Source organism: Ovis canadensis, chromosome 10 (genome assembly GCF_042477335.2).
Source record: "Ovis canadensis isolate MfBH-ARS-UI-01 breed Bighorn chromosome 10, ARS-UI_OviCan_v2, whole genome shotgun sequence".
NCBI classification, from domain to species: Eukaryota; Metazoa; Chordata; class Mammalia; order Artiodactyla; family Bovidae; genus Ovis; species Ovis canadensis.
Window position 1 is genome coordinate 98,816,957 of NC_091254.1, and position 138,565 is coordinate 98,955,521.

General features: G+C 56.1%; 2 protein-coding genes and 1 long non-coding RNA gene across 10 annotated transcripts; 2 read left to right on the top strand and 1 right to left on the bottom strand.

Annotated features, from left to right (window-relative positions):
- Window positions 1-9,002: 9,002 nt before the first annotated feature.
- On the top strand, window positions 9,003-112,160 carry ARHGEF7 (Rho guanine nucleotide exchange factor 7). 8 transcript variants are annotated; one of them, XM_069602455.1, is made up of 22 exons: window positions 9,003-10,960; window positions 39,352-39,438; window positions 52,320-52,404; window positions 55,068-55,198; window positions 59,362-59,563; window positions 65,948-66,036; window positions 75,256-75,350; window positions 75,570-75,665; window positions 84,240-84,362; window positions 88,403-88,541; window positions 89,202-89,261; window positions 89,927-90,073; window positions 90,804-90,890; window positions 93,227-93,305; window positions 93,474-93,613; window positions 95,200-95,424; window positions 97,048-97,141; window positions 98,543-98,632; window positions 101,172-101,348; window positions 108,709-108,808; window positions 108,978-109,032; window positions 109,879-112,160. In XM_069602455.1, exons 1-22 carry the CDS (start codon window positions 10,796-10,798, stop codon window positions 109,999-110,001), a joined length of 2,589 nt encoding a protein of 862 aa, XP_069458556.1. In that variant the 5' UTR covers window positions 9,003-10,795; the 3' UTR covers window positions 110,002-112,160. The 8 variants fall into 8 exon arrangements, with proteins under 8 accessions (XP_069458556.1, XP_069458551.1, XP_069458550.1 ...); XM_069602450.1 differs by lacking the exon at window positions 101,172-101,348 and having other exon boundaries at window positions 109,287-112,160; XM_069602449.1 differs by lacking the exon at window positions 101,172-101,348.
- Window positions 112,161-117,781: 5,621 nt separating this feature from the next.
- TEX29 (testis expressed 29) lies at window positions 117,782-128,731 on the top strand. The gene is made up of 5 exons (XM_069602145.1): window positions 117,782-117,839; window positions 119,183-119,293; window positions 126,769-126,838; window positions 127,592-127,755; window positions 128,474-128,731. Exons 1-5 carry the CDS (start codon window positions 117,782-117,784, stop codon window positions 128,512-128,514), a joined length of 444 nt encoding a protein of 147 aa, XP_069458246.1. The 3' UTR covers window positions 128,515-128,731.
- Window positions 128,732-130,565: 1,834 nt separating this feature from the next.
- LOC138446958 (uncharacterized) lies at window positions 130,566-132,239 on the bottom strand. The gene is made up of 2 exons (XR_011259623.1): window positions 132,056-132,239; window positions 130,566-130,860 (listed from the first exon to the last, which is right to left on the bottom strand). It is a non-coding gene; the product is annotated as an uncharacterized lncRNA (long non-coding RNA).
- Between the last annotated feature and the right edge of the window lie 6,326 nt (window positions 132,240-138,565).

Consider the following 138,565-nt stretch of genomic DNA (forward strand, 5'->3'; position numbering starts at 1 on the left):
GGGAGCGGGTGAAGCTGTGAGTGGCCCCTAGCCCCCTCTCCTGTGGGAGTGAGGCGGCCCTTCCCTCTCCAGGGAGGCTGGAGACAGCCTGGGCCCCCTTTCCAGAGGAGCTCTTACTGTGCTCTGCCCCGATTCCTGGGCTTCCCTTTTGAGCTCAGACATGGTAATGGGTGAGGGGGGCTGGCAGGACACTTGGTTCCGGCACCCTGGCACCTCACTTTACAGACTGTGGGGTCCCTGCAAGCATGTCTCCGTGGAGCCCAGCTACTGCCCCATCCCTTCCTTTGGCTCGGTGACCGCTCCGGCGGGCTGTTTATCCCGCCCCACACACCCCTGACTCCTGGTTTCACCTGGAATCATCCTCAGCCTCTCGCATCTCCCCTGACCTACTTCTAACTGGACTGGACGCCCCACAGCTCGGGATCCTGTGTCAGCCAGGGTCCCGCCAGGAGGGCGGAGGCCACACGGTTGTGCAAACCCAGAATGCGTCTAAGGAGCGGGCTGGTGAGTGGGAGGTACTGGAGGATGGGGGATCAGGGTTGCTGAGGGGAGGGGGGGAGAGGCTGAGGGAAGTGGACGTGGGCCCGACCTCCGAGGGCAGGATGCTGGACTTCGGGCAGCCAGGCGCTCAGCCCTCGGGCCAGGGTCTGCAACCCCTGGCCGTCTCGGGACCTCAGGGATGATGGCGTGCACCCATGCACCGTCTCTTGGGTCGAGGACTCCTCCGGTTCCCGCCGGGCAGCAGTCACAGTGGCCACGCTCTGGCCTTACTTCTCACCCACGTCCTCCCACTCGTCACATGACCCGCCTCAATGATCCCACAGCCAGCTCTTTCCCAACGACGTGCACCTCTTCCTGGTCTCACGTCGGTAGATGCTGCTGCTATGAGAAGGCACGTGTGTGACTCCCCCTCACTGGATGTGTTGCCCTCTACTCTGAGGCCAGCTGCACCATCCAGGGGGGCCACTCGGTCCGCACACCCATGTGTGACTGCAGCCTCCCTCCCCAGCCTGTGTCCTTGGCCGGTCCCTCTGCCCTGCCATCCTTCCTGGTTCTGTGACTGATCCCTCTTCTACCCGACAGCTCCATCCACGCTTTCTCAGCTCTTCTGTGAGCCCACACGGCGCTTCACACCTTCCTTGAGCTCAGAGGACCTCCTCCACCAGAAATGGTTCTATGGGGACTGAGACGTCTCATGCCAGGCTCATCCGCTTGTGGTCCAGGCAGCACCAAAATGAAATTTAGTATCTGGACAAGCACGAAGGCCTTGCTTCCCAAGGGACTTCTCTATTTCCAATTTTCAATAATTTGTGGCTTCTAAAAATTGGGTTCCAATTAATCAAACCCATGATCCGTTCAATATACTTTTTTTTCTGGAGTAAGTCAAAAGGACAGAAAATGGGGGCAATTAAAAATGCTTCCTTTGGGAAACAGATTCTACATCTAAATGGATGAAGCCACTGATAAGGCAAAAGCATTTCATGTGAGATGCATTTTGCTGTTCCTGTAAAAAATATGACAGTGGCTACTTATTGGGTTTGAAGAAGCTCTGGGAGTTGGCGATGGACAGGGAAGTTTGGCATGCTGCAGTCCACGGGGGTGCAAAGAGTTGGACATGACTGAGCTGAACTTATGTCAACAAATATTTATTTGTCAGCATCTGCTGCTGTTCTTTCTCAAAAAGTACCCTAACAGATATTTTTCTGTTTTGCAGGAAATACAGATAAAATATCAATGGGTATTTTAAAATAAAAATCAAAGTACTGCCTATGTTTAGGGCCAATGTTTATGTCAGGCTTTACGACAGATCTGTGAAATTAAAAGATACTTGCTCCTTGGAAGAAAAGCTATTACAAACCTAGATAGTGTATTAAAAAGCAGAGACATCACTTTGCCAACAAAGTCCACATAGTCAAAGCTCTGGTTTTTCCAGTATTCATGTATGGATGTGAGGGTTGGACCAAAAAGAAGGTTGAGCGCCAAAGAATTGATGCTTTTGAACTGTGGTGTGAAGAGAAGACTCGTGAGAGTCCCTTGGACAGCAAGGAGATCAAACCAGTCAATGCTAAAGGAAATCAACCCTGAATATTCATTGGAAGGACTGATGCTGAAGCTGAAGTCCACCTGATGGGAAGAGCTGACTGATTAGAAAAGACCCTGATGCTGGGAAAGATTGAGGGCAGGAGGAGAAGGGGGCAGCAGAGGATGAGATGGTTGGATGGCATCACCGACTCAATGGACATGAATCTGAGCAAACTCTGGGAGACAGAGAAGGACAGGGAAGCCTGGTGTGCCGCAGTCCATGGGGTGGCAAAGAGCCGGACGCGACTGGGCAACTAAAGGCCAACAGCGACGACAGCCCCACAGAACCCTGGCACACAGTCGTTCACTTCCGACTCTGGGGGTTTGTACACACGTTTTATGTAACTTCCAGGCAGAGGCATTGAGAATGACACTCAGCGCTGTCCCCAGAGTAAACCACGTGTGGAGGAGACACACGTGTGAAACACTCTGCTTCCTAAAATGCGTGTCTATTGCAGCCTCATTACGGATCCCACAAACACAGACGATGGGGACATTTTCATCCTAGCGCCCGTTGCTCTGAGGCAGGTCTGCTCAGCCACAGAAGGCGTGAGGCTTGTGCGTTCCGCTCGCATCTGCTCTCTGTCCTGCACGGCCGTGACCTGAGGCCCGTGGAGACACGCTGCCTCCCAGGAGGCTTTTCTGCGTCTCCATCAGCGCTCAAAGGGCTTCTTAACCCCCAGACCTCAAAGAGCCTTGTGAAGAGCCCGAGAACCTCGGATTCGTGCTCCTCACGGAGGTAAGGAAAGTGTGGGAGGTGTTCAGCCCCGGTGAGGATCCGATACCAGCCAGGGGTTAACTCTGCCCAACAGAACCCGGGCTTCGTTTCCACCAGCCCGGGATGGAGGCTCAGTGCGGTGCCTGCGGGAGGCGCCGGGGCAGGAAGCAGCCCACAGGACGGCGGCGTGAAGGCGGTCGGGGTGGCGGAGGGATCACGGCAGGCTGGCGTGGGGTGGGGAGGGTCGGCAGGACCGAGGGCGAGTTAGCGAAGGATAGGAGGGGGTCGGGGGAGGTGGAAGGGGACAATGCGGTGGCGAGGTCCGCAGAGCGCCCTCCAGAAGGCGGGCACGAGCTCAGCACGAAGAACCGACTGCCCCGAGCAGGCACCACCCGGGGGTTCCAGAGGTTCTGGACAGAAGGGAACGGGGACTCGAAGTGAGGCATCCGCACAGGGCAGAAACACTGAGGCTGGTGATGAATGGGACGAGAGGGCCGCCCAGTCCCCACAAACCTCCCGAAGCCCCCTTACCTCTCTGCTTGGGCACAGAATGACCGAGTGAGCACTTTAACCACCAAGCGCTCAGTCGCTCAGTCGTGTCTGACTCTGACGCCACGGACTGTAGCCCTCCAGGCTCCTCCGTCCATGGGATTTCCCAGGCAAGAACACTGGAGTGGGTTGCCATTCCCTTCTCCATTTAACCACCGCAAATCCCCTCAATTGTGGGATTATGTTTCCTGTCGCTCTTTCCTAAAATTATAAACGTGAGGCAAAAACAGGCTTAAGGAGTTTCAGGTACAACACAAAAGTGACTCCCTGAAAATAAAAGAAAAATATAAGTGCTGAATGGGAGGAGAACACCCAGGATATTGGGCTGGCATATAAAATGGAAGCCATAGCTCAGAGCACAGAGTAAAAATACAGAGCTAGAAACCACGAGGGGAAAAAAGCAACATTGAGAATCATAAAGAAGAGCTAACAGGAAGATAAGAGGGGTTCCAGGGTGTTAAAAAAAAAAAAGAGAGAAGGAGAGGCATTAAGTATAAGTGATTGAAGCACATTTCCCTAAACTGCAGAGAGATGGGAGTCAGCAGTTTGAAAAGGCCATCAAGTCACAGGGAGCCATGAGGGTAAACACATGCACGTGTGCACACACACGCACACGTACACATATGCACACACGCACACATATGCACACACGCACACATATGCACCCACACACGGGCACATATGCACCCACACATGCACACATATGCACACACATGCACACACACACATGCACACACGCACACATATGCACCCACACACGGGCACATATGCACCCACACATGCACACATATGCACCCACACATGCACACATATGCACACACGCACACATATGCACCCACACATGCACACATATGCACACACGCACACATATGCACACACATGCACACATATGCACCCCACACACACATGCACCCACACACGTGCACATATGCACACACATATGCACCCACACACACATATGCACCCACACACTCAGATCAGGTCCTGATGAAAACCCTGGTCTTTAACAATAAAGAGGAAAATCCGACCAGTCTCTAGACCAAAAGATCAAGTTCCCTACAGAGAGTAGGAGGATCGCCTCACGAGGAGCTGCAAGACGATGGGAGAGCTTCCTGCCAGGTGCGGGCGAGCAGAGGGCTCATCTGTGTGATTCTCTGCCCAGCCAAGACGCCGCGCTCTGCCGGGGGACATGTGCCCTTATACAGACATGGATCGATAACACAGTCTATCACTCACGTGCCCCACTAGAGGGGAACGTCTGAGACACGACACCGAACACCCAAACCTCAGGGTGCATGAAGAGAGTGCAAAGTGGCGGTGAACAGTGACACGCAGACACACACACCCATGTGTGTGTAATACAAGGGCTTGATAAAGACTCCTGGAAAACAAGGCATACTACAAATGAAATTCTAATGTTGTGTCTGACTCTTTCGCGACCCACGGTCTTTTGGACCATTGCCCACCAGGCTCCTCCGTCCATGGGATTCTCTAGGCAAGAATACTGGAGTGGGTTGCCATTTCCTCCTCCAGGGGATCTTCCCGACCCAGGATGGAACCTGCATCTCTAGAGTCTCCTGCACTGGCGGGAGGGTCTTTTATCATTAGGGCCACCTGGGAAGCCTAATCATAGACAAACAGATGGCAGACTGTGGGCGCTGAGGGTATAGAAAGAGGAGAAGGCAGAGCCCTCCAGTGGTCTCTCCGGAAGTGTGGGGGTGAAGCTGATGAGCAGCGGGAGGTACAAGCCTTCTGCAAGCCTCGTCTCTCGGGGCGGCTGGTGAGCAGGAAGAAAGCAGCGCATCAGTGGGGAACAGTGAGTCACGGCGGCTCACTTTAAAAAGCAGAGCTACACGAGTCTGACCATAAGCCAGGCAAGGAAAGGCAACCATTTACTAAATGAAACACTATGATGCAACTTTCGAATTAAAAAAGAAATGGGCAAAACATGGAACAAAGCCATCTGAACGCACCGGCAAACACTCAGAAGAGGAGAATAGACCTCAGCAATGCAAGGTAAAAAGAAATTTATTTACAACAGCAGGGACAAAATGAAGTCTATCGGTCAGTACACTAGACGTGAGTGGACTTATTATGGAAAAAAAACCAGACCCTGTCAACGAGTCATAAAAAATAAACCCATTTATGCTCTTGGCACAATCTAACTTAAAGTGAGGAAGAAAGGCTGAAAATGAAAGGGAAAGAGTCATCAGGTGGGTATAAGGAAGAAGGAAACAGGAATGGAAAACTGTGATCAGATCCATGGAAAATAAGCATAAAAGAAACAGGACAAAGACGAACATTATGAATCGACTGAAGGCAGAATTTGTGAAAAGGAGATACGGTTTCAATTCACCTGTGCTTTGAACATCTCACATAAGATGTTTCAATGATTTGAGACTTAGGGAAAATGTGATTTTAACGTCTATATCTTTCAGGATTGGGCATATCTCACAGAAAGGGTGGGGGCAAGACTCAAAATCTCAGCAGGGCAGGGGTGACTGCCCAGGAACATCAGCGGGGACTCTGTGGTCAGCTTCAGCCCCCCACTTCCAGAAAGACCACTGGAGAGCTTTGCCCTCTCCCCTTTCCATACCCCGCAGACGGGCAGTTCTGCACCTGCCTGGGTGGTGACGACGCCAGCTGCACACGAGGTGGGGCTGATGAACCACACACGCAAAGTACAAATAAACCTACAGTTTAGTGAACAGTCTTGAACCAGCATCGATGCCCTTGCTTTGAGCTGTTCTCTGGTTGTGCGACACATTATGATTGAAGGAAGCCAGGGGAAGCCTACCTGGGAGCCCTCTGTACTATTTTTGCAAACTATTGTAGGTCTAAAATTATTTTGGCATAAAACGTTCTTTTAAAAAAGGCACAAAAACCTTACCTGGAAAATAGAAGTTTATTCTCTCTCCAACAGAGAATGTGCATCCTTTTATGTTCAAGGCACATTTAAAATCTTAGCAAATTTTGAAAAGTAGAGATTTATAGGTTCAGTTGACTAAGAGTCAGTGGCCAACAAACTTTCAATTTCTTGATAATTAAGAAAAATATTCCTAAGAAAGATTTGCTCAAAGAGGAAATCAGAAGGGAAATTTCGAGTCACCTTGGGAGCAATGAAAAAGAAAGTACCATCTAATAAAACTCCTGGGACACAGTGAAAGCCATATTCAGAGGGAAAAAAAGAAGGGTAATTGATCACTAATTTTGGGCAATGAGTAAGGGACCATAAAGAAGTATAATGGATCTGGGATTTTAGCCATTTGAAAGCTAACGAAGTTAAGCCAAAGCTTCATGGCTGCTAGGAGAAGACAGGAGACTCCCAGGTCAGAGCGAGGAAGGGCCGCGTGACTCAGCACAGCCTCAAGTTCTCACCAGGACCCCCGACCCCAAGTCCAGGGCAAAGATGGGTGGGCTCAGCTGGGCGCCGCACACGGGGGGGCTTGTGTCACAGCTGAGAGCCCCAGGCTGGCAAACCCTGATCTTCAAAGGGACTACAAGTGAACCCGCCCACACCTCGTCCTGGAGGAAACGTTATTTATAATCTGCTGGTCAGCGAGAAAATTTGTCCTCTGCTCTGGAGGGAACCAACCACACATCTACCTTCAAAAGGCCGCTTGGAAAAAAAAAAAAAAGGCTGCTTGGTCCAATATACTCCTGCTGCTGCTGCTGCTAAGTCGCTTCAGTCGTGTCCGACTCTGTGTGACCCCATAGACGGCAGCCCACCAGGCTCCCCCGTCCCTGGGATTCTCCAGGCAGGAACACTGGAGTGGGTTGCCATTTCCTTCTCCAGTGCATGACAGTAAGTGAAAAGTGAAAGTGAAGTTGCTCAGTCGTGTCTGACTCTAGCGACCCCATGGACTGCAGCCCACCAGGCTCCTCCGTCCACTCTTGCAGGAGGGCAACTCAAAACGACAGTGAGCTAGCCCTCACACCAGCCAGAACGGCCTCATCAGGAGGTCTACAAACAACAGGGGAGGGAAGGGAACCCTGCACTGCTGGTGGGACTGTGAGCTGGTGCAGCTGCTACGGAAAGCAGTGTGTGGTCATTTCTTCCCTTCCTCGCGTGTCTCCCTGGGGTCACTCCCCAAGTGAACTACTTGAATCCAAGTTGGCGCAGGATCTGTTCTGGGGACTCAAACCAGGATGAGTGTCCTGTTGACATTAGGCATCACGATGACTGTAATTGTAAATGTCTTCCTTCCCTGAGTAACTGCTCAGCTCTATCTATCCAGAATAGTTTACAGTTTCCTGCTTTGCGTCTTTGATTTTTAGCATTTGACCACATTTAAGCCAAATAAGCACTGTTTTAGTTACAGTGAGCTTCACAGAACTGCTTCCCACTGCACGTTTCACTCTAGATGACCGTCCAGTTCAGTAAAAGCGTCTCTACAGGGAGTGGTGGCTAGGGAAACAGCCATCTGTCTGTCTGGCTTTGGGCTGGGGTAGCTTTTAACACCTCTGTAACACCGTCCACCGAGCACCAAGCTAACACACGGAGTTGGCACAGTTCAGCTGAGCTGTGGTAGCTCCAGGTTTGGGGCTATTTGTGGGTGAAGCTCTAACAGTGGGCTGTATGTGGCCATCGGATGAACAGACAGCCAAGCTGGGAATGAGGCTCAAGTCCTCATGAGAAAGGAGGAAACTGGGGGGCCTGGGCCTGTGTGGAGAGCCCTTCCACGATCCTTCGGGGTGCATCAAAGGGCATTCACAGACAAGGTCAAATCCTCAGCCAGCAATATTCTTAACTGGCACCAACCCAGAAGAGCAAAGAGTTCTCCTGCACAGGAGCTTGGACAAATGTTAAGCTTAACCAGATGCCCACCTTGGATAGTGGCAATTATACCGTTAAAAACAACTAGGTCTGAGCGGTGTTACTTTCTGGAATGCCTTCCAAATAATCTTTGAAATGAATGTACATCCAAAGTAACAATGCCTCTGGTTGCTATAGAGCATTTAAACATTCAGGGACTTCCGAGGTCAGTTAGAGTAGGTGGCCTCTGGGTCCCCGTTCTGATAATGCTTGCCTGCCGGTTCAGTGGCTACCTAAGGCCACTCCCTGGAGCCACCTTTCTGCAGGACCATTTGATTAAGTCAGATTGAACCTTAAACCCGCTTTCTAGATTAAAAGCGACGGACGTCATTTAACGCATCTGGAATTGTAACGACTCTACTCTAAATCACGCGTCCATTTCAGCAGTAATGAGTAAACAGGAGCCTCAGTGAACAGCTACTCTTGGGTGAACGCCCTTTTGTTGACAAAGTGTCCTTGGGCACAAAAAACTTGATGGAGCTGGGAGCTGTCCTGTTTCGTAGAAACTGTAGACAGACGTGGGCTGGACAGCGGGTGCCAAGCATGGACCCTGGAGCTGCAGAACCCAGGCTTGAGTCCGTCCCACCACTCGTGGGACAGAACCTTCCTAAGGCTGCCGCAGTGACTGTGCCACACAGAGCAGACGCCGGGAGCTCAGGAGGTGACCACCACACGGCGCTTAAAATCCGGAGTTCACGCTGCTCTCTGAACCACTCTGTGTTCACATCCAGAAAGAAAACGTAACCACTTAACTCGAAGCTGGAAATAAATACAATTCACAGTTGCAAAAGAAGTGCTCTGGAAGAAGGAGGAAGAGGGGATTCAAGCCTGTTTTTTTTTTTTTTTGATCTTCATGTTTTCTAATTTTTGTCACTAATGGGATTAATACATTCCACATGTGCCTGGCACAGAGTAAGCTCTCTGTGTGCGCATGCACGCTTAGTCACTTCAGCCGTGTCTGACTGTGACGCCATGAACTGTAGCCCGCCAGCCTCCTCGGTCGGTGGAAGCCTCCAGGCAAGAATACTGGGGTGGGTTGCATTTCCTCCTCCAGGGGATCTTCCCGACCACGGAATTGAACCCACACCTCCTGCGGCTCCTGCACTGGCAGGCAGGTTTTGTACCACTGAGCCACCTGGGAAGTGCGAGGTCGCTGTAGATGACGCTTTTAAATTGCCAGGGGCAGTCACAGCAAGCAAACAGGCAAAGCACTCAGGGTGCGGACGGACACACGGACACCTTCACGGTCCTTCTTTTAAGGACAGGCTCGCTCCCTCCTGCAGCATGTACAGTGCCACTGTTGTTCCTTGTCTGAAGAAGCGTCCTCCTTAGAACAGAGGGCTGAGTTCCTTAGGCCTGGCCCGCTTGGCTCATAGCCCGGCCTTTGAGCATCTCTCAACCACATGTGACCTGGCCAAGTGGCCTGTCTGGACTTGAGCTGCTCTCAGTCCTTCCTTCCCAGTCGTCTGTGCAGACCCAGCTCTGGTTCTGCTGTTTTCTTGACCTTCCTCCCACAGTGTCTGGAACACCACCATCAATTTAACGTGCGGTGGCTCCAAGGTTTCTGGTCCCGGAGGGTGGGCCCGCGGCACCCCGGCCAGGGAAGTCACCCGAGCGGGGTAGACGGGCCTCCCGGCTGGGGGCACGCTTGCTACTGGCCACACAGCGCTCCCGCTGGTCACGTCCCCAAGGAGCGAGGCAGCAGCAGGGAAATCAATTCCTCCCCGAAAGAGACCCATCTGGTTACAGATTTAATTATCACTGTGTTCTGTAATTATTGGCTTGCAAGGTAGCGCAGAGAAGGAAACGTCTCGTTTTCAGCTCCCTCCACCCCCGACCTCTTGAAATAAAACTGGCAAAAATAAAAAGAGCTTTCTGGGAAGCACTTAATCATTTAAACATTCATGAATCAGGAATACAAATAAAGGTCCCGAGTCTCCCGAGGAGCGAAGGAGGCGGCAGAAGGGCCAGGACAGCGAGAGGGGCCCCACCGGGTCTCCTCCTCCGAGGGGGCTGCCCCGGGCCCCACCGGGCGCACCCGGGGAAGGGCGCGCGCGGCCCTCGGGCGGGGAGGCGCGGCGAGCTCTCGCGCCCGGCGGGCTGTCGCCTCCTGGAGGTCACCGGGCCCTTGGGGCGGGGGCCGTCCACCCGGCGGCGCAGGTGGGGACGCGCGCGCACCGCCGGCGGGGTGCGGAGGGCGCACGGCGGGGGCGCACGGCGGCGGGCCCGAGCGCGGGGGCCGGCGCGGCCCGGGTTCTGTTCGGTTCGGGTCCGGGCGGCCCTGGGTCGGGGCGCGGGGCCGCTCCGGCGCGGCGGCTTTCTTCTGCTCGCGGTGATGTCATCGGCGGCAGCGGCTGGGGGCCGGGAGGCGGCGGCGGGGGCGGCGCCGGGCGGCCGCCGCAGGTTCATGTGCATCTAATGAAAAGGCGCTTGACAGTCGGCCAGGACGCACGCGAGGGAGCGCGAGCCGGCCGGACCGCGGCGCCGCCCGAGCCAATCGCCGTCGCCGGGCTCTCCATGGGCGAGCGGGAGGAGGGGGCGGTGGGCGCAGCCGGCCGGGCCGCGGCCGCTCCGAGGTGAACGGCGCCGAGACGCGCTCGCGGCGCGGGCAGGCCGGGCGCGCCGCCGCGATGAATTCCGCCGAGCAGACCGTTACGTGGCTCATTACCTTGGGCGTGCTGGAGTCGCCCAAGAAAACCATCTCGGACCCGGAGGGCTTTCTGCAGGCGTCTCTGAAGGATGGGGTGGTCCTCTGCAGGCTGCTGGAGCGCCTGCTGCCCGGCACCATCGAGAAAGTGAGTGCCACCCCCCCCCCGGCCCGGCCCGCGCACGCACCCCCGGCGGACAGGCCCGGGGCGGAGGGAGGCCCGGGCGGCGGGAGGCCCCGCGCGGACGGAGGCCGCGCGCCCCCCCCCCCCGGCCCCCGCCGCGGCCCGGGGTGCGCCGAGACGCGCGGGCGCGGGGTCGCCGGCGCCCGCACCTGGTGGCCGCGCGCGCGCGCGGAGGAGCCCACGCGCTTCCTTTGTGCGCGGGCCCGGGCGCGCGGGGGGCGCGCGGGCGGCGCGGGGGAGCCGGCGGCGGGATCCCGCCCGGGCTCGGGGCGCCATTGTGTGCGGGCCCGGCGGGGAGCGGGGGCCGCGTTCGAGGGGAGCGGCCCGAGGGGGCCGGGGTCGCAGGAGCCCCGCCCGCGGGAGGAGGCGCCGCTCCGGGCGACCTGAGCCGAAACCGGGCTGCGGCGCCCGCGGGCGTCCTCCCCGGCTTTGTTTGAACAGCTTTTGTTGCTGGTATCGTGTGAGACTTTCGGCCTCTGGTTCGCTGACCAGTTGCATTTTTAAAAGATCGTTTATCAGTCGCGGAGAGCTGGACTGGGAGATGGTGTGCTGACCTCCCCAGGGAAGAATTCTTCCTGTCTCCAAACCCGGAGGACCGCACACGGGGTCGGGAAGCCCTGGCGTTGTTCAGGGCCGGCCGCAAGTCCTAGGTTGCATTTTCAGGTTCATCCCTGGTTCGGAGCAGAACCCCGAGTCCCGCAGACCCGCTGCCCTTCTCGGTGACTTGCGGTTTCCTCGCGGCTGGAGTGTGAACCTTGGCCGCTGCTCTGAGTGATTCAACTTTGCTTTCCCCTGGCTCAGCTGACAAAGCAGGGCCGGCCGAACCGATAGGGCGCTTTTAAACGCGGTGGATCCCCGTGTCTCAGAAACACTACAGTCTTACCCCAGTTTCCCCCCCCCCATACATAATCTTAAGACCAAGTTTCTTAAATGGTTTAAATGTAGATATTAAAGTGCACCATAACTTGGAAAAATTATTTAATTTTTTAAATAGGGTGTATTGGCCCCAAAGGTACAGTATCAGTTTGCTAACAATGAAATGTTAATTAGGTGACTTTAGAAAGTAAAACGTTGACTCTTTTAAGTCTGTGCGTGTTCTGGCACTACATTTGAAAGGTCAGAAAAGACTGTATTCATCTGAATTGTGTACACATACTAGTTTCGGGTATTTTCTTACTTGGAGTGTATTTTTTTAAACTTTCTGTTTTATATTGGAATATAGCTAATTAACAATGCGGTGATAGTTTCAAGTGGAGACAAAAGAGACTCAGTCACACACACACGTATCCTTTCTCCCCCAAACTCTCCTCCCATCCAGGGTGCCACACAGAATCTGCATTTCACAAAGACTGTCCCCCTGTCTGTCCAGGGAGTAAAAATGTTGCTCCTCAGCAAACCTGGTGCCACAATAAAATTATGGCTCAAGACAGGAATAAAGAGCAGACGAACTTCCAAGGCACTCAGAATACTTTGTTGTCATCTGGATATCAGGACCTCTGGTAATAAGAGACAGATGTTGAGAAGCATTGAAAATGCATGCTAAGTTAACCAAAACAGGCTTATATAAAAAACGGTTCCATTTCTAAGAGTAAAGCTTTAAGAGACTTCAGAGGCTGTTTGATTCAAAACATGTCATTATCAATGCATAGGCTGTTTGGCATATTAACTGCATTCATATTGACTGGTGGACTTCAAGAATCACTCTGTTTTAAACTGTAGAAAGATTTTCTTAGAAAACTGTAGCCCTGCTTTCATCTCGGAAGCAACAAAGAGAGGAATGGCTAACGTTTAGTTTGCAGAAGCCAAACGGAAACAACCCAGCATGCTCTGAAACTGTGGTCGTTTGGGAACTTCTTATAGGGCAGCCACCCTGTATCACCACCCCCCGCCCGGAGGCCCCGACTGGTTTGTGTAGAGGGACCACAGTGCAAGTTCAACGTTAAAGTCGCAAATTATAGACACAGCGACCACTTCTCTGTGGTACAAAGGTAGGTTTGGGGAGTAAAATATTAGCCCTTCTCCGCCCCTGGAAACCCTGGGTTTCAGAAGTCTCATGAGCATTTTCCATTTCCTGAGGCACGTTATTTACTTGAACTTTCCCATGTTTGCGTGCACACCAGAGAACGTGCCTGTTTGCCAGAAAGCACACACGCTGAGCACCCTTCACCCCAGTGTGGGAACGCCAGGCCGAGGACGTTTCTTTTCCTTAGAGAGGAACGTTTGGAAACTTTGCCGAGTGTTCACAGGGGATCGAAAGGCTCTTGACTCGACCCCAGCTTGCCACACGAACACAAGGAAGACTGGTTAACGGGGTGCCAGCAGCCTGCAACTTAACTGTTTGCAAATTCACAACATGTGAAAGGAGCCATCAGATGGAGGCGAGCGTGGCGCAGAGGCGGGAAGAGCTGGGGCGGCTCGGGTTGCCCGTGTGCCTTTCATTAGGAAAGCCTGTCCCAGTGTGTTTCGTGCCTTCGGTAGCTTTGTTCTGTTTCGGGGCCGGCGAGAGGGTGAAGAAAGAAAGGGAAGTTCATCTCGGTTCAGATTGTTCTGCTCGCTTTGCAAAGCTTTCTGTCGAGGTTCCCTTCATGTGGCCTGCTTTTCTTTAGGCAGAAAGTCAGACGGGGACAGGAGGGGCTCAGAAACTTTCCAGGAGCGGTTCAGGCGAGACATGCAGTTTGTTGCTGCCGAGGGGGTCCTCTCTGCCGAAGGGGAGAGAACAGTGGGTGTTCTGAGGTCTGCTCGGTCTCCCTGGGTGAGCCCCTGCCGCTCTGATTCTGTCTGGTAACAGCCAGGATGCTTTTCTGCCCTGCCCACACTGTTTGCTTCCGTCATTCGTTTCCCCCATGATGAGAAACACGCGGAGGCCCCAGGGTCCAGGGAGCCCTCTGGGCACCTAGCTCCTTAGGTAACACTTTAACCGGCTCTGAACCATGTAGTCAGAGGGGCTGAAATTGAGAGGCTGTCATGCCCCAACCTCCAAAACTCCCGTACGACCAGGAAGACACGTTCGGATGATAGGAGTCGTGAAATGCTGCTTTACTTACTTCCTTACCTGGTTGTGGGATGCCCCTCGTGGCTGGCGGGGTCGTAGTTCCTCCGCCAGGAAGTGACCCCCGGCCCTGGGTGGTGAGAGTGTGGAGTCCTAACCGCTGCACCACCGGGGCGTCCCTGGGCTGCTTCAGTGTCCCTTGTTACTGCTGCAGGTGATGCTGCTCGATTCAAACACTCAGGGACCCGGATCCCTCTCTCTCTGCCCAGGAACACAGCACACACCGTAAGCCACCAAGTGTGGCCAGGAGACCCTCTCGCCACCTGTATCTGTGGAGTCACACGCACGGCCCTGTGGCCCTGCCGGTGCCTGAGCTGTGGTGTGCACTCAGACTTGTGGGAGCCGCCGGGCTGTGTGTTAGCTTCCTGCGACTTCGCAGCAAAGACCCGCAGGCCCGGCCTCACACACCAGGATTGGGCACAGCGTGGTGGGCAGGGCCGCACCCTCTGCAGGGGTTAGGGGTTTGTACTCCCTCCCCCCCAAGGTCTCTGCTGGTTCCTGGCTTGGGGCAGCACAGGTCCAGTCTGCCCACGGCACCCCCTGGGGTCTCCACTATGTGCGGATGCCCCTTTCATAAGGACTCGGGTCAGTGGATGAGGGCCGCCCTCCCAGAATAACACTGACTGTTTACATTGGCAATGACCTTGTTTCCAAATAAGGTCCCGTTCTGCCCTGGGGCTTGGGGCTGGAACATATGAATTTCTGGGGTCATGACCCAACCCATAACAGGTTGCACAGTAAGTTTGAATGAATCAGCTTATTAAGTATTTACGTGCCTGTAGGTGCAAGGTGCTATGGGAGACAAAAAAGAAAGCATACCAAGTTCTTAAGGCTTTGAGTCCAGGAGAAGACATAATTCTAAAAACGAGAGCAGTGTGGGGCTGAGGGAAAAGTCAGAAAGAATGTCCGGTGTAGACGGAGAGGGGCTGGGGAATGGGGAGCTGGAAGGGACACGCCCTGGGCTGTCCAGCCTTTGCTGAGTCTTCCGAGGCGTGGGTTAGAGTATGGTGTTTATTTCCCCAAACTGTGATCGCGGCTTTCCAGGTGGCTCAGCAGTAGAGAATCTGCCTGCCAATGCAGGAGACCCAGGTTCAGTCCCTGAGTGGGGAAGATCCCCTGGAGGAGGAAACGGCAACCCACTCCAGGATTCTTGCCTGGAATTGATTCCTGACTTGCTTTCTGCTCATTCTTGAGATTCTGGGTTGGGGTGGGGTAGAAGAAAAATACAGTCCTAGTGGCCACTGGACAGCGAGCGGTTCTGAGCATCCACCTGGAGAAGTGTGTGTTTTTTCTGGCCCCCTGAGAAGGATGTGGTCGGCTGTGTGGGGTAGTGTGAGGACCTTACTCCGGGCCAGTTGGTTTGGAAGCCCGTGCCCTGTAGCTGCCACAAACACCTGGTCATCTCAGGTGAAGCTCTCCAAGGGAAAGTTTCCAGAACGCGTGACTTCCTGTGTTTGTAAGGAGAAAACATCTTTAAAGTTTGGTATTACTTGCTGTATTGAGTTGCTTCTAATAAAACTGCTTGAGATTTCAGGATAGTTCCTTTTGTCATAAGAAACATCTGCTTTTGAAGCAGAGACTTTCAGATACTACTCAGCACCGAGGAGAGAGGGGCCATAACTGCGCTTGCTGCTTCACTCAGAACAAAGCAGACACAACTAAATTCCATTCAATTGGGACCGCCTCGCGTCGTCTCCCGGGAGGCACGCTTGAAGTGCTGGGGTGTCGATGCCGGCATTCCCAAGCGCGTGCACGCACGCACGCACAGGCACACGCGTGCGGAGTGAGTTGGGTTTGCTGGCACTGGGGAGGGGCCGCAGGCTGGCCTTCTGTCGGGGGAGATGTCCCCGGGGCCCTGGGGCGGCAGGGCGCGGCCTGTGTTCTCCTGGGGCTCGTGCTATGGATGGATGCGGCAGCGCGGTGGCCTTCCCGCATTTCTGTAAGCGCAGCCCACCGTCAGGTGCGTCTCCTTTCCAGAAAGCACTGAGCGCCCTGAGTGGCTAAACTGCTGTGGCCCCACGTGGCCCCCGCTTCACGGGGAGGACCCCGAGGCCCTGCGGTGTGCCGAGCCCAGGCACCCCGCTGGCAGGAGCTGGGGGCATCCCCCGGGGGTGCCCGCGGACCCAGGCGGGACCTTCCAGGTGGCCTTGGTGAGCCCCGCCTGCGCCCCCGTCTGCTTCGGGGGTCACCAGCCAGGGCGGGAAGGCCGCTGACATGAGCGGCCACGGCGGATGAGAGCGCAGGGTTAGGTCTGCCGCCGTCCGCGGGCGTCCCGGGAGGGAAGGGGCGGCGTGTTGCCGTGTGCAGGCGCAGGTTGGCGGGGGGCAACGGCAGGGAAGCGGGGCGCTGGAGCCGGTCCCGGGACGAGTCTCCGAGAGAGGTGGCCCTGCGCAGGACGCCCCCACGGACAAGTGTTCAGCTCTCGTCCTGGCACCTGCTAAGCTCCGCTGGGGCTCCTGGGCCTTCGGACCCTGAGTTCACTCAGAATCCATCTAAGCTGAGATTTAAAACAATGCCGTGTGAGTGTGCGCGCGCGCGCGTATGTGTGTAATACATTTACTTGGCGGGACTGTCTCTAGACTTTCAGGCTGGCATTGCACGGGGGTCAGGAGAAGGTAGCCAGGGTCCCGAACACCGTTTGGGAGCTCACCTCTGACCAGGGCAGCACCGGGTGCTGGGAGGCCCATCGCTTCCCAAGACCCACTCTGCCCCCGGGACCTGTACCCTGGGGCTGTCCCAGGATGTGCTCCAGAATTTTCCATTTGCTGTGTGACTTTGGACAACCTGCCCGACTTCTCTGAGCCTGACTTTCTTCCTCCTAAAAGCAAGATTAGGGCTTCCCTAATGGCTCAGTTGGAGAAGGCAATGGCAACCCACTCCAGTGTTCTTGCCTGGAAAAATCCCATGGATGGAGGAGCCTCATGGGCTGCAGTCCATGGGGTTACTAAGAGTCAGACACGACTGAGCATCTTCACTTTCCCTTTTCACTTTCATGCATTGGAGAAGGAAATGGCAACCCACTCCAGTGTTTTTGCCTGGGGAGTCCCAGGGACGGGGGAGCCTGGTGGGCTGCCGTCTGTGGGGTCGCACAGAGTCGGACACGACTGAAGCGACTCAGCAGCAGCGGCGGCAATGGCTCAATGGGTAAAGAATCCGCCTGCAGTACAGGGGACACAGGAGGCGTGGGTTCGATCCCTGGGTTGCGAAGATCCCCGGGCGAAGGAAACGGCAGCCCACTCCAGTATTCCTGCCTGGAGGATCCCATGGACAGGGGAGCCTGGCGGGCTACAGACCATGGGGTCGCAAACAGTCGGACAGAATGAGCGACAGAGAGAGAGAAAGTCAAGGTTGACCGTTGCTGTCTGGAGGAAACGGCCTCATGGGCCAGGAGGGCTGCTCCTAGGGTGAGAGAGAGAGAAAGTCAAGGTTGACTGTTGCTGTCTGGAGGAAACGGCCTCATAGGCCGGGAGGGCTGCTCCTAGGGTGAGTGAGTGGACGCGAGGGGCCGTGTGCAGTGCTGGCTGTGGGCCAGGTCCTTGTAGATGATGCTTTTATAGATCAACGCCCGAAACTTGTGCTATGTCCAGGAAAACGCTAAGCCAGGACTTGGACCTTAAGGCCACCCACATCCGGGAGTATTTCCTTATTCTCACAGCTGGACAGGCTCTTGCCGTCTCAGGGTGCTGGCGGCCCTTCCTTCTCACCCTCATGGATACCATTGTCTGGGGTGGTGGGATCACAGATTGGTTCCTGGGTCCTCTGCTTAGCTGAAGATCCCCGCGCAGCTGCTGAGCGCACGCAGCTGCTGGCCCGAGGGGCCAGAGGGCTGGCTGGGGGCTCGGGTTTCGTGCGTCTAGGGTTTCGTGCATGGGAAGGGCCCAGAGCCACAGATGGGCAGTGAGGCCCGCCAGCCCCCTGTGTCTGCACTAGGAGGGCGTCCGGGCTGTCCTGGGCGTGTGTGTCCTGGGTACGATTTCTGATGTTTCCTCTCCTCCTCAGTTCTACCAAGTTAGGGTTGGGTCATTTGTTTCCTTATTTTTCTTTGTCTAACTTTGGCTCTGTATTTCTTGTTTTATGAACCAAACTGGTAGTTCTCAGCCTTGCTTCTGTGGGATACTTCTGTAATCCAGGAAGAGGGGTGGGATGTTTGTACATTTCCAACACATTTGTTCAGAATTATTTTAGTCTTCATTCCAGTGTCAACATATGTAACCGATGTATTTGTTATGTTCCTACTGTGTGCATGCTAGTGTGCCCATCATACATGTGGAAACACACACACACGTGTGTTCTGTGCTGCCTTTTCAGGCAGTCGTAAGAGAGACCGCAGGGTCCGAAGTGTAAAGCATTTGTGAATTCTCAGTGGGAGGCATTGTCAAGGCACCATGCTGCCCAGACTCATCATTTTGCAGGCAGGTTCGCTGAGGGCAGCACCACGTGGCTGTGGAGGTTGAGCACTGTGCAGCCTGGGGGGGTCATTCACACTGCAGTCTAAATGAATGGGGTCTCCAGGACTGCTGGGGCAATGGGGCGTAGAGGCCAGCCTCCATGGAGGTCAGCTTCGTAGGGCACACCACGGGTCAGAGAAGGGCCATGGTAGGTTACGGAGGAGGCCCCCCCGCCCCTCCTCACTGCGCCCCTGTAGCCACGCTCCTCACCCCTTGTCAAGTCACACTGCAGCTCTTCCCATCGAGGGGTGGGGTGGGGCCTGTTTCCTCACTTCTTGCATCTGGGCTGACCTTGACTTGTTCTGGTAACGGATGTGGCAGACAGGGGCAGGCAGCAGTTCTCAGGAGGCCTGGTGTGTTTCCATGCTCTCTCAGAGCCTGTGTGCACCCGGGACCAGCCCGGGCCCCACCCGGGTCCCAAATGCTGCGGGATGCAAGACCACAGGGCCAGGAGCTCAGCTGTGCCTGCTGAACCCTCCTGGGCCCACCTGCAGCCCTCCGAGCCCATTCATGGGCCAGTCCAGGCGAGGTCACCAGAGCTGCCACCTTGATCAGAGGTCCCCGCTGCCACGTGAGCCCAGGCGAGCTGCGCGCGGCCCCGCGGACAGAAGCACAGGCTCGCTGCAGCGGCCGCCGAGGCTTGGTGGCTGCTTGTTCTGCAGCCTCCGGTGGCGGTGGGCGCGGTACATGGCTTGAGAGCTCAAGTGGTGTTTTGTGCGTGACTGTAATTGCTGTTATCCCGAGAGCAGCCTTTAGAAAGGAACCGATGAGGTTCCTATCTTTTCTCTAAAGAAGGTGCATGCGATTCAGAACCCAAACAACTGTAGCACTGGAAGCCTCTCCCTGCTGACATCTAATGCTTTTATTTAAAGCGGGAGCCCTGGCGTCCAGCTTTGCTTTGAAGTTGCAGTTCCTGGCAGAAGTCGTGTTCTGGCAGCATGATTTTTTTAGCAGTCAAGCAGAAATCCTTAGAACAGCCTGGTTTGGATTATCTGCAAACCCTCTGGCCTGTGGTGGCCCTTTCCCCTCCATCCTGAGTGTCTCACTGCTGAGTCTCTGCTGGGAACACACCTTCCCACCGACTCCCTGAGCTTGAGATGGCCTAAGTTCATAAGAGACTTTTTTTTTGTACTTAAAAATTTTTTTATTACTTCAATTTAATCTGGCAAATTAATTTTCTAACTTTTGAAATATAATGTGTTTATGCTCAGTGACGTCTTAGAGGAAAATATACTTTGGGTAACAGACGCATCTTAGTTGTTAAAAAGATCTGATTAAAACGTTTGACACACCATTGTTTAGAAGTTCACAAGGGACTTTTAACTCCAGCTGAAGTTAGTAAATTTGTTCAGGAGGCTTTTGTCAGGAATATAGACTTTCTGAAAAAAGCCTGTTGCTTTCTGTGTGTGTCTGTGTGGTCAGTCGCTCAGTCGTGCCCGACTCTGTGTGACCCCATGGACGCAGCTCACCAGGCTCCTCTGACTGCAGGATTTCCCAGGCAAGAATACTGGAGTGCGTAGCCATTCCCTTCTCCAGGGGATCTTCCTGATCCAGGAATGCATACCGAAAGGTTATGACTTTGTCCTTCACTCTGTGAAGAATGCTGTAGGAATTCTGACAGAAAGCTGGGAGCTGGGGAGGCCTTGTCCTGGCCCCTAGGCCGGGTTGCTGGCCTTCCGGAGGAGCCAGAGGCGTGGGAACACACCCCCCCTCAGCTTCCACTTCTCTGGTGACCGCAGGGCTGTCTCTCTGCGGTGCTGGAGAAACTGCCTTGCTCAGCGACGTGCGTAGCAGATTTCTTCTCATGGAAACGTGAAGTTTTCTGGTTGTGGGTCTTCTATTTGTTAAGGCATTTTTGTTTCCTTTGAAAACAAGGCCCATAAATAGAACGGGGTTAGATTCTCAGCAGCCTCTTGGCAAAGGTTACGCTTCCAGAGGGCAGCACGCTCTGAAGCCATGCCTCTGGGTGGGGAGAGCCTGGAGCCGAGCGGCTCCCAGACTTCATCTCTGGAAGAGGAATGGGGAGGAAGGTTTTGTTTCTCCTTCCTCTGACCTCTGACCAAACACGGTTATGTAGATTGAACCCGAGTAACTGCCTTGTCCGAGAGCCCAGCCTGGGTCTTCAGATAACTCACAGTAACTATTTAATTGGGTGTGAGTCTTAAGGCATCCTGTTTATAAATAGTTAGACCGATGTTCCGGGAGTAAGCGGGAACTCACCCTGCACAGGCTTTAAGTCTTCTGTGGGGTGGAATAGAGCTGCCATCTTAAGGAGCTAGAACAGTAAAGGCAAGTTAAACCCTAAGTACGCAACAGACAAAACAGAATAAAGAAGAACTCGATGACCAACCAGTGACGTGGAAAGCAGGAAATTACTGGAGACAGCAAAACCCAAAGCTTATTCTCTGAGAAGACTCCACAGAATTGATGACCCTCTTAGACTGATGAGGAAAAATGGGGGGAAGACCCAGAGCAGTCAGCCTAGTGGTCAGCGATGTTACCAAGGGCACCTGCGCTCGGGGAGGGGCTGAGTGTAGGGGCTAGGGGATGTTGTCGGAACCGGGGCAGCATGGACCCGGAGGTTGGGGAGCAGAGTGTGGGGCTGAGAGAGTGGGGGCCCGTGGGATCTGAGGATGCGTGAACTTGGGGTGGGTTTTCACAGCCTGATGCTCACCAACTGTAGGAAATCTTCTTAAGAGGAAGTTGACCTTCAGCAGTTTTTTTTTTCTTGATAAAGGAGACTTTAGAAAACTGTTCCTTTCAGTGGCTTCAGGGAAACACATCCGTGTGGTTTTCCCCTCACTTCCTACATGTTTTAACATGGGTTCAAGTCCGGCCAGTGTGTTGAGGCTGAGCAGTGGTCGGTCTGAGCCCCTCTGAGATTTACAACTTAAAAAAAAAAATCAATTTGTTTTATCTTTTTTTGAAAATCTGTTTTTAAAAATTTAACATTCAGTTTCGGCTGGGCTGGGTCTTCGTTGCTATGCAGGCTTTCTCTACTTGCGGCAAGCGGGGCCTACTCTGTAGTTTTCCTGCCCAGGCTTCTCACTGTGGCGGCTTCTCTTGCTGTGGTTTCAGGAGTTGTGACATGTGGGCTCAGGAGGCGAGGGTCCTGGGCTCTAGGGCGCCGGCCCAGGGGGCGGGGGCCTCCGGGCTCTAGGGTGCGGGCCACCACCCCCTCTCGGGCTCTAGGGCGCAGGCCCAGGAGGCGGGGGCCCCCGGGCTCTAGGGTGCGGGCCACCAACCCCTCTCGGGCTCTAGGGCGCGGGCCCAGGGGGCGCGGGCCCCTGGGCTCTAGGGCGCGGGCTCATGGGGTGTGGCCCCCTGAGCTTAGTTGCTCCGTGGCATGTGGGATCTTTCTCCACCAGGGATTGAACTCGTGTCTTGCATTGGTAGGTGGCTTCTTTGCCACTGAAGTGCTAGGGAAACCCCTGTCTTATCATAAATGAATTCACGTAGGTGTTGAATCTCCCCGGTTTGATTCATTTTACAGTGAGTGAATGGCTTTTTAGGTAAAGATAGGGGTGGTTGAGAACCTGCTACTCTAGGCTGTCTCTACGTGCTGCCGACGTTTGAGAATCCAGGTCCATTGGAGGGAAGGCCTTTTAGGGATGTCAGTGTACAGTTTTCAGGAAGTTCAGGTTGAAGTCAAAGACTATTTGTTTCATAATTTTGTGAATATATGCACATCTCTCCTGGGCCTTGCTCTCTCTTTCTCATGTAGAAAACACTCCCAATTAGTTACATATTATAATAAATGAAGGGAGATGAAAGTAAGTCGAGTGTTTACTGGGAATACTGTCCCTAAACAACCTCAGTGAGTGTAAGCAATGTTTAGCTTTTGGGTGTTATTTTTCCCATTCAAGGGCTTCCCTGTAGCTCAGTTGATAAAGAATCTGCCTGCAGGGCAGGAGACCCTGGCTCGATTCCTGGGTCGGGAAGACCTGCTGGAGAAGAGAAAGGTTACCCGCTCCAGTATTCTTGGGCTTCCCTTGTGGCTCAGCTGGTAAAGAATCCACCTGCAATGCGGGAGACTGGGGTTCGATCCCTGCATTGGGAAGATCCCCTGGAGAAGGGAATGGCTACCCACTCCAGTATTCTTGCCTGTAGTCCACGGGGTCTCAAAGAGTTGGACATGGCTGAGGGACTTTCACTTCACTTCAGTTTCCCATTCAAAGCAATAAACCCACACCCTCCAGTCTGTCTCCTTGTGTGGGGGATGGGGGCTCATCAGTTGTTTTTCCTCCTTAGTCCTTTTCCTTTGAGAGACGAAGTGGCTTCGTGGTAAAGAGTCCACCTGCCTGTGCAGGAGGCTCGGGAGATGTGGGTTTGATCCCTGGGTCAGGAAGACGCCCTGGAGGAGGAGATGGCAGCTCACTCCAGTATTCTCGCCTGGAGAGTCCCAGGAATGGGGGAGCCTGGTGGCTGCAGTCCGTGGGGCCGCACAGAGTCGGACATGACAGAGCGTGCACACGCGTGGTAGGGACAGTATCGTTGATAAGGACGTTGCAGGAAGTCATCTCTTCCCTCTCTCCCCCACCTCTCACTTCCGCTGAGGAGCCTGTGCCTTGAAATTTCTGGCTTGGGATGGTTTCCTTTTCCTTTTTCTTAGAGCTGGAAGCATAGCTGCCCAACAATGAATTTTTGTATAAAAATGTTTACAATTTTACATCAAAGTTACGAGTGAAGCTGCTGACATCGCAGTTGGCAGTAGCTGTGTTTCGGTGGCGGTTCCTCGCTTTGCACCTTTGGCACAGGTGGTTACATGTTTCTTACACGCGAGTGTGCCCAGAACCTCCTGGATGGCTTGTGAAGACACAGACTGCTGGGCTCCACGCAGAGTTTCTGATGTCACAGTCCAGGTTGCGGAGGGTGGGCATTTCTCATGGGTGCACGGGACACGCTGACGCTGCAGGTCCAGGGGGCACATTTCAGGACCACTCACAGCCCCCAAGCTCATCGGCCCGGCGGTGCTGTAACCTGGGGCCAGCCCGATGACATGCACGGCGCTGCAAGCACAGGGGACCACGGTGTGAGCCCCCGGGGGCTTCCCCATAGGTGAGCGTGGGCTGCTTGCTGGCCTGGTGTGCTCCCCACCCCTGTGCTTGGGAAATGTCCTAACCTAGTGCTTTTCAGTTCAGAGCAGCGGACCCCAGGCTGCTTGACGGTGGGCTTTTGGAGCCTTGGAACGTGGCGGTCGAGCGCTTGGAAAGAAATCCTGCCTTGGATTGGAAGGGGCACTTGGAATTTATCTGCAAAATGGGATTCCTCCCCTGTCTGTTTACTTCTAGAAATTCTTGTATAAAACAGAAGAGAAACACAGTCTCCATTAAGAGACCAAGCTCAGAAGCTTGCTTGTGATTTGATGACTATTTTATTTAAGTCAGGGCACTTAAGGCAGGATCCTTGAAGTATTCATATTAGGGTTGGGAGGACCTGTAGCTCAATAAGAGGATGAGTCACTAAAAGCTACCAAAAGAGAGACTTGTAGGTAAGGGTTCTGTCTAAAACTGAGGCTTTCAAGGGGAGAGGCAGAGCAGCCGTGCTGTGGGCTTGGGGCTGGGCGGCATCCAGCTCCAGGTGAAAACACGCTTCAGTGTGGGGGTCCGCAGGGCCGTGCCTCCTCCTGCTGCCTCCCACGGGTGGTGGGCCTGGGTCCTTAGGCCGGGCACCCTTCTCCCTGCAGGTCTGTAGGGGTCCGTGCTTGTTGCTGGCTTTCCACCACTGCTAAGGAGTCTGTGCTTTTCAGTTCAGCAGCCAATTAGAAGGCGTCCCTGGTGGCTCAGTGGTAAAGAATCTACTTGCCAGTGCAGGAAATGCGAGTTCGACCTCTGGGTCGGGAGGATCCCCGGACAAGGAAGTGCTCCAGTGTTCTTGCCTAGAAAATCCCATGGACTGGGAGCCCGTTAGGCTCGGTCCATGGGGTTACCAAAGAGCCCCAACACAGCTTAGCGACTGCACAACGAAGGCCAATTTAAAGTGCACGTTGTCACTGGATGCTGGAGAAGACAATTTCTGGCAACCCCGCCACCCAAGTGCGGTCACGTATGCGGCTTTTCTAGATGATACTGTACTGCCGAGGTGACCTTCAGGGGCCATCTCCTTCAGGTGAAGGGGACTGGAATCCCCTGACAAGGGTTTTCAAGCCGCCCTCATAAAAAGGCTTCAGAAAACAATTACAGATTCTTTTGAAACAAATGGAAAGCTAGGAAATCTTAGCAAAGAAAGAGGACTTGTAAAGAAAGAAATGTGGAAATTACCGAGCTGAGATGTAGAGTAACTGAAGCCCAGCTCACTGCACGGGCTCAGAACTCGAGGGGAGGAGACCAGATCCGTGGGCCTGGGAACTTGGTCTGCTCAGATTGAGGGACAGGGAGGAAGGGACCGAAGAAAGGGGACGTGGTAGGTGGCGGCGAGATGACCCAGGCTGGGATTCCGGGAGGGCGGCGTCAGCGTGTTCCAGCTCCCCGGTGAGGCTTAGGACCCGAGCACAGTGCCGGCCATGGGCAGGAGGCGAGGCCTGGGGGAGCCGGCCAGCTGGTTATGGGCCCTACCTGGAGTCAGCGGTCATCCTGAGTGACAGGGAGCTGGCCCTGAAGCCAGAGAGCTGGCGCTCGGCGGCGCCCGGCTGACCGAGGCCTGGTGCCCATGGAGGGGACCGGAGCCCGGAGCCCGTGCTGGCCGCCCTCGGAGCGCTGGGCGGCGGCTGGCGGCCGGCCTCAGGCAGAGCCTTCGGTAACAGGATGCATCCGTCAGCCTCGACAGAAAGGGCTCACGGGTCTCTGCTGAAACCCAGAGCGGCCTTTGCGTCTCCGGGCCGTTTTGGCTACGGCGAGTGTATCTCCGTGCGCTTTTCACGCATGGTTCCTGGGCCGGATATTCAGCTCTCGCGTCACACCAGCTGCCTTCATCTTTGGCTCCAGGTGATGGCGGCGTGACTCACCTTCGCTTTTGGAAGCTATTCCCAAGCGGTTCTGGTACCCAGTCGAGTCATAGGCACTGGCCTTAGTGCCAGCGAAGTTGCTCAGCCGTGTCCGACTCTGCGATCCTGTGGACTGTAGCCTACCAGGCTCCTCCATCCGTGGAATTTTCCAGGCAAGAGTACTGGAGTGGGTTGCCATTTCCTTCTCCAGGGGAGTCTTCCCGACCCGGGGATCGCACCCAGGTCTCCCGCATTGCAGGCAGACGCTTCACCGTCTGAGCTACCAGGGAAGCCGCAAATAATGAGTAGACTCTAGTGCCAGTGAAGTTGTGACCGTTGACTCACCTGACATGACATGCTCAGTGCCTGTATCCCTGTATGCAGGTGCTGAGACCTGGCCCCCATCACACGGACTGCGTGGGAGAGGTGTGCTCCATGTGCAAGGAGGCCCTCTGGGCACGCACGTGGATCACATCATGTGTTTGTGTGGGAGCCAAGGAGAAGCCTGGGGGCAGGGGTGCCCGCAGATGGTGGGAGCCAAGGAGAAGCCTGGGGGCAGGGGTGCCAGCATGTGATGGGAGCTATGGAGAAGCCTGGGGGCAGGGGTGCCCGCAGGTGGTGGGAGCTATGGAGAAGCCTGTGGGCAGGGGGTGCCAGCAGGTGATGGGAGCCAAGGAGAAGCCTGGGGGCAGGGGTGCCAGCAGGTGATGGGAGCTATGGAGAAGCCTGGGGGCAGAGGGTGGGAGCTATGGAGAAGCCTGGGGGCAGGGGTGCCAGCAGGTGGGTGATGCAGTTTTGCATCTGGTCGGTAGGGAGGTGGACCAGGAAGTGACATCTAAACAAAGACAATGTATGTGAGCAAAGGTGAGACCTGGATGTCGGGGAGAAGGGAGTTTCAGGCGAGGGGAAGAGCCTCTGCGAAGGCCCTGAGGCGGGAGCCTGGCTGGCAAATTCTGGGAACAGCAGAGTTCACTGTGGGTTGGGGGAGAGTAGTGGCTGGCCGGTGAGGTCAGGGAGGGCATGGAAGAGCTGCCTGTGCGGGCCTGCTCAGCCATCATAAGATCATTGACTTAAAAACCCAGTAGACTTTATTTGCAGTCTTAGGTTTCCAGAAAAACTGAGCAGAAAGCATAGAGGATTTCCGTCCAGCCCTCCCCACTCTCCCCTGCTGTCAACGTCTTGCACCAGCGCGTGTCAGCTGTTGCAGTGGACGACGCGGTGCTGGCACACCGAGTAAAGTCCGCAGTGGACGTGAGGCTTCGCCCTGCGCTGTGCAGTTGGGCGCTTGGGCACCATGCGTGTCCGTCATCACAGGCTCACACGGGATGGTTCACGGCCCTGAGACTTCTCTGCGCTCTGCCTGTCCACCCCATGCCCTCCCCTCGTCCCTGGCAGTTTCGCCTCTGCCGGGGTCACACGGTGTGTAGCCTTTTCGGACTGGCTTCCTCCACTTGGTCGTGTGCATCTAAGTGTCTGGTGTGCCTTCCTGTGGCTCAACTGCGCGTTTCTTTTTATGACTGAGTGGTCTCCCATTGTCTGCATGGACCACAGTCTGTCTACTCACTCACCTACGGAAGGGCATCCTGGTTACGGCCAGCTTTGGGCAGTTATGGATGAAGCTGCTATAAACATTCATATTCAGGTCTTCGCATGGACATGTTTTCCACTCATCTGGGTAAAGCGAATTTACCCAGGAAGCAAGACTGCCGGACCTTGGGTGGGAGGATGCTCAGTTTTGTAAGGAGCCGTCTTCCGTGGTGCCTGTGTGGCTCGTGTTCCTGCCGGGCGGGGATGGGGCTGCGGTCGCCCCAGGCTGGCGAGGACCTCACGGGTGTGCAGGGGCTCCTCACTGCAGTGTTGATCTGCACTTCCCCGATGACAGCTGATGTGGGGCATCTTTTCATCCGTCAGTTCCGTTGCCATCTGGAGGGAAAGAGCGAATTAGCCAAGATGGCGGTGGTCAGGCTCGCTCTCCCCACGTCCTCACACTCTGGCCCCACGTTTCGTAAATACGTGGTTATGTAACAGCCGAGATCGTTTATAGCACGATGTGTGCGCGATGACCTATGCTGTAAGCACCACCTGAAAAGCTCCCTGCAGCTGAGGCAAGTCAGGTCCAGGAGCGAGTCGCGCTGAGCTGAGTTGCGTCGTCGTGGGTGCTGCTGTGTTGGCCATTAGAGAGGAGAGGATGCCTGCCTCGCCGCTGCCAGGGAAGTGTGTCTGCGGCCCCTACGGCTCCTGGTGTCTTCTTCCAGCTCCGCCTTGCCTGTCCCGGGCTCAGCGACAGCGAGGTGCAGTGAGACGCCGTCTTGTGCCCTCTTTGTTGAGGAGACTGTTCACGCCTTTCGCCCATTGTTTCACTGGCTCGTCTGGTTTCTTGTGGAACATACTTTGTATGTTCCGGGTACAAGCCCTTGGCTGGACGTGTGTTTTGCAGTGAGCTCCTCCTTCTGGTCCGCGCCTCATCTTTTCCTTCTCTGAAAGTACTCTGGCTTTTACCCTTGCTGAAATGGAGAGCTGCTGACGATTTGAGCCGAGGGGTGAGGTGACCGGCAGATTGTGCGTGTACTGGGACATCCTCCAGCTAGAGTGGTACGGAAGATCCAGAACTCTGGAGTCTGCGTTGGCAGCCTCGTCTTTGACCTAGGAAGGTCTGTTTTTCCAAGTGACCGTTTGAAAACGTGTCTCCCAGCTACACGTCTGACAGCTCCGGCCCTCCATGACTCAGCTGGTGCTCTGCAGATACTCCAGGCTCTTGGCGATAACGATCTTTTATCACCTTTTTATTACTCGCTGTTAATATGACGTCTCAGCTGGCTTCTTGCATGCGAGAGGCTTTTAGGGCAGGAGCGTTCGGGCTGCGGCCGCCCCGCCCCGGCCTGCCCTCCGGCGGGGGGGGGGGGGGGGGTCTCAGCTGCTATTTATGGAGAGGCGCGCTTGCCAGCGGGTGTCTTCAGCTGTTTCCTTTCCCTGTATTCAGGTTTCTTTGCCGGGTGAAGGCTCCGGTCGGCTTCTCAGCCTCTCTGCAAAGTCAGCCGGCACCCTCCGCACGCCTTCAAACCTCCCCCGCGCTACCCTGCGGGTGAAAACAAAGCTGCTGCAAGGTGGTCTCCAGAGTGTCTCGTCTTCTGGCCCAGAGGCTTCAGTGCAGCCTCTCAGGCCGTTTAAAAGTGATAGACGGGGTCTCGAGCCGGGGGGGCTGGTTGAGCAGGAGGCTGGTACTGCTCCGAAGCCCCACTGCTGCCCCTGGTTCACTGTGTGGGGAGAGGCTGGAGGGGGCACAGCGGTAAACCAGGGCCGCGGCAGGCGGCCCGGACCCCTCCCGGACACCTGAGGAGGGGGGGTGGGTAGTGCAGTGGCTGCGGACACGGGGCACCTTAACCTGAGGCATCTTGGTCGAGGAGGAGGCTGCGTTGTCCATGAGGCAGACAGTGGACCTGTGAGGCCTGCCACCCCCAGCGCCCTGTTCAGGCAGCAGGCAGCTCTGCTCCTGGGGGCCGGCTCCCGTCCCGGGACTCTGTAGCTGCTGCTGCTGCTAAGTCGCTTCAGTCGTGTCCGACTCTGTGCGACCCCATAGACGGCAGCCCACCAGGCTCCCCCGTCCCTGGGATTCTCCAGGCGGGAGTGGGTTGCCATTTCCTTCTCCAATGCATGAAAGTGAAAAGTGCAAGTGAAGTCGCTCAGTCGTGTCTGACTCTTAGCGACCCCGTGGACTGTAGCCCACCAGGCTCTTCCGTCCATGGGATTTTTCCAGGCAAGAGTACTGGAGTGGGGTGCCATTGCCTTCTCCGGGGACTCTGTAGGGAGAGAGCAAATTAGGCAAGACGGTGGTTGTCAGGCCCTTTCTGCCCACGTGTTGTGAATGCGTGGTTATGCAGCAGCCGGGATGCCTCACAGCACTGCGCGTGCGTGTCACGATGTACCTGCTTGGCCATGGGCCACGTGTTCTGTAAGCACACGTAAGCTCCACATGGTCCACGTTGTGGCCCGTGCTGCGGCTGTGTCTGCTGGGTCAACTACAGCGTGCCTGCTGCTACAGCTGCGGCGCCAGTCAGGGGAGAACGAGCCTGCCTGCAGTTTCTGCGGCTCCTGTAGTTTTCTTCCAGCTTCCCCGCTCGCTCCTCACCTGCCCTGGTTCAGTGAACAGTGAGACGGACTCTCAGCCCCAGCTGCTGCATGGACGCTGCAGAGGCACGCGGCACCTTCCCCTCGGCTGCCACAGCCTCTGCGCGGGCTCTTCCACCCGTGGGCACAGGCACGGGCGTGGCCAGCCGTTCTGAAGTGTGTGCAGTGGGAGAGGAAACCAATAGGAAGGACCAGAAACAGTGCCGAGATGGAGCTGAAGAAAGTCGGCAGTGGCTCTGGTTTCAGTTCAGTTCAGTCTCTCAGTCGTGTCCGACTCTTTTTGACCCCGTGGACTGCAGCACGCCAGGCCTCCCTTTACTCAAACTCATGTCCGTTGAGTTGGTGATGCCATCCAACCATCTGATCCTCTGTCGTCCCCTTCTCTTGCCTTCAACTTTTCCCAGCATCAAGGTCTTTGCCAAAGTCAGTTCTTTGCATCAGGTGGCCAAAGTATTGGAGTTTCAGCTTTAGCATCAATCCTTCCAATGAATTTTCAGGACTGATCTCCTTTAGGATGGTCTGGTTGGATCTCCTTGCAGTCCAAGGGACTCTCAAGAGTCTTCTCCAACACCACAGTTCAAAAGCATCAACTCTTCAGTGCTCAGCTTTCTTTATGGTCCAAAATGCATGTTTCCATTGGGTGGAAAGCAGGACGGTGAGAGAGGAAGGAAAAGGATGCTAATCCATATGAACGGGTGAGACTTTAAGTTAAGACAAATCTGTGAGTACAAGGCCTAGTTTAAGTTGTCTTGTGAACTTGGTGTGCCCAGTTGTGTCTGACACTTTGTGACCCTGTGGACTATAACCCACCAGGCTCCTCTGTCCATGGGAGTTCCCAGGCAAGACTACAGGAGCGGCTTGCCATTTCCTTCTCCAGGGGATCTTCCTGATCCAGAGGCTGAACCCACGTCTCTTGTGTTACCCGTGGCTTCTTTACCACCGTGCCGCCTGGGGAGCCCTTGTGAGCTCGGGCCGCTGTCTCCTGCGCCAGGAAGGAACAAGGTGGTACAGGGGCCTCGCTGTGCGCCTCTCCCACGCTGCGTGTGGGTCACAGCCACACGGGGCAGGCGGCGTGCTGGCTTTCAGATTGCTCTCGTTTGGCAGTAACTGTACACCTGCCTGTCAATCTGACATTCCTGTGAGGCTAAAATGTAACTGTGGTGGAGGAGTTTGGCCCGGGTTATCTGGGGAATGTCTGTGCTCACATTTTAAAAAATCCATTTTTGGCATTGGTATGCATTTGGGATGGTCGCCACCATTTTTCTCAGGGACTTGAAATGCGCTTTTGGAGTCTGTGGGAAGCGAGCCTCAGGGGCCACCCGAGCTAACTTAGGCTCTGCAGTCTTGCCGGTCCCCACCCGGCACCCCTCATGTCCCAGAAGGCTGCACTTGGTGCCTTCTCATTTCTGGCCGCCCGTCGGGCTCGGCCAGCTCCTCAGATGACCGTAGCATCCACCCGGGAGTAGGGCTGGTGCTGAAGAAGGGAAGCAGAGGAAGATGTGCTTTATCAAAAGCTCCGATGGCTCCCCGGAAACGACCTGTGACCCCAGGCTGTGTGCCCTGGGAGCCGTTTACTCTCTGGAACTCGCTGCCAGGTCCCAGGCGCTGCAGCGGCCTCACTGCCCTCCGCGGGACTGGAGGAAGGGCCCCGTGGCCTTCTGCTGGGCTCTGCTGACCTGTTTTCCCTCCCCTCTGCCTCTCTGGGTGCAGAATGAGCGTGGCCCCTGAGCAGGAGACAGCCACGCTCTAGTCAGAGTGAAGCAATGGCTGCTGGCTCATTACAAGTTAGACGAGCCCGTCAGCGCCCATTTCACTTCTGGGTGGGGACTTTAGGGTTTCAAGCATCGCCTTGCATTTTGGCGGGACCGGTTGAGATCTGCTTTGTAAGGACCCCAACGCACTGACAGCTGGGCTCTCTGTGGGCTGTTTTTTAATTGGAGGGCTACTTTATTTGTGGAGTACACGAGACTGGAGTGTTCTTCTTTTTAAAAGTGTGTTTATTTAATAATACTTGCATGTGGGACAGAATTGAAAGGGTACGGAGAGATACAGCGTGACAAGCAGACCCCCGCGACTTGGTCCTGTGGCCCCCGCTCCGCTCCTGGGCAGCAGCCCTGTCACCTGCCGTGTGCCTCCACCCTGGGCCACGCACTTCTGAACAGCCGCTCACGTTCCTCCCTCTTTTTCCTTTGAATGCAGGGGCAGCATGTCCCCCCAGGAGGACATGCCCTGTAAGCAGGGGCTGTGACGTGTCGGGAGGTAAAGCCGCCTCTTTCTGGAAGCAGTGCGGTGGGCCTGTGCACTGGCCTGTGGCAGGTCTGTGGCTGGTCCTTTCCCTGAGTTGTTCTCGTCTTTTGCTATACCACCAGGAGGCTCACTGTGGTTAGGGTCCCAGCGAAAAACAGATGACGCTAAACAGATGGTTGGAGAGGATTTAACGAAGAGACTGTTTACAAAGTGGGGGCGGGGGAAGGCCATGGAGGCGCCCCAGGAAGCCACCCGTCCTGGGGACCAGGGTCCCAGGCAGTGGGGTGTCTCCCAGCTATTAGTTTCCTGTACTCTCCACCTTAGCTGAAACCCATGCAATTCCTTGCTGGGAGGACGGCCTATTCTTCCTGGTGGCAGTTTTGGAAACTAAGACTCTGGATGCCTTTAGAGTTGAAAAGGAGGCGCTGAGGGTGCCTTTATCCTGACTGTGAGTGGAGCTGGCTATGCTGGCTGTGGGGTGGATGGTGGAAGAAGTTGGGGAGGCGGGAGCCCAGCAGCTGGTGCTCTGGGTCTGACCTCTGACCTCAATGCTGCCTTGGGATTTAGTTTGTAGCAGATTCTCAGAACATCAGACACGCCCCTTATCAGATAGGAACTACAAAAGCAGTGTTTCAAAGGGAAATCACAATGCTTTTGGGACTGTACTCTTGCCTGGAGAATCCCATGGACAGAGGAGCCTGGTGGGCTGCAGTCCAGGGGGTCGCTGAGGGTCGGACGCGACTGAGCGACTTCACTTTCACTTTTCACTTTCATGCGTTGGAAAAGGAAATGGCAACCCACTCCAGTGTTCTTGCCTGAAGAATCCCAGGGACGGGGGAGCCTGGTGGGCTGCCGTCTATGGGGTCGCACAGAGTCGGACACGACTGAAGTGACTTAGCAGCAGCAGCATGCCTCTGCCAGATTCCAGCTTTTGGCAGATAAGCCTGGAGTTTGTCGTGGTGGGAGGTTCGGGAGAGGACCGTTGGAAAAGGCGCAGGGCAGCTGTTGGAGCGCCTCTCTGGACACCTCGGGAGATGCACTCAAGGGAGCCCGTCTTGGGGTGGCTGCAAATGAAGCTGCTGTGAACATTCTCGAACGTGGCTTTTGGAGGGCGTGTTTTCATCCCGCTTGGGTAAACACCTCGGGGAGGAACTGCTGGGGCTCAGGTGGGTCTGACTCTGAGACACTGCATTTCCCCGAGTGCCCCACTGTCAAGCGTGGGGCTCCGGCTGCTCCCGTCTTCAGTGCGTGAGACCACCAGCCTTTTCCATCTCACCAGTCTGCCGGGTGGAGAGTGTCCTCCGTGGTTTTGATTGCATTTCCCCTGTGACTAAGGACGCGCCACACTTCTTCATGTACTCACTCACCATTCATACGGCTTCTTCAGCAAAATGTGGAGGGGGGCTTTTAAGTATTGCCTTTTGTTTCATCATGGAGAAGGAAGGGGCAACCCACTCCAGTATTTTTGCCTGGAGAATTCCATGGACAGAGGAGCCTGGAGGGCTGCAGTCCATGGGGTCGCTGAGGGTCGGACGCGACTGAGCGACTTCACTTTCACTTTTCACTTTCATGCGTTGGAGAAGGAAATGGCAACCCACTCCAGTATTCTTGCCTGGAGAATTCCATGGACAGAGGAGCCTGTGGGCTACGGTCCATGGGGTCACAAAGAGTCAGACACGACTTGACAACTAAACCACCACCATCACATTTCCAGTTCTAGGTCCTCAGCTTGCACCTGTGCTCAACTCTGATGAGCTGGGAAGCTGCCCGTGCACGGAGACCCTGGCGCTGGCCCAGGTATCCCTTCCTCTTTCACAATGACGGCCCTCTTCCACTTCACCCTTGTTGTGTCCCCAGGGTGCATGCTGCTGGGAGGAGGGCTTTCCGGCTGGGTCACAGAAGGCCCTGGTGCTGGGAGGGGGTGTGCCTCTGATGACTGTGGGCTGCAGCTCGGGGTTGTACTTCTTAGCTTTCACAGAAATTGAAGGAGACCCCAATCAAGCTGTTAGCTGATGATATAAAGTTTTTATTTATGACCGATTGTATCAGGACTTTGGCTATGTAACTCAGAAGGTTTCAGAGAATCAAGTTACATCCTAACAAAACTCCATCCATTTCCATGCACTTAATTTATGAACAAGGTTTCTCAGTGTCTGCATAAAAAACCCCAATGGAATAGAACTGGTGCTGGTCCATATCTCTTTCCAGCAGTAAGTGATCATCCATGGGTAAATGAACCCATTTAAAAATACCTTCTTCCTAAGAAAACACTATTTTAATGACAGCATTATGTAATGTGGTCACCATAGGGTGACTGCTCTAAAAAGTACACATGTCCACTGCTCACACACACACACACATACTGTGTACTGGACAGTACAGTGTAACACAGGAAAGAAAACCTCCAAAACGGGGTTAACTGAAGACCAAATGCTGAAAAAACATTGCCTTAAGAGATACATTTGCAAATAATAATTTCATTTTGTAATTAGTGATTTTTATGAAAACCTGTAATTGTTTCCATCATTTGTGAGCTCATAGAGAATTCATAACAGATCCTTGTGGATTAATAGTTTCAAATGTTGAGGCAATTCTCATTATTTGTGGTAACTGCATTCTACAAGGGCACTGTGACCACTGAATTAGCAACAACTGGACCACTGTTCCTGGAGAAATACAGGGTTAGTTTCCTTTGAGACTGTGGTCATGACATTTGGTCAGCCAATCAATACCTAGTCTTGTTTGGGGTATGTTTCTGTTTAAAGATGGCTTATTTAACATATATATGCAATATTTACAAATAATTACATGCTGTGTATCTTCATAAGAAAACACTATTTCAATGATAGCATTATGTAATGTCACCATAGGGTGACTGTTCTAAAAAGTACACGTGTCCACTGCTCACACACACACACACACACATGCATACTGGACAGTACAGTGTAACACAAGGAAGAAAACCTCCAAAACAGCGTTAACTGAATATTAAACATTTACATCATGAGAAACGCTGGGCTGGAAGAAGCACAAGCTGGAATCAAGATTGCTGGGAGAAATATCAATAACCTCAGATATGCACATGACACCACCCTTACCGCAGAAAGTGAAGAGGAACTAAAAAGCCTTTTGATGAAAGTGAAAGTGGAGAGTGAAAAAGTTGGCTTAAAGCTCAACATTCAGAAAAACGAAGATCATAGCATCTGGTCCCATCACTTCATGGGAAATAGATGGGGAAACAGTGGAAACAGTGTCAGATTTTAATTTTGGGGGGGCTTCAAAATCACTGCAGATGATGACTGCAGCCATGAAATTAAAAGACGCTTACTCCTTGGAAGGAAAGTTATGACCAACCTAGATAGCATATTGAAAAGCAGAGACATTACTTTGCCAACAGAGGTCCGTCTAGTCAAGGCTATGGTTTTTCCTGTGGTCATGTGTGGATGTGAGAGTTGGACTGTGAAGACAGCTGAGTGCTGAAGAATTGATGCTTTTGAACTGTGGTGTTGGAGAAGACTCTTGAGAGTCCCTTGGACTGCAAGGAGATCCAACCAGTCCATTCTGAAGGAGATCAGCCCTGGGATTTCTTTGGAGGGAATGATGATAAAGCTGAAACTCCAGTACTTTGGCCACTTCATGTGAAGAGTTGACTCATTGGAAAAGACTCTGATGCTGGGAGGGATTGGGGGCAGGAGGAGAAGGGGACGACAGAGGATGAGATGGCTGGATGGCATCACCAACTTGATGGACGTGAGTTTGAGTGAACTCCGGGAGTTGGTGATGGACAGGGGGGCCTGGCGTGCTGCGATTCATGGGGTTGCAGAGTCGGACACGACTGAGCGACTGCACTGAACTGAAACATTGACAAATGTACAGCAACAGCCTCCCTGCTGACGGAGCTGAACGACCTGTGGCAGGGCAGCACACAGTGTGGTTAAGCCCCTCAATGTTGGCTTGTCCCTTCGAAACTTGTCCCTTGTGGCTCAGCTGATAAAGAATCCACCTGCAATGCGGGAGACCTGGGTTCGATCCCTGGGTTGGGAATATCCCCTGGAGAAGGGAACGGCTACCTACTCCAGTATTCTGGCCTAGAGAATTCCAGGGACTATGGGGTCACAAAGAGTTGGACACAACTTCTTTTTACTTCACTGGAAACTCAGGAAAAGTGGTGAAGCTCCCTGGGCAGGAGAGGAAGATGTCAAGGAGGGTGGCCTGGCAGCCCTGCCCCAGGAGTTTGGCCTTCACAGCTTGGTGATGGTGTCAACAACTCTCCCTCCCAATCTGACTTGAAATAATTGCTTCAGCTTTGTCCACTTGGCTTTTTTCCTCGTATCTTTACGTGTTTTGGCATAAGAGATGAATGCAGTTGAGGCAGGGTGCTTAAATGTGAGGCGGCATTTGGGCACAGGGTCCCCATTTTCCATGTCATTGAAAATTTCTTCCAAGGCTGAAGGCCATTCCGCCATCTTGGCTGCTGTAAGAGGGACGATTCTTGCAGTCTCAGGCTGACTTGCACTACCGTCCTCATCATCACTGACTTCAAACCCTTACTCTGCCGTCTCACCTGAGCCTTGGTGGGTGGGCTCCGCTGCTGTTTCTCCCCAGATCTCCTCCCTGGTGCCTTCCTCATGTCACGGAAACCCTCCCCACGCACTGGCTGTGCAATATGCTTTCTGGTTTTGACACTGTTTTTCATATTTCTGTGACAGCTTCAAAACCTTCAAAAATTTTCAGTCTGGCCAAATGTTTCCTCAACAGTTGCTGATGGTAGCCTGTTTGACACTGTCCCAGGCTGTGCTGATATACAGCAATGTTCCGTATGGTGACTGACTTCCAGTACTGCAGTATGGTGGTCTCCTTGTCGGTGCTAAGAGCCTCGAAAGCCTTGCTTAAAGCTCCCTGGTGTAATGTGCCTTGAAAGCTTTTAGCATGCCCTGACTGAGGGCTTGGATGAGAGATGCCATGTTTGGGGGCATGAGAACAACTTCTGTGTCAGGGTGGGCATTTTTGAGCTCTTAACGGCAATGAACTGGGGCATTATCCAAGATTAATAAAACCGTGAAGGCAAGGTTTTTGCCATGGAGATAGCATTCAGCTTCTGGGAAACAGTTGTGGAACCTTCCCAGAAATATTTCAGATGCCATCCATGCTTTTTTGTTCTATCTCCAATGGACTGGCATATGGTTCAAGGTTTTCCCTCTGAATGTTCATGGGTTTTGTGCTCTGTGTACCATGAGGGGTTTTCTCTTAAAGTCACCCTTGGCTACTGCACATAATAGCAAGGTTACCCACTCTTTGAATGATTTAAAGCCAAGAGCTTTGGAGGTCATTTGCATTTCACAGGTTCACTTGCCAGCATTCTTGTAAAATAAGCCCGTTTCATCAGCACTGAAAACCTGCTCTTCTGTGTAACCCTTTTAATATTTAACACTTGGCAGGTATTTTCTAAACTCTTCTGCTGCCTCCTGGTCTGTAGAACCTGGCTTGCCTGCAAGTCTGACATTTTTCATGTGGCATCACTTTTGAATTGTGCAAGCCAACCCGCACTAGCTCAGAAGGGCTTAGCATTGTCTTGGCCCTGGGTAAGAGGAGTGCACATTTCTTTGGCTTTCAGCCTCACAACAATGCTGTCTACTATGCTCTTTTTATTGCTTGTCATCTCATGAATCCACAAATGTAGTTGCTTTTCCATCTTTCCCACAGCTGCCTCATGCACTGTAAAGGTTACTTTAGCACTTTCCAGAGCGGCTTCATGTAATTTCCGAATATCTTCTTTTTCTAGATGTGCCATATTGTTGACTCATTAACGTTGAACTTGGGGCCTGTAGTGCTATAATTCAGGCCTGAATGAAGTTTATCTATCACACGTATTTTCTCTGTAAGGCACATCACAACCTTCTTGTGCTTAGGAACACTGGACGGTGCTTTAACAGTACACTCAGGGACCAGTTAAAATAGTGAAATCACCAAGAAAAAGCAAAAAAAAAAAAAAAAAAAAGTGAAAAACATAGCACCAGTAGACAGCGGAAAGAACATTTGCTTCCATTATGAGCTAATGTAAGATGGCACAGTATGCCCTTGCTCAAATTCAGCTGGGAACGTGTGCATAAGGAAATTCAAATTTCTTGCTGCTTTGCACATTTATAAATGGCTGAGAAAGTGCTGCAAATACGGATTTTGCGGTTACACATAAATTTTATCGAGTAGGCCAATTTGCAAATACAGAATCCATGAATGAGGACTGACTGTGTGAGGGAGTGTGAGGAAGGAGTAGATGGGACTAGAAGGAAGCTTTGGTTTTGCTGTTCCATTGGAAAAAACAAATCTGTTCAGTATTTGGAGGGAAACATGTTGGCACTTCTCTAGGAATTTTTAAACTTTAGGGGGGAAGAAAGTCTCATTTCCTCTATCTTTGCACTGCTTAACACCCTGGTTTTCTTTTGTAATTTTAGAAGCCCTGAGCACTTTGACAGGAAACCACAGTATTCCTGAGAGGCCTGATGGAATGTCGATATTTCACCTTAGGGGACAGAAGGACAAAAATGTCTTGAGCATCCTGAATGCTCGAATTCCCGATGACACTTCAGTGTAAAAAGCCTTCATGTGTCGTTCAGAACAACAGAAAGCTCTTCTGAGGTCTCAGGCCTCTCCCTTGATTGTTCTGTGTAATTGGTGCTGTTCTTGGTTTCCTTCGTTTCTTGCCGTGGGAGGTTTTTAGCAACTCCTTTCACGCGTGGGGGTGGCCTTTACAGCTCTGCCTTGGACCAAGCTCCGAAGGTCTGTCTGCGGGAGCCCTCGCCGCTCCTCTCCCGTGATGGAGGCTGCAGTTGCCGCCTTTCATCTCCAGCAGCCTTCGCGCTGACGAGTAACCGGCTATTTTGGTTAATCACTGATGAAACACACGGTCCAGATTTAGAAGAAAACGTTGCGCTTTAATCCCAACGTGCATAATCTACGTTGCTAATTAGTTAAAATCATCTATTAGACTTCTAGCCCCCCTGCCCCCTCGAGCCGGGGGCGGGGAAGAACTGAAGAGAAAACAGGTTCCCGCCAGCCCCTTCGTTGTTGCTCGAAGCGGCGGAGGCCAAGCTTTCCCGGGTCCCCGCTGCGCGGGCGGGCTGCGTCCGCGGGGCCGCGTCGGGGAAGAGCGCCAGCTTTCGGGGACGCAGGAGTCCCCGCGGGGCCTGCGTCAGGTGGGCCGCGTCCGAGGCTGCGGGCCGGCAGCCGGGCGAGGAGGCCGCGCCAGCGAGGCGGAGACCGGAAGGGGTCGCGTGAGGGGGGCTGGCCGGGGCGCGGCCTGAAGACGTCACTTCCGCCGCCGCTCCACTTCCTGGTGAGGGAAGGGGCCTGAGGAGATTGGTGCAGCCGGGAGGAAGGAAAGCGGGTGAGGAGAGGCGGCGGCCGAGCGCGCGGGCGCCGGGGGCGGCCAGGGTCGCGCCGGGCCGCCGGCGCCGCCCGGCCTGGTGGCGTGAGGGGCGGGCGCGCCCGCGGGGGCCGCGGCGGGCTCGCCTCGGGGCGCGCCCGGCCCGCGCGCGGCGCTCAGCGGCTGTGCTCTGTGTTGCAGGTCTACCCGGAGCCCCGGAGCGAGGGCGAGTGCCTGAGCAACATCCGCGAGTTCCTGCGAGGCTGCGGGGCGTCCCTGCGGCTGGAGGTGAGGCCGGCGCGCGGGGGGCGGGCGGGCGGCGAGCGCGGCGTCGGGGCGGCGACGGGCCCCGCGTCTCGCCCCCCGCGAAGGGGCGGGGGCTCGGGTGGCTGCGGTGCCGGTGACGGGCGCCCGTCCGTCAGGGGCGCCTTCGGGCTCCGTGGTGCCCGCCTCTCTGCCCTGGGGATGCTCGGAGGACGCGCTTCCAGGCTCGCGAAGCCCAGGCAGGTGTCGGGCCGAGCCCGGAGAAGGAGCGGGCCCCTCCTCCTCCTCGACGCGCCCCTGTCTCCCTGGGCTGTAGGTCAGCCGGCTCTCGTTCGCACTGGACGTTTAGGTTAGACGGTGACCTGCGTCTCGGGGAGCCTTCTGGGCGGAGGTGTCGCTCCCACGTCGCTTAGGACTCTGTCTCTACGCTAAGCGGCGTCTTTCAGCGGCGTCTCTCTGAAAATTCCTCTTTAATGTTACGTTCCCCATGTGTGTGTGTTTCCCGCGCCCCCCCCAAACCCTGGGGTAGTGCTTTAGATCAGAAATGCGGCTGCTTTGTGTCTGTTGGGGTTTAAATCTCGCCTCTTGTGCCTGTGGCTTTAGCACTCTCTGCCTCTGTTTCCTGATCTGAGGGCTGAGATGGATCCTGCCAGGCTCCTAGGCAGCCGTGAATGAAAGCATCTTCAGAGGAACCGCGGCGGGTTCTCATCTTCTGTTTCTTGGGAAGTAAATCTGGAAGCCGTCAGATCTGGGGAAGATTCTATGGAAAGCTTATCTGTTGGTACTGTTTTTATCATTAGGTTGATAGTGCTTGATACCTGTGAGGAAATCAGACTCTGAGGCGATTCCAGAGCAGAGCCGCGGCAGTTGACAGTGGGAGAGACATTGTTTCAGAAGGGTCCTTTCCTCTGCTGGGTCAGCTTGGTCTTTTTCATCGAAGGTCCCTGTCAGGCTGTGATAATGAATGTTTGTGGCGGTTTTTGCTTTTTCTTGGTTGTTGTGGAATTTTATTATCCTTTCCAAACTATTGAGGTGTTTTTTGTGTGTTTTTTTTAATCATTAAATTTGAAACTCAGTTTGTACTTAGATATAATGTGACGTTTCAGTGTAAGGTTTTAAGGAAAGAATTGTTTTTTAAAAAGTTGAATTAAAAAACACACACCAAAAAACCCATCCTTAGTTTTCCAAAGGTTACTGTTGAAATTTTATGTTTTTTATATTTTTGTTGAAAAAAAAAGTTCATCTTGAAATTTACTGTTTTTTAACATTAAGAGCTCATTTAAAGATGTTCTAGAAGAGACATTGTTCACTAACACATCCTAAGCATCTAGAACAGTGCTTGGCATTTCGTAGGCCTTCCATAAATGCTTGTGATTGATTGACCTTGAAGTTGTAGTTGGTATCAGATGTTTCACTTTATGTATAAAAATCAATTTTGACATATTTTGTGCAAATTTTTAAGAATATCTCTTCTAGTAAAGTTAACATAGAGACAAGTTTAGTTACCATTCTTTCAAGCTCAGTGATAAGTCATACTTAGAACTTTCAATTAAATGAGAGCTTATAATAGTAATGAAGCAGATCAGAAAGCCCATACACTGTGTAAGCACTCCTGAGAAAGGGACTCTGTGTGGCATGGACTCCAGGTGGGCCTCCAGACTTGTTCTCATCCGTGATGTGATGGACAGGCCTGCTTCCTGAAAGACGGCCTCACACATGCAGCACAAGTGTGGCTGTTTCCCGGGGTTTTAAAAGAAAAACGTGTGGAAGGGAGTGAGCAGAGAAAGGCTTTGTTCTTTTGAAATACCTTGTAGCTCTATGCTTTGTTTTCACAAAATCCTGGAAGATGAGAGATTGGCAGAAAGCTTTTGAAATTACAAATGTGAACCCCCAAAATTGATAGCTTGAATTCTAGATTAGCTTTTTCTTTATGTAAAGTGTCAAGGTGCTTTTTTCCAGAGGTTTAGACTGAATTGTGCTTGTAACAGGCTGCTTATTTTTGGTGTATGTATTTTCTTGTTTACCACCATTATAAATTATCCACAGATTTCTTAAAAGAGGAATGGAACATCATAATAACTTTATCAGTTATTTTCATGTGAACACATCTTAATACAGTGTGGAAATAAAATATTATGCCCCAGGGAGTGGTTCTGATCATGAATTTTAATTTTAAAGGACTATTGTACAGTTTGCATTTATTGTTAAGCTTTGGAAAACAATTTAGGTTTTAAGTTAGAAAACGTTTTGAAATTTGGAAAATGTAAAAACTTATTGGAAAACCATGTTGAGCAAAACAGCCTATGTGACTTTGATCTTTTCATTTTGCTTATGATTTTTTTTTTTGCTACCCAGTAGGCAATGGCGCCCCACTCCAGTACTCTTGCCTGGAAAATCCATGGACGGAGGAGCCTGGTAGGCTGCAGTCCATGGGGTCGCTAAGAGTCGGACATGACTGAGCGACTTCACTTTCACTTTTCCCTTGCATGCACTGGAGAAGGAAATGGCACCCCACTCCAGTGTTCTTGCCTGGAGAGTCCCAGGGACGGGGGAGCCTGGTGGGCTGCCGTCTATGGGGTCGCACAGAGTCGGACACGACTGAAGCGACTTAGCAGCAGCAGCAAGCATCTTATTTGACTTTTTTTGTTTCTTTCAACAGTATGGAGTTTGATAAGAATTTAGATTTTTTTTTCTCATGTTTCTAATAGTGTAATAAGGATGTAAAGTAACGCTATTTAGAATTATGTATGCCTTGATAATGAAAGTTGGAACTTTCCTGGAAAAGTCGAGTTTGCTGATGAAAGGAGCCAGGCACTGTGAGTGTCTCCAGCTCGAGAATGTTGTGTCTGGAAGCCCCCGTTCACCTGGTACACGTGGAAGGACAGAGCTTGTCCTGGTCGTTGTGAGAGCGCTGCGCACGCTGACCGGGTCCTGTGTGTAGTCTTCCCGTCTCCACCTGGCCCTGATTTCAGCTCTCTGCAGCGTGCCGCTTTCTGCTGTTTGTGCTCCTTAAGGACTGGCACGTGCTGCCTTAGTTTACTCCTTAGTCTGTTGAGTTAGCCCAGTCCTCGTCTTACAGGAAGGAGCCAGAGTGTGACGTCAGTTCTCACTATTAGCCCTGTGAGTGTTCACCGTAATGCTGCTGTTGGGCTTGGTAAGGAATACTCCAGAGGGGGTGCACTGGCAGGTCCTGGGCAGCTGGGGTGGGTGTGAGGGTCCAGGGCTGGCAGGACTGTGCCGGCCCCTGGGGGACCGGCGGTGGGGAGCTGGGGCGCGGAGCTGGCGTTGGCCCTACGAGAGGTGCTTCTGTGCTGCTGCAGGAGGCCTCCTTTCCTGAGCCTGGCGCCGGCCGGAGGTGTTCCAGGGCCACTTTGTAAAGGGGGCGTTCTGGCTGGAAGCGAGTCTGGAGACTGTGTACCACAGTGCCTGTTTCCCGCTGTGTGAGTGATGGAGCTTTGATTTTCTCCCTGCAGAGAGAAGGGAAAGGCATCAGTAGGGCCCTCCAGGGTTGATGGGCTGATGAGGTGGGGAAAGAAGGCGCCTTACGTCCTTCTAAAATTCTCATCTTCCTTGTGTATTTCTGGTGGGCAGATTCTTTATTAAACTTCTTTGTCCTCCTGCTCCGTTCTCATCTAGATTTTTAGCAAGGTCATGATTGAGATTTTGTCCAAAACTATTTAAAAATAGTTTTGAAAGAACTAAAACACGCTCGTGTGGAAACTTGAAACTTGTTGATGTAGGCTTCAGAATTAATTGAAACAAAGACAAACGTGTACAGTCCTTTCCCTGGGAATGAGATGCCCCACCCAGGTGTTATCACCACCTTTGACCTAGATTCAGATGGGTGGGTAGTTCAGCTGTGCGCTTCGCTTTGCACTGCAGGTGTGTTTGGGGCCACAGTCTGTCGTCTTAGCTAGTCATCTGTTCCCCGACTCTACGGTGAGCTGGAAGTGGTAGGCATGATGCAGTGTTTACTGACTGACCGGATAAACTCTTCAAGTCATTGATGTTTTTGCCAGAACTTGTCTTTTGAAGAAGTTGAGAGACAGTGAGTAATTAAAAGCCATTTGGTGGGTGAAATGCACAGCTGTCCTCCGGCCATCTTGCAGGTGCTTGTAAGCAGGGACGCTACGGTTCTGTGCAGTTTGTCCCGCACCCTCTGCGTCACGCTGCTGAGCCTGGCCAGCTCTCCTGCCAGGGAGCTGGTTCCCGCTGCATGCAGGCTGCGTCCCGCGCGCAGACCTGGGCTTCCCTTCCCCTCAGGTCTCTGGGGGCTCCTGTCAGGATCAGCGCCATTCGATAGAAATAGAATGGGAGCCACACCTGTTATTTTAAATCTTCTAGTAACTATATCTAAAAGAAGGTAAAAGAAACACGGAGTTCATTTGAATAGTCCACTGTCTTTAAACTTACAGTGTGCCCAGAACATTCTTACCTGAAGGTGTAGTTGATGAGAAGGTGTGGTGGACGTTACTTCGTTTTTTCACACTCAGTCTTTAAAATCTGAAGTTTTCTCTCACTGAAAGCGTCTCTCGCTCTGAATCGGCTGCACTGGAAGCACTCAGCACCTCACGAGGCAGGTGGCACCCACATCAAGGTGGCACCCTTGAAGTCTCCATCATTGAAGAGGCTGGAGACACACGTCAGCTTGAAGTTGAACGGGACTGACGTATCAAGTAGAGTGTGTGCCGAGCTGTTCCGCGTGTACTGTTTTGTCGAGTCTTCCCAGGTGCCCTGTGGAGAGGGTGTCGTCCCTACTTTGCAGAGGAGGGGATGACAAGGTCTTAGGTCACAGCCCAGTGTGGGAGCGCCGGGATTTGAACTTGGGTTGTGCCGCTCCACTGTCTGCGTCCTCCTGGGCGCACCACACCTGGACTGGGCCAGCCGAGCCGGAATCGTAGCTTCCACTGGTTTCTGTAGCCGCCTGAAGACCACCACAAACACGGTGGCGTCTGCAGCTTCCTGCTTCTCGGCCCTGCAGGGAGGACTGGGTCCCTCGCAGATCCTGATGGCATGGTGGCTGGCTGCGCTCTTGGCAGGAGAGTGGGAGGGCATGGCTGTAGGTCTTGTAGGGGACCTCGGAGCGGGGGGGATGGTCTGGGGGAGATGGAGCAGGGGGGACGGTCTAGAGGGGATGGAGCAGGGGGGGTGGTCTAGGGGGGACGGTCTAGGGGGGATGGAGCAGAGGGGATGGTCTAGGGGGGATGGAGCAGGGGGGATGGTCTAGGGGGGCGGTCTGGGGGGATGGAGCAGGGGGGACGATCTAGGGGGACGGCCTGGGGGGCTGTGGAGCAGGGGGACGGCTGCTGTTGGGTACTACATTCTGTGTGGTCGCGAGCAGAGTCCTGACACATTTGGCGGCCTGCTGCTCTGGCCACAGGAATTCTAGCCCCTCAGTGGCCTGTCTTTTGATCTTATTCCCCTCTTTTACTCCTTTTCCCCCTTTTTCCAAGTCCAGTAAAACAGACTTCTTTGAATATCTTCTAGTTGTCACTTTCCTATTTTCATGTAAAAACAAATCAAGAAAATGCCTGTTGATCTTGAGGAAGGGACCCCTCTCCTGGCAGGCTTCTCCCCATTGGTCTTGGGGAAGGCAGAGTGCCCCCCTTCTTTGCCCTGAGGTGGTTTGTGTCCCTGTGGAGTTCCTCTGAGTCCTGGGAACTAGCAAGAGGACAGGTTCCCAGGGAATCACTGCAAAGCGAAACAAATCCCGAGGCCTCTCAGACCATATTTAGATGTGCGATCCGCATTCTGTATGTTAAAAAAAACTAACTTTCTAGCCAGAATATGCATTTCTGAGCTAATTTGACCCAAATTTTGGACCCGATTCCGGTTGATGTGTCTTGGGTGTTTTCCCTGGTAGTTGGGAGAGCGCTTGGTCCTCGAGCTGAGGGTGCCGGGTCTCCAGCCCACGACCGCTGGTGTCTCCCCCTGCGCGGCAGGGTGACTGACACGCGCGCTCCCGCTCTAGGGAGAGCAGCAGGCAGGCAGGCTGGCAGCCGTGGCTGCGGGGCTTCTGTGCGGGACTGGGGGCCCAGCGGCCCCTGTGGAGGCTCTGCTGTGACTAGTCCCCCAGGGGTCCTTTAAGCTTAGCGTTTGCTTTTGGCTGTGCTGGGTCCTGTTGGTGTGCACAGGCCCCCCATAGCTGCGGCGAGCGGGGGCCGTCTCTCGGTGCAGTGCACGGGCTTCCCGTTGGGGTGTCTCCTCTTGCCGTGGAGCACGGGCTCCAGGCGCGTGAGATGAGTTGCTCTGGGTTGTTTGGGATCTTCCCAGACCAGGGGTTGAACCTGTGTCCCCCGCATTGGCAGGCAGATTTTTATCCCCTGGACACCAGGGAAGTCCTGGTGTGTGCTTGGCATGAGGGGTTGGTGGCGTTGGGAGTAGTCTGGCCGGGAGAGGGGGCCGTGTGTTTCCCCCAAGCCTGCGGGAGAGCCAGGGAGCCTGCCTGGCGGAGGAGGCACAGAGGGAAGCTGCTGCTCTTCACTCTTCCCGGTGCAGGACCGGGCTGGCCCAGCCGCGCTGGGACTTGAGGCGTGTTGAGTGGCAGTGACTGAGTGGACAGGGGGCTTGTGGGATGGCTGGTTTGAGTCCTGTTCCCTGAGGCCTGCAGAGGAAGGCTCTGTGCGTGACGAGTGAAGTACTTCCCTGTCTGCTGACGTGTGGAGCTGGGGGGCCGGTGAGGGGGTGCAGGAGAGAAGCTCGCGATCAGCCCGTTGCATTTTGGAAAGTTTACAGTCAGCAGAACAGCCGGGAGATGAGGGTGGACGCCCTGTGCTTCCACACTGTCCTTGTGTAGACGGTGCCCTGGTGTTCAGTCGCTGAGTGGTGTGTGAACCCGTGGTTCCTTCGCTAACTATTTAACCCTCACGTGGGCTTTCCTGGTAGCTCAGCTGGTAAAGAATCCGCCTGCAGTGCAGGAGACCTGGCTTTGATCCCTGGGTCGGGGGATTCCCTGGAGGAGGGCGTGGCAACCCACTGCAGTATCCTTGCCTGGAGAACCCCATGGACAGAGGAGCCTGGCGGGCTGCAGTCCCTGGGGTCACAGAGGGTCGGACACGACTGAGCGCAGCACAGCACCCCCGGGGATACTCCAGGATGTGCCCAGCACGCACGTCTTCAAAACGAGGCCCTCCTGTTGCGCCGCCACGTCAGGCTGGTACCGCCCAGGCGTGCCCAGGCGTTTCCGCTCTTCTGGCGACGCCTTCCCTCCTGCGGTCCCGGGTCTGCAGGGGCCTCTGCGCTGCGTCCACCCAGGGGTCGTGTGCTGCGCTCACCGGGCCGCGTGCCATTGCTCTCCAGCTTCCCCACTGCTGTCCTTTGTTGACCCCCTTGGTGTTGAGGACTCTGGGTCGTTGCCCGTGGAGCCCCCACAGGAATTCCCTGAGCCTCCTCTGAGGCTGGTGGCCCCTTGCTCCCTCCTGCGGTGGATTCTTTGTTGCTGTTTTCATCAGTAGCGGCTGCTTTCTGTCATCTCAGTGAAAAGCTGGGAGGGATGGGAGTCAGTGCGTGCTTGCAGTGTGCCGTCTTGATGCGCTTCTCACAGTCTGGGTTTTGTCACGACTTGATCTGAGTGTTAGCGCGGTGTGCTGCTTGCCCTTTTGGCCCTAAGCGTCCGCGCCTCACCAGCCATCAGCCTGAGGAGTTGCCGGGCACCTGCTCAGACCCTCTGTCTGGCGGCTGTGCAGTTGTCCTCCGGGCCGGTGCCGAGCCGCCCTCCTCTGCGGGCGCTGCCCCGCTGACCTGTGTGTGGGTCGGGGGGCCCAGCGACTGATGCGGCTCAGTGCTCTGCTCCCGTCTGGAACCTCTGTCAGAAGGCCTTTTGGAGCCTTGGTTTCCCCTTTACGAGGTGAGGTTGGGGTGAAGTCCGCAGCATAGCGCCTGGGGCCGCAGAGGCTGCTCCTGCGCGTCTTCACACCTGGCGGCGTCTGTCTGGGACTGACGGTGCCTACGGGGGCGGAGACGTCACATCCCTTCCATGCGTGGGTCCTGCTGCCTCGCTCCTCAGGACTCTGTGCTCCCTTCTGCCCCAGCCCTTCCTGGAAATGCCTAAAATATTTGGTGTCTCTTTTCTTGAGTAAGTGGTCCCTGTCCTTGTGTTTAGGTGTCGATACAGTGGAATCCATAGAATTGAATGTGATCTAATTGTCATTTAAGGGAGAAGAAACAGGGGCACATAGGGTGAACGTGCTGTGTATCGATAGAATCCATCATCGAACTTTAATTTTATCCCTAGGGTGTAGGAGTAGGTGGAATTAAATGCAGAATCTGCAGAAGCCGAGAAAGAGAACATTCTCTGCTGGATTTCTGCTTTTCACATTTCCCCAGCAATATGGACCATTTGCATTAAACTTAAATAGCACAACTTATTTAAGATTCATTTTTTTACTCATCTTGTTCTAAAATCACAAATTCCACTTGACAATGTGATAGGGCAAGATTATATTTTTAAACTTTGAGAGCGACACTCCAGAGCTGTGCCAAAAGTAACAATTTCTTGTGTCAAAAATAACTTTCTCCTAAATTCATCAGTGGAGCTGACCTGTCTGGTTGCATTTGGAATGCTGAAGCTGCCTGAGTTGGGACGGAGCTGTGTCGGCCTTCCGCGGTGGGGGTCCTCTCCCTGAGGAGGGTGGAAGGAGGGCTTCTCCGCACTGCCTGGTCTTCTCTCTCTGGCACCCCAGCCGTGGTGGCGTTGTTGAGGTGTGAGTCGTCGCTTTTGCAGTGGTGTGGCCAGGCGGGTCAGCGTCTGCTGTGGCTGTGGCACCTGGTGAGACGGGGCGGGTGTGTGTGTGTGCAGCGCTGGTGGGAGCAGCTCGCTGCTGCTGTGTTGCTCCTGGGTCTGGCGGTCAGTCCCGAGGTGACCTTTCCTGCCTGCTCTGAGTCCCAGCTGCGGGCAGGTCTCCAGGAGGTGCTTGCGTGTCATCACCTGGCCTTGCCCGGCTCTCTGCGCTGCCCTGCCTCTCTGGCCTCTCGGCTGTGACTCCGGCAGGGCCCATAGGTGTGGCCGAGGTGGCGGACTTGCTGGCTGTGGCGGGGGGCTCCTGGTGGCCTCGTAAAGGACCTTCCTGATCTTCAGCCCACGTGGAGACAAGCCGAGTCAGGAGATGCCCGAAGCTTCTGATTTTGTGCCCGTGGTCCTTGCTGTTCTTGACTCATTAGTTATGCAAACCAATAATTGTTTTTTTTGTTTACGTCAGTTTGAGTTGGGTTTCACTTGCTTACCATTGGAAGGTGCCTGACTGACAAGCTCTTTGTTACATGAAGTATAACATTATGTGAAGTTTGCTTTTCTGTTATTATATGGGAGACTTTCCTGACTCTCGTACCATCTGTGAGCCTGGAAGCTAAGGCAAAGCCGCTCGCCGGTGTTGGGGTGGGGAGAGCCTCTCGGATGGGTGAGCTGGGCGCCCTGCCGTCACCTTGCGGGTGGGGGTGCCCCGGCCGCTGTCAGGCGTGCCAGCGCTCCGCAGGCCCAGTTAGCAGGAGTGGCAGCTGGGTTTGAGGAAAAGAGGGTGGCCCAGGAGGTGGGAGCCCATAGAGGGCCTGGGGCGGGTTTCCCGCAGGGACCCTCCCTCCTGAAGGGGGGCTGTGGCCCTTCCCGAGACGCAGAGGGTCTGGTGACTGGGGCCTGCCCGAGGGAGACAGAGCCACGTGCCCAGCAGGCCGCAGGCTCCTGAGCCACGGCTTGTGGTTGGGCGTCTGGGTGTTGGGGTGACTTGTTAGGTCGACAGGTGCCCTGGGCCCTGGGCAGGGCCCTGTCTCCCTTCATCTCTGGACCCCACCCTCCTTCACAGCTCGAGTGGCCCCTGCAGAGGTGCCGACGCGAGGGGGAGAGGGGACGTCTCCTGAGAGAGCCCGAGCCCTCTGAGGGCGAGCCGGGGACCTGGGGTCTTTCTGGGAGATTCCCTGAGCAGGTCTGTGGAGCAGCTGTACTCTCTCTTCAGGAGCCAGCTCTACTGGGGGAGACGTGGGTTTATGTCCTGCTCTTACCCAGAGGAGGCTTGCCCACCAGCAGCCTGCACGACTCCGTGGCTGACCACTCGGCAGGCGTGTCCTGCCCGTTGTGCTGGCTGTGGAGACGGCGTGGGTGTGCTGAGTGGCCTCTTTATCCTGGGGTTCAGGCCGGGGGAGAAGTTCCCGAGCGCCGTGCCCTGCTTATGCTGGAAGGTTCCTGAAGCTTCTGCTGGGACGTGAGGGCAGTGTCCTGTTCAGAGTGGCTGCTTGGGCTGGCTCTTGTTGGCCAGCGGCAGGACAGCGGGTGGGGGCGCCCACCCTGCGCCTGGGGAGGGGCCGAGCGGAGGCTGGGAGACTGCAGTCAGACGGGAGCCGGAGGGCGGCGTGGTCATCCTCTGGCCGGGGGCCTCAGAGCTCCTGCTCTGGTGGGCGGGCCACCCTGACCGAATCGCCCCGCCGTGGGTGCTGGTGGCGGCTGGCGTGTGGCGCCTCATCTCTTCCTCAGGGATGGGTGAGCCCTCCTGTGTCCGGTGTTAGTTCAGGGACCAAGCCTGATACCACGTGTGATGCTAAGTGTAAGGAAAGAGCGTGTCAGAGGGTGGTGTAGGGAGCGAGCGTGACGGCTGGGAGGTCGAGTTCGGCTCAGGCGCGTGACGGTCCGGCTTAGCCCTCCCGTGCAGTGTCCAGTGCGCTCGGCGGCTCCGGGCGCTGGGTGCTCGAGAACCTGCCTTCTCTGCTGCACAGGTGGGGCTGGGCGGGTGGACTTCTGTCTGGGAGCCTCGGTGCCCTGATGGGACTGAGGTGACCACTGGCAGAGGGTCCACGGGCGGGCAGGCTTGTCTCCGAAGCGTGAGTGCCCCGGGGTAACTGTGCACTGTTATTCCCACTTTCTCTGAACCCTAAGATTTTTTTCTTCTGTTGAATACATTCCTGTTTCAGGAAGTAATTGGTTATCTTTCTCTAGAGAAGCCCTTTAGTCAAAACATCTTTGACTCAGAATGTGCGTCTTCCCCTCTCGGTGGCAGGCGCTTGTCTGGTCTCATTGTGTAGCTTCCTGTTGAGAAGTGTGGTGTGTGTGTGAATTCACTTAAGTTCTGACATCACTTTGGAGCCCATTGGTGGGCTGCTTCAGCCAACCAGACGCTTCCTGGTGTCCAAGTAAGATATATAGTTCTGGAATAACAGGAAACTTCAGCTTTCAACATCCTGTTTTTCTGGGTTTTGTGACTCTCTGCCTTACCACGATGAAGGTTAGTAGATACTTTTATGTATATTTTTTCTTGCAGAATACTACAATTTGAATTTTCCAAGCTCTGGAATTAGGACCTGAGAGCTGAGACTGCCTCCTCCCACCTTTTCCAGGAGAAGGAGCTTTTGTGTTCTGACAGAAGGGAGTGGAGGCCTGTTCAGGGCCCTCCTTTTAATAAAGAACTCAGCCAGCCCATTGCAGATGTAGCTGCACACGCCTGCCTGAATCACGGTCTCCTCTGACTTGAATCTTGGAATCACGGGGATTCCAGAGACTGTCCTAAGGGGTACTCGTTTTCATAGGCGGGCAGGATCTGGCATCACGAACGTTTTATCTCCTGCTCCATCCGCGAGAAAGGTGTGAGCAGTGTCGCAGAGTGCTTGGCTGTCTGAGTTCACGACTCTTCCCCTCTCCCAGCTCTGTTTGCGTTCCTCTCTCAACTTGGGTTTAATGGCCTCCTTTCTGGAGCTGGTTTGTTCAGCTCTTGGATTTTCTTTCTTTGGTTCACATCTAAGCTCACCTCACGAGGATGTTTACTCATCTCAGAAGGTAAAGCAGGAGAGTGGGCCAGAGACGGCAGTGACTGTCGAGATTTGGAGCAGCCCTGTGTCCTGGGTCTGTCCTCACAGAGACCTTCCGAGCCGTGGCGGGGAGGTGGGATGGTGGGAGCCGGGCGGGTTGCTGCCTTCTTACTGTGTGCGGGCCGTTCTCTGGATGTGGGGGGTGAGGGCTGCGGGGCGGGTTTCAGTTTCTGCAGCGGCCTGTGCGGGGACTGTGCAGTGTGCTGAATCCTCCGGGGCTGCGCAGGGGGTGGGAGGCAGGAAGAGGAGCCGGGCTTCCTGGCAGGATGTGAGACGCAGGAACCGTGAACCAGCTGGGGCAGAGGTGGTGGGCGACCTGCAGAGGACGCCGTTCCTGGGATGGCTGGCTGCCGGAGGTCACTTTTGCCCCGGTGAGAGAATCTTTGAAGTATGTTATCCTAGTTTTCATTTTGACACATGAACACATCTTTCTGTTACCTGCATCTGAAAGAATTTTCTTTCCCTACTTTCTCTGGCACAAGTTGTGGATCATCTGATGGTTAAATTTTTTGGTGGGGAGTTGTTGTTATTTAGTGATCCAAAGCTGTGTGTGATCTTCAGACAGCGTTTGGGAGTGAGGTGTGTGTGTCTCAGCCCGTGGTGTCTGTGCACACGTCCGAGACCGTGGCGCTCTGTCTGGGCAGCCCGACGTGCATTCTCTTCCAGCTCCTGGGCGGGCGGGGCTGGGCCAGTGCGGTTGTGTCCCTGGTCTCTGGGGTGGAGGCGCCCCTCTTTCTGGAGTCTGGCTCCCCGCTTCCTCTCCCTCGACCCTTGTGTCCACTCCAGCATCTGGGCTTCCCTTTGGCTGCTTCTGACTTTGGCCTGGGCTGTGACCGGGAGAGGAAGTCTGTCGTAGGCATGCCCAGCAGCCTTGGCCTCAGTCTAAGGAGAAGAGCCCTCTCTGAGTGCCAGGAGTGCCCCAGGTTGCTGGGAGGGTGGGGCAGGGTGGTTCAGAACTGGACTCAGCCCCAGGAGCAGAGTGGCCCGGCCTCCGGGAAGCTGAGCTCCTCGGGTGCCCTTGCCCGGGTCTCACCTGCAAAGCCCACTGTCTTCCTCCCGCTGCACAGACTGCCACGCCCCGCCAGTGCCGGCTAATCCTGCTTATTCTCTTTCCCTTGCAGACGTTTGATGCAAACGATTTGTATCAGGGGCAGAATTTCAACAAGGTCCTCAGCTCCTTAGTGACGCTGAATAAAGTAACAGCAGGTAAGTGTCTTTCTGCTGAACCTGAGGGGAGGGGAAGCCACGGGCAGAGACCGCGCCCTCCTGTCAGCAGGCAGGGCGAGCGTTACTGAGCTTAGAAAGGACCGCGCTAAGCTCTTGGCTGTGGCTTTGCTGCGATGCTATTCTTTTTCCTTGTCAGAGCAGCTCTTCCTTTTCGGGTCCCCGTGTGTCTTGGTGCTTCCCCTCCTCTGCCTGAGCGAGCAGCAGAGTGGCCTCGTCCACGGGTGCACTCATGGGCTGTCCTGGCCCCTCGGATGGGGGCGCTCTGCCCTCACTGTGTGGGGAGGAGCGGGCCCGAGGGACCACTCCCAGGGCCCTCAGGCGCCCACAGCTCTAGGCTGGGCTTCTGTGCTTGACCTTGGCTTGCAGTGGAGACTCTTGGCGGTTGCAATGGCAGCACCTCAGGTCAAGCTGAATTAGGACCCGGGTGAGTGAGTGTAGACAAGGGTGGAGGTCTGGATTCTGGAGCAGAGGTGGGCTCAGACGGACGTCAGCACTCCACCCGGAGCAGGCCTTGCAGGAGGAGATCCTGTGGCGTCTCATGAAGGTTGTCCGTCAGGCAGCACGCTGCTCCTGCCGGCAACCCCCACCCCCCCCGCCCCGCCCCGCCCCGTGAAGGGATGGGCTTGATGTGAGCACTCAGCAAGAGGGTGGCCGGCCGTGAGCGGCCAGGCTGGCTCTGAGAACCGTGCTTCCCCCGTGACTCCATGCCCCGGCCCAGCCCAGCCACCCCTGGCTGCCAGGACCACGGCTGATGCGCTGTCCTGGGGCTGGACGTGCGCTCGGGCCACAGGCAGGAGCAGCTTCGGTAGATACAGACCCCACGCGAGGCTGGAGGCGTCTGTTTCCGGGGTCGGAGGCTGCTTCTGCTCCGTCCACCAGGTGGCGATGCTCGGTCATCGCGGCGGGAGTGCGGGGCTCCACACTCCCCGTGCAGACACGGGCCGGGGCCGTGTCTCCAGGGCGCCCGTGCCGTCGCTCTCACCCCGTCTGGTGCAGACGTGTGTCACGTGTGCTCTTGACGTCCCTGGGTGCAGAACGCAGAGCGCTCTTCTCTACAAAGAGCTGCTTGGATGTTCTGGAGCGAGCTCGGTGCTTCTCTCTGCAGCTCTTAAACAAGAGGCTAGAGCTTTGTCGAGTGAGAGCTTTCTGCCTCTGGTTTGCTGGCTGCTGCTCTTCGCGTCTGATTTTGAAGCCAGTGTGACGTGTGGCCGTGCCTTTGCAGGTGTCAGCCATAAGGGGCCAACTCAGGTGTAAGACGGGCTTCCCTGGTGGCTCGTGGTAGGGAATCCACCTGCCAAGCAGGAGACCTGGGTCAGGAAGATCCCCTGGAGGAGGACATGGCAATGGTATTCATGCCAGGAACATCCCATGGCTGGAGGAGCCTGGTGGGCTGCAGCCCACGGGGTCGCAGAGAGTCGGGCGTGACTGAGCGGCTGAACAGCGGCAGGCGTGAGGCGCGCTGCCCTCAGGGCTGCCGGCGGCCCCGCTGAGAGAGGCCCGCGTTGGCGCCCCTCTGCTCCTGGCGCTCGAAGGAAGCGTTCTCGGGCATGTGGCCAGATCCTTGCCTTTCTCTTGGACAGAGAAAGGTTGGCGGTGGGGCAGGAAGGGGTCCTGAGCGTGCACCGGGTACGGGGCAGCTGCTGGGCAGTTTCTGCACGCGTGTCCTCTGGGCGCAGCTCTGTGCTTGCAGTTGCCCAGGCCCCTGCCCCACGGTGGTGCTGAACGCTGGCTCTTGCTGCCAGCGCTCATCTGGGCCTGAGAACTGGAGGGGCTGCGTGTGGACTGACTGTCCGGGTGGTTTTAGGGCAGGAGTCCTAGATGCCTGGGCCTTGCTAGCTCTGGGCAGTCGAGGAGCGCACACCCTGTGGTACCCTCCTGGGCGCTGTGAGAGCAGCTGGAAAGCTCCGTTTCCCTGGGAAGTCCTCTGGCTCTCAACTGTTGATGACTAAGTCAGCATTTCCTCAGACACTGTGCCAGCCAGTCCAGACAGACCTGCCAGAAAGAGCGGGCCCGGAGGCCCCCAGTTTCAGGATGTTTTCACGGAAGGCCCCCACGCAGCTTCAGGATGTTGCCAGGGCCTGCGTCTCAGGGCAGTGATTCCCTGGAAAGCCTTTTTGTGGCCTCGCTTTCACGATCCTGCTGCATCTGTGAAGCGGGCTGCTGACTTAGGCGTGCTGGGTGGTGGTGGGGCATGTGGTCCTGGCCAGACCCCCAACAGGGACTGAGCCTTTGGTGCCCTTGACACCCTGGTCCTTCACAGCCCTGGGAGGTGAGGAAGGTGTGGCTGCCCTCGTGCAGAGGGACTCGCCCTCTGAGGGGCCGCTCTGGCCAGAAGGGCCAGGGGCTTCTGTTGCACGTCAGAGTCTCCTTCTCCGCACGGTCCCACTGGGGCTCGCAGCTTGCTGGCCCCGAGGGCAGGCGTGCAGCAGGGGTGCAGGGGGCAAGGCCTGGGCGGTGCTCGGAATTCACCGGGAGGCCTGTTTTCCCCAGGTGAGAGGAAAGGGTCAGAACAGACTGCCGGATGCCAGAGCCGACGCGTGTTCTGTGCAGCTGGTTTCTAGGAAGGGCAACGGGGGCGCATGTGGGTGGGTCCTGCGGGCGGGCAGCAGGGCACTCAGCCCGCCCCCTTGACGGCCTTGCAGACATCGGCCTGGGGAGTGACTCCGTGTGCGCCCGGCCCTCCTCCCACCGGATCAAGTCCTTTGACTCCCTGGGACCGCAGCCTGCGCACGGCCGGACTTCACAGTTGTTCCAGGGCCAGTACCGCAGTTTGGTAAGTGTGGACGGGGGTCCCGGCGGTGGGAGTGTGTGGTGGGCGGGGGCTCGGGAGGCGCTTGGCACGGGGCGGGGGCCTGTGCTGCCTTGCCCCTGCTCTCGGGGCTGGCATTTGCTCATCGCTAGATTATCACAGGTCTCATGTCGCGTCGGCCTATTTCAAGATGCACCTCTGTTTATCTGGACGGACGTGGGCTTTGAAGCGTTTTCCTCGTTGCTTGCATGGTGTCTTCTTTCCTGCTCTACACACGATTAGAAGTTGGGGCACAAGAATCCATGTCTCATACTTAGATGATGAAGAAAAGGCTAAACGTGGAAGACCCTCGAGGTGGTTTTTCTCTTTATGAGCGCGTGATAGCACACTGCGGAGTCCGGCTGCAGCGTGTGAGAGGGGCCCCCTCATGAGTGCTGGTGAGGCGGGGGCCCCGGGCTGGACAGACCCCACGAGACAGGCTGTGAGCACAGACCCTGGGAATGAGGCCTCGAGGACCGTGATGAGCAGGGCCGAGCAGAGCCTGTGGGGGCGGCCGCCACGTCCGCTGGCCAGGGTGAGTGTCTGCAGGAGGACCACCAAGCCCCCCAGGGCGGACGCTGGCCTGGCCCTCGGCTTCATCAGCCGCTGCTGTGACTCTGCTTCGTGTGACATCCTAGTAACCATTTCATGTTGGAAACTCAGCGGCCTTGTCATGTGAGTCTGAAGAGAACCTACCCTTCCAGTCTTCAGAGGCCACTGCTTTCTGCTCACCATAGGGGGATGCTGTTCCATAAGCACGTGGGGATCCTGGAGAGATAAAGCCGGCCTGGTTGAGCTGTGCCTTGTAGAGAGATGCATTTGAGTTAGGTCACGAAGCACTGTTAAAAATGGAAAACTGTAGAAGGGGTATAGTTTTTACACCTCTTGAACTGTTCGCGTTCAGGCTGACTCTCCCTCCTGTGTGCGTGACTGCCTGCCTTCCCCTCGGAGAAGCCCCGGAGCCCTGTCTCTGATCTTGAGAACAGCACAGCGCCCGTTGGGCGCGGTTTCTCGGTGCCGGCTGGTCAGCGCTTCATGGGGACTGACGCGTGTCACCGTCCACCTCCCCGGGGCTGGAGGGACTTAGGGGGCCCTGTTGGGAGCATCGTGGTCCAGACGAAAGAAGGAAGGTGTCCAGATCCCTTGAAAACAGCTGCTTCATGAAATACCCATGGAAGACACACGAAAAGTCAGCAAGCTTTGGGCAGAGAAACCTTCGCTGCCTGACCCATTCACTTGAGGCTCTTCTCGTTTGCTTTTTTTGTTTGTTTTTGAATAAATGAGGATTGGGTTGCAATTGAAGAATTTTACTCAGTTAAATGTCCTTTTATGATGAATGTTGCTGAGATCATAGTAAGTATAGGACTAGTGTTTCATTAGAGAAGTTTTGTCACACCAGAAATGGGAAGCCTGCGGCCACCTCAGCTGTGTGGTGGGCACGGTGAGCCGCTCGGAGGGAGCGTGGTGAGACTCCTCCTGACCTGAAGGGGAGGGTGAAACCCTAGATGAGACGCTCGTGACTGAAGCTTCCCTTTGCTGTGGCCGGGCCAGCAGTGGCGGCCCCAGGGAGGGCGGGCTGGCACGGTGTGGCCCGTGGTCCTCTCCCTGCCTTGGGCCCATGTCGTCCTTCAGGGTTGGGGGCGCTCGACGGCTGAGAGTCTGCCTCAGGCGTGAAGGGTCCAGACCGCCCTGCCCTACGCTGACGCTGCCCTGTCTGGGCCTTCGTGGAGTGTCGCTGCCTGAAGCAGGAGGTGTCCTGGTGCTGGCCTGGCCTGGCCTGTTGGGAGGCTGTGGGTCACGTCTTCTGCTGCCTCCTGATGGTGGGGCCCCATCCCACGCCAGTACCGCCCATGTGTGCCCAGCAGTTGGGCTGGCAGAGGGCTCCCGGGGCAGTTTGACGTCCTTAGGGGCCTGCTCAGAGAAGGCAATGGCACCCCACTCCAGTACTCTTGCCTGGAAAATCCCATGGATGGAGGAGCCTGGTGGGCTGCAGTCCATGCTAAGGGTCGGACACGACTGAGCGACTTCCCTTTCACTTTTCACTTTCATGCATTGGAGAAGGGAATGGCAACCCACTCCAGTGTTCTTGCCTGGAGAATCCTAGGGATGGGGGAGCCTGGTGGGCTGCCGTCTATGGGGTCGCACAGAGTCGGACACGACTGAAGTGACTCAGCAGGGGCCCGCTCTGCGCCTTAGTTTGTTACGTGTCACATTCCATTGTTGGAACTTGTCACCCCGACGGGCTCTGCAAAGCCAGGATACATCGCAGAAAAGAGAAGGTCGTGGCGATCAGAGTGGACAGTTGGTGAGAGATGGCGCTGGTTCGCAGCCGAGGCTCGGTGGGCGGCTGTGTCTGACCAGGGCAGGGGCGGCCTCCCTGCGGGGCTGTGACCCATCCAGCCTCCACCTCTCAGGTGCCCCTGAGCTTGAGGGGACAGTGCTCAGTCCAGGGTTCCTCCAGATGCTTAGAAGAGATCCCTTTATTGAATACTTTAGGTATTAAATATTAAGTTTGCATTAAGGGTCTAATTCAGTAGATAAAGGTGGATGCATTGATTTGAATTATCAAGTAAACACGATTTACAGTAGCCAGTGCATGTTTAAATAGGTAAATACATGTGAACTCTCGGAGGCATCATGTCAGCTCCTCCGCCTGGAGCCCTGAGCACTGTCTGCGCTCTCAGTCTTTTTCCTCCTGTTCAGCGATGCACGCGCCTACTGTAGAGTCGGGTGGTTCTCTGAGACTTGCTACAGGAGAAAATCAGTAGAGACGCCACTTTTCAATGTCTCTGTAGGTTCCTTAGGTATTTGGCTGTGTCTCTGATAAACGCCCTGTGTAAAGCCTGTTGTTCGACAGCACAGTGTTGGGCTGTGGCTGCCTTGCAGTGAGAGGGGCGTCGAGCCCCCCCCCCCCCCCCCCCCGCGTCCCCTGTGCCGGCGGTGGCTGTGGTGCGGCAGCATCATGGCTCAGGCTCAGTGGGGCCTGGCCTTCCCAGACGGCGTTCTGTGTGCCTTTGGCAGATGGCAGTCTACTCTCTGCCTTCTTCGAAAGACGCTCCTCTTGGGCCTTCAGACGGCTCAAGGTGTCCCGATTTCCTCTTCCCCGGGAGCTCACACGCCCCCTCGGCCTCCGGCACCAGCGCCTGTGGGCTGGCTGCGACCCGAGTCCACCCCTCCACTGCCTCCATCCTCATCTTCTCTCGGTCAATCCTGTTTTGGCGGGGTGCGTCTTACATTAACGTCTTGAGTAAGGGTGCTCTTCTTGCGTCTCTGCAGATGTCTTTATCCAGATACTAAAGTCTCTGTCTTCAGTTTTCTCAAGTTTAGGTGTGACGTGAATTGGCCCAGGTATCTTGTTTCCTGTTTGGGCTTCACTCAGCTTCTGGACGTGTGCTTGAGTCTTTCGGCACATCTGGGACACGCTGAGCTGTGCTTCTTAGACTCCTTTTTAGCAGTGTCCTTTCTCTAACAAGACTGTGGTTCCAGTGTCAGATCTTCGTCGTTTCTCACAGGTCCCGGGGATCTCATAGTTTTCTTTGTTTTTCACTATGTCAGTCTGAGTAAGTTTTGTAAGTTCTACCCTATTTCTGAGATTTTCTGTTTCATTCGTCTGTTTTGAGAGAGCTTCGCCTCAGTGTTGGTATCTGTCTTCTCAGTCGAGCTCGAGTTTGTTTATTCGTGGAACAAGGGGCATCTTAGCTCTTAGACACTTTTGAGAGCGTACTGGAAGACGTGGGATCCTGTTCACATCTGTGTCAGGCCGCCGTGGTCCTGGCTGAGGGTCGTAGGCTGTGGTTCTGGGGCCAGGCTCGTTGCCCGGGCGTCTGCGGGGTTCCTGCTGGACCCTGACTGTGGACGGGGGACGGTGAGACTCGGGGCCCGGCTCCCGCGCCGAGGCTGTGGAGCGCAGGGGCTTGTGCGTGTGTGTGGAGTGTTCTGTGGGCTAACGTGGCCCGAGTAAGGCCTTGCCGGCGGTTAACGGGGTTTTCTCCGGGCCGGGGCCTGGGCGGCGGTCGGGGCAGGGACTCCCGTGTCTCCAGCCGGCCCCGCGTGTGCCGCGGCTCTGCTGCGGTGCTGGGTCGCACCTGGTCTGATCGCAGCGACGGAGTGTTGTCTTCATGATGTCTCCCTCCCTTCTCCCCCTGTAGGACATGACCGACAACAGCAACAATCAGCTGGTCGTCAGAGCCAAGTTTAACTTCCAGCAGACGAATGAGGACGAGCTGTCCTTCTCGAAAGGCGACGTCATCCACGTGACGCGGGTGGAGGAGGGGGGCTGGTGGGAGGGCACGCACAACGGCAGGACCGGCTGGTTCCCCAGCAACTACGTGCGCGAGGTCAAGCCCAGCGGTGAGTGGTCGGGGGGCGGGGCCGGGGCGGGGGCGGGGCGGGGGCGGGGCGGGGCGGGGCCGGGGCGGGGCCGGGCCGGGGCCGGGGCGGGGCGGGGTGGGGCCGGGCGGGGGCGGGGCCGGGGCGGGGTGGGCCGGGGCCGGGGCCGGGGCGGGGCGGGGCGGGGTGGGGCCGGGGCGGGGCCGGGCTTGGGAGTCCCAGCTGGGAGTGGTCCAGCCCTGGCGGAGGGTGAGAGCCTGGCCACACTGGGGGCTGGAGAAGGGGCTCCGCACTCAGGCCGGCGTCTCCTGCCATCGTGACACCAGCAGTTGAAAACAGACTCACTGTTCTTTGCCGTCTGTGAGGAGAAACCTGTCACGTCTGTTAGTTCTTACTTTGTGGTTACACGTTTGTATAAGGTGTAGTTCGTCATCCTTTTGGGGGCTTGAAGCCTGCTGTATGCCGTTGGCTGTGTAGCTTCTTACCGTGGGTGCTTCTGCCAGTCATGTGATGCTGAGTGATTTGTCCGTGTCTTTGCACTGGTGTGGCACTTTGGAATGCATCCCCTTCTGTACGTTTTCTGTAGTTGCTTAGCAGTTTCTTGAATTTAAAGAATTATTGCAAGGCCTATCTAATTTTGGAAGGGAGTGGTGGTCCTGGCATTGCTTGCATTTCTGCTCAGGTGTGATCGCGTCGTGGCACTGCAGGCGCTCCAGGGCATGGCTGCTCCCAGTGGCCTTGTCAGGACACCCCAAAGGGTCAGGAGCCTTTGGCCAGGAACCTGGGGGCAGAGACCAGTATGCGTGTGTGTGTGATTTCACGGCCAGATCGCGTCTGTCCTGCTGCTGCTGCTGGACTGTGTTGTTTCTGGCTTTGGGCTCTGGTGACTGATGTCACTGCACGTGGGGCTGCAGGTGTCCGTCTGAGTCCTTTCGGGTCTCGTGGGTACGTAGCTCGGAGCGGAACTGCCAGCTCATACGGGGACTCCGTTCAGGTCTTGAGGCCCTACTGTGCGTCGCACACAGTGGCTCTCACACCCCACAGCAGGGCACGGGGCTCCTGTTCCTCCATGTCTTTGCCAACACTTGTTTCCTGGTTTTTTTTTATTTTGTCAGTAGCCATCCTAATGGTTGTCAAGTGGTATCTCATTGGTGCTCTTTATTCTGTAGTTGACCAGAAAAACAGCATTTGTTCATTATTAGAATACAGTTAAGAGTAATAGCCAAGCTTTTGTGTTCTGCTTCCTATATAAACTTCTTTTTATCTGTGACTTTCAGTCCTCACCACAGCCCCAGAAGATAGTGTTATCGGGGTATTCAGGGAATAGGGTGCAAATAAAACCCTCCTCTGAACACCCTCCTATTAATCTGTCCCTGGGTAGAACCAGCCGAGGGCGTGGCGCTGGTGTCCAGCTGCCTGCGTCACAGACATGGCTGCTGGGAAGTGTGCCTTAGTCTGCAGCTTGGCTGGACTCAGCAGTCCCCGCCAGCCCGTCCGGGGGCAGCCCTGGCTCTGGCCCCTGGGCCTGAGTGCTGGGGAGGCCGAGCAGTCCCTCTGGGGCCAAGAGAGCGCTGGGCCCTTTCGGGGGAGAGGTTGAGAGTAACATGGTCTTTCCCTTTACGAAGGGGATCCAGGGGTCACAGAGCTGGTGATGGGCACGCCCTCAAGAGTCACAGAGCTGGTGGAGGGACGTGCCCTGAGGGAGTCTCGGAGCTGGCAAAGGAGCAAGCCATAAAGAGTGGGTTTTGCTGATTGTGTAGACATCTGTTGGGTCTGGGCTTCTTGAATTCTACTGTGATTCCATTCTTTAAAATGGAAATTCTGGTCTGATGTTGAGGCATCGTAGTAAAAGTGCGAATGAGTACAGATAAACTTTTCCTTTCCAGGTGTTCCTCCTCCTGAAGTTTCCAGAGTTAACCCTGGGAAATGGCGCTGCAAAGATGGGGTTGTTTTCAGGTGGACATGCATGTGGTCAGTGCCGTCTGTGGGGCCCTCCGGGTGTCCCGCAGCCTGGCAGGCGTGTTCTACTCTTACCCCACTTCTGGGGGGCATTGAGCTCCATGGGGGGGGGGCAGACACAGCTCTAAGAAGCAGCCGTCTCATTTGGGTGCGGTGCCTGCACCAGGGGTAGCCACATTGCTTTCTTCTGCCTGCGATCCCATTTCTCTGCCTTAGTTATGTGTGTGTGTGTTTCTCTGCCTTAGTTGTGTGTGTGTGTGTTTCTCTGCCTTAGCTTTGTGTGTGTGTGTGTGTGTGTGTGTGTGTGTGTGAGAGGCCCCTTTAGTTGCATGTGTGTAACTGCTTTGCTGGCAAACAGCTCCTTGCAGGGCTCGCATGGAAACCCTAGTTTTCATGCCACACTGAGACTCAAGCAACTGAAAACTTTCCTTGTTTTCGTGTTTAGTTTTAAAATATAGAGAATGGCATATTTGCTCAAGTGAGTCATCTGTTAGGCTGCTGCTGCTGCTGCTGAGTCGCTTCAGTTGTGTCCGACCCTACGCGACCCCATAGACGGCAGCCCACCAGGCTCCGCGGTCCCTGGGATTCTCCAGGCAAGAGCACTGGAGTGGGGTGCCGTTGCCTTCTCCGTCTGTTAGGCTGGGTGTTGCTATTTGATCGTCGAGCTAAAGGAATAGCTACTTTGAGGAGTAAGTTTCCATCCCTAGTGTCCTCCGATTAGGTGACTCTCTTCTGTGGAAAGCTGTGCCTGTCTGATTTTAAACGAGGCCATTTGAGAAGGAAAGACATGAAAGCTTGTTTTTACTGTTTCACTTTGTAACAGTTGCGAGTGAAAATCCAGCATCATGGTAGCACTTGTGTAATTGCGTTTTTTTTTTTTTTTTGGTAATTTGTATGACTTTGTGACTTTGGAATGGATTTCTCTTTTTTAAAGAGCAAGTTTGACATAAACGTTGTGATCTGCAGTGTAATCTAGCCTTCATTTTCTGTAAACAAAATGTGCCAGGTCCCAGCGTACAGATTCCTGCCTCTAAGTGGCCGTCATGGCAGGAGTTTCTCTGTGTTAAGCTCTGATTCGGTTCACAGACATCTTTGTCAAATGCACAAAGCTGAGGCCCCCTCCTCTGTGATGTCCTCTGGGGTTGCGTGTCTCCAGGTGAGCTCTGTCCGGCTTCTCGGTTGAACGCGTGGCTGCGCTCTCCTGCCCCCGTGTGGCTGCAGACAGCAGTGCTCTGATTGCGCCTGGGGCCCGAGTGTGGTTTCTGGTTTGAAATAGTCCCCGTGAAGACAGGAATGCTCCCTCAGAGACCCGTTGCCTCAGACCTCTCCCATCTGGGGTCTGCGAGAGGCTATTTCAGAGTTCGCTGCGGAGGCGCTGGGGTCCTTCCTGAGCATGTGCTGTCTGACGGAAGGTGTGGTCCGTGTCCCTGAACGTTTTCTGTGCAGACTCTTGGTGCGTAAACTCGTTTTATCCACACAGTTAGTGTGTGTTTTACACACACAGACACTCGTGCGATGGCTTCTTGAATTTGCGGGGTGGAAGGCAGGTTGCCAGGAGGCTCGTCCTGGAGTGCTGGCGCTGCCATCAGGCGCCCGGCGCTGGGTCCAGGGGTTGGAACACGGGCGCCGCGGGGCTTGGGAGCCCCGAGTCCAGGGCCACACGGGCCCCGTGCCAGGTTCCGTCTCTGACGCGCTGAGCCGGTGTGCTGCTGTGCCTCATGATGTATGGCCCAGACTCGCCTGCAGCCCGCTCCTCAGATCTCTCCCTGCCCGCTTCCCTCCGCCCCGCCTGTCCACCGAGATTCCATCTTAGCCCGCAGGGCTCATTTCTAGAGGCTGTTTCCCTCTTTTCCAGATGTCCTTCGTGTTCATGGTGCCTTTTCACTCATTCGGGCCCCATTTTCTTTGGAGGCGTTTTCAGCACACGTGTGATAAGCCTCCTAGATGGCCATGTTGTTTCTGCATCTCGGGACTGGGCCCCTTGTGTGTTTCCTGTTCACGCTCCCTTGACGCCCGAGTTCTTGATGGGCTTGTTTTCTGTTTGGCTGTTCTCTGATGGCTGGCTGTTCAGTGGGCGCCTCCTTTCCCCGGGCCGCCCAGCGCCGGCCCTGCCTGCAGCCCGGCCCTGCCTGCAGCCTGGCCCGGGCAGCCCCACGCTGCCGTGCTCTGCAGCCGTGGCTCTTCTCCGCGCCCGGGGGGAGGGCCACCAGCCCTCTTTTGTCAGCACGCCTGTGTCTGCGTTCTGTTATCAGCGCTCTGTAAGGATTATTGCGTGAAAGCGGGGATAGGCTGCCCGAGTTGCCCTGGAAGGTGCGCTGTTCCATCCTCGGGGCTCCCCTGCCCTCCTCACAGGGAGTCTGTCTTTAGATCTTGGATGGGCCGCAGAATGTTTTGTTTTCCTTAGGACGCTAGGAAAGCTGCGTGTTTTAAGATCTGTTTCCTGTGTGTTTTCCTGTTACGAGTGGCCATGACTGACCTGTCGTGTTGCATTAACACATCCAGGTTCTCTCCAGAGGAGCTGGAGGCCTGCAGCTCTGCGGTTCTGCGGCCTGCACCTCCACAGACACCTCTCCTGGAGCCTGTCCCTGCAGCGCCAGCCCCGCCCTCCTGGGTCTCCTGCAGAGGGTGCATGGGGGCTCCTCCATGTGACGGCTCAGGAGCGCCTCACACAGTGTGTTCCTGACAGCTCCCAGCCCAGAAGATTCTGTCTTGGCGCCCAGCACATTGTATGCTCTCCTTTTTTTTTAAGTGAGAGAAGACAACCTCTTTGGACTTAAACCTTGATTTGTCTGGGTCTCTCCTGCCTGTCTCTCTTTTTGTAGAACATTAGCCTGTAGCTTGCTTTTGAAAAACGTCTTTGTTGTAGTTCTCATAGTAAGTTGATTAACTTTTACTAACTGGGATGTTGAGAGGCATGTGTTACACTTAAGTATTGGTAAAGTGAGGCAGTTGGCAAACGACCTGCTTTTAGCAGCTCCAGGCCTCCTGAGTCAGCCACGCTTGCCCTCTGTTGCCGTGTGCCTTCTGGGGCTTCTTTTTGACCCAGGGCCGTAGTTTAGGCTCGGCCACCTCCCCTTTACTGCGGTTGCGTATGCTCCCTCCATATGGCAGATTTTAAGGAGGAAAAGGCATTTTTTTCTTCAGATGGAAAAATCAGGTTTTCTTCCACAGTTAAATGCTAAGGTGCAGATATAAAAATTGAGAGGAAGTTTTCCTCCTTGTATCTCTCATAGCTTAAAAGTCACTTATTTCCTGTTGAGTTTTCCTTTCCATCCTGTGGACAGAGAAAGTTCTTTCAGCTGGGAGTAGGACCTTCTGTTTTGTTCTGTATTTTCACCCATTTGGAAACCCTTACAGAGAGACATTGAAGGAAGACTCAGGTCAGCCGCTCCACAGGAGGAGGGGGACCCACAGCTAAAGATAGGCGTTTTGCTTTGGGCTTTTTAGGGGTTTCCGGTGCTGAGAAGGTCATGGAAATACTGAGCAACTGGGATCTAGGACCTGGAGCTCGATGGTGTTTGGGATTGGAGGGCCATGCTGCCAGAGAGGTTCTGGACAGGTGTGCTCAGGGCACTGCCAGCCGTCAGCAGCAGGGTCCTGCGGAGGAGGGCAGAGAGGGTGCAGGAGAACGCGGGGCGTGGAGACTGGCCCCCGAGGCCACGCCCGTCAGAATTTCCCCTTTCCCCTTGCCAGCCGTGGGCCACTGCCAGCCTCTGTAGCTGGAGATCCCAGGTTAGACACCCCCCCAACAGAACCTCGGTGACAGACACACCCACGTTGCAGAACCAGTGACTGCCAGACACACGCGCACACACATCTAGAGCCACAGAATCAGCTGGCAAGGCCCCTGCAGCGCCTGCGCTGAAGAAGCCTCGCTTGAGTGGCGTTGGATGAAAGTCCTGTGATGCACTTGAATCCTTGCCGTGACGGGGGCCCTTTCCTTGGTTCTGGTCTGGAGGTCCTGAAGACAGTGTGGCTTTTCTCGCCACCCTGCCTGGGGCTCTCCTCCTCTGTCGCCTGTGTGGGCAGGCCTTCTGCACTCTCGTGACCTGGGTCGCTCCAGACACGCTCCAGACTGTGGGTCTTGGTGTCTTAACGCTGTTGGGTGTCTGCCCACTTTCCCTCTGATTCTGCTGGGATCGGACTTCACTCGGACTGCACCCTGAGCTCGCGTGGCTCGTGGGTTCTCTTGTGTGTTGACGGCAGCGGTGTGTAACCTGTGAGGGGTGCAGCTGAGCTGAGAGGCCGGGCTGTGGGGGTCTCTGAGCCCCGGGAGCTGGCCGTGAGGAGGGGTTGGACCCTGGGGCCTTCTGGCCGCGTGCACTTCTGTCCCACCTCCCTGTGGTCCGGGGCTCAGTCGGAGCCAGAGGCCAGGCCGTGGGGGCTGCTGCACTCAGTGGTCTCGGCTGGAGCCAGGAGTGAACCTGCCCTCCGTCTTTGTTTCAGAAAAGCCTGTGTCACCCAAGTCCGGAACCTTGAAGAGCCCTCCCAAAGGATTCGATACGACCGCCATTAACAAGAGCTACTACAACGTGGTGAGTGACCGAGGGGCGCTTCAGAGAATGACTGGCTTTCCAGTGTCTCCGAAACTCGGCGTGTAGAATGGGGTCAACTGCCGAGAGCAGGGGCTTACCGGCCACGTGGACCCCTGCCCCCGCGGTCGCTGTGTGATGTCCTCACGTGTTGGTGTGTGTAGCTGTGCCTGTTCTTGTTGCGTAACCTGGTGTTGCGATTATTTCCCAACATGGTTTCCAGTCTCCAACATGGGATTTAAAAAGGTGTGTAATGTGATGGAAGGTTTAAGTGCCCTTAGGCTCAGAGTAGGTCGTCAGTTCTCTAGATCAGTACAGTTTTTAGCTTATCTTGTGTGTTACCGTAGTCTTTCCTGGGATTGATGTGTGTATATATGTAAATAGCCTGAAATTAGAGGCGAGCCTCTGGACATTGCACATAGTGAAGACAAGCGTTTCAGGATCCTGAGACGTGCTGCCTTTGGAAACCTGAGCGGTCTGTGAGCTTGGGAAGTGCGTGGCAGTGAGGCTCACGTCTGCCCAGGTGCCCTGTACTCCTGGCTGCTGCGTCCACTGCGGACTCGTGGGGCCGCCTTCCCTTCCCCTTTCTTGGGTGAGACGCTGCCTTCTTTCCTGGGGAGGCTGCAGGGGGCAAGAAGTGCCGTTCTGATTCCCAGTGATGTCCCGGAGCGGGAGCCCCTTGCTTCTGTGTCTGTCCGGAGGGTCACATCGGAGGCCTCCTGCCTGCGTGCATCCGAGGGTCGCGTCAGAGGACTCCTGCTGGGGCCCATGCCGCTGTTCTCATCTCTGGGAGCCTGTTCCCGCCCGGTGTTGTGTGGAACCAGGTGGCCGTGCTTTCCGGAGGTCCGGTCAGTAGCGTGTAGTCCTCTTCGGATTGAAGCGTGACCAGTGCCCTTCCAGAGGTCCATCCATCTCTAATCGTGCTCACGCAGGGAGAGGAGCCCCGTGCACAGGGCCTGCTGACTCTGAATCGGGTGAGGGGACACCTTGACTTCAGTCTCACGTCCAAACTGTTGTTTACGTAGAGCTGTGAGCGTAAACAGCACGTGTTAAACTGTGGTTGTTAGGACATCAGCGTGTAGACTTGGTGGACCGTCTTTTGGTGTCTCTCTCATTTTAGAAAAGTGAACAAATCCAGTTGGTGACTAAGCCAGGACTCAGTTGCAGCCTGCCTGAATTCCACATTTGTAAATCACACAGAAAAGTAAACGTGGGCCACACGGCACACACAGGCCGCACAGAAGAGACGGCGCGTGAGACTTCTCACACAGCCTCGGTCGTCCTGTCTTTACGGACGGCTGCGCGAGTTACTGGGAGATGAGCCCAGGGTTCCGGGGCGAGGCCAGTGCGGGCTGATGTCACGGGAGAGGCTTGGGGTCAGTGACGGGGGTGTTGGAGGTAGGGGGAGCTGTGGGTGGGGGGGGTGTCGGAGGTGGGGGGGAGCTGTGGGTTGGGGGGTGTCGGAGGTGGGGGGGAGCCGTGGTGGGGGAATGCCGGGGTGGGGGGGTGTCGGAGGTGGGGGGGAGCCGTGGGTGGGGGGTGTCGGAGGTGGGGGGGAGCCGTGGTGGGGGAATGCCGGGGTGGGGGGGTGTCGGAGGTGGGGGGGAGCTGTGGGTTGGGGGGTGTCGGAGGTCGGGGGAGCCATGGTGGGGGAATGCCGGGGTGGGGGAGTGCTGGAGGTGGGGGGGAGCCGTGGGTGGGGGAATGCCGGGGTGGGGGAGTGCTGGAGGTGGGGGGGAGCCGTGGGTGGGGGAGTGCTGGAGGTGGAGGTATCGATGCAGACCTTTGGAGGTTCAGGTGTGAGTGGGGAGGCTGCGTGGCTTCTGCTGTTGTGCGATGGTCCAGACCAGCCACGACGACACCGGGGAGAGGACAAGGACCTTCGCGGTTCACCGCCGTCCTCGGGCTGGTCACGCCTCTCCCGCCCTGCTTCTGGGACACCCGCTGAGCATGGGTTGGCAAGCACTGGGTATCGCACCGGTCTCTGAGGCGCTGTTCATTTTCCTTCTTCTTCTTTTTTTTTTTTCTATTCTAGGGAGTATAAAATCCCTGTGGGTCTTTTTGTGTTTTCACTGAGCCCCTCTAGTGGAGTCTTCATTTTATTTATTGAACCTTTCAGTTCATCATTTCCATTTGATGCGTTTTGTGGGTCAGTACATTCTGTATTTGAGTCATTGTTCTCATACTTTAAAAAAATTCTTTAAGCATAGTTTTCTTCAGTTCTTTGGATACGTTGTCAGACTGGACTTTATTATTCAGCGCAATTTAAGCTGACCGTGCCCTTGAGAGGGAGATAGCCCCCTGCAGCCCCTGCCCCACACAGGCGCGGACCCCTCCTCCGCAGCACACTCAGCAGGCGGGACGCTTTCCCAGGAGAGTCTGCACCGACACAGCCGTCCGGAGCCCAGGGGTCCCTGCGGCGCTCACCGTACCTGTCGTGGCTCCGTCATTACGGCGCCAGCTGCTTCACCCCTGAAAATCCTCTGGGCCTGTTCATTCCTTGCCACCCTGAGCCCGTCCCCCGACCCCTGGGAACCCCAATCTTTCCAGTGTCTCAGAGTTGGAATCATCCTGGTTGTTGCCTTTTCTCTGATACTCACTTGGGGTACCTGGTTGAGCTCGTAAAGTGCCCCAGACTGGATATGTGTGGGGGGTGGATTCCCACCTGACTCTGTCCCCCCAAGGGTCTTCGTGCCTAGGCGGGTGCAGTCGCAGCGTCCCCTGGGGCAGTGGCCTTGTGCCCCTTGTGGGCCTGAAGGGAGCTTCGCCCTGGGGCAGTGGCCTCGCGCCCCCTGTTGTGGGCCTGAGGGAAGCTTCATCCTGGGGCGGTGGCCTCGCCTGCCTTGTGGGTCTGAGGGAAGCTTCGCCCTGGGGCAGTGGCCTCGCGGCCCTCCTCCCCCCACCCTGCCCCCCGAGGGGCCTGAGAGGTGCTGTCGGTTTCCAGCCTCCGGTCTCACCTGCTGTTGGTGGATGGCCACCCTCATGCTCCTTGCCTACAGAACCAGAAAGCGTTTCTCAAAAGAGAAACTGTGTGTGGAATGCTGAAAACACCCAAGCCTTTAACGTAGTATTTCTGCTTCTTGAAATCACCCCAGAAGCATTACCTGAGATAGTTTCAGAGGTGTCTATGTGAGGATGTTTTCGTAGGACGCTTTGCTCAGCAATGAGCTGCAAGCAGCCTACGTGTGTGGCTGTGCACCGACGCCTCAGGCGCCAGTGGTGGGCCCATTTCTAATTCTCACAGGTGCACAGGGGGTTTTAAAAAGCGTCAGCACGTGTTTTCACGTTAAGTACAATGATCAGAATATAAAATTATGCAGGTAGTGTGACTTGGCTGTGTGAGAGTGTTGTCGCTGAGGGCAGAAGGCAGTGTGCCCAGGAATGGGGCGGACCTGTGCTCCTCCATCACGCTGGCAAAGGGGGTGGGGGCTGCTCTGGCCCCAGAGCTCAGGCTGGCTTGGAATGTCACAGGGGGTCGAGACCTCGGGAGGCGGAGTCGGGGCTCAGACACGGAGGGTCGTAGGGGAGGAAGCCCCGTGGCTGCGTCACTCGGAGGGCTGACCTGAGTTTGGAGACAGGGCCCAGCAGCACAGTTTATTTTCGCTGTGAGATGTGTTTCGCTCTTCAGGTAGTGACGGTCAGCAGCGCCCTTCTTTAGGTGACTTGGCGGGGCTCAGGCCCTGCGTGCGGGGTTGGACGCCCTGCTGTGGGCTGGCCTGGGGGAAGCCCCCGCGCCTGCACGGCCATGTCTCTGTAACAGAACGCTGGTAACGCTGGCCTTGGCCTTGCAGCGTTAACGGGGTTAGCAGTGGGCCGTAAGGTGCCTCGTGAGTGTTGGCCCTTAGGAGGTTCTCATTTTTATTTTGTTGTTCAGTTGCTCTGTCGTGTCCGACTCTTTGTGGCCCCGTGGACTGCAGCACTCCAGGCCTCCCTGTCCTTCACCATCTCCTGCAGTTTGCTCAAGGTCCTGTCCGTCGAGTCAGTGATGCCATCCAACCATCTCATCCTCTGTTGTCCCCTTCTCCTCCCACCTTCAGTCTTTCCTAGTGTCAGGGTCTTTTCCAATGAGTTGGCTCTTCACATCAGGTGGCCAAGGTATTGGAGCTTCAGCTTCAGCATCAGTCCTTCCAGTGAATATTCAGGGTTGATTTTCTTTGGGAGGGACTGGTTGGATCTCCTTGCCGTCCAGGGGACCATGGTTATTAGGAAGCGTGTTCAGAAGCATTTGAGGCCACCATACTATTCTGCTTGCACACAGGCATCCCATTTGAGGATTCATTGCCCAGGGGCGGTAGTCAAGGGTAACGGGATCGTGTAATTAACGGGAGTGAGTGTGTGACCTCTCTGAGCTTGGTAGGTGTGGCAGTGAAAGGAATCGGCTGTGCTTCCCGCCTGGTGACAGACCCCTGGCCAGGGGAGGTCAGGGGAAGCCCTTCTCTTGGAGAAGCCATGTGCTCACTCCTTAGGGGCTGGACAGTCTTCTGGCACCTCTCCTAGGGGACAGGAGTCTCCCTGTCACCATCAGAGAGTGAGCTTTCCTGACTGTGTCCATCTGGGAAGAGAGCGGCTGTCACGCCCTCCGTGCTGTGTGGCACGTGGCTTTGTCTTCAGGGCTTTGTCTTCAGGGCTTTGCGTCAGGGCTCCTTACGCAGCGGACGGAAGGTGCGCGTGGCCGGCGTCCGCATGCGCCCGGTGTCACGACAGGCTCGGGAGCTCTGTCTCTGAAGATTGCAAGCGTGGCCCAGTAGGCAGTGATCGCTGGTATGTCCGCGTCAGAGTAGGCACCCGTCGTCCCTCACGCTGTAGCAGACTTCCACAGACCCTTCCTGTGCTCCGGATGGACCCGCCCCCACCCGTCCCCTTGGCTCCTGGGGTTGCTCAGAGCCGCTGCCTGCTTGTCCGGGAGAACCCAGGCCTGGTGGCTGGAGGCTCACCTGGAGCCACGCTCAGCCAGCCCAACCCCGGCTGCCCTCGCCCCTCATGGCCTCTGCCTCTTCCACCTTGCCCAGGACTGGCCAGTGTCTCCCCACGGCCCGTACGGGGTCAGGTCGTTGGCACACCAACCGGTACGGGGCCGCCCGCTCCGTTGTGCTCGGGGCTGCCCCTCTGCTCCTGGGCCCTCACTCACACTGACCGCCTGCTGCCTCTGCCCCTCCGCTCCTGGGCCCTTGCTCACACTGACCGCCTGCTGCCTCTGCCCCTCCGCTCCTGGGCCCTCACTCACACTGACCGCCTGCTGCCTCTGCCCCTCCGCTCCTGACCCTCGTCCACACTGACCCCCTGCTGCCTCTGGCCCTCCGCCCCTGGCCCCTCGCTCACACTGACCGCCTGCTGCCTCTGGCCCTCCGCTCCTGGCCCTCGTCCACACTGACCGCCTGCTGCCGTGACAGGCCCTGCCCCCGCGGTTCCTGTGCAGTGTCCCTATTTCCTGCGGATGGAGACCACAGGGCAGCTTTTCTGGCGGTGGCCAGGATTGGGTCTGTGAGTGGAGAGCGAGCAAGCTGTGCCACGCGGGGATGGCTGGGCGGGGTGTCTGTGAGGTCCCTTCCTGCCTCGAGTTGGGGAGCTGACTCTCCGCACCTCTGCCACAGGCCAGGAAGAGCCCCTTTTTTCGAAGAAGCAGGCAGACCTACACATGTGTGCCGTCCAGGAAGACGTGCAAGGCTGGGGTTAGGCCGGGGTCTGCTGTCTCTGGGGTGACACAGAGCAGAGTGGGCCCACGGCTTCTGTTGGAGCTCTTGCGCACTAAATCTTCAGCATCCCAGTCTTGTGAATCCCCAGGTTTAGAAATACCGTAAGAACATAGCTCGTTTTAAATGGCATAATAATGTAAACATTTTATATCCACCCCCCGACTCTTCTTGAGACCTAATGTCATGAAGCATTGAGGACGCAGAAATCAGGACCCCACCCTTGGTCAGTGACGGCCAGGGGCGGCCCAAGGCCTCCACCCTGGGAGTGGGGGCGCTGCAGGCACGGCTGCCCTCCTTCTCCCCTCTTCCCCGCTCTGGTTCATAAATGGCGGGGGTCCTGTCTAGTAATTTACTTTTTGAAACTTGAAGTACTAAGCATTTAAACAGAGTGGCTGGAAGAGTATGTGTGATGGTGATTCCCCCTTGTGGTGTGGGGGTTATAGTTAGGTGGGCGAGAGGGTAAGGACAGCTCTGCCAGTCTTGAGTTCAGCCGGGGGTCGAATTCAGGCCCCTGGGTCGGGAGCACAGGGTGGAGCCGCTGGGCCACCAGGGGCGTCCCTGGCTGTAGTTTGTGATGGAATGTTTTACTGTGGCTGCATCAAATCTTAAAAAGTTTCCTTCATGTTACATGTTCTGTTACATGTAAATCAGTTATTTATTTTCAGAGGACTGTCAACAACACACAGAACATACGACACCCACGGAATTTGCAGCGACGGCTGTGACTCACTTGTAAGGAGAGCGGTGCTCCGCGCTCCTTTCCTGGCAGCAGTGAAGCGGGCTTCTGTGGGCTGCAGGGCATGAGTCGGTCCTTTGTTTGGCTCTGCCGCTGTGGCTGACAGCCAGGGATTGTCTGTGAGTTGCCCGATGTGGTCCCCCTGTGGGCACCATTGTTGGCCAGGCTGCCCCGCGCCTCCCGCCCTCCTCGTGGTGCCCGGTGACGGCTGCTCTTCCCGACCCTCTCGGGGCCGCCTGTGTGCGATGGAGCCGTGGCGGCTGGGCCGTGACGTCCCATGGGGTCCTGCAGCAGCCAGAGCGTGCAGCAGTCCAGGAAGGGGAGACAGGTGATGGCTGGGGCCCACGGCGTGCTGTGAGCTCGGACAGGGTGTGCGGTGGGCGCCCGGGCTGGTGTGGGTCCCTCAGCGTCTGTGGAAGCCACGGAGCGTAGCCTGGGTGGTTTGGGCAGGGTTGCTCTAGAGCTGGTCTTGAGCACTTAATTGAAGGTTGTGTTTGCAGCCAGTAGACGCGGTTAGCAGCTGAGCCGTCGCAGGAGAGGCAGTCGGGCAGCGCGCTGTGCGTGGGTCCTGGTGCCCTCTCGGGGCGCTCCGTGTCTGCTCGCCCCGCGGCTGAGGAGGGTCATCCGACTGCCTTGCGCTCACACTCCCGATGCCGCTGTCGCGTGGGAGCTGTTTGTGTTTGTAAAGCGGTTGTGTCGGGTTCCACGCGTGCTCTTAGCAGTGTTGCCAATAGTTCCTGGAGAAGGAAATGGCAGCCACTCCAGTGCTCTTGCCTGGAGAGCCCCATGGACGGAGGAGCCTGGTGGGCTACAGTCCACGGGTCTCAGAGTCGGGCACGACTGAGCGCCTTCACTTCACTGTAATAGTTCCTGTTGTTCTTAGACTGGAGTCTGAGTTGCGCCTTTGTTGTCATGTTAAATAGGGCTTTTTGTCTCACTCGTCTGTAACAGATTCAATTTTTTTAGTTCAGGGACCCACTCGTGGTGCTTGATTTGCTTCGGATCATTTGTGAGGAGAAGTTGTGGGTGACGTGGACGAAGCGTGTCCCACGGTGACGCAGAGGCAGGGTCACATGGTGCGCCCACCCTCCAGTCCTCTGACACTTGGGCCCACTGGGAGTTTCTTGGAGGGGCAGTGTTGTAACTGTGAGAGCGGCGCCCACTTTTCCCCACGAGGCAGGGTCTCCTAGAGCGGCCCCGCCCCATCCATTCAGGGGCGAAATGGAGCGGAGCCAGAGCTGCCGCAGCGAGGGAGAGCCTGGTCCCCTCCCCTCGGCTGCAGGGCCGCCTCGGGCCCCCGCGCTCCCGAATGGCCCCGCTCCCCTCTGGCGCTCGGAAGGCCCTAGTGAGCACACGGCGATTCCTGTTGCTTGTGTCAGCGCTGATTCTAAATTTAGCTAATGGTTACTTTTTTCTTAAACGTTTAAACATACCTTTTGATTATTGAAAATCAGGGGAGAAAACCGAGCATGTTTGGAGTCTTTATTCTGTCTGATTTCTTCTGCGGGATTAGTTTAGGATGCTGTGTTAGTTTTGGGAGACAGTGCATTTAGCGCAGGTGGTAAGTAGCTCCTCAGAAAATGCGTGTGGCGTGATGTCGTGACTGGAGAAGGCGCAGTCTCTCGCAGTGGGGTGGAGCAGACGGCTGAGGAGGGCTCATCGCTCCCAGGCAGCCCTCGGCCTGAGGCTGGAGAGGGGGTTCACCTCTCCCGGCTTCACTCTTCCTGTGTAGAAGAGGGTTTTCTCTGGATGGGAGGTGCTTTGGGTGGGCACTCGCTCGGCCTTCCAGGTCCATCCATCCATCAGGCTCCCCCTGCAGACCTGGGCTGCCCCGCCCAGCCCCGCCCCAGGGACCAGTGCTCCTGCCATTGATTGCGGTGGAAAGGGGCTCATGTTTGAGCTCAGCTGTTTTACACTTAGATTTCTGTCTCGGTTTTTAGGAGTTGTTAACTGCTTTTGTCTGTATTTTTTGCAGGCTGTCAGGAAACATGTTAATTTCAAGGTTGATTCATAATTTTTCTCCCATCTCTGCATACAGTGGTGGTTTTATGCTGGTGGACCTTTAATTTGTAACATGTATAGGATGATCTGAGATGGTTGTTTTCTCTGGTAAAGGTCTGCAGTGTCCAGAAATTGACTTAGAATGACTAGATGCCATCCACAGGGTGAACTTCATGTTTGTTTTTTTAAATGGATGCACGTTCCGTACGTCACAGTGCATAGATGCTAAGGGGATGAGTCGGTGAGCTTTAGCCGGTGTATATGTTTGTGTAACAACCACCCAAATCATGAGGCAGAACTTGTCCATTATTCCAGAAATTGATCTCATGTCCCTTTCCCCGTTGTCCCCCTACCCCCCGTCCCTGCGCTCACAGATCAGTTTGGCCTGTCCCTGGGTTTCCCGTGGATGGCGTATATAGGCTGCCCTTGCTGTGAATGGCCTCTCTCGTGCAGCGCGTGGTGTGGAGACTCGTCCGTGCCTCCATGCTGTCCCGCTTGTCAGTGGTTCCTTCTTTCCATCTAAACAGACTCAGCATCACTGTCTGAGGATGGAATGCATTCAGGCGTCTTTCTAGGTGTACCCGAGTTAAATATGCTTGGCAGGAAGATGAAGTCAGTTGGATAGCCTCGATAATAACTCATTACCTGAATTTACTAGTTAATAATCACAGGGAGTGATGATATTAAACAAATCAGCGTTACATAGAAGGAACAGTGTGACTTGAACAGGAGTGATGAACTTTCCAAAGCTTATACGTCTTAATGTCAAGTAATACTTATCATTTATTGTAGGTGCTACAGAATATTTTGGAAACAGAAAATGAATATTCTAAAGAACTTCAGACTGTGCTTTCAACCTACCTACGGCCCCTGCAGACCAGCGAGAAGTAAGTTAGGTGGTAATTGTGTCGAGTGTTGGAACAGTGGTCCACTTGGCTGTTGCCTCGTGTTTTCAGAGAACAGCAGCTGAAATGCTGGGATAGAATGCAGCTGAAGACAGGAGAAAGCGCCTGGTGTATTAGGCGGCGGGGCGGGGCGGGGCGGGGTGGGGCGGGCGCATGAGTAGACCGCCCACACGTGTCTCCTGTTGTTTTTCTCGGCTCTAGGTTAAGTTCAGCAAACACGTCACATTTAATGGGAAATCTAGAAGAAATATGTTCTTTCCAGCAAATGCTTGTACAGTCTTTAGAAGAATGCACCAAGTAAGTAAGAGGCTAATAATTGTAAAATTCAGATGGATATAACTTTAGGATTAACTTTAGGTTTCACATTTCCAAAGGTGAGTACTGGGTTATTTCGAATGTTTGGGGTATATCAACCTTTACAGTAAAAGTGTATCTTGGACTCTCTTCCTCAGTGGGATCTGCTGACTGCTCACCAAGCGCTGCGGTGATGGGAGTATGGCAGCCGCCCCAGAGCCCGTGCCGCTTGAGCGGCCCCGCTCTTCGGGGCACACATCTGCTCGTTCACTCGCTGTCCTGTCTCCCGCCCTCGCGGGTCACCCTGTGCCCAGCACTCGACCTGGCACACCTTACCGTGCATTCTTCTGTCCTGGGCGGGTGCTCGTTCCTGTGGCAGCCTCTGCCCTGCCCTCGCGCTGCCCCCACCCTGGCTCAGGCCGGCCTCTCCCCCTGTGTCCTGCCCGGGCCGCCCCCTGTGTCCTGCACAGACCTCCTGACAAGGCCCTGACCTCCGGGTGGCCCTCTGCCCGTCCGTCTCCCCAGCAGCGTCCAGCCTCAGCTCTGCTCAGAAGCTGGGGGTGCCTGCTTATTCCTGCGCTTGTTCCCGGCTGTCTCTCACAGGCTGGCCTGGAGGGCCACAGGGGCGGCCTAGGGGTGGGGGGAGCTAAGGTAGGAGGTTGGTCCCCGCGCAGCGGCCGTCGGTGGGAGCCCTGCCCATACCCGGCTCCCGCCCGCTCTGCTGCAGGGCCTCAGCTCAGTTGGCAGGCCCGCTCGTCAGGGGTGGGCCCAGGAGGCGGTGTGCCCAGCCCTCCCCACCCTCCCCTCCGCTGGGTCCAGTTCCTGCTGCTGCGCCCTGGGGCGTGGGCCGTGCTGGCACAGCCCCGGCTCCCTGGCGTGGCCGCCGCGCGTGTTGGGCGTGCTCTCCTGCTCGCTTGCACTGGCTGAGTTGCAGACTCCTTTGTGTACTGTAGGCTGAGTTCCCATTAGTTGTCTTATATTTTGTAGGGCTTCAGGTTATTGAAGAAAGTACTGAAATAAACATTTGACATAATTGCTACTGGTTAAATAAACATTGTGTATTTATGTTCAAAGTTAATTATAGGGCGTGTCTTAAGATATAAAGTCACCTTTGTAGACACTGGTCCATTACTGTAACATTTTCACAGTAAAATAGTATTTGTTTTAGATTATTATCAAAATACAGATTTGAGCTAGAGAATAGAGTTTATATTGTCTGAAAGTTGTATTTTGAACCATCCAAATAATAGAAACACGGGGGGATCCGGAGATGATATTTAACTTTGTAGAATGGACTGGCTGAGACGCAGAGCACTCTCTGGTTCTGCTGGGCCGTCCCTGCTGGAGAGCAGAGCATAGGACTTGGCCTGGTGGGGCAGCGATTGGGGCTGGTGGTGCGCCGACCCAGGCAAGCGCAGTCATCGCCTCCGACCCCAGCGGGGCCTCTGCACAGTGGGCCCCGCATCAGGATCGGCCCCCGCGTGTCACCTGGGAGGTCCTGAGTGGCTCTTGCCACAACCTCCTGACTCGTTGAATGAGACCACATGACTCCACGGAAACGTTTTCAGCTCCAGAACCTTGCGCATCTAGGAAGTTTGGAAGGGAAGGCACTCCAATGGCCCGTGGGGATGTGAACGGATGGCTCGAGGCGGGGGCTGGAGCTGCTGGCCGGCGATGGGGACTCCTCTGGCGGAGCCTCAGGTGCTGCCGCCTTCCCGGGCCTCTGGCATCCGTCCGTGTTCAGGGTTTGGGGTCCAGGCGCTGCCAGCGCCCTGAGGCTCCAGTGTGGAGGCACTCGTGTCCCCTCGCAGGGACGCCTCTCTCGGTTGGTAGTGGACAGACTCAGGTGGGACGCAGAGGCTCACTCAGGTCACGGCCACACCCTCTTGCTGCCCTTGGTCTCCCCGGGAAGTTGGTGGCTACTGGACCCTGAACCCTTTCGCTGCAGTTAGCAGCACCAGCGGGAGTGAAGGTGCCATGAGGGGACGTCGTGCGGCAGCTCTGCTTGCTCATGTCTCTCCTGGAGCTCACCCCTCTCTGCTCTGGGGAAGGAGACGGGCCCTGGGCGTCCCCGCCCACCTTGTAGGGTGCTCTCCCTGGGGAGGCTGCGGACACTGCCTGTGCCACTGCTGGGCACCAGGCCACTGCTACTTGCCCGCACCAGACTGCGGACTGCTCGCCCGCATCAGACCATCGACAGCTCACCTGTATCAGACCAGTGGTAACCCCTCACTTGTTATCTGACCGTTGATAACTCCTCACATGTTATTGACCTTTCATAACTCTCCTGAATCAGACCATTGATAACTCTTCACCTGTTCAGTTCAGTTCAGTCACTCAGTCTTGTCCAACTCTTTGTGACCCCATGGACTGCAGCACACCAGGCTTCCCTGTCTATCACCAGCTCCCGGAGCTTGCTGAAACTCACGTCCACTGAGTCGATGATGCCATCCAGCCATCTCATCCTCTGTCCGTCCCCGTCTCCTTCCGCCTTCAGTCTTTCCCAGCATCAGGGTCTTTCCCGGTGTCAGTTCTTGGCATCAAGTGGCCAAAGTATTGGAGCTTCAGCATCAGTCCCTCCAGTGAATATTCAGAACTTACTTCATTTAGGATGGACTGGTTGGATCTCCTTGCTGTTCAAGGGACTCTCAAGAGTCTTCTCCAACACCATAGTTCAAAAGCATCAATTCTTCGGCGCTCAGCTTTCTTTATAAAGTCCAGTTCTCACATCCATACGTGACCACTGGAAAAACCATAGCCTTGACTAGACGGACCTTTGTTGGCAAAGTGATGTCTCTACTTTTTAACAGTGCTGTCTAGGTTGGTCATAGCTTTTCTTCCAAGGAGTAAGCGTCTTAATTTCATGGCTGCAGTCACCATCTGCAGTGATTTTGGAGCCCGAAAAAATAGTCTCTCACTGTTCCCATTGTTTCCACATCTATTTGCCATGAAGTGATGGGACCAGATGCCATGATCTTTGTTTTCTGAATGTTGAGTTTTAAGCCAGCTTTTTTATTCTCCTCTTTCACTTTCATCAAGAGTCTCTTTAGTTCCTCTTCACTTTCTGCCATAAGGGTGGTGTCATCTGTGTATCTGAGGTTATTGATATTTCTCCTGGCAATCTTGATTCCAGCTTGTGCTTCATCTGGCCCAGTATTTTGCATAATGTACCCTGCATGCTAGTTATATAAGCAGGGTGACAATATACAGTCTTGACGTATTCCTTTCCCAGCTTGGAACCAGTCCGTTGTTCCATGTCCAGTTCTAATTGTTGCTTCTTGACCTGCATACGGAATTCTCAGGAGGCGGGTCAGGTGGTCTGGGATTCCCACTTCTAAGAGTTTTCCGTGGTTTGTTGCGATCCACACTGTCAAAGGCATTGGCGTAGTCGATAAAGCAGAGGTAGAGGTTTTTATGGAACTCTTTCTTTTTCCATGATCCAGTGGATGTTGGCAGTTTGGTCTCTGGCTCCTCTGCCTTTTCTGATCCAGCTTGAACGTCTAGAAGTTCTTGTTTCACAGACTGCTGAAGCCTGGCTTGGAGAGTTTTGAGCATTACTTTACTAGCGTGTGAGATGCGTGCAATTGTGCAGGAGTTTGAACTTTCTTTGGCATTGCCTTTGGGATTGGAATGAAAACTGACCTTTTCCAGTCTGTGGCCACTGCTGAGTTTTCCAAATTTACTGGCATATTGAGTGCAGCACTTTCACAGCATCATCTGTTAAGATTTGAAATAGCTCAACTGGAATTCCATCACCTCCACTAGCTTTGTTCGTAGTGTTGCTTCCTAAGGCCCACTTGACTTCACACGCCAGGATGTCTGGCTCTACGTGAGTGTGAGTGATCACACCATCATGATTATCTGGGTTGTGAAGCTCTTTTTTGTACAGATCTTCTGTGTATTGTTGCCACCTCTTAATATCTTCGGCTTCTGTTAGGTCCATACCATTTCTGTCCTTTATTGAGCCCATCTTTGCATGAAATGTTCCCTTGGTGTATCTGATTTTTTTGAAGAGATCTCTAGTCTTTTCCATTCTGTTGTTTTTCCTCTTATTTCTTCGCATTGATTGCTGAGGAAGGCTTTCTTATCTCTCCTTGCTGTTCTTTGGAACTCTGTGTTCAGATGCTATATCTTTCCTTTTCTCCTTTGCCTTTAGCTTCTCTTCTTTCCTCAGCTATTTGTAAGGCCTCCTCAGACAGCCATTTTGCCTTTTTGCGTTTGTTTTTCTTGGGGATGGCCTTGATCCCTGCCTCGTGTACAGTGTCATGAACCCCTGTCCATGGCTCTTCAGGCACTCGGCGTGTCAGATCTCGGCCCCTGGATCTGTTTGTCGCTGCCGCTGTCTCATCGTGAGGGTCTGACTCCGGTCACGCCTGAGTGGACTAGTGCTTTTACCTGTTTCCTTCACCTGTTACCAGACCATCGATAACTCCTCACCTGGTATCTGACCGCTGTAACTCTTCGCCTGTTAGCAGGTCCTTGATTGATGACTCTTCCTACCAGACCACCCCCTCCTATCATCAGATCAGTGATAAAGCCGCAGTAGCAGGCCTTTCTGACCCGGCACTAATTGTCACAGCGTGGTGTGGGGCCACCGGAGGCTGCAGGGGGACGCGGGACAGCCCTGCGCGCTGCTGCACGTCTTCATGCTCTCGAACCCGCCTCTGGAAGCGTGAGAGAGAAACACCCTCTCTCTCAATTCTTAAGTCATGTTCTGCCTGGAAGATCTTTGTGAGTGTTGTATGTTCCATTATTTCGGTGATCTACATGGTGTTAACGTGTGAGATGTATTGGCATAATACCTAGGCTCCAATTAAGACCACTCACGTAACCTTTCTGAGCTCTGACTGCTAGTTCAGGTTGGCGAGTTGATGGACTGAAGGTTTCATAAACTGATGGTGGCGACCGTAGTGATTTCTTGCACAGTTGGGTTGAGAGAGGTAGTAAAACTCTAGAGCCAAGCTCGATGGGAAGGAAGAAAGAAAATCTTATGTATGAAGTCGTTGTCCGTATATAGTTCGTGGACATGTAGCAGATTAAAGCCCCCTGACCTAGATTGCACCGTGAGTGTGTGGCGCTGTGGCCTGGCCCAGGCGGGCGAGGCAGCTCCCGTCCCAGCGCTGAGCAGGGCGTGCAGCCCCGTCATGTCACGGAGACAGCGCGTCTGCAGGCGTCCCGTGCCCCGTCTCCGGCAGTGGTTTGCTCTTCTCGGCAAGACCGGGGCGTCCCGTCATTGCTGTTGCCTTCAGCCCCGCAGCCAGGCGGTGGGGCCCCTGCCGGGTCTCTCGAGGGAGAAGGCCACCCCCGCCTGTTTCCTGGCGTCCAAGCGTGACCGTCGCCTGCTGAGATGCCAGTGTCTCAGGGTAGGTGTGTCTTGGGCGTCCGGGTCCTGGTAGAAAGCAGTTGGTCTCAGAGCCTCTGGGGAGGGCGCCTTTGGCAGCGTGTGATGCCTGCTCCCTGGTGACTGGGGGGGCTGTTCCCGCTCTGGGGTGCGCCCTGTGCCCCTCTGGGGTGTGCCCTGTCCCCCTCCCGGACTGTGCCGTGTCCCCCTCTGGGGTGCGCCCTCTCCCCCTCTGGGGTATGCCCTCTCCCCCTCTGGGGTGTGCCGTCTCCCCTCTGGGGTGCGCCCTGTGCCCCTGCCGGACTGCGCCGTGTCCCCCTCTGGGGTGTGCCCTCTCACCTCTGGGGTGCGCCCTCTCCCCCTCTGGGGTGCGCCCTCCCGCCCTCTGGGGTGCGCCCTCTCCCTCTCTGGGGTGCGCCCTCTCCCCCTCTGGGGTGTGCCCTCTCCCCTCTGGGGTGCGTCCTGTCCCCCTCCCGGACTGTGCTGTGTCCCCCTCTGGGGTGTGCCCTCTCCCCTCTGGGGTGCGCCCTCTCCCCCTCTGGGGTGCGCCCTCTCCCCCTCTGGGGTGCGCCCTCTCCCCCTCTGGGGTGCGCCCTCTCCCCTCTGGGATGTGCCCTCTCCCCTCTGGGGTGCGACCTCTCCCCTCTGGGGTGCACCCTCTCCCCTCTGGGGTGTGCCCTCTCCCCTCTGGGGTGCGCCCTGTGCCCTTCCCGGACTGTGCCATGTCTCCCTCTGGGGTGCGCCCTGTGCCCCTCCCGGGGTGCGCCCTCTCCCCCTCTGGGGTGCGCCCTCTCCCCCTCTGGGGTGCGCCCTCTCCCCTCTGGGGTGCACCCTCTCCCCCTCTGGGGTGCACCCTGTGCCCCTCTGGGGTGTGCCCTCTCCCCTCTGGGGTGCGCCCTCTCCCCCTCTGGGGTGTGCCCTCTCCCCCTCTGGGGTGTGCCCTCTCCCCTCTGGGGTGCGCCCTCTCCCCTCTGGACTGCGCCGTGTCCCCCTCTGGGGGCACCCTCTCCTCTCTGGACTGCGCCATGTCCCCCTCTGGGGTGCTCTCTCCCCTCTGGACTGTGCCATGTCTCCCTCTGGGGTGCTCTCTCCCCTCTGGGGTACGCCCTCTCCCTTCTGGGGTGTGCCCTCTCCCCCTCTGGGGTGTGCCCTCTCCCCTCTGGACTGGGCCGTGTCCCCCTCTGGGGGCACCCTCTCCCCTCTGGACTGCGCCGTGTCCCCCTCTGGGGTGTCCTCTCCCCTCTGGACTGTGCCGTGTCCCCCTCTGGGGTGCTCTCTCCCCTCTGGGGTGCGCCCTCTCCCCTCTGGGGTGTGCCCTCTCCCACTCTGGGGTGTGCCCTCTCCCCCTCTGGGGTGTGCCCTCTCCCCCTCTGGGGTGTGCTCTCTCCCCTCTGGACTGCGCCGTGTCCCCCTCTGGGGGTACCCTCTCCCCTCTGGACTGTGCCGTGTCCCCCTCTGGGGTGCGCCCTCTCCCCTCTGGGGTGCGCCCTCTCCCCCTCTGGGGTGTGCCCTCTCCCCCTCTGGGGTGCGCCCTCTCCCCTCTGGGGTGCGCCCTGTGCCCCTCCCGGGGTGTGCCCTCTCCCCCTCTGGGGTGCACCCTCTCCCCTCTGGGGTGTGCCCTCTCCCCCTTTGGGGTGTGCCCTCTCCCCCTCTGGGGTGCGCCCTCTCCCCTCTGGGGTGTGCCCTCTCCCCCTCTGGGGTGTGCCCTCTCCCCCTCTGGGGTGCGCCCTCTCCCCTCTGGGGTGTGCCCTCTCCCCCTTTGGGGTGTGCCCTCTCCCCCTCTGGGGTGCGCCCTCTCCCCTCTGGGGTGTGCCCTCTCCCCCTCTGGGGTGTGCCCTCTCCCCCTCTGGGGTGCGCCCTCTCCCCTCTGGGGTGTGCCCTCTCCCCCTCTGGGGTGTGCCCTCTCCCCCTCTGGGGTGTGCCCTCTCCCCTCTGGACTGCGCCATGTCTCCCTCTGGGGTGTCCTCTCCCCTCTGGACTGTGCCATGTCCCCCTCTGGGGTGCTCTCTCCCCTCTGGGGTATGCCCTCTCCCCTCTGGGGTGTGCCCTCTTCCCCTCTGGGGTGTGCCCTCTCCCCCTCTGGGGTGTGCCCTCTCCCCTCTGGACTGGGCCGTGTCCCCCTCTGGGGACACCCTCTCCCTTCTGGACTGCGCCGTGTCCCCCTCTGGGGTGTCCTCTCCCCTCTGGACTGTGCCGTGTCCCCCTCTGGGGTGCTCTCTCCCCTCTGGGGTGCGCCCTCTCCCCTCTGGGGTGCGCCCTCTCCCCTCTGGGGTGCGCCCTCTTCCCTCTGGACTGCGCCCTCTCCCCCTCTGGACTGCGCTCTCTCCCCCTCTGGACTGCGCCGTGTCCCCCTCTGGACTGTGCCATGTCCCCCTCTGGGGTGCGCCCTCTCCCCCTCTGGGGTGCACCCTGTCCCCCTCTGGGGTGCGCCCTGTCCCCCTCTGGACTGCGCCGTGTCCCCCTCTGGGGGCGCCTGCATGTGTGGCCATGTGAGTGAGGCATTGGCTCGCTCTCTGTTATGTCCAGCTGAGCTCTGAGCTGGCTTTGTCTCCCCCTAGAGACTGCAGCTGCCTTGAAGGTAGAGACTCCCTCTTCCTCTGTTTTTAATGTGCTCCCAGTGCCCGACTGGATGGTGAAGTCAATTTATTGAGTCAGTGACTGTTTATCCTGCAGATACATGAACCTGTGACTAATCTCTGAAGACTGTTGAAACCCACGTAGGGGCTCATGCTTGGGCAGGAGTCTGCCAGCAGTGCGGGCGCCCACTTGCTTTGACCCCAGATCCCAGTGAAGGGGCGGAGCGCCGGCGCTCACGTGCACGCAGGGCCTGCTCAGGGGCAGGCTGTAGGGCCCTGCGGCCCCCGGCGCTCGGCACCGTCCCCCTCACCTGGTGGGGTGACCGCCCCTCTCTGCAGGCCGCTCGTCTCTCCTCCCACCCGGGAAGCCAGCTGTGGGGCTTCTGCGCTTGTCTAGTGGCTACTTTAGCAGGAAACGTTACTGACGAAGTAACCACACGTTGTGTTTCTCCTTATGTACACACGACATAACGCTCCTGGACATCTGTTTTGCTCGGTGCCCGAGGAAGGGGCTGGCGTGCAGGTCCTGGCGTCTGGAGGCCGGAGGAGGGGACAGCCTGCTTTCCGCTGCGCGGCTCCCCGGGGGTCGGGGCTGGGGGCGCCCCCCGGGGCTGCCCTGTGCAACGCTTACTAAGTGCGGCTCCGTGTCGCTGTCTGCAGGATGCCGGAGGCCCAGCAGAGGGTCGGGGGCTGCTTCCTCAGCCTGATGCCGCAGATGAAGACCCTGTACCTGGCGTACTGTGCCAACCACCCGTCCGCAGTCAGCGTCCTCACGGAGCACAGGTGTGTGTGTCTCGTGGACTTCTTCCCAGGTGGGGGTGGGGGGCGGCCGTGTCCTGGGGTTCCCTCAGGGCAGCTCGTTTCTGTCAAATGTTACTTGAAACGCGGTGCGGGCATCGTGTGCTTTTCAAGAATAATAAGTTTAATTATCCTCCGAGTGAGTGCCTGGGGAGGACTGCTGTCAGGCTTCAGGATCCTAATTAGTGCTTCCTCCTCGGCCTGGACGCTGTGGACAGAGGTCAGGGGAGCTGGTGGGAGCTCTGGAGGGCGGCCGCGGGCTGGTCCGGGCTGCCGTCGCACCCGCTCAGTGCGCGGGGCTGGAGCACGTGCGGCAGAGCGGGCCTTGCGGTAGGACACGGTCTGTCTCTGTGGGGCACGCCGGGCCAGAGGCTGTGCGCTCCCGCTCGGCAGCCGGAAGCGGGAAGCAGCAGAAGGCACGGCCGTGCGCCCTGGGCAGTGCCGAGCCCGGCCTCCTGGGCAGCAGGGAGGGCCGCGGGGCCTGACCTGCACGCAGGGTAGGCGCCGAGGCTCTGCTGCTGCTCCCAGAGGGGCGCGCGTCTGTTAAGGATTCAGAAAACCGTATGGTTCCTTCAAATAGCAGTTTGGTCGTTTCTTAAACCATAAGGAAGACATTGCGGGAGTTGCAGCAAGGCCAGTGCCGCTGTGCTCCTGGTTTAAGTGTTTAGCCTCAGGTTACTCCTGACTCAGTATTTCAGTTTGAAGCTTAGAGGCTGTGCCGGGAAGCGGGTGTCGTTGGGCTGCTTGTAACTCAGTGAGGCTCTGGAGAGGCGGCCTGCGTCTGTCCGCCTGTGGCCGGGTCGTGTGGGCCTTAGGGAGGGCCTGTGGCCTGCTTGGAGCCCTACCCCCACCTCTGCAGCCGGTGGCCCTCGGAGATCACCCCTCTTCTCTGGAAGGGCCTGGTCATAGGGTCCTGTTGGCGGGAAGCAGAATCCCTGAGTAGCTGAGCGTCTACTCCTCGGAACAGTGATTTAGATGCGTTTCCTCCTGAGCGAGATGCAGGGATTGAAGTGAAATTTTGAAAAATCCTCGGGAATTGCTGACGCAGTCCTGGAAGAGATGAACAACAGATGGAAGGCTGGGGTAAATTACAGGGCATTTTAAATGTGTTCTCTCCTTCTGCTGTTTTGGTCAGGGGCCGGCCCCTGGGGGTGAAGGTGTGTCCTGAAGGTGACATTTAAAGCCGTTCAGACGTAGGGGCAGCACTTGGGAGCACGTGCTGTGCTCCTCTCTGTGTTATTGCCTTAATGGCTGCTTGTGTCGTGGCTGAAACCTCAGGGCAGCTTTTCCCAGGAGAGCCGGAGGGCATCTAGACGGGCCTGTGCTCAGGGACCCCTGCCTGCCTGTATATGGTGTGTCCCGGCCGGGAGGCGGGAGGGGTGGGCAGTCAGGCTCTGGAACCGTGCCGAGGACGGGCGAGCGAGGCAGCTGGCAAGATGCGCTGCCCACGTGCCCTCCTGAGGCCCCTGGGCGGCGGCGCCTGCCCTACCCGCAGCTCAGACCCGGCCTCTGGAGCGTGAGTGGAGTTGAGAGCCGGCTGCCCCGACTGGTGGCCTCCGCCAACCCGCCCTCCCTTCCCCTTCTGTCCTGGGTCCTGCTTGTAGCCTCTGTCCTGCTCTTGTTGAGGTCATGAAACCACCACTCAGGGGTGGATCAGTCTGTTTTTCTGCTTGAATACACTTTCTCCGGGATTGATTTAAACACAGTGCTTTGCAGTTTTTAAGTCTTACTTTTAGTCTTCGGATTCTGTGTTGTGTTAGTCTGAATTCTGAGTGTGAATCTGGAACGCGTATGTGTGGAACCGCCAGTCCTGTTGAGTTATGACGGGTGTCCACCTTTTGCATCATCGTTTGATAGTGGACGCCGTAGGCTCATGGCTGCCTGTTGCGAATGGATCCGGGCTTCATGGTTTCGTATGTAGAATGTCTCCTTTTTCCCAGCACAGTAGTTGTCCCTTTTTGCTGCGCTAGCTTGAGGTTGCCTCTGTGTTCCTCGGGCACCATCTTGCAGCCCCCAGAGTCGTTTGAGAAAATACAGAGGATGAAACACTGTGCCAGGATTGCTAGTGTCATTAGAGGCCAGGCTGGAAGGGCCTTCGTTTTGTCAGAAAAGCTGTAACCTGCTGTTTTGTTTTATTATGGTACTAAATTTTTTAAAAACTAAGAAATGAAGCAACTACGTACGTGCTAAGTCGCTTCAGTCATGTCCGACTCTTTGTGGACCCTGTGGACTGTAGCCCACCAGGCTCCTCTGTCTATGGGATTCTCCAGGCAAGAATTTTGGAGTGCCCTCTTTGAGGGGGTCTTCCCGACTCAGGGATCCAACCCAGGTCTCGTATGTCTCCTGCACTGGCAGGGGGGTTCTTTACCACTAGCATCTCCTGGGACGCCCATACAGTGATCAGTGAAGATGCATAAAAGGTCTTATTTCGTTTCCTAACAGTGTGCGTGCCTGGCATTTAAGACTGTCATATGGATATTGAGAGGAGTTACTTTCGCTTGCAAAAATTTCACGTAAATTTTTAGTTGTAGGGGATTTGGGGAGTAGGTGGGTGGCTGATAAGAATAATTTGCTTAGTTTTATTATTGTCTGCCCGAGTTGTTTCTTTATTTTTGTTGTCTCCCTATTTAGTCTAAAGTGAGAAAACATAGGGGCCAGCGTTCACAGATGGAGAGGGAAGTGGCACCCCACTCCAGTGTTCTTGCCTGGAGAATCCCAGGGACGGGGGAGCCTGGTGGGCTGCCGTCTGTGGGGTCGCACAGAGTCGGACACGACTGAAGCGACTTAGCAGCAGCAGCAGCCCTAACTATAAATTGTCCTATGATACTAAACTAACAAAAATGGCCCAAAGAGATGTTTTTTGATATTTTTCTCGTGGTAGAAAAGGCCCCAATTGGATTATATTTAAAGGAGTCAAAATTCACTCCTAGCGCCGTTAAGGGGGAGAGGTGGTGTGAGGCGGATGCAGCTGACCTCCACCGATGGGTCGGGGCTTCAGGATTTTCGTGTTTTCTCAATGACCTCCTCCCAGTGGGAGACGTGGGGACCCAGAGGGAGTGCGGCCTCCGCCGCCTGCCCGCAGCCCAGGCATCCTCCGCTCCATGTCTGGAGAGACACTGCTCGTCAGCAGTGCGGGCCACAGACGGCGTCCTCCCGGGGACCTTGGGTGTCATCTGCCCTGTGATGACAGGGCAGAGTTCCCATCACAGAAACGCAGAGTTCCCATCACAGAAACGCAGAGTTCCCATCACAGACGTGAGCCACAGATGTGTGGGTGACGAGCTTAGGTCTCCCTGGGTGCTCATGTGAAGCAGAGCCAGGGCAGTCTGGGCGCGAGGCTGGGGCCTGGGAGCGCCCTCCATGGAGCCTGGCGGTGGGAGGCAGGAGAGAGAGGAGGAGTGAGCGGGAGGCTCGCTCAGCAGCGTCCTGTCTCTGGATATGCGCTCGGTTTCCTCGTCCACAAACGCAGACGACTTTCTTCCCACGGGTGGTGAGGGTTCAGTGAACTGATGCTGCAAAAGGGCTTCTGGAGGTTGTGCGCCCGTGTGCGTGCCGGGGGCAGGGGCTCTGCCTCGCGCCGCTGCTGCTCGGGCTGCAGTGCCCGGCGGGCCAGCATCCTGAGTCGGGTGGTTGTCGTTGTGATGCGCCTCCTTAAGCTCTCACAGTCTTGAAGGACTGCTGCCCGGGCTCTGTTCTTGCCCTACAAGGACCGCCCGCTGTCAGACCTCTGTATGCAGGTGGCTCGCTGAGGGGGCTTTCCTGAATGGTTTACTGGGAGACCATGGCTGTTTGTGTCATGCACACGGGGCTTTGCTCAGGCCGAGGGCCCTGACGTGAACTGTGGGGGGGTCTTCCCTGTGGTGTTTAGAGATAAGCAGCACACGTTTGGCTGTAAAACCTGTGGCCTCTGAGTGGTCAAGGGCACTGCGTGGCCCGTCGTCGTCCTAGGGGCTGGGGTCAGTCACGCGGCCCTCCTGGCCTCCTGGGCTCTGACGGTGCCCTCTGCTCTCTCTGCTCACACTCAGTGAGGAGCTGGGAGAGTTCATGGAGCTGAAGGGCGCCAGCAGCCCGGGGATTCTCGTGCTGACCACCGGTCTCAGCAAGCCGTTCATGCGCCTGGACAAGTACCCCGCGCTGCTCAAGGAGCTGGAGAGACACATGGAGGTGCGTCTGCCCCACTAGCCGCACCAGGAAGGGCGGTCAGGAGCCGGCCCCGGAGCGGCGATTACCACTGGCCTGCAGCGCGGGAGAGCTCCTCAGGGACTTGTTGGTTGTGAAGTTGTTTCCTCATATCCCAGCTCTGTAGCGAGGCGTCTGCTCCAACCACTGCTGGCGGGGAGAGTTCCAGTAGCTGGAAAATGTCCGTGGTGTGGAGGGGTCCCATCAGGAGCCTGTGCCTACAGTGTTAAGTGTATGAGTTATGGAGAGATAATAGGAAGAGAGTCAGCGGATGGTGTGCACTTATCTCCTTTTCAGAACTCAGGCTGTGGGCCTGGCAGGGGTTGGGGCTCAGGCTGCTGGCTTAGTTAGGCTGTGGTGAGCCACTCCCCAGGGGCAGGCCCTCTGCCGCTGTGTCGCTCCCCTCTGCCCTTTGGTGCTGAGCAGCGGTGGTGGGGGTGGGCAGTGGTGGGTGAAGCTGGGCTGGCCTCCTCCTCCAGGGAAGAGTCCAGAAGACTGTTCACCGCTCCATGGTCCCCTCAGAGGCTAAGCAGAGGTGCTTCAGCGCCGAGACAGAGGGGCAGGCCCAAGCCAGCCTCCAGAGAGAGCCTGCTGAAGGGCAAGTGCTCATTATGGAAGCTCACAGTGTGTTTCTTTTATTCAAAGGATTATCACCCAGACAGACAAGATATTCAGAAATCCATGACCGCCTTCAAAAACCTTTCAGTAAGTGATAGAGCGTGTTACGGTTTTTTTCCTTCAGACATTATTGTGGCAAATGAATACAGGAAATTAGTTGTGAACTATAATTTGGATTTATTCTGGAGAAATAAAAAATAAATAACGTAGTTATTCCACGGCTGGTAAACTTTCCTGCGTTACGGCACTGTGGACACCAGAGAGGTGAAAGGATCAGTGTCTGCGCTTACACGGCACTGCGTAATGCTGCCGCACACGTCAGCGATCTGGACCATGTCTGCAGTCTCATCTCAGCATCTTGACTGGCGCGTGAAAGGAGTGCTGGGCTTCTCCCTTACCTGCAGTTGTGCTGTCTCAGTACCTGAGTCTCTGGGGTGCGTGCCTTACTTATAGCACGGGCGGAACTCACCCTTTTCCCCTCTTCCAGGTCTCCTCTTCCGGCGCTCACTAGTAAAATCAGAGGATGGTTTTCTTGTCCAGTCCACATTCCATCTTCTAAAAGTGACAGGATTTGCTATATTTTTCTCAGCTAGTGTTTCTCATTCTAGAGCTGTTGTGTTGTTGTGGGTCTCTCTTGACTTGATTCTGTACTCATGAATGAGCGAGTTGTTCACTAGCGTCTGTCTGCAGAAGCAGCCGGGGCCGCAGCAGTAGAGCCCGTCTCCCCTGACGCGCCTCCTGTGCCCCCCCAGGCCCAGTGTCAGGAGGTGCGGAAGAGGAAGGAGCTGGAGCTGCAGATCCTGACGGAGGCCATCCGCAGCTGGGAGGGTGACGACATCAAGACCCTGGGCAGCGTCGTCTACATGTCCCAGGTCCTGATCCAGTGTGCCGGCAGCGAGGTACTGCCTTCAGCGTTCCCTGCACTTCTTTTACCGTGGGGAAACCTCTCTCCAGGGCCCCTGCGCCTGGCTGGCTTCCCCTGCCGGGGCCATGGCTCCCCTGAGTCCCTTCACTGCTGTGGGTGGTGTCTCTCCCATGAGTCGCCTTTTAGATTCCTGGGCATCTTTGGGCTTCACCTGTGGTCTTTCTGGGGCTCTTCTTAACCGATCGCAGCAAATGAGGTCTAATACATAAGCAGTGCTCGTCAGCTTTCCGTGTAAATTGGGCAGAGCTCATGGGGGGTGGCAGCAGCAGGCGTGTCGGGCTCCAGGTTGGTTAGTGCCAGGATCCGCCGCGGACCAGAGGCGGTCTCCCGCCTCTACCCTCCCCGCCTTCAACCTGAGGGGTCTGCCTGGTCTCCCTCTGCCACCGAAAGGTCACAAGTTCTTTTCTTCTATTTTCTCTCAACCACAGAAAAAATCTGTTTTTCTAACTCCTGCCTAATGAGGAGTTAATGGCAGAGCTAAACTCAGATTTTTAAAAAAGGTGTTCCATGGGTACTTGTGAGTCTTAACGAATTTCTCATAATTTTGTTCCCGTTTAATTTAAATTTGGTAGAAAGAAACACCTAGACATGAAGTGTGATATACTCTTTCATAAGGCCGAATGTGAATATTTGTTCTCACCATTGTGAATATGTGTAAATACGTGTTTTTAATATAGTTATTTGAATTTGTTCTTTTACATTAGGAAAAGAATGAAAGATATCTTCTACTCTTTCCGAATATTTTGCTAATGTTGTCTGCCAGTCCTAGGATGAGTGGCTTCATATATCAGGTAAACACATTTTAAATTTAGATTTGTTTATTGTGGGCCTGAGCGCCGTTTTCAGGCTCCTTTGGAGTTTTCGTGTTGATGCTGCGTGTCTGTCGTGTGCTGGGTACAGTGTTGTACGTACAGTGTCATATTCGCATCTGTGCGCACAGCCCCAGTGTGTGTGTGCTGACGTGACTGTGAAGCTAGGATCTTCCTGCTCATCCGGAGCAAGCGGAGAAGGGGCCTGGTCTCTGTGCAGCTGACCCTGAGGACCCAGAGTGCTGGGGCGGTGGCCAGCTGGCCAGCTGGCCGCCTCCAGGGCGCTCTGCCGCTTTCCTGCCACCAGGGCAGGCGGCCGCTCCACGGGCCGGCTTGGGGGGGCACGTGTGGCTGAGGTGGTCTGTGGGCCCCCATTGGACTCAGCAGTCACGGGCACACGCCTAGCGTGTTATTTAGCTTCTTTATTGCTCGTCACTTTCCTGATTTTCTCCGCGAGGATGTGAGGCTGCTTTAAGAAGAGATGCAAGGGCAGAGCCCTTCCGTTTCTGTCTGTCACGTGAGGTGCTGCCCTGCCCTCCTCCAGGGACCTGCCCAACCCGGGGATGAGCTCAGGTCTCCCGCGGTGCCGGCGGCCTCTTGACCGTCTGAGCCTCCAGGGAAGCTGATAAGTGCCTTAGGTTTTCTGTGTGTCTAGTAGGGGCTTCTGGCAAAGTTGACTGCTTTGTTCCTGTGTGGTTATTGAAGCTGCAGCCCTTCCATCAATTCCTCAAGGCCTGGTCACCAGGAACCATTCCCACAGAAATCACCCTGGGTTTGCTCAGAGTTGCATTTTTGCACGGGTGGCACGCTATTTGTCTTGTCCCCAACAAGCGCTCTGCTGGGTCCTGAGTCCAGAGCGTTCATGGCGGGCTTGTACCTGCTCCGAAAGCTTAACAGCCCAGAGAGGAGTTGACATCACGCACTTGTTCTGAAAGGAGCGCTTTAGGCATGAGAAAGCAGATTGACACGGGCCAGCCCAGGAATGGACCGCCTCCCAATCTGTAAGCCTGCGGTTGAGCACCTCCCCAAGCTGGCCGCTGCTGCTCTAAGTGAGCTCTGTCCTTCTCGGCCATGTACCCTGGCTTCGAAGCTCCCCCCACCCCAAGGCCCAGGGCCCTGCGGTGACCTGTGGGGCTGCAGGGGCGTCCGGAGCGGCCTCAGGCCCCAGGGTGCTGGCGTCAGCGTGCCGCCACCGGGCCCTGCTTCCCCCGGGCATGCTGTCTCGGGGGCTTCTCTCTGAGTGCTGAGACCCCCAGTGCTCGCGGGTCAGTGTTCACTTCCGGCTTCGCCCCACATCCGGCCACCGCGAGCTCGTCCCGGCCACCACGAGCTCGTCCCGGCCTCCGCAGCTGTTGCTGCAGGTTAGTCGGGGACACGCAGCTGTGTTTCCCGTCAGGCTTCTCCGAGCTCTTGGTCAGCCCAGTGCCGTCGGCCCCTCGGCAGGGCGTCTGCAGTGCCCACGCCCGGCTGCAGGACAGGCTCCTGCGCGCGGGCCCCGCTGCCCGTGGACTGGATGAGGCCTGTGGGGCTGCGGAGGTGGCCGGGCCCGTGTGGTGCTCTCGGCGCCCGGCCTCTGCCCGGGTGTCAGGAGTCCGAGCCTTGTGGCCTCAGAGCCGCCCTGCTGCTCAGGGCCCTGCTCCTCGGGGCCCTGGCCCTGACCCGAGAGACGCTCCCTGCAGACTCGCTCGGCCTCCACAGCTCTGGTGGCTATTATTCGAGGGGCTCGCTCCGCGGCCCAGTTCTGGTTCCGCTCCCTGCCTCACGCCCTCTGTCCCAGAGCAGGCGGGCTGGTGCTCTTCTCTGTGTTGTGGTCAGTGCTTGGCGCAGCTGCTGACGGACAGTCTGGTGGTGGATGGCCAGGCGCAGTCTCGCACAGTCCCTCCGGCTCCAGTCGCCTTTATTTGCCTTCGGATGCGGAACTCGCCCCGTGTTTCTCTAAGGCACATCTCTGCTTCCTTTCTATAAACAACATCATTTAAAATAGCCACCGTGGACCCTAGTTGTTGTTTTTTTTTTATCATATGTATAATGTTTTTGTGTCTTGCTGTTTATATTTAGAGTAACTCATCAGATGAAATGTTTTTGTTCTGGTTTGCAGCCCTGTACCTTTTTGCTGGCTCATTTCTTGGTTATAGTATTACAATTTCTTATTCAAGGTAGAGGCTTTTGTATTATATATGCCTTTGGTACAAGCAAGAGAGTTTGCTTTACAAAGACAGTTCCTCTGCATTTTCTAAAATTGTTTAATATTTACTTTAATAATGGTTCCTCCTTTACTAGAAAAGCACTGACTGTTTTTGTTGGGGGGTCTTTTTTAGGGAAAGCTACCAACGACAGGAATGACAGTCACAAAGCTTGAGGACAGTGAAAATCACAGGAACGCGTTTGAAATATCAGGTGATAGGCGCGGGCTCTGTGGGTGCCCTCTGTCCGTGTGCCGAGGCCGTGGCCCTCGTGTGCGGGCCCCGCTGAGCCCCCGAGGGCTGCATGGGCGTGCTGTGGGGCCTCCTTGGGGTGCACATGTGTGCGCTCTGACGCCCTCCAGCCCGTGCCTGTCTCCTCCAGGGAGCATGATCGAGCGGATCTTGGTGTCCTGCAACAACCAGCAGGACCTCCACGAGTGGGTGGACCGCCTGCAGAAGCAGACGAAGGCCGCCTCGGCAGGAAACCCCAGCAGCAAGCCTCACTCGGTGCCCTCGCACACCGTAAGGGCCCCGCCCCGCCCCCGCCCGCAGACCCCGGGCCAGGAGAGCGCCGCTGGGCCTCGGGCCTCTCTGCAGACGCGTCCTCATCCCCCGTGGGCCGCGATCGCCTCACGGGGACCCACTTGTGAGCCAGGCCTGCCTGTCTGCCTCTCGAGAGTTCACACACACACACACACACACACACACACAGAGTTCACCGGTTAGGCGCCCGTCGGCACACGCTTAGGCAGCTGCCCTGCCCAGGGTGGGCCGCGACCACTACCTCAGGGCTTCTGAGGGTCTCTCCTGGGACTTCTCCCACATGGTTCACCCTGGGGTCGCTGCCCTTGGGCTTGCAGGGCCGTCCCAGGGACGGTGGTCATGGCATGGTGTACTGGTCACTGCTGCAGCCTCTTACTCCATTTCTCAGCAGTTTGGGGGAAAAGCTATTCATTTGCTTCAACTATCATTTTGAATGGATTTGCCATGACAGCTTTTCCATATTGTAAATGTATTCTAGAGATACTTAGCTTTCATGGGACTGAATTTATCCCAAGGGCATCGGTGTGTACATGTGTGTCATCAACAGGGAGTCCCTTCTCACTCAGGTGGTAACAGCCTTAAACCAACCTCTACAGACTCCCACCTCAGGGAGCCATGTGCCAGGACCCTGGCCTTTCTGGTCCCAGGGCAGCTGTGTGGTCATGGCAGAGTCCGCTGCTTCTGTCCTCGAGCCCTAAGCCTCAGCTTGAGCCCAGGCTCCCCTTTAAGCCTGTGTTTCAAATATTAGTCATTTCTTCTGAATAATGACCTTACTCTGGTTTCCAGCTCACAGAACAACTCAACTTTTTTTCCTGTTAAGCATACTGTATTGTTTTGGGTTAATTCGAGGTCACTGGCTACTTTTGAATTGTTTAAAGTTCTAATTTGTCATTGTGATCGAATACTTTTGGAGTTTCTAGGAGCATAAACCCCATTAATAAGGTCCTTCTGAGAAATTAAATTTATGTAACCTTGTCTTGATTAAAGCTGATTTTTCTGAGAAAATGTTTTACCCAAGGGATTGGTAAAATTTTTCTTCAAAAACACAGTAAATATTTTTTTTTTGGTTTTTAAGCACTATGGTCTCTGTTGCAATTGTATTTTGCTTTTATAATATAAAAGCAACCATTGACACGAATAGGCCTGACTGTGTCCCAGGAAAAAAATTTTTTTTTAACAAAAACAGGGATCAGGCTCTACTTTTGCTGGCGAGGTAATAATTATGCTCCCCCAGTCACATTCCCAGGGCAGAGAATGCCCATTCTTTTATAAAATCCTGATATCTGTGTTAAATGAAATGCCTTTTTTGCGAACGTGACTGCTTGGCAGTTAAAGGCGGTCAATGGGTTTCTGGGTCTGGACCCAGCAACCTGCTGCTTCCCGCCCTGAGCTCCGCAGGCCTCACGCAGGGTGTGGGGGATGCTCGGCCTGACGGCCAGTAACCTGAGCGTCGGGACATTCAGGATGCACGCTAGCAAGTGGGCGCTGCTGTGCTGGGAGGGCTGGGCTGGCCTCGGGTCCTCTGGCGGTGAACGCGCTCTGCTCTCTCCCTCTGTCCCTGGCAGCTCCCCTCCCACTCCATCACCCCGTCCAGCAAGCACGCGGACAGCAAGCCCGCGCCGCTGACGCCCGCCTACCACACGCTGCCCCACCCCTCCCACCATGGCACTCCACACACCACCATCAACTGGGGGCCCCTGGAGCCTCCGAAGACCCCTAAGCCCTGGAGCCTGAGCTGCCTGCGACCAGCACCCCCTCTGCGGCCCTCGGCTGCCCTCTGCTACAAGGAGGTGAGCCCTAGTGAGTGTGGAAATGTGACAGCCCCGTGTTTGTGTCTGTGACATGGAGCCGATGAGCCTCTTCAGAATGGAAGGCTCTGCCTTCTCTCCCTTGTTACCCTTCCTGTGCTCCAGAGCTCCAGAGCCCCAGAGTCCTGGGGAGACCCCCTCTGTGCCCATAACAGGGAGAGGGACAGGCTCGGGGCACTGTTTGCGCTTTGAGGAAGCCGGTTGACGACTGTGGTGATCACAGGAGCGTGCTTGAGTGTGAGCCGAGTTCAGTTACTCTGGTGTGGTTGTGGCTATGAGTGGGGGGGCGTGGCTCGGGCGGCGGGCTGGGTGGGATGTGGGTGTGGCTGTGAGCATGGTGGGTGGGACAATGAGCTTGGTGGGCGGGGCCTGTTCGTGAGCCTGGTGAGGCGCTTTTGCACCGGTTTGCATCTCGGAGAGGCCGCATTTGACGAAGGACCTGGGCAGACCCTGCCTCCATCCTTGCTGGAGGAATTTTACGGTACACAGGGGAGTACAGCATAAATTACAGTTAATCCTGTATGGGTTTTGTTAGTGAACTTGGGTTCTTAGGACATGTTTCTTCCTGGTGGCCCATTTGGGCATCCTCGCTGCTTAGCTCAGTGTGGCGGAGTGCAGCCACGCCCTGCTGCGGGTTCTTACAGGGGAGGGGGGAGTAGGGTACAGGAGAGAGAGGCTTGGCGGGTGTGGCCGTGGACATGTCCAGTGTGCTGGGCACACAGGCCGCCTGGTCACGGAGCAGGCGTCCTGGGGCAAGGCCGGCGCTCTGCGCCGCCTGCGGGCGCTGCTCCCGGGCGTCCCTCCACCCCTGTGCCTCAGGACGCCTGGACTGCTGATCTGCTGCGTTTCCAAGCGCTCTGGAAGTTTTCACTTTCACAGATTTTGGAGAGACACCTTTGGAACGCAGGCTGTTCTTTCGGTGCTTGTCAGCCTGATCCCTCCCATAGCCTGAGTCCCATTCTCAGCCTTGGACTGGCCTCGTGAAGTTCAGCGGCGGTGAATGTGACTCAGTGATGCCGAAGTTAGCCTCCCTGACACTGGGGTTCAGTACGTGCTTGACAGTCAGAACCTTGCCGGCCGCGTGGGCTGCTTTTGCTGCTCCTCTTCTGCCCCGCTGAGCGTACAGATGTGCTGTGGACGGAGGGACAGTCTCTGGGCTGTGAACATAGCTCTGCCGGCGGAGGGGGCGCCAGTGTGCTGCCCGTGGGCTGATTCTGTTCCCTTTCCTTCTCCCTGTTTCCCTCACGTTTCATTTAGAAATCGACAGTGTCCTCCTGTCTTTATGGTTGGCTGCAGCAGGGGGGTCTGCCCTAGAGAGGGCAGCGCACGTGGTTCCCTGCACAGGCGTCAGCCCGCTGCCCTCTCTTCTCGGCACTGCCGGCTGCCGCACCTCCCAGGGAGTGGTCCCGGTGGTCCCGGCGCCGGCGGGTCCAGGTGGAGGAGGACCGTCACAGCCTGTGCCTCAGGATGTCAGCGCTCCGCAGCTGGTAGAGCGCGGTCAGCGTGTGCGGGGCGGGCGCTGGAGTGTCCCGGCTTCCCCCTCCACAGCGGCCGTGCCTGCCCACCAGATCTGGGGTCTGCCAGCCTTTTCCTCTCCTTCCCCAGGACCTGAGCAAGAGTCCCAAGACCATGAAGAAGCTGCTGCCCAAGCGCAAGCCAGAGAGGAAGCCCTCGGACGAGGAGTTCGCTCTGAGAAAAAGTGAGTGCCTGGGAGGACACACCTGGCTCTTGGTGGAGGCGGGGTGGGAGGCGGGGCCTCGGGTGGGGAGGCGCGGTCTCAAGGGTGAGGAGGCGGGGCCTTGAGGGTCGGGACGGGGCTTTCCAGAACCGCAGAGGGGAGCCAGTGCCCAGCCTCCGGTCTGTTCTTGAGGACGTCCGAGTGGGGCAGTGCAGCCCCCTCAGTGCCGGCCGCATCAGCTGCGCTGGCAGCATCCCCTGTGAGCGTGCCCCCGCTGTGGACACTGACTCCCAGTGGATCCTGCAGGGAGTTAAACATTGTTCTCACAGAAACCTGTTACACGACTGGTCCAGTTGGTTACATGTAGGTCAGTTTCTCGGTGGCTCCTAAGCCCTCTGTGTAATGCTGACTCTTAGGAGGGAGCACCTGGCCTGCTTTGCATGTGTTTATCTTGATATCATGAGATGCTGTCCAAACATTTTTGGTACGGCTTATAAGTGGCTCAGTCCTTCATTCTAACCATTTAAAAAAAATTAGTTGAGCCTTTAAAAATATATATTGAGTATTCTAGAAAATATATAAAAATTTAGAACAATAGCAGAAATTAACCATACAGCTGTATGAAGCACGCGGGGTGTGAGGGCTGCCCGGCACCAGCAGCGTCAGACACTGTTGCTCCGCAGGCGCCGTCCTCCGCCAGGTGGCCCCCTGGTGCAGGTGAGGCCAGTCTGGAGGGGCCCCAGCTCAGGCCAAGCTCTGGAGCCATGCCTGCACACTCTGGGCTACACTCTGTCAATTTCCGGATTAACTCTGGTGGGAATCTGTGGGTCAGGGAAGCGCTTGTAAATAGGGTCAAATGGCCTTTCAGGGGCTGCTCCTGTCTTCTCTGCCTCCCGCGTGTGGGTGCAGGAAGTTCTTTCTGATACCTGCATCCACACGGAGAATCGTGGTTTCTGATTTTCTCAGGCAATATGTGAAAACGCCATCCCTAGTTTTAATTTTGACTTCTTTTCTTAGTGACGACGAACATTCTTCTGTGACTCTTGTGAATTGTTTCTGCTTCTTTTTTCATGTTCAGGATGGGGGGGGTATTCTTTTTCCTGTGGATTAGTAAAACAATATATATGTATAAGTATATATATACACACACAGACATATAGATATGTGTGTATATATATGTGTGTGTGTGTATATATGTGTGTGTGTGCGTGTATATATGTTTGGGTATTAGCTCTTTGCCAGATATGTTGTAGATAAAAAATAGAAGTAAACGTCCTTTGGAATATAACTATTCTGTGAATATCCAGAGATGTTTATCCGGCACCAATTCCAGGGGAGGGGCTGTCAGTTAGCACCGCTGGCTGAGTGGCTGGCCTGGCTGTGCTGGTGACTCGGGCGGTGACGGCCGTGTGTCCCTCGCAGGCACGGCTGCGCTGGAGGAGGACGCCCAGATCCTGAAGGTCATCGAGGCTTACTGCACCAGCGCCAAGACGCGGCAGACGCTCAACTCAAGTAAGTGTCGCCGGAGCCCACGGCCACTCTGCTGGCTCCTTCTGCCTGAAATCACGCCCCAGAGGACGCGGCTGTGGCCCTGTGCAGGCTCTGGGCGTGACCCCTAGTGAGGGTGCTTCTGCGGCCTGGCCCGCGTCCCTCAGTCGTGAGAAGGGGTCTGAGCGGTCAGTGACGCGGCCCTGCTGGGAAACCTTGGCGTGAAGGGCGCTGCCAGGCGTAGCAGCCCTGGGGCCTGGAGAGGACGGCTGTGATAGGACACCGCAGTGCGCTCTCAGTTCAGTTGGTCAAGCTGCCTAAACCCCTGTGTGGAAGTGGTTTGAGCGAAGAGTTTCTGAGAATTATTGTCAAACGCACAAGCCTAGGGTAAGAGTTGTTTTTTGTTTCTGTTCTTTAACAGCAGCTCACCGCCCCCCGCCCTGCCCCCCCCCCCAAATGGTTGCGTTTAGAGTTTTTGCTGTAGACACCAGGGAGTTTACTGGGTAAATTTCCTACCTTTCAGTGTACCTGCATCTTGCTTACAATGCCTTATATGAAAGCATCTTAATCCGGTGTGTGAACAGGGAAAAAGTGGATTCTTTTTTTTCCCCCAAATTCCTGAGCATTTGAGAATTGGAGTGCAGGGTAGATATAGTCAGGATGTGGTCTGTTCAGGAGGAAAAGGGGCTGAACTTACCCCGCCTCAGACCGGATGTCATTAATTCTGGCATGAAAAGCGGGTTTTATTAGATGCTGTGTTTCTGGTTCCCTTCTCCTTCTCGACTGGTGAACTGCCTGTCACCTCATCTGTACCACCTGCAGTGTGACGTGGCAGTTCCAAGCCGTGTCACGTCTGTTGTAAAAAAAAATGCTGGAAAGAAAAGGTGGAAAAGGAACTGTTGAGTGCTTTAACTTAGCTTTTGTTCAAGGTGACTGCAGGTGTGAGGCTAGGGCCAACAGGATTAGCCCTGGGTACAGCTGCAGGTGATCCGGAACTTTCTTTCTGGCTCATAGTTTACACGTCCCGCCCGTGATGTTGGGATGTCTGGTCTGCACCGCGTCTGGTGAGAACGCCTGTCCGTAGTGACCGGTGCCCAGAGCAGGTGAGGAAGAGCCGGGTGTGCGTGTGGAGGGAGTCGGCAGGTGACAGGGCTGTAGTCTGCAAGCGCAGACCATCGTCCCTGAGGACAGGACGGCTTCCTATTTGAGACTGTATTTTGGGTAACAGGCTATATGTGCCTGTAGTATTTTGGGTTTTGAGTTTGAGATCTTTAAAAAGTTACTCGTCTCCACATCAGCTGTGTGAAGTGCAGCTCCAGCTCGGCATCCCAGGTGAGCGGACCTGGTGGCGAGCCTTGTGTTTCTGTGTGGGTCTCGTTTCTCCCCCGGGGATGGGGCCCTGGCGTGTGTAGGTCTCGCCACGCTGCCTGTGTGTCCACTTCTGCTGTGCGGGCAGACCACGGGACGTTGGCCAGCACAGTGGGTTTTGTTTTTAATCGATGTTACGGCCTAACTGCCCTGAGGCCTGGGACTGGCCTTCATGCAGGGTTGTCAGGGACAGGTGGCTCTGGAGTTGTGTCCCTCGTGCTGGCTGGGTGGTGCGCTGCGGAGCCTGGAGACGGCAGGTGGGGCGGCTCTGTCCCCGTGGAGCAGAGATCGTGGGCGTGCGTGCCCCGCCTGGGCTCCGTCGGGTGCGGCGCGCCTGGGTGCTGGACGCCCGCATCGCCCACACGGCCTGTGCACTGCCGCCCTCCCGGCCGGGCCCGCCGCTCACGGCTCCCCGCGCGTCGGGGAGGGTCAGCAGGAGGGTTGATGGCGTCCGGCCAGACGTGTCTTCCTGTGTGACCACTCCCCTGGTTGCGTATGGGTGGCGCTCCTGTGGGTAGGTGCTCCGGGCTAGAGGCCTGCGTGCTCTGCAGGGTGGGGGAGCGGGGGCGGGGCCCGTATCACCCCGTCTCCGTCGGAAGTCCTCGCAGTCGTTACAGTTGCACAAGGTAAGTTTAGACCCCCATCGGTAAGGTGACTTCTAGTCTGGCAGAGAGGTAGCTGAGGAAGTAAGTCAGAAATCCTTGGGAAGTATTTTACGTTCGGTATATGCATGTTAACCACATGAATGATTCCTTTTACAAATAATGTCCTAAATGAGATCATTTGTTAATCGAATGTGTAGCAGAATTGGTTATTTGTCATATGTCTTTAGAATTTTCTTGTGATTGTGGGCTTATTCCGTAAAAGATTTCATAAGTGAGGGCCTAATAGCAGTAAGCTTAAAAAGGAGCAGTTTGGAAATGGTATCGTGATATGGGTTTATTTAAATAACCATTGATCCAGCTGTGTTCTACGGGCTGTGCTAGTCAGTAAGTCAGTGATGAAACCCAGCCGTAGGTGAGGAGGATCGAGCATTGCTGCCGTGTTCTAACACTCTTTTCTCTCTCCCTTCTCTTCCCGTCACCTTCTGCGTTTGTTTCCTGTTTTGGTTGTGGCTCTTCCTGCCGTCTTCCTGCTCGCCCCTCCTCCGCCTGCCCCTCCTCCCCCGCCCTCCCCCACCCCCCACCCGTCTTAGCATGGCAAGGCACTGACCTGATGCATAATCACGTCTTGGCTGACGACGACCAGTCAAGTCTAGACTCCCTGGGTCGTCGCAGCAGCCTCTCCCGTGTGGAGCCTTCAGACTTCTCGGAAGACTCTGACTATGACAGTATATGGACAGCCCATAGTTACAGGATGGGTTCTACATCTCGTAAGAGCTGTTGCTCATATATCTCTCACCAGAACTAACGCACTTCTCAGCTTTTCTTAACAATGCTTGTTGTACTGCAGCCTGCTTTTCTTAGATGTTTTCTTGCTGTTTCTTGTCTCTTTTATGTGATATTTTAACAACTTTGGGGAGCATTTCTGATATTTCCCGTTGTATTTTGTGGGGCTTACTGGCCACGTGAAGTGTCCACTCAGGCGACTGACTGTGGAAAGCGGTGGTGTGTCCACAAGCTACACCGAGGGTCCTCTGTCCATGGGCAGCGGTGGTCTTACAGCCCCACGTGACATGGTTAGGGTTTTTATTCTCAGTGTAGCGACTGTCTTGTTTCGTTTTAGATACAGCTGTATGAACACTTTTGTATTTTATACCGAAACCACACAGGTTTGTGATCTAAGTGCCAGCGACCTGGAGGAGACTCTGGCCTTCCGTACAGGGACGTAATTGTGTGGGTGTGCAGGACACGCCAGTCCAGTAGTTGTGGAGAGATGAGAAGAACCGTACCTCCAGAGCTGAGTCCAGACCACATGGCCGAGTGCTCGGCTGCCCTGGGTGCCCAGGAGGAGCCTCTGTCAGCGCGGCGGGTGTGAGCTCTGGGCCTGGGCAGGCGCGCGAGGGGCACGTCCACACCCCGCAGACGGCCAGCTCCGGGCCCCAGTTCCCCGCAGGCCAGACACCTGCATGTCATACCCCAAACTTCCGTTAGTTGGAGGAGTTTCTCTGAGAAGGCACTTGGCAAACCGGTGCCCCTGCAGTGCAGGGCGGGAGTCCGGCCTCTGAGCGCGTAGGTCAGGCTGTGTGTGTACCCAGGAAGTCGCCCACCCCGACTCCCAGGTCTGAGCCCGCGGCCTGCAGGCACACGTGCTTGTTTTCAGCTGCAGGGACACTCCCTTCACAGCCCCGGTGGAACATCACCCTCACTCTCGGTTGCCATGGCGATACGAGTCCCCAAAAGTTTACCAAGTTGCCGTGTAACACACTTACGAGAACATCTCACATCTGGGGATGCCCCTACTTCCCTGGGGTTTGTTGTGGGAAGCTTCTCACTGCCCTCCCTTGGACTGGCTCCTGCTTCACGAAAAACTGACTGTGCCTCGTGGCACACGCTTGTGGCACCAGTGCACACACAGTCCACACTGGGCGGGAGGGCAAGACCCCTCCCCGTCATACTCCGCTGTGCACTGGGGACACCCCGAAACCAGCCTCAGGAAGCAAGACACTGTGACAGCTGGGGTGGCGTTTCCCCTCCCCATGGGGCGGCTGTGGCCCTGTGTGCTCAGTGCCCTGCCTCCGCCGGCACCAGGCGTGCAGGGGTCCAGTCTTGTTTGCACGGAGTGGCTGTGAGCTGGTGCCCTGCGCCCCGGGCCCGGGCAGCTGGTCCTGCTGTGCACAGCGCTGGTCCCCGTGGCCTTCCTGGGGTCCCGGCAGGAGCTGTGCCGGAGGGCCAGGGCCACAGGCGGGGGCTCGTTAGGAAAGCCAGGAGTCGCACACGTCCGTCTGTCCCTGAGTGTCTACTGAGCTGCTTATGCCACCTGGAGAGTTCGTATTTTTATATCAGTTAGTGTAAATAAGAAAGTTGAGGAGCAGTCTTTTAGAATTAGTCGGCGCCCAGTATTCACCCGTGGGAGGGAGATTATATACGTTCAGCCAAGTAGCAGATGGCTCATATGCTTCATGTCATGCAGTGAACTCAGAAGCGTGTTTTACTTCATGTCACATCAGGTGACGTCACAGCTTTCCAGGTTCTCACGGTGCAGGAGTTTCTCTCTGCTCAGAGACTGTGAGTGGGTCGGGCTGGGCCTCGGTGCATGCGGGTTTTCAGGCCGTGCTGTGTGGTGCCTGGGTTTCTCTTGAACGCCAGATGTCATCTCTTGAACGCCAAATGGGTTGTCCTGACACTGATATTCCAAACACCAAAGTTTTCCTATTTCCCACAATTCCTCTTTGTGCCAATTAAAGCCATTTTGACAATGATTTTCTGTTGATTCTAAGATCACTACAGAATGACCACCTGGCTGTCTGTCTGGGTTTGTTCTGAAGTCTGGCACCATTTGCCCTTGTGACCTATCTGGAAGTATCCGTGCCATTGGCTTGAAAGCCGTTCTCACGGGGCGTGCCACGGACAGTGTTTCCACTTTTGCGGAACTTCAGTCGTGCTGAGCCAGTACCTGTGTTTCTGCCATTCTGTAATATCTCTGTGTACAGTTAGTATTATAACGGAAGGGGGAAGAATCTGAGCTAGAAGGTAGGTTTAAGCCATTTGTGGGCCCTTGGCCAGCGGCTCAAATGGTGTTCCCATTGAATCGATGCTTGCCACAAGTCTGTAAGCTGTATCACGTGTTTTGCATAAAACTGCCGAAACACAGGGATGTGTGTATCGTGGTGAAGACCTTGAAAAAACCTGCGTGTTGTGCTTTCAGCCTGTGAGCGGGAGAGCCGTTCTCTGTGGGCGCCTGCCGCTCCGGACCCAGTTGGATGTGTACCTGAATGTCCATTGTACAGTACAGTATGCATACTCCTGTTTGTGGCTGCATATGGCAACGAAGTGTTTGTTTTATATTCAAAAAAAGACGTCTGTTATGTACAGTTGAAATAAATTTTGCATTTGCTAGCCTCTGGCTTTTAATATGTGTTACATGGAGGGGGGTTGGGGCTGGGGGAGCAGAATTTGCGGTTCACTGTGATTCGGCTGTTTGGAACTAGCATCTTCCGCAGGACGGCGGGGCGGTGCTCACCTCGTACCTGCCTCGATGGCAAGGCCTGCACTTTCTTAGGTTAACAGTGTTTCAGATGACGCGAGACGACGCTTCTGTGTTTATGTCATCTGTTTCCCTCTAATTCTTTCGTAAAGAAATTTTTGCTCACTGGGAGATTCATCTTCAGAAAGAAGAGTGCTCTCTTGCCTCCTCTCTTTTGGTGGAGTCAGGGCTGTGCATAAAAGGAAGAAAGCCCACCTTCAGTGTTTCCTTTCCGTAGGCTAAGGGCTCAGGTTTTAGTTTTTATTTGTAGAGTGCGTGTCTAGCCGACCAGGAGAGGCAGAATGGGAGGAACAGAGGCGCCTGTGGCAGGTCTGGGACCAGGCCGGGGTGCAGATGGTGGCCGGGTGGACAGCCTTCTCTGAGGAGGGGCCTTGTGGTTTTGTTTTGTTTTTCCCTAAGAAAAATGAATTGGAACCTTATCACAGCCAGAAATAACAGTGGCCTAACGGAGAGATCTTACTGAGTAGAATTTTTAAAATGTTAGCGTTTTGTTTCATGCTGAAAGTTACTTCGGTGTCTGTGAGTTACAAGAAGTCACGTGAACTGTGCTGTAAAGGCACTCCACGGCTGGCCGCAGAAGCGGACACTCGCTTCTGAAAGACCCTACCCGGTCTTCAGGGTCTCCAGGCGGCCGGCCCCCAGCCCGGACCCACGTGCACAGCGCAGCCCCTGAGTTTGGAGCTGCAGACCTTCAGGGGTGCCCCCCGGGGGTGGCCTGCCCGCCCCGTGACAGTGCCTGGGGCCGAGGCCCTCTGCTTGCTGTCTGGGCAAGCCCTCTGTCCACAAGGCGGAGGAGCTGCACCTGTGTGTTCTCAGACTCAGCTCCACGGCCCCCTGGGGACCTGTGACAGATGTAGGGGACAGGTTCTCAGTGGGTCTCCAGCTTCCAGGTCACCGGTCCCAGGGAGTTCACGGGTCCCCAGCGCCTGCTCCGTCCCCAGCTGAGGGCGCAGAGCGACCCCTGCTGGCAGCAGTGCTTGAGTGCTTGTCAGCCGGCAGCGGCTGGGTCTGCCCTGAGGAAAGACCCCTGTACTGAGCCACAGCAAAGCCACGCAGTGCTTGTGTGTGTACTCACAGACACGTGCAGGGTCGTGTGCTGGCTCACACTCCTCAGAACATTAGCCAGAAAGCTGCAAAATGTTCCTTTTGATGATGGAGGAAGTGTTCAGCACTCGGATTTAGGTAATGCTGAATTCAGGTTAAATGGGTACTTTTGCTGGAAATCTTAGGCACTGTGAACCTCCAGGAAGCGGCTACAGCTTTCAGTGGTTTCCACAGTGAGGTGCTGCAGAATCCCGGTGGTCTCCTGGAGACACAGAGCTCTGTGTTGAGCACAGAGCTGGGGAGATGCAGACCCTGTGTGTGCTGGCGCCTCCGTGAGCACACGCTCCCGTGTCTCAGCCCCACAGTGGAGGCTTTCAAAGTGACAGCCGTGTTTGGAGGCTCTGCTCTGGAATTCTTTTTCCAGCCTAACTAATTCAGAGAAGATTTGCTGTGATGCTTTTAAAAATACTGAACTGATCTTAGAGAAAGCTTGTTAAATCTGCTTACTTTCTAGAGCTTTGTTCTCATAGAAACAGTTGACTTACTTAGAAACTTTGGTTAGAGAATATTCTTTTGTTGTTTTGCTGAAAGACTTGCAATTTTTTTTCAGTTGTTTCACAAAAGTGTGTTGAAACTAGGCAGCCTGAGGGGTTCTGTGCAGGCTGATGAATGGTCTTCACTTACAAGCCTCCTGGCTCACCGGCACATCCTCAGTGGCGTTTCTCACGTCGGCACGTGTCAGGGATCCAGCCGTCGACACTTCCTGTCCGTCACGTAGCTTCACCTGCTCTCGCGTGCTTTCAGCATGTCTGCCAAAATGAGGGCGGTGTCCTTCTTGCACGTGCAGCTCTTGGATCAGGTCTCACAGTCGCCTCACATCGTGGAGTGTGTGGTTACGATGTCATCTGGTAGAAGACACCTGTCAGAGTGGCCTCTGCAGAGGTGGTGGGTCTTGTTCTCTTTTTGCGGCTGATGGAGTTGAGGCTCCGAGCTTTGGTGTCAGGCCTGAGTTTCCCGAGGCCCGCAGCCCCAGCCCCTGCACAGCCCTGCTCCTCAGAGTGGACACCACCGCCCCCTCCATTGCACTTCTGTTCTGTGTATCATTTGAAGACTTCATTGCTACAAACGTGTAACGTAAATAGGTTGCCTAGGCTTCGAAGCTAGAAGATGCAAAAATAATTGAGAAATAAACGTAGAATTTAATCTTCTTAAGGCACTTATATGAAAAAACACGTTCAGCCTGTGGTCTCATTAGCTAGTTTGGGTGAAGAAACATGTTACAGGCTGCCCGTGACCGGTCCACCCTGGTGGCCCTTGGCCTGACAGTGGCACACAGCTTCCAGGGCAGAGCAGGTAACAGTGAGGACCCCCGGGGGTGCCAGGGTCCCAGGTCACCCACCTGCTTCTGTTTACAGGGAAACCAAGTGGAGCCCTTTGCTCCCTGACGTGTGGTCCACACAGCAGAGTCCTTAGGAATACTTGTCTGTTTTCAGGGGAAATAGCACGCTGTCCCTCCTCCCAGCAGGAACATGGCCAACGCTGGCATTGGTGTCGGAAGTTTGGGTGCCTGGCCCTTCAGATTCTTAATCCGGCGGCCTCTGTGCCTCTCAGTTGTGTTTCCCGAGTGCGTTTCCTCCCTAAGCGGTACTTCCGCACGTGGCCCAGACATCCCAGAAGTGTGTGCTGAGAAAGGCCCGGAAGACAGCGTGGCCGCGGCCCCGCATGAGGCCCCTGGAGCCGGTCATCGTCATCAGCAGGACGAAGCCTTTCAGGACGTGTCCCTCCCCGGGCCCAGGGCTTGGAGGACCTGAAAAGCCTGCAGGTCGGTCGCTGTGCCAGGCCGGGTGTGAGCTGGGCGCTGCCCGCCCCCCGCGCCTCCCGCAGCCTTGGAGCTGTCACCACAGGACCCGCGTCTCAGTGTGAGCACAAGTCACTAGTGGAGGGTCGTCTGTGAACAGCAGCTGACAAGTTCAAGCCACAGGCAGGGGCTCGTACAGACGTGCTCCAGCACAGCAGCTCCTTCCGGCCGTGGCAGGGCTGCGAGTAGTCCCTGTGGTTACGACACCGATGTCCTAGGACACGTAGACACCGTGCCTCGGCTGGTGTAGGAGACCGTCTGTCGGGACGTTGGCGCTGTGACGTGTTGTGCCCCCCTGGGCTGGGCGGCCTCCCTCTCAGGCCAGATGCTACTCTTTAGCTCGGCCTCCCTGTCTGCGGGACGGGGCTAGAGCCGGGCTTTGCAGACGCCCCGCACGGTGGCCAGCGGGGTCACCTGGCCCGGTGAACCAGACCCTCCTCCCTGTCGCCAGCCGCCCCGGGAGTGAAGGGGGTGCTTGGTCCCCGCATCAGGAGCGTCGACAGCCGCCACAGGCCCTGTTCTTTCAGAGGAGGGTGAGCTTGTGGTGAGAGGCTGGTTGGAACCATTAAGTCCTGTCCTGAAAGCGTGTGTTGTACAGAATGCTCCTGCCACATGAGGATGCCCGGGGCCCTCGTCCACTGTGACGGACCTTTGGGAAGGTGAACCGAGGGTAAAGCAGAGAAGACGAGGTCGGGCGGGCCGAAGCGCCGTCTCCGTGGTTAAAGCGTGTGCACCAAACAGCCAGGTGGATGGTATCAGCGAGAAAGCTGCGTTTATCTCAGCAACCACCAGCAGGGGCTGCGGCGGGCCGCGTCCTTCCTCGGATGCATCTGACGTCATTTTCAAAACTTGGAATGGTGCACGTCAGTGCTGTATAGCTCTTTAAAAAGGTGGTTTTCTTCCTTGCACCCTTATATGAGGCTTAATTCTCGTTAATTTCTGAAGACCCTGTTTTGCAGTAATGGTTTCTCTGGCCACTGTCCCGGGTAAGCTTTTGTGCTGGGTCTTGGTTAAATGACATAAATATCCCTGTAATATTGGAAACAGTGTTCCTCCTTTTGGAAAAATGTTTATATTCCAGGGACTGTAAATACAGTTTTCATAAGAGGATCAGTAATAAACTTTTTCTTAACCATGTGCTGTAACACTTTTAGCTGTTGCTCTGGAGTTAAATGTTTTAAGGACCAGTTCACTGACTTGATAAATATTGGAATATGTCTTCTGTGTGATCTGATGGTTCTTCCTAAGCTTCCTGGAATAAAATGGCACAAAATTTGATTGATTTGAATATCCCCCAGTAGTTGATTATTTCCTCCAAAATGCCCAAGTCGATATGGTCAGAATCTTCAACTTACTACGTGTTGAAAATTTTTTTAAAAGATCGATAATCCAGATTCAGAAACTGAAGCTCAATAAATTGGAAAAAAAAAAAAAAAAGACTAATGTTTCCTTTGCCCTGTCATGCTATGGGCTTGAAGGGAGGCTTGGCTTCAGTCTACAGAGGGGGAGGGAGTTGGTAAAGGCTACCCATCCCCATTTTATCTAGAGTATGTATTTCTTAACATACTGGAATTAACACCTGGAATTTAATATTAGTAATCAAGTAGTGTTATATAGTCAAGTCCTTTTAGCTCTGCTGTGGTATTTACCTGTGGGTTTCTTTTTTTTATTTAAATGATGACAGGTTCACGCAAAGAATCTGCTCCGCAAGTTTTGCTTCCAGAAGAAGAGAAAATCATAGTTGAAGAGACTAAAAGTAACGGTCAGACAGTGATAGAAGAAAAGTAAGCTGTGTCTCAGTGTTTTAAAGTGTCTGTGGTGGGGGGGCTTCCTGGCTGAGGTCCACACCCCGTGTGTGGAATCGGGCCTTACTGGAGCTGGGCTGAGGGGGGCGGGCGCGGGGTGAAGTGGGGTGCTCGCGACCCTCGCTCACGGTGCCCCCTCTCTGTCTAGGAGTCTCGTCGACACTGTGTACGCGCTAAAAGATGAAGTCCAGGAGCTACGACAGGTGAGTTGCCATCTGTCTGTAATCGTTTTAACGGGGCCGACGAGGGAACCACGGTGTTAGACCTGAAGCCAGCTGTCCACGAGCACCGTGAGGCCGGAGCAGGAGCCTCCTCTCGGGGTCTGGATCTCAGCAGCAGATCAGCAGTGGGTCTGTGAACGTGAGCCGCGGGAGGCGCGTCTTCAAGGCGACTTGTTAAGCACTCTCTCCACCGCGCTGGTGTTGGGCGCCAGCAGGGGCTGTTCTCTTGTCACCAGGTGCCACGCGTGGTCCAGGTTCTTGAGAAGACCCATAAAAAAGCCAGTTAGACTGGGCTGCCTCGCCGAGCAGACTGGTGTGAGCTGCATCGTGTTGGTGGCTCCCGTGTGCGAGACGCAGCTCACGGCCGGCCTGGGCTGGATGGACAGCAGGGGACCGGCCATGCACCCAGAGCTGCCCCCTGCCGGCTGCCTGCCGCTCTGCCCGCCCAGGGGCGGTGCTGGCATCAGCCACGGTGGGGGTGACGGGGCCCCTGACTCAGCGGCCTCTGTGCCCCCTTCTTGGTGCCGTGGAGACTCTCGCAGGCATGGGAGACCAGGAGGGACGTGAGCCCTGCTGGTTCCTTTCGGTCACTCCCACTCTGTGTTTTGTAGATTCTGTGGTTCACAGTCGTGAGTGCTGGGCCTGCTCCATTTGTGGGCTGTCCCGGTGCCAGGAGCCGCCCTGCGTCTGAGACCCTCGGGGGCCCCATCAGCCGCTCCCCTGGCCGCGGTGCAGGGCGGGCTCCTTCAGCGGGGGCCCATCTCCTTGGGGAGGGGTCCCCTTTGGTGCCAATGGCGGTTAACCTCCTGCGGTCTTCTTCACCCACAGGACAACAAGAAGATGAAGAAGTCTCTGGAGGAAGAGCAGAGAGCCCGCAAAGACCTGGAGAAGCTGGTGAGGAAGGTTCTCAAGAACATGAATGACCCTGCTTGGGATGAGACGAACCTCTGAGGGGTGTCCTGGTGCTCCGTTAAGACCGGTTCCGAGACTGAGCCGGAGCCCTACACGGAGCACGTCGCTGCAGCCCCGCCCCTGACGCTCAGGCTGCTGGCGGGGCCGTGCGTGGAGACTGCAGCCGGGCGGCCGTGAGCTCCAGGCCGAGCCCAGACCGCGTCCCCCAACACCCAGTAGCTCATCCCGCAGTGAGCACAGTGGCGGCGTCTGGACTTGCGGGCTCCGAGTGAACGCCTGTCAGTGTCCTGTGGATGTTCCCTGGAAATGTCCCGCTCTGAACGCACACGGAGGGGCTTCCGTCTGGGCTGGCTGCTGGGTCGCAGTCCCTTTGCACTCACCTCTCTGCTCCCGCGCCCTGGGGCTCAAGCTCACTGCTCGTGGGGACCGGAGGCTGCAGACCCACAGGTGTCTCTGGGGGTGCCTGCTGTGCTGAGGCTATCCAGAAACACCGCCCGCAGTGTCTGCCTGCGGGGCCTGTAGACCGCAGGGGCCCCGTCTACGCCCCCAGGCTCCCGGTCGAGCAGGGTCGCAGTCCGTGTGCAGCACTGGGCTGAACCTGGGGCCTCGCCTTGGCCCCGAACCCGAGAACCGTGCCTGCTGCCCCCGGGCCCCGTGGCAGCTGGGCGCACGCCCGCCCCTGTGAGCACGTGCATGGCAGAGGGTGCCTGGCTGGGGCTGGCCTGGTGACTCGGCCAGGTGCACCGTCCCGTCCTCCCAGAAGGAGCAGCTCCCTGAAGCCTGTAAATAAAGTGTGTTATTTATTGCACGTCGCTGCAGCCCATGAGGACGCACTGCCGGGCGCAGGTGGCCTCTGCGTGAGGCCGCTCTGACCCCAACACCTGCCATCCCGTCGGGTGCGCGGGCAGGCCTTCCGTGCTTGCTGAGGAGGCAGTGTCTGCACTGTTTCTGCACGAATCGCGCAGTGGAACATGCCCGAGACGCCCCGAGAAGGGGGTGTCGAGATGAGGGCCCCCCCCCCCCCACGCTGAGTCCAGCTGGCAGGCCCATAGGAGGGGGCCTGTCCTCAGGCCCGGAGCCCCGCCCAGGGTCCAGCCAGTTCACAGGACCTGCTCCTCCGCCCTGCTCTTCTGAAGAGGTCGTTTGTACAGTGAGATGAACTTGTAGAGGACAAGTGTCGTGTCCTTAAAAGCCCAAACTCCAGCCCCTGGATCAGGGGTGTCTCGGAAATGCCTGCGTGGCGTCAGACGTGACTGTGACCTGCGCTCCTCTGTCTGCATCGGCCGGACGCCCCCGAGCTGGAGCAGCTGCTGGTCTGGGTGCCCGTGGCCCCGCCCTCAGCCTCCCCTGCTCCGGGGTGGGGTGGGGTGGGGTGGGGGGGTGGGGAGGGGGCAGGGGGGAGGGTGTCTGGGGCCTTGAAGGCCTGGACCGTGTAACGAGAACTGCCGACTTCTTGTGTTTACGTTTTATTTTCTTCGTTAGTGGCAGGGCTGGGAAGATGGCCCTTGGAGTGTTTGGTGAGCCCCGTTTTCGTGGGAGGCCCTTTGGTGAGGCATGAGACCTTGTAGTGGGAAATAGCCGATCGCGTGCTGAAGTTTGCTGTCGCGCGCAAATTCTAACTCAGGAACCGCATCCTCACCTGACTCTCCAGCACTCTGTGGTGGGCGGTGCTGCCCGCACCCTGGTGGGGTGCCTGCAGAGCCTGCCTTAACTGCTGACTTGAGCACGTGTGTTCTCAACCCTCCCGGCGGGTGGCCATTGACATGCTTGTGTGACGCATCCTTCCCGGGTCCCAGGGTTTTTCCTGAGCTTTCGAGGAAGCAGAGACGATGCATCTGAGCAGTTCTTCCTACAGACCTGCGCTGTTGTCAGTGGAGGGGATGTCAGGAAGGGGCCGTCTGCCTGTTGGAGTCGCCTCTGCCTCACTTTCCACGGACGAGGAGACGGAGCCACGTCCTCGCCCGGGCGGGAGGGGACGCGCCGGAGCCGTCGTGGAGGCGTGCTCTGCAGCAGGTTGAGCCGTCGTCGAGAACTCCCCACAGGCCCCCGGTGGCTGCGCCCGTGTTTCCGTAGGACGTGCAGGGGCTCCTTTCACAGCTGTGCTGGTGCTCCGCGGACGCCCCCCTGGTGTCCTGGTCTTGACTACTCACGCTCTGTTGTAATTACCATTAAACTGACTATTTTTCTTATGTTACAAACATGTCACTTTATTGTTTGTGGTGGTTTTTTTTTTTTTTGGCATATGTGTGTGTTACCTTTATCCTTCTGAATTTTTTTTTTTTTGTATTTTAAAATTCTGGTGTGAATTTTTGATGCTGGAAAATACCACATTTATGTTTAAAATCTAGAGTTTGGGAATATTTGAAGATAAGTTAGGAAACAAAGCTTGAGAGAAGGGCTTCCCAGGTGGCAGTGGGGGTAGAGAACCTGCCTTCCAACACAGGAGACGTAAGAGAGGCAGGCTCCATCCTGGGTCGGGAAGATCCCCTGGAGGAGGGAATGGCATCCCACTCCAGTGTTCTTGCCTGGAGAATCCCATGGACAGAGGAGCCTGGCGGGCTACGGTCCATGGGGTCACAGAGTCGGATACGACTGAATCGATTTAGCACGCGTGAAAAATGAGAACAAGTCTGAGGGAAGGACAGACTGCCGTCTGGGGGCCGAAGGCTCTCACCCCAGGAGGTCCAGGTCGACCCCGAGTGGGGCTTGGTGGAGGGCAGACGCCTTTCCCTGGGCCCCGTGGGCCCCTCAGAGCCGCGTGGCAGGAGATGGCCTCGCCCCTCCCTCCACTCCGTCCTGGTGGAGGCAGGTGTTGGGGAGCAACCAGGCCAGGTGGGGGGCGGCGTTCCCAGGACATCCGCCCCGCTTCCCTGGAGCTTCCGCCACACAGGACGGAGCTGACGGCATGGTCAGGGTCTCGGCCCAGGGCTCCGTGTTCAGGACGCGTTCCGTCAGACGGCCTGGGCGCCCCTGTCATCGTCTCTGGGTCAGAGCACAGGGAAGCACGTGGCGGTACATCTGCCCTTTGGAAGGCTTCCTCGAGTGCAGGTGGTGCCAACACGCCTCTGGCTCAGTTTTAAAATTTTTCTATTTGGCCACACCATGCTGTGTGTGGGTGCTTAGTTCCCTGACCAGGGATTGGACCTGGTTACTGTCCAGCAAAACGGATGACGGCGCTGGTTTCCTGAGGCCGCTGTGGCAGGGGTGGTGAACTGGGTGGGTTCTGAGAGCAGAGCCTCATCTCGGGGGTCCTGAGGCCTGAAGTTGGGAGCCCACGTGGTGGTGGCCTGTCCCTCTGGAGGCCCTGGCCCTGGGGGTCCCCTCCCGGCCCCCGTGGTGGCATGTCCCGGGGCCTCGGGCTCAGCCTCTGTTGGCGTGTGTCCGCTTGTCCACCCTGGGCCCTCCCCCCGTGGTTCTGCTTCCTCTCCCTGGAGGGACGCCTGTCCCATTGGGTTAGACTTCAAACCGATGGCGTCTGCAGAGGCCCAGCTTCACTTGGGGACATGTGCATGGGTGCTCGGGGTCAGGACTGGAACGGACTTTCCGGGAGATACCGTTAGACCTGTCCCGGGGGGGATGTGGACTCAGCTCCAGCGCTGGCCTGTCCCAGCGCTGGCCTGTCTCCCCGCTGGCCTGGGGCACCTCCCCTCGCAGAGGCCACTTGTGTGTGGCTAGGTTCCCAGCTAACCACCATCCCCGCCCTGGCACTGACTGGGGAGGAGCGTCTTCTATTTGAGAGAAGCCAGGGCGGTTCCCACGGGAAGACCTCTGGTCCAGGACAGACCGCGTCTTCTCGGCTAAAATCGCGTCACCAGGGAAAAGGCTCGGCCAATAACAGGAGATGCCAGCCCAGGCCCCCGTGAGCTCCCCGTGGGCCCCTGCAGGCCAGCCTGGCCGGTCAGCAAAGTGGGCAACAGACCCTGGGCTTCCTGGGCGCAGAGGGGATGGTCCGTCTGCTCTTTCTGGGTCCTGCCAGCGCTGTGATGACCCGGGCCCCCGCCCCACCCACCTGAGCCAGCACTTCAGCCCTGCCCTGGGGGTCTGTCCTGAGTGCCCTCACCTCCCCGGCTTCCCTGCGCTGACCCAGCCCTCGCACGGCCGCACGTGACCTTCCCCGCTGCTTCCCTGGAAGCTGGTCCATCGATGAACGTGAACCCGCTGCACGGTGGTGTGAAGTCAGTTCCCAGGAGGGTACCTGGCTGCCAACACTCCCGGCAGCAACGTGAACTGGGGCGGCTGTTCTGGGGACAGCCTGGCCGCTCCTCAGAAGCTGAGCCTGGAGCCACTGCCTGACCCAGGGAGGCCGTGGCTGGGGCTGTGTCCGAGGGAGGTGGGAACCCATGTGCACAGAAAACCCGTACGTGGACGTCCACAGTGGTGTTACACGTAGCGGCCGAGGAAGTGGGACAGCCCAGACGTCCGTCAGAGGACGGACGGGTCAGCAGGACGTCCGCCACGTGGAGGGCTGTCCTGGAGCCGTGAAGGGGGTTGGTCTGGCGCCCGCGCCCCCCAGATGCACCCTGAGCACAGCAGGCGGGAGACACCAGACTGAGGTCTACGTGTTGTGAGATTCCACGACGGGACATGTCCAGAGGTGAATTCGGGCTCGGGGTGGCTTAGAGACCCCTCTGTGCCGGGAGCCGGTGTGAGGAATCCCGCCCGTGGCAACAGTCATGAGGAGGGAAGCCCGACAAAACGCAAAGGCGTGGCCTGGCTTCAGGGGTTCCCCGAGTTTTCCTGAGCATGTACCCCCAAAACCAGAGTCGGCCTGATTTTATTGTGCTGTGCTTTTCCACTCTTCTGACACTCTGGAAAAAGCTACCTCAGGGCTTCAGTCTTCTGCATTTGAAAGGAATGTTTCAGCTAAAACCCCCTCTGATGGCTCTCTAACTTGCCTAACAGGTTCCCCCGGACTTTTTACAACTTGTGAATTGTTTATATAGCTCCTCAACCGCAAGAGGCACAAAGCTTAAAGCATCTTAAAGATACAGAGCCTTTTCTAAAGAGCTAAAAATCATATTGGTGACAGGTTTTCACTGTTGACTCAATGACTGCTGCCAGGCCTCCACATTCTTTATCTTTTAGGCACCTGAAGGATATTAATGTAATTGGGATATAGAAAAAGGAATATAATAGTTTTGATATTAACAACACTAGACTTTTGAGTTAATTACTTTTCTTTGTTATAAATCACTGTACTCCTTTTACTTGTTATAAATTGCTGTATCTTTGCTATGTAAGAATGTAACTTTATTTAGTGCTTTCTGAGAGTGGCACCAGACTTTGGGAAGAACAACATGAATAAGTCTTCTGGTTGAAAAACCCTTATCAGAAAAAAAGGCTGTAAAATGCTAATTGGCCCTCTGGCCGGAAGACGATGTAAATCATCTAAGACTTGTGTATACAACTAGGTATGCAGAGAGAAAGCCTGGTTTTGATAAGAGTCAGGGCTGCTGACACTGCATAATTTTACATTATCCATTGATCTCTATGTACAAAAAAAGGTATGAAAGGCCTTCCTAGACAACAGAGACCGGGCCAGTCGCTGGACTGGTTTCCCCTGTGTCTCCTCTTTACTCTGTTTTCTGGCTGAATTCCCATCTGGGGCGTGGAGGCTCGCCATGTCTACTTACTTGCCCCGGCTTCTAAGATCCACACGAGAGGGAGCCCAAGGTGGGGCACCCCCTGCTATTCAGGAGGACGCCGGTGGCCTAATGTAGATGGTGCAAGCTCCTCGTCTGAAGCTTTATTGGCTTTCCACGTAAACCAAGGTATTCAGCCTCTTTTCTCCACTTAATTTTCCTACTACACTATTTCTTCCTAATCTAATCTTATATTTCTAATTAAATAAATAAGTTTTTCCTCGCCCATGCCATCCCCGCTTCGAATTACCCTGGATCCACCGGGGCTGGACCCTAGCACCTCTGGGAGGGTGGGGGTGTCTGCTCACAGTGCTGGGGGTCTCCCTGGGCTGATGGCAGGCTGTGGACCCTGGACCATACACTCCAGACAGCTGAGCTACACCCAGTGGACGGTAGCACGGCCCCGGGCGCTGCTGGACAGAGGGGACTGCCTGGCCCTGGGCGCTGCTGGACGCCCAACCTGACCCTCCGAGCCCCTGGACGTGGGCTCGTTATGGGGCACCCAGCACGGGACAGTCCCGTGCCTGTGTGTGTATCATCACCTTGTTTTCAGGTGAGGAAACTGGGGCGAGAGAGGCTGGGTCTCATGGTCGGGGGGTGGGGGAGCAAAGCCTCTTCATCTCGCAGGAGCTGGGGCGAGCTTGGTGCCCCGCCAAGCGCTGGTCAAGGTGGCCCTGCCCCAGAGGCCCTGAGCCGGCCCCAGCCGACTGACTGCCTGCTCCCCTCCCCGGGGCTCCCCGCTCCTCGTCACATCCGGCTCTGACCTCCAGTGACCTCAGCTTCCTTGGACTCAGCACCTGCTCCCCGCGGGCCACAGCTCCCAGCGTGAGCCTCCCTTCCACCATCAGCCTACCTTCCTGCTGCCTCCTGTCCTTACTCGCTGGGCTGGAGCTGCTCTGTCCCCTCCTCCCCTGGACCCTGACACCCCCTCTCCCGCCCGCAACTCCTGTCCCCATGCACCAAGGCCACTCCATCCAGGGCCCGCCCTGCAGCCTCGTGGAGACCACAGCCCTGGCCGGACGGCACCTTGCTGGCCTGCCTGTCCACTTGGAGCCCAGGGCCCACCCCTCCACCCTGGTTTCCCCTCCCGCCAAGTCCAGTCGGGCTACCAGTCGCTGACTGTAATTAAACAGCAGGAAACGCCTTCGGCCATAGCCCTTGTTTACTTTTCCCTGGGTGATTGCGTTGTCCCCGGCTGACTCTTGCCTCCTGACGGCCTTTCAGGACGACGCTGTGAAAACAGAGCTCTCTCTGCTCTGCACAGACCCTGTTCTGTTGCCTGGCTTCACATGTGCCGTGTGAAGGCTGAAGCCCCCATGTGACCCGCTTGCCCGCTCCTGCTTGATCTCTGGCTCCTTGTCTGCCACCCTTGGACAGCATGGAGATCCAGCCAGTCCATCCTAAAGGAGTTCAGACCTGAGTGTTCACTGGAAGGACTGATGTTGAAGCTGAAGCTCCAGTATTTTGGCCATCTGATGTGAAGAGCTGACTCATTGGAAAAGACCCTGATGCTGGGGGAAATTGAGGGCAGGAGGAGAAGGGGACGACAGAGAATGAGATGGTTGGATGGCATCACCGACTCAATGGGCATGAGTTTGAGTAAACTCCGGGAGTTGGTGATGGACAGGGAGGCCTGGCGTGCTGTGGTTCACGGGGTCCCAAAGAGCCAGACAGGACTGAGCAGCAGAACTGAACTGCGTGCTGTCCACAGACACGCGGGGCCCTCCAGGGCTCTCAGCTTCACCAAGCCTGCCTCACTCCAGGGCCTCGGGGCCTTAGCCTTGCGGGACCGGTTCTGCAGAGGAGACTGGCAGGGCAGTTGGACCAGCGTCGTGCAGGCAGGGGCTTGGGGTGGGGTCCCCAGCCGCTTCCGCCCTGTGCAGCCTCTGTGTGATGTCACGGGGCCTGTGTGACGTCACAGCCGGCAGGCGGGCCTGCCCTGGCCGGGAGCCGTGGCGGGTGGGGCGCTGGCCAGTCCCTCGCTTGGTCTGAGCGCTGCTGTGCACGTGGAGCCTGTCGTGAGGCGCGTGGCTGGGGCTCGGCTGGGACATGCCTGCCAGGTGTGGCCAGGCCCCTGCCGGCCGCCCCCGTCCCGCGCCAGCCACACTGGGGCCCCTAGCTGACCAGTTCTCCCCCCCAGGTTCCCGTGACCCCTCAGCCCTCCTTCAGCTGCTACGATGAGATATGCGCCCGAGTTCAAGAAGTCCCCCTCGCACCTCCTGAAGAAGTTTGCAGGTGACTGGCTAAGCTGCAGGGGCGGCAGGCGGCCCGGCCCGGGGTGGGCGGGGGCTGGGCGTCCCCAACGATGGGGGACACACCGACAGCGAGGGGCCTTTGCAACCGCGCCCGCACCGCCCCCCTCTCCATCGAGTGACCCTTCCAGGGGACCCTCGGAGGACTCGCCCCAGCGTGCCCAGGGACCAGGGAGCGCGGCCTCCACACCGGGAGGGCGGGGAGCTCCTGAGCCGGAGGGTGGGGCCGCGGGCCGAGGCGGGGTCAGAGAGGCTCCCAAGGCAGGAAGGCCGTGTCAGAGCGGGTGCGGTCCCCAAGCCCTTGCTTCACCGCCTGGAGAGTGGACATAAAGGAAACCTCTAAGATGGCTTACACGTGGTTTCCCAGGGATGTCCCGAGTGGGCTTCCCCCGCAGGAGGCCCTCTGCCTGGGACCCGGGTACCCTGATACCCGCCTGCGCCTGGGCTGTTCAGGGAGCCCTCCTACCCCATCTGTTTGAGGAGCCTGCCCCCAACCTGGGTCTGTCTGGGGAGCCTGATCCCCCCATTTGTCTGGGGAGCCTGTCCCTGGGGAGCCTTCCCCAACCCGGTCTGTCTAGGGAGCCTGCCCCCCAGGTCTGTCTGGGGAGCCTGTCCCCCCACCTCTGTCTGGGGAGCCCACCCCCTCACCCCCTTCCCTTCTATATGGGGAGCCGCCTCACCCCCGTCTGTCTGGGCAGCCCTGATGCAGGCCCGCAGGACATGAGTAGCTCTCACACTCGAGGCACGTTGGGTTCTGGACTCGTTCTAAGCCCGGGTTTCACCTCTGGGAACCAGGATGCAGGCCTCCTGACTGCAGGAGCCAGACCCGGGGAGGGTGGGGAGGGGACCAGTGGGGCAGCTGCAGCCCTTGAGGGTCCTGCCCATCCGTGCAGCCCACGCTGACCCAGGCCCTGAGCTCTGTCCTTCTCAGCGGACTTCTAAATTCTGAAATGACCCACGGCATCACCATTTTCACACACCCTGTGCTTAAACCTGACTTGGTAACACTTCCTGCCCCAGCTCCCGGGCACTGACGGTGTCAGACCTTTATTTCCCGGTCTCTCTGTGGAACTTGGAGCCTGGCGAGGTCTTGCCGAGATGCATTAGTTCCTTAGTCACTGGAGGACCCCGAGTTATCCTGTGCAATTAACTTGATGCTAATTTGTTCAGAAATTGCATTCTTTGCAGATCGGACTCTCAGAGTGAGGTCTGTGTGACGCGCAGTGAAGACTGTAGCAAAACCCACCGCGCGTGCCTGCCCTGCACTCCTCCGAGTCCGCGAGGGCTGCAGGCGCGGGCTGACGCCTCCGTGCGTCTGCTTTGCAGTGTGCGACATCCCGCTGTACGACATATGCGACTACAACGTCAGCAGGGACCGCTGCAAGGAGCTTGGCTGCTGCTTCTATAAAGGCATCTGCTACGAGAAGGCCGTGCCCAGTGAGTGCGCCCCCTTGCCCGGGTCAGCGCAGCCCCCTCGCCCGGGTCAGCACAGCCCCCGCGGGCCCGGGACAGCACAGCCCCCGCGGGCCAGGACAGCACAGCCCCCTCGGGCCCGGGACAGCACAGCCCCCTCGCCCGGGTCAGCACAGCCCCCGCAGGCCCGGGACAGCACAGCCCCCTCGCCCGGGTCAACACAGCCCCCGCGGGCCAGGACAGCACAGCCCCCGCGGGCCCGGGACAGCACAGCCCCCTCGCCCGGGTCAGCACAGCCCCCGCGGGCCCGGGACAGCACAGCCCCCTCACCCGGGTCAGCACAGCCCCCGCGGGCCAGGACAGCACAGCCCCCTCACCCGGGTCAGCACAGCCCCCTCACCCGGGTCAGCACAGCCCCCTCACCTGGGTCAGCACAGCCCCCTCACCCGGGTTAGCACAGCCCCCTCACCCGGGTCAGCACAGCACCCGCAGGCCCGGGACAGCACAGCCCCCTCGCCCGGGTCCTCCTTGCAGGATGGGCCTCCTTCCACGTCCCCTGGCCACATCACCCTGCTTGGTGCTGCCCAGAAAAAGAGGGCTTGGAGGGGCTGGCTAGGGGCCTTCAGCCACAGAGAACGTTCGCTGCCCGGAGGGCCTGCGTGCTATTGCAGAGGCTTCTTTGAGCTCCCTCCATTGGGAGCGTAGAGGGCTGAGCTGGACCCACCGGGTCCACAGAAAGAGCTGGCTCGGGCTGGGGCCCCTGGCACCGTGTGCAGGGACACAGCTGACCTGGCGGGGGTCGCGGCTACAAGGGCCCAGGACGGGCTGCCGTCGGGTCAGAATAAGATGTCAACCGGACATAATTCTGCTCCCCATCCTGAGCCCAGGGACGAACCTGGGGGTCAGGGTAAGACTGGCAGGGATGCCCAGGAGGGGCAGGGCCTGAGCCAGGGAGTGGCCGCACCCCCTAGGTCAGGCAGTGGGGGGGTACACCGAGAAGCAGGACTCGGGGGGGGGGTGCCTGAAGCAAGGGTGGGGGTGGGGAGGAGGAGGCGAACCACAATGCGTGGATCCCAAGGGACGCTGCAATGGTGCTTCCTGGATTTTCTGCCTCTGGGCTCGTCTGGGTTAGTGTCTCCAAGCCCTCAAGCTCCACTTGGTGGTAGATGCATTTTCCTAGCCTGTATGCCTCCCTTTTAGAAGCAGGGGTGAAGGCTTGAGGACTTTGGGGAAGGGCACATGGTCTCGGGAGCAGGCAGTCTGCAGGAGGCCTCACCGGATGCAAGGAAGAGCCCCTGGCACTGGCTTCGGACCCTCAACAGCTTGGACACTTTGGGAAATGTGTCTCGGGTCCTCGCCCCCCAGGGGCATGCTGCGCTCTGCGGGCAGCCAGGTCTCCTCTGTGGTCCCAGGGGGGCTCAGTCCCCCACCCTGAAGACCTGCCTTCTTGTTCCTGGAGCCGGGAAGTCAGACACACTGCCCCGCGGGGCAGGCAATCCCACTCAACACGTCACTCCAGCACCTTTAAGAAAGTGATGTTCCGGGCAAAACCGTTCAAGAAGCTAAAGCATCGGCGAGATTTGGGTTCAGTCAAATGGGGAACAGTGTCTTCCCTTGGGGTGAAGATTTGGTATTTAGGGCAAAAGAGGAGTGAGTTCAGCTCAAAAAAGAGGCAGAAAAGAGGCTGCATATTTGGGACACTCCACTGGAAAAGCCCCCGATGCTGGGAAAGGTTGAAGGCAGAAGGAGACGGGGCCACAGAGGCTGAGGTGGGTGGAGGGCGTCCCCGGCTCGATGCACATGAATGAGCCTGAGTGGACTCCGGGAGCTGGTGGTGGACAGGGAGGCCTGGCGTGTTGCAGTCCACGGCGTCACAGAGTTGGACACGACTGGACGTGGTGTCCCACAGATCTCTGAGGCTCTGTGAAGTTTTCCTGACTCCATTTCTCTCCGATACTCAGACCGCATGCTCTCGGTGGACTTATCTTTGGCTTTGCCGATTCTTTTCTTTTGTGGCCCAAATCAACCACATGACATAGCCACTTGTAGAACAATGAGCCCTCTTCAAGGACAGAAAATTCCTGGGTTTGTGTTCTTTTCTAGGTTCCTTAGGGACACTAATAATTTAGGTGCAAAAAAGAATAAGGCTTATTTTTCAAATAAGTGATAGGCATAAGGTGATGGTACTAATTTACATGATGTCTCAAATACAAACATTTACAAATGGCCAGCTCCCACCACGAAACTGATGAGAAGATGCTCAGGGACGACTGAGCATCTTTTGTTTGCTCCTCTGGTGAGACTCTCATTTCCAGGATTATACTTTCAACCTCAGAATTTCTATTTGGGTCTTTTTTAAATTAAATAATTTCTTTTTCTTGGTGAGATATCATTCTCATACTCTGTTCTTCAGATATGGCTTTCTTTAGTTCTCTGAGCCTGTTTAAAATAAAGTCTCTGCCCAGTAACTCTAATATCTGGGCTTCCTGAGAGACCATTTCTATTGATGGCCTTTTTCATATCATGTACAATGGCCATATTTTCTTGTTACTTTGCAGGTATCATAGCCTTTGTTGTGGTGGTTGAAAACCAGACATTTAAATTATATAATGTGGCAACTCTGAAAACCAGGTTCTCCTGCCTCCTAAAGCTCTCGCTGGGGCCGGGTCATTGTTTACCAATGACTTTTCTAAGTGGATTCTGTAGCGTCTGTCTTCTTTGCAGTGTGTGCTCACTGAAGGCTCTGCTTTGGTTAGCCTAGTGGTCAGCTTGTGTCTGGACAGAAACCTCTGTAGACGCCCGGAGGTCATCTCCCAGTCTCCACCAAAGGCCCTGTGTGTGGGCTGGGACCCTGCGTCACCCAGGTGGTCCCCAGCTCTGCCTTAGTCTCCGCTTCCTGCTTGCACGGAACCTGAAGGTCAGCCAGCAGGGTGAGCCTGGGACCACCTCTGCTCTCCTAGGGATTCTCCCTGCCTTCCAAGGGCTACATCGCAGCTCTCCAAGTCTCCCTGGAGACGGACCGCTCCCCAGGCTTTCCCTCGAAGCTTTCTGATCAGCCTGATGTTTGCCCCGAGCTGCTATCAACCACTTCAGCCGCTGTGATTTCAACAGTTGCCTCTGATTGTTTCCAGCCGACCGTAATTTGCCGCTTTTTGCGTTCATCCTTTTGTTGTCATTTTGCGGTTTTAGTGGTTGGACGCGTCTCACTATTTGGAGAGAAGCCAGTCTAGCTCACTTCATCTCCATCATGGAGTTTCTCTTCCTAGAGGACTTTGGTGTCCTAAGCACATATGCAGCTTAGTTTTTCTGAGACATGTACTGTGGGAAACTCCTAAAAAGCAGGAAACTTTCACATCCAAAGGGTAGTGGGTTTGCTCTTCAATCTTCTATATATAAAGATGCAAAGACATGAAATTCCCAGGTCAAGTCACAGGACAGGTCACTGCTTTTGCTGTGCAGCCGCTCAGTCCTGTCTGACTCCTTGTGACCCCGTGGGCTGCAGCACGCCAGGCCTCCCTGTCCTTCACCAACTCCTGGAGTTTACTCAAACTCATGTCCATTGAGTTGGTGATGCCATCCAACCATCTCCTCCTCTGTCGTCCCCGTCTCCTCCTGCCTTCAATCTTTCCCAGCATCACGTCATCGTTGTGGCCGTTAATTATCCCTGTTTGCTCACATCCTAATGAAATGGAGCCTAACAGCGTAAAGCAGTGACATGGGTCCTTCCAGGAAGAATGCAGCCAGTGAGAGAAGAGAAACTCAAGCTGATGCTTTTTCTTCTTTCATCTGTTCCGTCCCTGAGCATCTTCTCATCAGAGTTTCGTGGTGGGAGCTGGCCATTTGTAAATGTTTGTATTTGAGACATCATGTAAATTAGTACCATCACCTTGTGCCTATCACTTATTTGAAAAATAAGCCTTATTCTTTTTTGCACCTAAATTATTAGTGTCCCTAAGGAACCTAGAAAAGAACACAAACCCAGGAATTTTCTGTCCTTGAAGAGGGCTCATTGTTCTACAAGTGGGTATGTCATTTTTTGCCTGGAGGCGAGGACTGACCCTCTTTCCATCCTTTCAGTCATGTGGGCTGGTCCTTTTCTTCCGACTTCCCTCGTGTTTGCGAGCGTGGCCCATCTGTGGGCAGAGTCTGGGCAGTGAGCCCTGCCCTGGGCTCTCGCTGTGTCCTCAGTATTTCTCGTGAACGTGAAGCTTTGTGCTGTAAGTTGTAGTGTTCCGTGACAGGGTATTATGAGCCCTTTGTGCTCATAATTCCATGTTATGAAAACCTTTCACCAGCTTCTTAAATTGGCTGGTTTGAAGTGCACTTTGTGTTATGGCGTAATCTGTATCATTAAGAACACGAACGTGGGGAATTAGCATTAGATCTTTGAGAAAGAAATAGGAATTCAAAGAGAATGACTTGCTTTCAGTCCTCAGCCTTGAGTCTCGGGCGCACTATTTAACCTGTCATTTTTTTTCCCTAGATGTGTGACTTCAGTTTCTTCATGGGACGTGCTGAGACAATTTCAAAACTTTTGTTTAACTATCTGGGGGAGGCTTTGCCAAAAAATTTTTTCAATTGCTGCTGTTTCTGAGTGATCAATCATAATATGTGTTACATGATAAATCACACATATTGCTTGCCACTGATGGTTGCTGGCTGGAGATTGTGCAGAGAGAACCGCTGAGATTCAGTCTCAGCCTTCAGGAGCTCGACCTCAAGAAAGAAAAGCACTTGAGCCAAGATACAGAAGATACAACTGACAGTTGAAAACTGAATCACCGACTAGATCCACGTGTCTCTCTAACAGGGGTCCACTCACATTTAGGTTCTGAATTTCTCTCATAAACCAGGACACAAATAGATTCTCAATTTCTTTCATGAAACGGAACACAAATCACACTAAGGAAGAGCTGCTCCTTGGAATGCAAGAATGTGTGGGCTGCCTTCTCCTCCCTGGGGGATGGTGGTTTAGTCGCTAAGTCGTGTCCGACTCTTTTGTGACCCCGTGGACTGTAGCCCACCAGGCTCTTCTGTCCATGGGATTCTCCAGGCAAGAGCACTGGAGTGTGTGTTGCCATTTCCTTCTCCAGGGGATCTTCCTGGCCCAGGGATTGAACCTGGGTCTCCTGCACAGCAGGCAGATTCTTTGCTATCTGAGCCCCCAGGGGCTTCCTCTTGTTGCTCGGAAGCTCCCAGTTCACTGTTAGACTTGGTTCAGTTCCGTTCATTCAACATTGTTTAAAGCGCGTTGACTGCACTGAGGTCTAGGAACGGCCCCACATTAGTTATCTTTCACCAGGTGATGAATTACCCAAGCTTAATGGCTTTAAGCAGTGACTCAGAGGCTTGGCTGGGTGGTTTGGGCTCAGGTGGCTCACGAGACCACAGTCAAGCTTTCGGGAGGTGGTGGTCGTCTGAGGCCAGCCTGGGGCTGGACGAGCTGCTTTGAGGCTCTCAGCTTGCTGCGGGTCAGCAGTGGGTGTGCACAGAAGCCTGCTCCCTGCCACAGGTCGGCTCGCAGCTGTGAGATGCTCTTCCCTGGGGCCAGCGGCCGGACCGTGAGCTGGGCCGCAGCCGCAGTGACCCTGACCTTGGAGGTCGCGTCCCCCTGCAATGCCCAGTTCAGAGGTCACCACGGAGTGTCTATACCACTGTGTTCACTCCGGGGGTGAGAAACGCGAGGCAGGTTATCACAGTCCTGGAGGTGAGGAGGTGAGCCCAGGGGAGCGCCTTTCCATGGCCAAGGCATCGGGGACAGGAAGGAGCCAACTGCCAGGAGGCGCCTCCATCGAGAAGCTCCCAGCCGGTCATGGTCCCAGGGCGGCGGCTGCCCCCAGGCACCCCCATGGCCTCTGCCTGTGAACTCGCTTGTGAGAGCCTGCCCATGCTCAGCTCCTGCTCACCGCGCTGTGTGGCATCGCCTCTTTCCGTTTCCTGACTCAAGCCCCACATCCGGGACCCTGCGGCCCCAGGAGCCACCAGTGAGGACGCCGTCTGATGATGCTATGACTGGGTCGGGGCAGACGGCTCAGAGGGAAGAGGCAGCAAGGGGACTGAAGAGGGCGTGCCACTCGTGTCACTCGTCGGGTCGGCATTCGCCAGCCGGCCGCTCCCTCGCTTGGAGAAAGGGGCAGAGTGTCGGCGAGGAGGCCTCGTCGAGTCGGCATTCGCCAGCCGGCCGCTCCCTCGCTTGGAGAAAGGGGCAGAGTGTCGGCGAGGAGGCCTCGTCGAGTCGGCATTCGCCAGCCGGCCGCTCCCTTGCTTGGAGAAAGGGGCAGAGTGTCGGCGAGGAGGCCTCGTCGAGTCGGCATTCGCCAGCTGGCCGCTCCCTCGCTTGGAGAAAGGGGCAGAGTGTCGGCGAGGAGGCCTCGTCGAGTCGGCATTCGCCAGCTGGCCGCTCCCTCGCTTGGAGAAAGGGGCAGAGTGTCGGCGAGGAGGCCTCGTCGAGTCGGCATTCGCCAGCTGGCCGCTCCCTCGCTTGGAGAAAGGGGCAGAGTGTCGGCGAGGAGGCCTCGTCGAGTCGGCATTCGCCAGCTGGCCGCTCCCTTGCTTGGAGAAAGGGGCAGAGTGTCGGCGAGGAGGCCGTCTGAGCATGCTGATGGCCCAGCCGGGGTCAGGCCTCGCTCCTTAAGATCCTGGCCTGAGCCTCACGAGAACGCGGGGACAGAACCAGGGGGAGATGGTCCGAGTGCCTCCACGCGGAGCTCCTGGGCCCCAGGGACGTGGGTCCTGCCCTTCAGTCATCCGAGTCCCGAGCTGGCTGGCGGAAGGAGGCCCAGCGTCAGTCTGTAGGGAAGGCTGGCCCCCTGGACCCACCTGTGAGCCTGGGAGCCACGAGGGCCCCCGAGGTGGAGGACTACCCCCTGCCCCAGAAGGCCTGGGGGTTGCCCAACTCCGCCCTCCCTCTCCCTCCCAGGAGTGGACAGAGGATGAGAGTTCGCACCTGTGAGGGGCGCTCCTGCACAGGGACACTCGGGGGCCTGGTTGCCCTGAGTCACCTTGTGAGGCACTGGGCCTTCCTTTGGGGGCTAGTCCAGAGAAGGTGGGAGCCACGGGGGGCAGCGGCCACCGCTCGTGGATAAAGGAGCGCCTGGCCCATGAAATTTGCAGTCAGACCTGTGGAATTTGTCACCTGAAAGTGCCTCCTAGTGTCTTGGGACAACTGACCTGCGTATTGAGGGGCCATTTCCAGGGAGGCCAGGGCAGGGGGCAGCCCAGGTCCCAGGAGGCTGGGTGCTGCTGATGCTGGAGGACAGATGGACAGAATGTTTGGACAGACATCCAGACAGATGGACAGCCCTCCCCATCACTGTCCTCAGGACAGTTCTCGGCGGCCCCCATGAGGGCCCGCTTGGGTTCCTGGACTCGTTTCCGGGGGAGGAGGGTGCAGAGGCCGTATCCCAGGGCTGAGCCGGGCGAGGGCGTGGCCGGCGGCGGGAAGCAGGTGGCTTTGGGGAGACGCTGGCCCGCAGTGACGCCCAGGAACTGTTTTCCAGCTTACGTGCAGGTGTTTTCTGCCCTGATCGTGATCATCGCCGGGGCCTTTGTCATCACCATCATTTACAGGTCAGCGCTTTCCTTCTCTGAACATCACCTGCGGGCCCGGGGGGACAGGAGCAGGGTGCTGTGGGCAGGCGGCTCCCAGCCTTGCTGAGGTGCAGGTGACGAGGAGGGCTGTCTGTGGGCAGGAGCCAGCCAGGGTGTGCGCCTTCCTGCCCAGCACCCTCAGGGCGGATGCCAGGGGCACTGAAGGACACTGCTGCCAGCCTGGATCCTCGCGTCTCAGCCTCACGGCCAGCAGGCACCGGTCTGCAGGCTGCCCGGCTGCACCCTCGGCCCGTGGCCGTCCCGTGGCAGGCGTGTGCTCAGGCCCACGTCTGGGGTGCATGTTAGTGGTCAGGACATGCCCGCCAGGCCCCACAGCTGCCCGTGGTCCACAGGCAGGGCCGGACTGCAGCCTGCACTCAGGGTCCCAGCCCCTGTCTCATGAATGAAAGCCCGTGAGGCTGATTGAACCACTCTGTCCAACGGCAAGGCAAAAGCATGTTCCTCCTCCAAGTGGAGCCAGGTGGCACCTCTGTGGCCCGGCCTGGCCGTGACTGTGGGCCACGCACACCCGGCCTGCTCCCTGTGTGTCTGGGAGCCTGGGTGCCACTCACCCGGTGAGCCTGGAGCTCATGTGAAACAAAGCTGAGGCGACAGAGTGTTTCTCCTTCAAACCCGAGGGCAGGGTCGCAAACACTGTGATGCTGCGGTTGCGTCCCAGCGCAAGGCCGGGTGGCCCCTCGGGGTCCCCATCCTTCTCTCTCTGCTCATCAGAGTCATCCAGGAGAGCCGGAGAGAAAAGGAAGTCCCCACGGAGGCGCCTGTGTCGGTCGAGTCCAGCGTCCAGGTGGAGACACAGCCCCCCAGCAACGTGGGGGCAGGCTCGCAGGCCCCAAGCATGGAGATGCCGCCGTCCCAGGAGGGCGGCACAGAGGACGGTAAGCCAGCCGAGAGCAGCTCTGCTAGAGACCCTCGGCCTCCACCCCGGCCCCCATGTGTGCTGCTCGGCTGCTAGTCTGAACAGAAGCGCGATTTGTCTTGTCTGACCAGGAGGGTGGGCTTGCGAGGTGGGCTCCGCTGGAGGCATGGCTTCTGTCCACAGCGTCCTCCCTTTCCTGCCCCCAGGCCTGGCAGGCGGCGGGCGTGGGGCAGCGGGGTGACCTCTCTTGGGCGCTGGCTGAAGCCGGCAGGCTCAGAGCATCACCGCCGGGACGCGTCCTGCCGGCGCGGGTTCCCAGGAAGCCTCTTGCCCTAGCAGGCGGGCGGCTTTGGCCAGAGCCCCCCGCAGGTTCGAGGAGATGCGGCAGCGGTGACCAGCTGTCCCGGGCCGTGGTCGGTGGGAATCAGCCTCGGGCCCTCACTGTCCCAAGGAGCAGTGAGCGGCCTGCCCGGCCATCCTCCGGGACCTGGCTGCAGCCCTGGGCGCCTGCCGGCTTGGCGCTGGCCCCCCATAGGGCTGCTCCCCAGGGGCTGCAGAGGCTCCGGCCCCACTCAGCGGAGAGACCCGGCGGGGGAGGCAGAGACCCAGCTGCCCAGCACGCTTCTGCGTGAATTGCGTCCCTGCAGCTGTGTCCACAGGCCCTGGAGGGTCTCCCCCTGGGGTGGCCGAGAGTCCCACTCTAAACCCACTTCTCTCTGTTTTATCTTTAAATCCAGCGAGTCTGGTAATAACAGAGGAGGAGGAAACAGAGGACTGAGGCGCGAGACAGAGGCTGAGTGATGACGAGAGGAACTCTGACCGCGGTGGGGCGGCCGGGGAACGGCCGTCGAAATATTTTGTGGAGTGACCACCCGGTGAGAGAAAAAAAAGGTATTTTGAAATGCTTGTGGTCTGTGTTGGGTCCCCGAAGCTTGTTTTCCCGCCTCAGGAGGGAGCAACCCCTGAGCTGAGACCGGGCCCCAGGAGCTTGCATTCTCGACGCTCGGCTTGTTCCAACCTGGGCCAGGCAGCCCATGGCGCCGGCTCACCCCACCCAGGGTGGGCTGCAGGCTCGGGACGGGTGGTCACTCAAACAGGCTGGGAGGTCAGGCCTGGCCCATTTTATGTCTCAGCTGGAGGGGCCGCTGGGTGTCGGGAATCAGTCATATGTTATTCTGGATGTTTCTGGATGAGATTGCTGGGTGGGGGAGGTGGACTGAGGGGACCACAGCCCCTCCCTAGTGAGGGTGAGGGTGTAAGTGTCTCTCAGTCGTGTCCGACTCTTTGCAACCCCGCGGACTGCTCCTCTGTCCGTGGGATTCTCCAGGCCAGAATACTGGAGTCGGGTGCCATTCCTTTCTTCAGAGGATCTTCCCGATTCAGGGATGGGACCTGGGTCTCCCGCCTGGTGGGCAGATTCTTTCCCTGGGTGGGCCTCTGCAGTCCGTCCTGAACAGAAGGAAGAAGGAATAGGCTGGCCTTCCCGTTGAGGGAATTCCTCATGCCCTCCCTGACCACCTTTGAACCGAGACACCATCTTTCTCCTGCTTTGGAGTTGAGCTGAGATGGCTCCGCCCGGGTTTCGGGCCTGATGGACGCAGCCTGGCGCAGGCGGCACAGACTCTGCTGGGCCAGGGCTGCCTGCTCGTCTCGGGACGTGTCGGCCCCCAGTTCCTGTGAGTCAGTCAGTCGGTCGGTCTCGGGCTGATTCTGTTCCTCTGGGGAACCTGATCAGGACCCACCTGGGTAGTAGAGAACTTGGCCTCAGCCCAGAGAGACCTGGTGCCTGGGAGGTCCCTGCTGAGCCGTCGAGTGTCCCAAGCATAGGCGTGTCTTGTGACGGGGAGAGGGCAATGGGGCTGTCACACCCACACGGTGACTCGGGTGGGGGACTGGCCCTACACAGAGAGACCAGCGCCGGATCTCAGCCTGACCTCTGGGAGAACAGAGGGCTGGAGATCGGGGATCGACTCAGTCATGTCTGTGATGAAGCCACCGCACACACTCGGAGGTTGAGGCTGAGCCAAGCGCCCCGGGCAGGGACCCCATCGACGGGGCAGGGGGTGACGTGTCCTGAGGACAGGGCCACGCCACCTGTGGACACTCCCACCCCATCTCGTGTGCCTGCCTTGGCTAGAAAGGAAGAGACGCGTCCATTTGTTTTCATGAACCTGTGATAGTGGGAGTCGTGCTTCCCTGAGCTCTGTGACTTGTTCTAGCAGGTTGTGGGCCACGAAGGGCACTCGTGAAGCCCGCCAAGGGTGCAGCCAGCCGGCCTGGAGCACAGGTGCTCCGGGGACCCTGGGGTGATGGCCGGCGTTGGAGGGGATGGCTGGTCCCTCCGGTCGTGCGGTGTGGCCATCCCTTTCTCACCATAGCGACCTCCCTGGGTGGGAGGTGGGCTCAGCTCTGCTCTCCACTGGGGTCAGAAGGATGCCCACCCCCGGCAGGGCCGGGGGAGGGCAGGCCCGCTTTGTGAATGCACAGAATGCGGGGCCTTGGCTGCGGATTGGGTGGAGGGGGTACCAGCCCTGGTCTCGGGGTGTCTGAGGGAAAGCAGCCATCCTGCAGAGAGCCACCGCTCTAGAAGGCTGGCAAGAGCCGCGCCCTATTTTGCATCCTGAATCTCGGGACTGTGTGTTCTCCACGGCTGTCCACTGCCCCTCCTCAGCGGGGTAACCAGATAGCCCTCATCACAAGGAACAATCCGCTTCCGTAACTGGCCCATCCACACACTGATAGGTTATGTAACAGTTCTCATTGTCCTCACTGTCTAAGAATAAAAACACTTTATTCTGCAAGTAAGGCGGCGTACTCTATAATCTGATCTTTTGATGAAGCAAAGAAAAGCTGGTTTATTTTTAGATAATGAACGTGCTGATAAGTCCTAATTTGGCTCCAGTGCCTGTAAGAGCCCGACGCAGTCAGCCTGCGCCCCCTTCTCTGCGGGCACAGGCGTGGCTGTTCCACCCGCCGGCACGCAGCAGCTTTCTGGGTCCGATCCACACAGAGGCGGCTGTCAGTTCTCCACAAAGAAGAGAATTCAAGTCAGAGTGTTTTCTTCAGCTCAAAACTCTCTTCCCTCCCGTGATGACTTCCAGTCTGGCTTTTCTTGTGCTTGTCTCTAGGTTGCAAGCAAGTGGGTTTTAAAAATGAATCCTCATCTCTCATCTCCATAGTGCGGTTTTAGGAATTAAGTGGGGGGGTTTGTTGCTAGAGGTAAAGAACCTGCCTCCCAATGCAGGAGACATGAGACGCAGGTTCAATCCCTGGGTCAGGAAGATGCCCTGGAGGAAGGCATGGCAACCGACTCCAGGATTCTTGCCTGGAGAATCCCGTGGACAGAGAAGCCTGGTGGGCCACAGTCCCTGGGGTCACAGAGTCAGACACAACTGAAGTGTCTGAGCATTCATGCACTCACTTAGGATAAAGGTCACTCTGAGAGCAGAGGGCTCTGTGCCCCCTCCGCGTGGTGAAAGTGTGAACGTGAAGTCGCTCAGTCGTGTCTCTGCAGCCCCATGGCCCGTAGCCCTCCAGGCTCCTCTGTCCATGGGATTCTCCGGGCAAGAGTACTGGAGTGGGTTGCCTTTCCCTTCTCCAGGGGATCTTCCCGACCCAGGGATCGAACCCAGGTCTCCTGCATTGCGGGCAGACTCTTTACCCTTTGAGCCGCGAGGGAAGCGCTAATACTGGACAGAGTAGCCGTTCCTTTCTCCAGGGGAGTCTTCCCAACCCGAGAACAGAACCCTGGTCTCTTGCAATGCAGGCGGATTCTTCACCAGCTGAGCCACCTGGGACGTGGGGGCCTCTTCCTTCTGGAGCCTGGCTGGCGCCCTGGGAGAGGCGTCGTGTCTCCAGGTCACGGACGCGTCTGGACATGGAGAGGGACCAGAGCGAGTGGCTGAGGCTTGGACGCTCAGCGTGGGCCTGCTGCCCCGGGGTGTCTGGGGCATCACAGGGGCAGCAGGCGAGGCTGTGGAGATGCCTGGGCGGGTGGGAGCCCCGTCTGTCCCCACAGCCCAGGCAGAGTTTTTCATCCTGTCTGGGGGCAGCAGGGAAATCAGTCCTTTCTGTTGAACGAAGGATTTGGTTTCCAGGAAGCGTCCGCACGTGCCAGGCTCTCGGTGAGATGGAGGGAAACCCAGAGCTCTCCCCCGGGGATGCCGGGCGGGACGCGGCGCCCGGGGGCACAGCGGCGGCGGTGCAGCTGCTAACTCCCGCGGGAAACGCCCTCCCCAGCGGGGCGGCAGGCCGGGCAGGGGCAGGGGGACGGCCCGCGGGCGCCCACGGCGAGCCCAGGACAGTAACGAGGGACTCACTTGGAGGACGGGGTGCGGCTGGGGCCTTGAGGTCGGGAGGAGGCCCTGCGTGCCCACGCGGGTCCTGAGAAGCGGGGGCTCTCCGGGTGGGGTCAGAGGGCGGCGCCCCTCGAGGCGGGGCACTGAGTCCGACGAGGGCTGGAGCGGCGGTGAACCGGCGGGCGCGGCGCTGCCGGAAGCCGGAAGCCGGAAGCCGGAAGCGGGAGGGCCCGCCCCTTCCGGCGCCGCGGGAGCGGCCCCGAGATGCCCGCGCCTCGGCCGGCGAGGCTCGTGCTGGACGGCGGGCCTCGGGGCCGTCAGAGGGCCTGTGGGGAGACGGGGCCCCTGCGCTTCCGCCGTCTCGGCCCCTGGGTGCCCGTGTGCTCCGCCGGGGAGCGTTAGGGACGCAGGCCCCTGTGGCGGCGCCGCCCGTGCCTGTGAGAGCAGAGCTGGCCCGCTGGGGCCCCGCGGGCAGGGCGGGCAGGAGCGGAGGCAGGTGGGCCCGGCTCAGCTCGTCGCCCCCGAGCCGCGAGGCCCCTTCAGCCTAGAGCCTCCTCGGACGTCCCCAAGGGACCACGAGAGAGGCTCTCTGGAAGATGACAGGCCAGCTACCAAAGAGTGTGCCTCCTCCGTGTTCATCTGGTGACTCCTCACGACCACATTCAGGCTGCGTGGAGCGGGGCCTGGTCTCATCACACCATCTCTCCCAGGAGTCACCTTTGAGCAGCCCCGTGACTGCTGTCTGTTACCATTAACCACTTAGGATGATACCTCCCAGGCGTGTCCGTTTCGTGTTCCTCTCTTCTCCTTCTTAGTATTTTGTGTATAAGTACTCTGAAGTTAGGTAAGTGTCCTCATTAAAATTCCCATTTATATATTCATTCGTTCACCCATATATGCATGAACTCATGGTGCGATTGTTTAAAGGGCTGTGCTCTCTTACTGTATAGTCCCCATAGTTAGAGCTGTGGTTTCTCCAGTAGTCATGTACAGATGTGAGAGCTGGATTATAAAGAAAGCTGAGTGCTGAAGTATTGACGCTTTTGAACTGTGGTGTTGGAGAAGACCCTTCAGAGTTCCTTGGACTGCAAGGAGATCCATCCATCCATCCAACCAGTCCATCCTAAAGGAGATCAGTCCTGAATATTCGTTGGAAGGACTGATGCTGAAGCTGAAACTGCAATCCTTTGGCCACGTGAAGAGAAGAGCCAGCTCATTTAAAAAGACCCTGATGCTTGGAAAGATTGAAGGAGAAGGGGACAACAGAGAATGAGATGGTTGGAGGGTATCACTGACTCTATGGACATGAGTTTGAGTAAACTCCAGGAGTTGGTGATGGACAGGGAGGCCTGGCGTGCCACAGTCCATGGGGTCGCAAAGAGTTGACCGTGACTTAGCAACTGAATAGCAGCTCTGTTTCCACCATCACTTACTTTGATGTGTGAATTCCCTGTTCAGCCAGAGAAGCCCTGCAGGCAGCTCATGCCCGTGGCCTGTCCCCACTGCTCCGGGAGAAGCTTCCTGCTCTCTGACACAACACAGTATCCAGGTCCAGACCCTGGATCGGCCATCTTGCCCAGGGCCCTGGGTTCCTTTAGTGGTTCCCCCTTCATCTTCAACTTGAGGGTCCAGCCACAGACACACTTGGCCGTGACAGGGGCAGAGGGCTCCTCCCCCACCCCCAGCAGGAGGCTGTCTCAGGGTCCTCCCCCCACCGCCCCCGTGGGCCACCTTGCCCCCAGGAGGTCAGGGGACCTGCCTGAGGCCTCCCCTCCACCTGAGCTGAGGTCCCTGCCTGTTACCAAGGCCCTCCTTGTGCCTCGCTGTGCTGCTGCTGCTTTTCTTCTGGTGACTTAAAAAGCCCTGCTTATCTCTTCTGCTCCAAATTAATCCCCTGTGTTGCTTTATCGAACCATTTGTTGCCACAGTGACTGTTGATTGCAGATGTACATCATTTCTCCCCCGGCCTTTTCAAGGGCCAATCACTATGGTAACCATATTACAGAAAATTGCTTTGTCTCCTTAAAATACCCTTCAGAGAAAGGTCATTTGGTATTAACATTTTCTGACTAACCCTAGTGAAGTCAGCGATGGGAAGAACACATTCCCCGGGCCTGCGTGTTTTCAGGCTTGCAATGTCAGGAAACTCAGAACAGGACTGCATGTTGGGAGGAGAAAGAGTTCTCACACTGTGATACATGTGTATGCGTGCTTGCAAATTTGAGAAAGTATATTTGGGTCAGTGGTTGCAGTGCACGCACCTAAGTGGCTCTTGGAAGTGACTGATTGCCAGTTCCCAGTCCCGGGTGGGGGTTGAGCGGGCGCCCTGCTCCTGGCAGGCTTGGAGGAAGCCTGGAGCCCCAGAGAAAGACGCCCCTGCAGGCAGAGGGGCCCTGGAGCCCCAAAGCCCACGTGCAGCACCCATGGATAGGGGGCCATCCCGCTACATGGGCATCCTGCTAGGGCCCGGGGCGGGTCACACAACGGATCATGCTTTCTTGCTGCTTTCCACTGATCCTCCGGAGTTTTATGTAACCATTCTTGGGCAGTAGGTTTTTTTTTTTTTTTTTTCCCCAGAGTAAGAACCCTCTGAACTGGCTTCTGGGTTCCCCTGCCTTTTCCTTTGCTGGGAAGGAGGCGAGCGCACAGAGGTGTGTCTCAGAGCTCGTCTCTAGCCGCACGGAATTAAAGTTGCATCTCAAGGCCCACTCTGCTCCCTTCTCAGTGACAACCCTCCATCAGCTTCGCGCGGGAGCCAAGTGTGACACGCTCGTGCTCCTGCGTGCCTCGGAGGGACATCCGCGTCCTGGCCACACCAGACCTCCCTGGGATGGCCGCCGCCCACCGTTTCAGGGCCAACCGGGGGCTTTCCTGCCTCTTCCTAAACAGTCTCCTTGAGGAGCTGTTTCGCCTGTGCTTACTATGTACCAGGAGCTCTTGGAAGCGCCCCTTTTAACTCCTAATTTTCTCAATAACCCAAGGAAGCAGGCACTGTCTGTTAACCCATGAAAAAACAGACCCAGAGGGGTTAAGGCGTTGGTGCAGACACACAGCACAGAAGTGGTGGGGCTGGGCCTCGATCCAGGGCTGTCGTGTGGCTGGGGCGTCAGCTTTGTCCCCTGAACACTGGCTTCCTGTCCTGGAGGGCCAGGCTTACCCGCTCACAGCCTCTGCGCCCCTCCTTCCAGCACCCTGTCTGCATCACTGATGCCCGTGTTCTCCTGTGCCCTCTGCCCCTCTCTCTCACCACCCTGACTCACCCGGAGGTGTTTCAGTGTGAACTTCCCAGGAGCGAGGCTGCCCTGACTTGCCAGTGCTGTGCTGGCCCCCCTGCACATCAGAAACACTGTATTCCAATTCGCCCAGTCGCCCCAGAATGCCTTTCACGTACCCTTTCAATCCAGGAACCCTTGAGGATAGTGTTACTGCTGTTCGAGCATCTCTCATTTCCTTTAGTCTCGAGCCGCTTTCCCCCACCCCTCATGACGTGGACACCACACAGTCCAGCCGAGCTGTCTTGAGCGGTGTCCACGGCCTGGGCTGTGCGCTGGTTTCCTCAGGATTCAGTTCAGGTTGACTGTTTTGGCAGGCGGGCCGCACAGGCGATCTGTGTCCCTCCTGTCTCTTGCATTGGCTAGCTCTAATCACTTGGCTGAGATGATGGCCAGGCTTGCTCAGCGTAAGTTGCCAGGCCCTTTCTGAAAATAAGAAACCTGTGGGATGAGATGCTGAAGCTGTGTGAACGTCCAGCCCCCAACAACCACCCGCCCGTGATTTTTGTCATCCTCAACTGTGGTTGCAGAGACTCTAATTCTGCTGTCCCTCCTACATTCATAACTGACTTTCTTCTGTAAGTTCAGTTGAGTTCAGTCGCTGAGTCATGTCTAACTCTTTGCGACCCCATGAACTGCAGCACACCAGGCCTCCCTGTCCATCACCAACTCCCGGAGTCCACTCAAACCCATGTCCATTGAGTCAGTGATGCCACCCAGCCATCTCATCCTCTGTCGTCCCCTTCTCCTCCTGCCCTCAATCTTTCCCAGCATCAGGGTCTTTTCAAATAAGTCAGCTCTATGCATCAGGTGGCCAGAGTATTGGAGTTTCAGCTTCAATATCAGTCCTTCCAATGAACACCCAGGACTGATCTCCTTTAGGATAGACTGGTTGGATCTTCTTGCAGTCCAAGGGGCTCTCAACAGTCTTCTCCAACACCACAGTTGAAAAGCATCAATTCTTCACGCTCAGCTTTCTTTATAGTCCATCCATACATGACCACTGGAGAAACCATAGTTTTGACTAGATGACCTTTGTCGGCAAAGTAATGTCTCTGCTTTTTAATATACAGTCTAGGTTGGTCATAACTTTCCTTCCAAGAAGTAAGTGTCTTTTAATTTCATGGCTGCACTCACCATCTGCAGTGATTCTGGAGCCCAGAAAAAGAAAGCCACTGTTTTCACTGTTTTCCCACCTATTTGCCATGAAGTGATGGGACCAGATGCCATGATCTTAGTTTTCTGAATGTTGAGCTTTAAGCCAACTTTTTCACTCTCCTCTTTTACTTTCATCAAGAGGCTCTTTAGTTCTTCTTCATGTTCTGCCATAAGGGTGGTGTCATCTGCATATCTGAGGTTATTGGTATTTGTCCCAGCAATCTTGATTCCAGCTTGTGCTTCCTCCAGTCCAGCGTTTCTCATGATGTACTCTGCATATAAGTTAAATCAGCAGGGTGGCAATATACAGCCTTGACGCACTCCTTTTCCTATTTGGAACCAGTCTGTTGTTCCATGTCCAGTTCTAACTGTTGCTTCCTGACCTGCATATGGATTTCTCAAGAGGCAGGTCAGGTGGTCTGGTATTCCCATCTCTTTCAGAATTTTCCACAGTTTATTGTGATCCACACAGTCAAAGGCTTTGGCATAGTCAATAAAGCAGAAGTAGATGTTTTTCTGGAACTTTCTCACTTTTTTAATGATCCATCAGATGTTGGCAGTTTGATCTCTGGTTCCTCTGCCTTTTCTAAAACTGAACATCTGGAAGTTCACGGTTCACATATTGCTGAAGCCTGGCTTGGAGAATTTTGAGCATTACTTTACTAGCATGTGAGATGAGTGCAATTGTGCAGTAGTTTGAGCATTCTTTGGCATTGCCTTTCTTTGGGATTGGAATGAAAACTGACCTTTTCCAGTCCTGTGGCCGCTGCTGAGTTTTCTAAATTTGCTGGCATATTGACTACAGCACTTTCACAGCATCGTCTTTCAGGATTTGAAATAGCTCCACTGGAATGCCATCACCTCCACTAGCTTTGTTCATAGTGATGCTTCCTAAGGCCCACTTGACTTCACATTCCAGGATGTCTGGCTCTAGGTGAGTGATCACACCATCGTGATTATTTTGGTCATGAAGATCTTTTGTGTACAGTTCTTCTGTGTATTCTTGCCACCTCTTCTTAATATCTTCTGCTTCTGTTAGGTCCATACCATTTCTGTCCTTTATCGAGCCCATCTTTGCATGAAATGTTCCCTTGGTATGTTTAATTTTCTTGAAGAGGTCTCTAGTCTTTCCCATTCTGTTGTTTTCCTCTATTTCTTTGCATTGATTGCTGAGGAAAGCTTTCTTATCTCTCCTTGCTATTCTTTGGAACTCTGCATTCAGATACTTATCTTTCCTTTTCTCCTTTGTTTTTTTTACGTCTCTTCTTTTCACAGCTATTTGCAAGTCCTCCCCAGACAGCCATTTTGCTTTTTTGCATTTCTTTTCCATGGGGATGGTCTTGATCCCTGTCTCTTGTACAATGTCCCAAACCTCCATCCATAGTTCATCAGGCACTCTGTCTGTCAGATCTAGTCCCTTAAATCTATTTCTCACTTCCCCTGTATGATTGTAAGGGATTTGACTTAGGTCATAGCTGAATGGTGTAGTGGTTTTCACCACTTTCTTCAATTTCAGTCTGAATTTGGCAATAAGGAGTCCATGATCTGAGCCACAGTCAGCTCCCGGTCTTGTTTTTGCTGACTGTATAGAGCTTCTCCATCTTTGGATGCAAAGAATATAATCAATCTGATTTTGGTGTTGACCATCTGGTGATGTCCATGTGTAGAGTCTTCTCTTGTGTTGTTGGAAGAGGGTGTTTGCTATGACCAGTGCGTTCTCTTGGCAGAACTCTATTAGTCTTTGCCCTGCTTCTTTCTGTATGCCAAGGCCAAATTTGCCTGTTACTCCAGGTGTTTCTTGATTTCCTACTTTTGCATTCCAGTCCCCTATGATGAAAAGGACATCTTTTTTGGGTGTTAGTTCTAGAAGGTCTTGTAGGTCTTCATAGAACCATTCAACTTCAGCTTCTTCAGCATTACTGGTTGGGGCATAGACTTGGATTACTGTGATATTGAATGGTTTGCCTTGGAGATGAACAGAGATCATTCTGTCTTTTTGAGATTGCATCCAAGTACTGCATTTTGGACTCTCTTGTTGACCATGATGGCTACTCCATTTCTTCTGAGGGATTCTTGCCCACAGTAGTAGATATAATGGTCA

Bases quoted from the DNA above. Each gene is read 5' to 3' on its own strand.
- ARHGEF7 (XM_069602455.1), top strand. From the start codon at position 10,796: ATGAATTCCGCCGAGCAGACCGTTACGTGGCTCATTACCTTGGGCGTG. The intron at 98,633-101,171 runs GTAAGTGTCGCC...CACCCGTCTTAG, and splicing joins GCGGCAGACGCTCAACTCAA to CATGGCAAGGCACTGACCTG. The intron at 101,349-108,708 runs GTAAGAGCTGTT...AAATGATGACAG, and splicing joins CAGGATGGGTTCTACATCTC to GTTCACGCAAAGAATCTGCT.
- TEX29 (XM_069602145.1), top strand. From the start codon at position 117,782: ATGAGATATGCGCCCGAGTTCAAGAAGTCCCCCTCGCACCTCCTGAAG. The intron at 117,840-119,182 runs GTGACTGGCTAA...TCTGCTTTGCAG, and splicing joins CCTCCTGAAGAAGTTTGCAG to TGTGCGACATCCCGCTGTAC. The intron at 127,756-128,473 runs GTAAGCCAGCCG...CTTTAAATCCAG, and splicing joins GGAGGGCGGCACAGAGGACG to CGAGTCTGGTAATAACAGAG.